Source organism: Gossypium arboreum, chromosome 5, assembly GCF_025698485.1.
Source record: "Gossypium arboreum isolate Shixiya-1 chromosome 5, ASM2569848v2, whole genome shotgun sequence".
NCBI classification, from domain to species: domain Eukaryota; kingdom Viridiplantae; phylum Streptophyta; class Magnoliopsida; order Malvales; family Malvaceae; genus Gossypium; species Gossypium arboreum.
The window spans coordinates 10,575,980-10,719,166 of record NC_069074.1 but is presented as its reverse complement, the minus strand read 5'-3'; the positions used below and the strand labels follow the sequence as shown (position 1 = coordinate 10,719,166).

Genomic DNA, 143,187 nt, shown 5'->3' with positions numbered 1-143,187 from the left:
GATGAAGATTAAAATCAATAGAATAAGGTAAGAACATCATCATTTCAATATATTTTTAAGTTTGATATTATTGAAAAAGCATGTGATTGATGTTAATGTATAGTTTCCTTACATATGGTCCTATGTTCTTGTTATGTTAGTGAAGAGAATATAAGAGAAAGTGAAGGGAAATAGTGTAGAGAAAGAAAATAAGAGTGTTATAAACACGGTAATTAATATCTTGCACTAAAACAGTTTTTGGTAGCAGCAGTGGTCTAACTTTGAAAAATCACAAAAAAAATTGTGGAAGTCGAATTAGAAGTTGAATAAAAAATGGAATTAAATTTTGTTGAGTCTAGTTTTTCATAGAAGACACAGTGTAAGCAATGAAATTGTAAATTGTGAGATATAACAAATTTAGTTAGACAAGGTCAGAATGATTTTAGGTTCTCCTATTTTAACTTTGGAAAATCATCAAAAAATTGGAGAAAAATGATTATGGAATTAAATTTATACGCATAGAATTTTGAATGAGTCTATTTTCAATAGAAATAAACGGGAACATCATTTGAATCCTGTACGAGGAGATAATTAATTTTTAGTGAAGAAGGGTCGAAACTGTCAGACAGCAGAATAGGGGTGAATTTAAAAAATAAACTGTACTTATTGACTAAATCAAAAATTCTGAAAATTTTATCATAAGAATATATGTGAGTCTAGTTTCATGGAAAATTATCGGATCTTAATTTCGAGTTCTGTAGCTCAAGATATAAATAATTTAGTGACTATGACCCAAATGGACAATTTTGAATATACATATAAGTAAATAATGAAATTATTGATAATGTTACTTGTAGCATGTTATATAAATTAAGGATGTGGAATGGAGAGGAGGAGGAGGAAAATTAAATATATGAGTTTTCAGAACCAAGTTATCCGGATGAAATATGAAGCTCTTGTTGAAGCTACAGCAACAACGTAATAATTTCGGATGAAGTATGAAGTAAGTTTGAAATTCAAGGACTTGAGAGTTGCAACCAAACGAACAGAAGTAAAAGGGATGAAAAATTGAGAGAAGTATTTCATCCGGGTAACATACATACTGCTGTTTGTTGCCACCTTTAACAGATTTACATTCAAAATGGATAATTTGTATGTTTTAGACTCAGGGACTAAATTGAATAAAAAAACTGTAGGGGAAATTTTGTAAAAATGTAAAAAATGACCAAATTGAAGGAAACGAATTGTTTTATTGATTAAATTAACAAAATGAATGAAATTATTAATTTGGATTAAGATTGCGTGAAAATTGGGAAAAAATAAAAAATTTACCAAAATACCCCTAAATCTTGATATTTCTGCAATTTCGCCAGCAAGTTCGTGTAGCTTGAATTATATTCTTAAATGCTTGAAATGTATGTTATTGATGTAAATATGATTTGAATGTTCATTGTATGAAAATTTATGAAACATTGATATATTTGATAAAAAGGGGAAGAAATCCCGGTTGAATGAAAGGAAAATTCGATGAATCTCTGAAAAGGAATTGACGGTAAAAAGGATCTAGCCTGGACAGGTGATCCTATTCTGATATAGCCCTCCCGAAGTATATGTGGAAAATAGATTTAGCCCGGACGAGTAATCCGAATTAGAGTCTGAATTTAGCCTGGACTAGTAATTCAGATCCAAGCTCATTAGAGTAATTGTCGTTGCATGGGATTTAGCCTGGACTGGTAATCTCGACAATACTCTATGAGTTTATATTACGGGATTTAGCTTTGATGGTAATCCATTGTAAGGATGAGGTTCGCGGGAGTGTGCTTTCTGAAATGAAATGTGTAAGACCATGGTTGAAAGATACCATGGCAACATGATATAAAATGTGTAAGACCATAGTTGAAAGATACCATGGCAATGTGACATGAAAAGAATAAGACCATGGTTGAAAGATACTGTGGCAACATGACGGGAATGAATAAGACCATGGTTGAAAGATACCATGGCAACATGACGGGAAATGAAAAAGACCATGGTCGAAAGATACCATGGCAACATGACAGAAAATGAGTAAGACCATAGTTGAAAGACACTATGGCATCATGTCGAAGATAAATAAGACCGTGGATGGGGGATGCTATGACATCAGTTGAACAATTGATATTCAAGTAATATGTATCTGATGATGAATGGTTATATGGAAATATATGTACAAAATAGTTGTATGAAACAATTAATAAGATAGATAAATGAAATAAGTATAGGTACATGGAATTTAATTTATGTTAAGTTTAATATGAACTATTACCGAAATAAATATACATAAGATATAAGGAAATGATGGTGCATGAAATATTGATATAACAAAATGAATGATATATGCTTATGAAGAAACGGTAAGAGAATAATATGTTTCGTGACATGTACATATATGATTATCTTTGATATGTTGATACAAGGAAATTATGTAAGTTGAGACTATTATTAAACTCAAGTGTGATATGTCGAGAAAAATAGGTATATTAATGTTGAAATTATATGAAATATGTACAAGTATACTAACAATGTTGATGTTTGATACTTAGACAAGTGTCAAGCTATTGATTGAACGGTAATATGTTTATTTGTATGATTCATTGAATCGGTAAAGTATTTAATTGAAATTTTTGTTAAATGATATGTAAATCTTGTTAATGCCTCGAAACCCTATTCCAGCAACGAATACGGGTTAGGGGTGCTACACCTAGTTATGTGTTGTTTTATTGAAGATATTATGATCCATTTATGGATGACCAATCATTGACATTTGAAGATTGGATTGGATTCGAGTGAATCAAATAATCCCTTAAAACATGGAGAATCAATGAAAACTATGTAGCTGTTTTAGAAATCAAATCTTCGATTGATTGTGGTTTGATTATTGTATTGTAATAGTTATTTTCGAAGAGTTACTTTATATTCACTTATTGAGTGTAACACCCTTAAATTTTAATTTTTTTACAATTTAGTCCCTATTACTCAAAACCTACAATTTGTTTTACAATTTAATCCTTTTCCATTTCTAGCTTACAAATCTATCAATTTGATCCCTAATAATAAAACTATTCAACATTAACAACATTTAAAAACTTAATCAGTGCTAAAATTTCAACATGGGTCGAGTAACGCTAGGTATCAAAATTCCAAAAACATAAAAATTACAAGAAAAGAGACTAAATTGACTAACCAATTGAACTTTCAACCCTAGAAGTCCTTAGGCTGTGCGTATTTTTCCTTCCTTCTTTCTCTTTTTTCTTTTTCTTTCTTTTCTTTCTAATTTGTATGTTCTCTTCCTTTATTTCTTTTTTTATTACACTAGCTATTATTATATAATATATATACATTTACTTAATTATTAAGATAACATATTTTAACTTTAATTATTATAACATAGGTATAATTACTACATTGGCCCTTTCATTAATTTTTAATCTACAATTCAACTTTCATCCCATACGCAATTTAGTCCTTATACTATAATAACTCTTAATTCATGCAAATTTACTTAACCAAAACCTAATTAACTACGCAACTAACTTCGTAAATATTTTTAATAAATATTTACAAGTCCAATTTACGAGAATGGAGCCCTGGAAATGTACTTTCCGACACCCCTAACTATCGGGTCGTTACATTGAGAGCTTATCTAGGTTTTGTAAAAGAGCTTATAGAGAGCACTTGAATCTGTTCATTGAGAAATTATTTTTGTGAGAGAATGCAAAGGTTGTATTGTAAACGTTATTGAAAGTGTTTACTGCCCAAGTTCTCAAGGGGAGAATTTGGAGATGAGAGTTCTAATATTTTAAGTATAAGGGTGAGGTCTCTATACTCAGAGAGTGATAGAGTGTGAATCACTATTTGTATTATTGACTAAAGAGAGTCAAATTTCTTACTAAGCTAGGCTCTGCAAATGTAAAAAAATCGAATTGTGTAAACAAATCCTTAATGTTATTTGTTATTTTGTTTGCACAATTTCACAGTGCCAAGTCATAGTAACCACTACAGTTTAGCACTTCCATTACAATTGTTGTGTTAAGCAAATAAGTAACTTAAGATAGCAACAATAATATATTTTTTTTCCTTTGGATGAAACCAATATGTTTGTTTTACTGTTCATGTAAAATACTTCTTCCAAATTTCATGATTGCCTTCCCGACGATGTAATCTCTAACATTTAAACACGAATTCTTTTCACGTAATGTAACTTAAACATAACACAAATTTTATCAAATATCTCTCATTTAGTTTTGAAGTTGGTATTTTTATTATTCAACTAAAAGGAAAAAGCATGAACAAAATCAAAATCGGAAAAAGGAATTCAAACGTGACATAAGCATTACAACTTTTATTTTTCATAAATAAAACTATGAAGATATAGATTATAGAATATATGTTTTTATTAGTTTAGTTTGAATATATACTGACCACATAATTCTCTCTCTCAAAAACAATCCAAGAGTGAATATTCATGAGAGGTACCAAATTAAGTTATGGCCAGTTAGATTTCTTTTTGTAGTTCAACAAAAAAATAATAGTACCAAAAAGATGATATGCATATCAACCACAAAATATTTGAATGGTGAGCGGACAAATTGCTCAACACATCAAATCTAATTAATCATCCAACAACTTTTCCCTTTTATCTTTCTAAATCATTCCACTTCCAATTTTATTCATCTTCTATTTCATGCTTTCATTTTAATTTCTCTCTACCTTTATTCAATCTTCTCTTTTGTTTAAGTTTTTCACTCTTTTCTTTTTTTTTTCTTTTAAAGTATATTCTAACACTTAATTCCTAAATTTGACATTTCTTTCCTTTTCAGCCTTGAATTTTTTATCCATATTCATCAATGTGATTTTTTCAATCCTAAATATATATATATATATATATATATATATATATATATTTTGCATTTTCTTAATATTTTATTAAAAATATTTTAATAATAAATATACATTACAATTCACAAATATTTTATAATATAAAATATAAATATGAGTATTTTAAATTCTATTTAATTTTATTTATCCCTTTCAGCTCCAATATACCTCAGATATAATTGATTACCAAATTAATAGTTTGTACTTTTTCAAAAATAATAAGTTGTTTTGATTAACAAACCCCGTCATCGTATATAAGCAGTATTCAAGGGATGAAAAAAGCAGTTGATTGTTGAGTAAAAGTGAAGGCAAGAACCCCTACACTCTAGTCAATGATTTTAATTTGTTGGTATTTCTGGGTAAATTTCGAAGCAAATTACAAGTAAGAAAAGGATTTTGTTAATTTCCTATAAGCTTGAAGTCGATTTGTGTTGACTGTTTGAGATGACAGAGAATGTGGACCCCAGTGAGTAAGGATTAAAATTCCAATGATATGGGATTACGTAGATTTTTAATGAGATTTGTATTTCTATTTTTGAAGTATAAAGTGTGTTTTTTTTTTTTACAAAATAATGATTCGATGTGAAATCAAGAAATTAAACGAAGATGAAACTCGAATTTAATATGTGAATTTGAATTTGATGTGGTGTAACTTTTTCCCAATAAGTTCATCAACTAGGTTTTGGTTTGTACTCAATACATTAACCACATTAGAAACTAGGGTGATGGTAATCTAATAATACATGAGATTTTACAGATAACATTTTTACTGATCTGGTTAAAAGTCAAAATTTTGAGGGACCATTTTCATTATAGACCAAATTCTTGTGGCGATTAGAGCCGCCACTTGTTTGTAAAATCTGACACTGAGCCATGTTGTTAAGCAATTATGTGGAACTCAACAGCCGAACTTCCTCTGAAATTTTGGCCTAAGCAACCAAAGCTCACTGCCCACTTGTCAATTTTTTGTTGGTACTTTTACAGCACGTATATTCATGATTCGTGTATGTTTACATTGAAGGTAAAAAAGAGTTTGAAAGGTTTGAGCAGGAAAAGAGTTGAGACTTCAAATAAAGACGCACACCCTTCTTGACACTTGGCAAATTTTCAAACAATGCAATCAAGTCCATCACGCAACAACATTCTTTTCATGCTTTATTTGATTCCATTTTCCTTTAATTCAAACTTGTCAATTATTGGATTCTTTTAACATTAAAGTTAATGCTATAAATAGATAAATGAACAAACAAGGGAAATGTTTATCAAAATTCAAACTCCAAAATTATGGTATTAATGATAAATCAGGGGAGCTAATGTTGCAGTGCATGAATGAAGTTGACATTCTGATTGGTTCCCTTGAGGTCCATATCTAGTATTATATGCAACAAAACTTTACACTTCCAAGTACAAGTCATTGAAACAGTCTTGCAAACTAAACTATTAGACTTAGGCGAATTTAAATTCAACAGAGTAGTAATGAAACTCGACACCATATTTGAGGATGGCTTTCTATTTTCCATATTTACAAGGTCACTCACTTTTTGCTTGTAAAAAGTAAACACATGTACCATCCATTCCTTGTTATCTATCTGGTCTGGAAGTTGAGTGTCCTTATGCAGTAGGCAAACATGAAGGCGAAGAACACTGCAAAGCCAACCAAAACAGCTGCAACTGGTCCTATGAAGTCCGAATCATACCCGTATTGATCTTTAATATAAGCTTTAACCATAGGGTCAGGACTGATGCCGGGTGCTTTAATGGTGTCTACGATATCTCCATACTGTGTCACAATCAGTCCGTAAACCGTCCATGCCACGGGGCAAATCCAGTAATACCAGACCCACCACTTGGGAATTCTCTGAAATTTCAAGAGAGGAATGTATCAGCTTTGATTGTGGATCCAATTAAGGGTTAAAAATCTCGGTTTCTTGTGAAACAAGTAAACTTACCGGTCTTGGAATAAAGAAGCCAGAGAAAAGATTAAAGAGCGCATAGAAAGCTGCGGCAAAGATAGCTGCTACTTGATGGTTTGGTGTGATGGAAACAGTCATCATTCCGTAGAATGTGAAGTAAAGGAAGGAGAAGAAGTTGATAAAGAAGAACCAGAAAAACTTTGCTGCCGTCCATTGAAAGCCCACCATAGCATACACGATGAGTGTATAGTATGTTGTTTGGACAAAAATATAAGGTATTTCACAAAACACCTGCATGCCATATAATTAAAGTTTGATTATTTAGCAGTTTATGTAGGTCTGTCATTTGAACTTTTACAGATTGAAAACAGTTACTTGTATATATTTTTTATATCATGAAATAGCATCGATGTCAAACAAAACTAATCATAAGTCAGGAAACCAATGCCCTTTTTTTCTCACCTGTGCAAGGGCATAAGGTAATGCAGAATACATCCCGGCTGCTCTTTCACGATAGAACACTGTTCTTTCAATGGCTACAACTGGTTGAACTGTTGAGCAATTATTAATTCCGACAAACAAGACCGCAGCATACATTGCCCCTATTATCATTGTAAGATCAGTTGTGGTGTCCCTGAACGATTGAACAAATAAAAGGAAAATGTAATGAGTCTGTAAGCCATTTGTCTTGCATTGGATCATACAGTAGACATAAAAGAACAAGAAATGTGAGCATTATAAGCATGAAATAGGTACTGACCTTTTAGTGCCGACCTGCCAGAAAATAGTACCGACCATGAGGGCGGAGACCAAAGTGAAGAAGTATCGGACAAGGTTATAATCTGGACTTCTCCAATAAGTCCACCATTGCTTCCAAAGGCATGATTTGAATTGACCCCATGCGGATTGTGAGTATTGAGTGGCAAAATAGAGGTCTTTTGCTCCTGGGAGTGGTGTGCTCAACTCATTTACTAAGGCCTTGTTTCTCCTGTTATCGGATTCATACTCAAAGCATAAAGAAAAGGTAAAACAATTGAATTAGTGTCACTATTGCTTATGTCTCGACTTACTGATACAAGGATGACGATTTATAGTGTTCGGCAAAGTCCATTCCGAGCCTAACTTCAGCAGCTACGGAGCTCACTTCTAGCATCCATGTAGCTGGATTGTACTTTTCTTTAATTTTGGGAATTCCAGGAATTGACTGCAGTGATGAATAAGAGGGGAATCAGATAATACCGCCTTCTTTATCTTTAGATTAGTGTATTAGATATTGAAGATCATGCTATAGTTACATACCTCAAAATATTCAATGATCTTGTGAGAATTCCGGCCTAATGGTCCAGAGTAAATCACCTGACCTCCTCTTTTCATCAGTAGCAACTCATCAAAGGCTTCAAAGATATCAATACTAGGCTGATGAATAGTGCAGACAACTGTTCTTCCAGTGTCCACAGTGTTTCTGACAGTCCTCATGACAATGGCTGCTGCTCTCGCGTCAAGGCCAGATGTTGGCTCATCCATGAAAATTATTGAGGGATTAGCTACAAGCTCTACTGCAATTGTCAACCTTTTTCTTTGCTCTGTTGACAACCCTGTGACTCCTGGCAGCCCTACTATGGCATCCTTGAGATTGTCTAATTCTACCAGTTCCATCACTTCATCCACGAATATCTAAAAGATAACAGCAAATATCGTTTAGAGACTAAATTGAACAACTAATTCCATGCTTTATTTCACTGAAAAATACGGAAAGGAGACTTCTTACCATCTTTTCCTCCTTGTTGACATCTTCAGGAAGCCGTAGGAAAGCAGAGTAAATTAAGGATTCTCTGACAGTAACTTGGGGTGAGTGAATATCATTTTGTTCGCAGTATCCAGAAATTCTTGCAAAGGTATCTTGCATCTTGGGGAACCCTGAAATTCTAATATCACCCTCGATATATCCACCGGTCTTTCTTCCGGCTAAAACATCCATCAGTGTTGTCTTTCCTGCACCACTGACTCCCATGAGTGCAGTCAACACTCCGGGCCTAAATGCACCAGTCACTCCTCTAAGTAGTTGTAACCTGTCCTCTGCAACTCCTTGTGCTTTCATTTCCTGTTAAATAACTGAATTTTAGACCATGCTCTATGGTAACAATTATAAGGTTTATGTACTTATTTCGCTCTTGAGATAAGTAATAAGAGGGAAAAGGGATCTTACTGGTGGCATATCAACATAGTAATTGACAGTGTCAAAGGACATCGCTAGAGGAGAGAAAGGAAGAACCATTCCTCTCTTGGGAGCAACACCACTGGCTATATCAATCGAAGAATCATTCCTGCTCATTCTGTTGGGGTTCGTCCGACTGCTCATTCTCCGGATTGCCATTTCTCCTAAAAGATTTCATTCGATATGATTGACACAATAGTAAACATTGGTAACCGAGCTAAGAGAAACAAAATCAACATTGTCCATTTTGTTATGTTTCTTACTTGAGTTGTTGGCATCTGCAGATGAAAGTGATCGAGAGAACGAATCTTTGCTTGATTTTGGTCTCCTTAACCTTGGTTCACCCTCATGGTTAGCCTCCAGCTCTTCAGCGGTTTCCTCTGAAATTACGGCCTGTGGCTTCCCAAGGGCTGTTATGCCAACCAAGAAAATGTACAAGATTAGCTACCTAAAGGAAAAAAAATACAGATAGCCAACAAAAGGAACACATTAGCCTAACTGAATGTTAGAACTTACGGTTTAGGTACATGAGCGCAAAGGTGAAGAGAACGTTGAACAAAACTGCGAACCCTAAAAGAGCACCTGCACCAATCCAGTACCAGTTTTTATCATTTGGAACATCAAAGTTCCTGAGCACTTGTATCCCCAAGCTCGTAATGTTGTCCGAGGCCTGCATTGTGGACAAAGATTCCGCTTGTAACTTGCTTTCTTTCAAATGAGACTATATATATGTATACTATACGTCGAATGCTGAACACGCAGATTTTAAGTTAAAAACCATCGGAAAAAACCACAGCATAGGAAAAATTCACTAATGTTAAAAAACAATAATACAAGATTCTAGGAAAGCTGAATAAAATACGTCTTTTGCTTTCTAGGAAAGCTGAATAAAATACCTTTTTGTTCATCCACCTTGGAGCAAAAAGTTCATTCACAGTAAAGGCATTGTAACCATAAGTCAAAGGTGAAATCCAGTAAGCCCACTCCCACCACTTTGGGATTTCACCTGTCAAAAGAAAACTATATTAGTTTTTTTTTTCGTTAATGTAGCTTCCTTATCATAAGAAACTGGAGATTTACAAATATAGAGAATTTAAATAACCGTTTTCTACGTATGCTCTCTTTTACGATTTGAAAGCTTACCTTTTGGAATGATGAAGCCTCCCAGCAAGAACACAAGGAGAAGAGTGAGAGCCCCACCAGTGTTAGCTATGATCATAGTTCTGCATATTCCAGCAATGAGTCTAAAGATCCCAGCTGCCATTTGTTGTACTAAAAACACCAGGAGGAAGGTCTTGAAAAACCTGGAAATAGATTTTAGGGGTTAGCCAGTTAATACTAATTTGAGCTGCTATTTAACTTGTTAGTCAAGAAAGAAAAAAGCTGGATTAGTCTAATGAGATAAAAATAAATTGGTGCAATTCAAGTCACCTGCTGGCCTCAGGTGCAAATCCCATAGTGTAATATGTTACAATCATCCAAACAGTGGATTCTAGAATAGATATCGGAACTCGGAGTAGGAAAGTGGGCAGAGTGAAAGTCCAGACAGGGTGGAATAGAAGGTCTCTTTGCTTGTAGAACACTGGAAGCCTACTGATCATCAAGGAAAGCTCAGAGAAACCATTGAACATGTTGATGATCATTCCAAATATAAGTGCACCAACATAGATTGCCGCATCCTGCTCGTTCCTAGTGTGCAATTCAGTCCTCAAAAACACCGTGGATGAGATGATTGCCACGATGATAATTTGGACAGTCTTGAAAACGTAAATAAACGAATTCCTCTTAATCAATAGCCATTCTTTGTCCCAACATGCCTTAAGAAGTTCCATTTTGGAGACCGAGTATTTTTTGAAGGCCAATGCCGCTCTGTGGCCTCTTGATTTGTCGAAAGGCACGGAAAGCTCGTTCTCTAACTGCATTCCGACATGGAAACGCTTGAACTTGTTTGCAAACTCGGTTACTGTAATGTATCTGTATGGTTTACTCCTATCCGCCCAGTATTGTTCTTGGTCCTTCTTTGAGGTAACCTGTCACAGTTTCACTGCCTTGTCAGCTTATGTTGCACCAGTTAGTTATGTTTTAACTAAACTAAACTAAACCCCAATTTACTGTGACTAAGGAAGTTAAAATGTGAAATATCAAATGGTGTATAGTTGTACCTCTTGCAAGAAGTCAGCAGTGCCTTTCCTTTCAGGACATCTAAAGCCACAACTCTCAAAGAACTCAACAACATGCTGACGTGGACCCTGGTATACAATTTGGCCCTCTGATAAAAGAATGATATCATCAAAGAGGTCGAAAGTCTCGGGAGCAGGTTGGAGTAGGGACATCAAGATTGTGGCCTCTGTTAGGTGCACAATCTGCTGCAAACACTTAACTATCTGGTATGTCGTGGAACTGTCAAGACCCGTTGATATTTCATCCATGAAAAGTGTCTTGGTAGGTCCAACAATCATCTCCCCTATTATTCATCAAACCTTTACATTATTATTTTTTATATTACATGACCTAAAACGCCAATAAGAAAGTAAAAAACAAAATAATGAAGCTAAAATCAGTGGAAAAAGTAGCCGTGTCCCTATTCAGAAAAAATAAGGGTATATTTCCACATTGGAGGGGTTGGTGGGGAATCAACTTTGAGATTTGGTCAATCACTTGCATTTGGCTTAGTTTTTCAGTCCTTTGAAAAATTGGAAGTTTGTATAGATCAAGTAAGGTGGGTTTTCGCTGTTTAGTGTTTCTCACACGTAAGTTGGAAGCGGATGATATTTTTAATTGCTTACTAGATGAGATAAGGAAGATATAATCATGGATTAAAAACAAATTAATACTGATAATTAAGAAGGTCTTTGTGGGACTCAAAATAATCAACCTGTTGTTACTCTTTTCTTTTGACCTCCAGAAATTCCCCTCTGCATCTCATCTCCAACAATGATATCCTTGCATATATCAAGTCCCAAGAGCTGACCAATTCAACCACATACCAGAAAGAAAAAATGACGTTAGAAATGGTCATTTTATCTATGCTTATTATTCCCATGATTGATGACTGTACTTTTCATTGCATTTTTTTCTATGGAAGTGGGAATTTAGGAAAAATCATATTTTAATGAGAAAAATTGTTCACCACCAAAATTGTAGAAATCGAGAACAAAGCTGCATAAGGAATAGGACCCATATTATCCACCGACGGTATATTATAATTGGTGAGCAAGGGTCAAAAGACAGTAGGTGAGGGTACATCTTTGTCAAGAAAATTCTAAAATATCAACTGATAGAAGACCTTGGTTGAACCTTTGAATTAACAAAAAATTTTCAACGACCGAGTGAAAAAAAATTCTAACATGGTAAATGCCGATTTTCATACCTAATAAATATAATATTTTTTAAGATGAACTTACTTTGAGAGTGTAATCAGTGAAAAGGCTGCTTTCAACTCCTTCCATGGCAGTTGCCTGAAATTTCACATATTTTAAAAGCATGATATGAATAACAATGTAAAACTAAGACATTAGTAAATATGAATTAACATTATTCACACGAATGATGACAAATATTTGCCTTTGAAAGATTGTGGAATTTAAGATTTTGTTTACCTTCATGAAAAGGTCTACATCAGCTTCTGGGAAAATTCCAGCATCTCTTTCCCTTCTAGCAAGCTCACTTAAGAGATCTATATGAAACAAAACACTTGCAATTTTTAGTAATTCATCACCCATTTCATAAAATTTGGTATTAAGATAAATTGTGGTATACACTATTTTTTGTTAGTTTTTTTTTACCGTATCGGGTCCCAACACCCTGGCATCTTGCTGAGAAATCCAAGGTTTCTTTCACAGTCATTTCTCCAACATGAACATCATTTTGGCTGATATAAGCAGATGTCTTTTTAGGAACAAATTCATTCAATCTATATCCATTATATGTTACTTCTCCTTTAACCTGTGTTTCATTCCAAAAAAACAGCTATGTTAATCTTGAATATTTTATGAGCAGAAGTTAAGTTTAAAAAAAAAATTTGATTGAAACTAACCCTTAAGCTTGGATCCAACTTGCCCGCCAATGCCAGCAAAAGAGTTGTTTTCCCGGAAGAAGGTGGACCTAGCAAGAGTGTCATCCTATAACAAAAAAAAAAAAATCTATTATAAGCCATGAAATGACAAATTTCATTAGCTGTTATCAATACATCACATATAAACTTTTTAAGAAACTTACAATCTGATTTTTGTACCAAAAATGAAATGAATGAGTTAAAAAAATTATACCTTGATGGTTTAATAACTCCGGTGGCATCTTTAAGAATGGTAAGATTTGTTGTCTTGGCCAGTTTGATTCCAACCATTCCAAGAATGGATTCAAAAATGTTTCTAGCTGCGTTTGGAAGACTAGGAAGAGCTCTGCTGCCGATGTAACAGTCGGCTTCTATGGTCAAGTGGTCGAACCTAACTTCTACTGTTGGAAGCCGAATCCCAACCCTGTGATTATCATCCCATCAACATTCTACTTAAAAACTATTCATTTGTGTCGGATTAAAATTCATGTAAAGTTTACATATATGAATTATTAATTACTCATGATGTCCCAACACAACAAAAACAGATACACTTAGATTCCTTCCCAAAACATACTGGATTTACAAAAATTCTTGTTTTGATTTAATTAGTTTGTCTTGTGAAAGATAAAATGACAGGCTGAAGGCAAGTTGGGTAATAATATGCAAATGTGTGCGTTTGCGTGATGAGAATATACTACTTTCAGCTAACAAAACAATTAAAGACTAACATACTATAATTATCAATGCTAAAGTTTAGGCATATCCCAAAGAAAATAAACTTTTCTCCAACCGCCAATTAGTGGGAAAAGATCACATAAGTAAGACAAGAAGCTTCATTTAATTTTTTAAAACATGACAAAGTATAAAATGTATGATCTATAATTTTATATTCCTTGAAGTTTTAAAATATTTGTATTCTACATTGATATGTTTTAAACATAGGATCAACTTTTAAAATCAAAGGTTGGACTTTGTATTTGGGACGTATATTTGTTTTCAATACTCAATCGAATTCTACATTACATAGTACAATTAGTATGGTTCAACACAACCAACAACTATGGCAGACTGAATTTTTGTTTTAGGCAAAGTTGGAAAACAATATATTGATGGTAAAATTTGAATCTATTTTGAACGGAGTGAATGTATTTTTTTTTTTTTTTTGAAAAGTACATATGAGATAGGGCAGGGTAAATTTTTTCTTTTGAATTATGAGTATAGAGTGATTATGGTAATTGCTTGTCTCAACTTACCTTACTTCATTATATAAAATTATTATTTTATCCTTGCATATATAAATTATTAAAAGACTAAAAATGTAACATCGTAATATAGACAAATATTCATATATTTTATTTTAAATGTTTTTGAAAAATTATATTTAAATATTTATTTGATTTTAAAAGGATTGAAAATATATATATATATATATATATATATATATCAAAAGTTAAATTGAAACAAACGGGAGTAGATGTATGTAAGAGATAAAATGTAGTGAATTTAACGTTATCTATCTTTATCCCTTTGTTTTCGAAAGGGATTAAAAAATGGAAGGATATGCTCACAAAGCCATGGTTCCTTAATGCCTAATCAGGAAAAAATGAAAGGAAACCTAACATAATAATAAGTCATAACCAAGATATTTGATTTGAAAAAAAGAAAAAATAAAATAAAACTTACTTATCAATCCTGTTCCTAAACTTCTTGAGGAACCTCTCATTATCTTCCTCAGCAACCTTGAAGAGCATGTCGATGAACTTCTGCCGGTCATTCATGTCAAGCTTTGTAACATCGACAGCTCTATGTTCCACCTTGTTTCCCACAATTTCATGGTCCACAAAGGATTGCATGATGCTGGTTCTGAGGCGATCATATGTGGGCAGCTTCTCGATGGCCGCCCATTTTAGAGCTTCTTCATCTTCATCCACCCGGCTACTTCTCCTGGAATGCTTGGAACCTGAAAATACTTCTTCCATGCTCCAGCTACTCCTGCTTAGGCTCCTCCCTATGCTGCTATGCCCTGTTCTTCTGCTCGGATTTCTTCCTCTTTCCATACCGTCCATCTCTTTCCCTATCCTGGATTCAAATTCTCGTTAACCTCGTATATATTTGTTTGGTTGATTAATATAAAAGCCTAAAGAAAACCAATTGTTCATATTGGTTGAAATGAGGTTTTCAATGCTTTGTAAGCAATAACAACATCTGAACGTCAAAAAATTACAAAAAGGAACTAACGAAGAAAACACCAAAAACTGAGGTACCACCCCACCACATGGATTTTCTCTTATGTTTTCTCTACAAACAAACAAAAAGTAGCTGAGGGAAGGGAATTGCTAGAAATGAACTCACTGTGGAAAAGAAAAACCCAAGCTTTGGGTTGTTTATGAATTTGACACTTTTGACTGCACCTTGTTGTCGTTGTTCTTCTTCTCTTTGTCACCTTCTCTGGTTGTAATGTAAGGTGTAGAGATAAGAGAAGATGGTGCAATGCAAGTGAAGTCTATTTCCAGAGTTAATGGCGATATTTATATATACGTGCTGCAATTGTAATACGGGCTCTTCTTAGTCTGAGGTCATATTTTTCAATTATTTATGAATCAAGTGTTCAAATCTGATAGGCCACAATCCAATAGGGTCATATCAACGAATTGGAAAGTCAAAGTTACGGGTGCCACCCAAACAGCCTCCTCTGTTTTCAACTAACATTGTTCATTTTCATTTCTTTTATTTACTTTTGGGTTTTTATTTTTTTTCTTGTGAGTTTTAGGTAACTCTCAATAATCATATCTTTTCTTTCCATTGAAATTTTCTCACTAAAAATGCAATATTCTTTTTATTACTTTTTTGGGTTGATTAAAATTGCTTATAATTTGCATGATTACTTTTTGCTACCATATAAGGAGCTGTGAAGGAAATATTTGAATTCCATTAAGTTTAAGCATGTGGATAGCCACCCTCAACAATGCTCTGTTTTACAATATTGTGATGCGTAGTCTTCGGCTTTGTCTAGGGCCTTCCCCTCCTTCTCCAACCAATATATATAATAGTGGAAAAAAAGCAAAATTAAAGAAAAAGGGGTGTATAAATAAACAGGGGCGTAACTTCGTTAGAGTCACAAGGCCTCTTGGCTCCCAAAATTTTGGAAAAGGTTGAAGCATATCATAAATGTTAAATTTTTTATTTTAAATTTAGATTATTGTAATTTAATTTTCAAAAAAATTATTTTTAAATTTTAAAATTCAGCTTTAATTGTTAATATTGTTAAATTTAAGTTTCTTATAAGATTTTATTTACATTTTAAACCTCAAACTTTTCCTATTTTTTCAAATAAATACTTAAAAAAATTTTTATCTCAAATAGATACTTGAACTTTAACCCGTGAAAAAAGTTCAATTTTTTAATCCAAGTGACTAACACCGTTTGTTCTCTTCTTGTTCTATTACGAGAATCTGAAAAAAAAAAAAAAACCCAAATTTTGTTTTCATTTCAATCATCCATTTTCTTAATTAGGTTACTAAAACATTGAAGAAGAAGAAAAATGAATTCAATTGGAATCCGATTCTTTTGATATGAATTGGATTGACCCTTGTTTTTCTTTTTCAATTTCAATTTCATCAAAAAAATCCATGACGATGAAAGGTTGGGCAATAGAACAACGGAGGGGCTATTTCCATACACCAAACTTTGATATATTCGATAAAATCAATCATGCTATTAGATTGTCCCAATCCCAAAGAGTTCAGATTACGCAAAGATCGAATCACTGAAAAACTCTTCACTTGCAACTTAACTTGTTCTTCGGATTGTGATCGAGTCAAGTTGATTCTACCCAAATATAAGGATAGGCTGCCATGGGAGCTTTAAAAGAGAAGCTCATTTGTTACTTTATGTATATTAAATATTTTATTTCTTTTTTTATTTACGTTTTCACAAATAATTTATTTATTTCTTTAAAATATTTGAGTGGAAACAGTAATACACGTGTCAAAGCTGGATTAATCAGGGATTTTTTTTTCAAATGACATTACTCACTTGGACTAAAAAAGTTAATGGAGTTAAAAAATTCAGCTACCTATTTGAGATAAATAAAAGGATTCAGGTACCCATTTGAGAAAATGGGAAAAGTTTAGAGGCTAAAATGTGAATAAAGCCTTATTATAATGTCATTTTTTTAGTTAGATGATTATCTAGTGAAATGTATTTTTAAATTTAAAAATATCACACCAACAAATTTAACAAAATAAAATTAATATAGTTAACAATTAAACTTAAATGTTAAAATATGAAGAGTATAAAGACTAAATTCTTGAAAAAATAAGGATTAAATTTTAATTTTTAAAAATACAAAGAATTATTTAAAAAAATTTATTATTTTAAAAACTTAATTAGCCGCTCAAATTTAAAAAAATGATGATTGAGCCTTTTAAAAGTTTTAAGACGTTTTTCATTAATTCTCTCAAAAAATATTAATTAAATGTTAGGATTTTTGAAATATTTATTAAAACCCTAAAAAATTGAAACATTTAATTAAACCTCCTAAACACATTAAAAGATTTAATCCTGTCCAAAACTTACCATCAGGTGACACCACTATAAATATAAGAAATGATTGAATAATATTATAATAAAAATTGAACGAAGTATATGCATGCTATTACAACGACGAACGTCTATATATATATATATATATATATATTGAAGCCACTGCAAAGACCATAATTATTCAAAGTTAAAAGCACTCAAAATGTGTGTACACTTGATGGTTAAAACTTTACTAATTTTTTAAAGATTGAAGTGAGAGAAAGTAGGTGGAGTAGAAAGTGATTTGTGCAAATTGGGTGCTTATTATTCTAAAATTGCAAGTAGAGGGAGAGGGTTGGTGAATTTCCCTTCTTATATTTTCATTTCTTTGCATTAGGCCAAGAACTGTCTTTTTCTTTTCTCAAATCACTTACAACACCTTTTCAATATCATTCTTTCTACCATATATGTAATGAACCGAAAGTTACGGTATCGGAAATTAAGTCTTGAGTCTTGTTTCGTGAAATTTATTCATGAATATTTATTAGAAATATTTATGAATTATAGTTGAATGGTTATTTAGTGTTTAATTAAGTGAAGTAGCTTGAATAAAAGTTTAAAGGATTAAATTGCATAAGGAATAAAAGTTTAATTATAGATTAAAGAAGTAAAAGGGACTAATCTAGCAATTAGACCCTAAGTGCCATGTGTGTGAATGTATGATATAACATGTGTAATAGTTGGTATATATGTGTAATAGCTATAAGATATTTTATGTTATAGCTATTACACATGTTAATTTTATATTTATTATAGGTTAATAATAATATAATATAGTATAATGAATAAAGAATAATAAGTAAAGAATAGAAAAGTTACAAAGAGCAAACGTGAGAAAGAAAGAAAGATAGAAAGACTAACAGAGAGCAAACGTTAGAAAGAAAGAAGGAAAGAAAGAAAGAAATAAAAAAGAGAAATTTAGGATTTAGGCCCTAAAGTTTGATTGGTAAGTTGTTTTAGCTCATTTTCTTATGATTTTTATGTTTATGAATGCCTAATTCAAAGTTCTACATGTATGAGGTTAAAATGAAGAAAAATAGAGAATTTTTAGATATTGATTTAGTTGAGTAAATTGAGGTTTTATGGGTTAAATTGATAGAAATTGAAGTTAGAAGTGATTAGTTAAAGGAATTTCTAAGTTAGGTTTAAATAGGGACTAAGTTGAATAGAGCTCAAAATTTATGTTTTATAATGAATTTTATGAGTTAGAAATTGTTAATGAGTTGATGAAAAGAGAATATGAAGCTTAAGTTAAAGAAAAAAAGATTAGTAATGGAAAAAGGACGAAATTGGAATTTTTGTAAAAGTTTGGTAGAAAGTGAAAATGTGTTTTATGAATTAATATATTGATGATTTTTAATTGTATGATTGTTAGTAGCAAACGTAGCACCGGATACGTCATCAAAAAAGGGAAAAGAGAAAGTGAACGAAGATATCGATTAAATTCGATAAATAGTGGTTTGTATTTCTATAAACCGAGCTTAATCGTTATTGCTATATTTGATATTTATATTGTATGAAAATGTGAATGAGGTAAGTATTTTTACCATATTGAAATGAATGTGATTTTGAATACCCTATTAACAGTGTCGGGCTAGTCGGATATAGTTGACATGTCATAGGAATTGGAAGTATTGGGATATTCTGACATTGAGTCGATGAGACACTATGTGTCGACTACTGTTAAAGTTTCGGATTTGTTCCGATGAAGTACTTTGTGTACTATAATGTTAAAGTTCCGGATTTATTCCGATGAAGCACTATGTGCTTATCCCGGAGTGTGGGTTGGATCCGTGTATCCGTCAGTGTCCGAGTTATGTTAATAAGGGTAAATAAAGTAAAGGTTATTAAAGTACTGATTGATATTGAATAATAGCAATAATGTGTTTGAATTACCATGTTTTAAAGTTGATTAAGCTATTGTTTATAGAAATACCACTGAGAGTATTCTCAGCGTGACTGATTTGTTTCCATGCATGCAGCTAGGTACGAAAGTATAAGGACTCAAAGATACAAGCCGATCCCCAAACTCAAATTGGTGAAGTTTCTATCTTTTGGAAAATGGCATTGTACCTAGGATGTCTTTTGGTCATTTTGAAAGTATGTAAGTTGTTAAGTGATATTTTGGTATGTTTTTGTAAATGTTACCAAAACCTTAAGTATGGTATGTTTTGATATGTTAGTGAAGAGTAATAAGAGGAAGTGTTGGTAAATATTGTAGAGAGAAGAAATGAAGATGTTATAAACTTAGTTATCAACATTTTATACTAAAACAGATTTGGACAGTAACAGTAGTCCAACTTTGAAAATATACCAAAAATAGTATAAATTGAATTAGATAATGAATAAAATTTTAATTGAATCTTAATGAATCTATTTTTATATGGAAGAAATAAAATAGGTAAAAGAGTTGTATTTTATGAGATATTTACATTTTGGTGAAACAGGGTTAGAATAATTTTTGGATTCCCTGTTCTGACTTTAGAAATTCACCATAAATTATGTATTAAGAATTAGGACTCACACTTTATATGTATGGATTCCTTATTGAGTCTATTTTTAATTGAAACAAATGGATTAGTCATTGGATTTCTGTACAGGAAGAAATTTGATTCGTAGTGCACAAGGGTCAGAGTAGCCGAACCCTGAAACAGGGGAGACTTTTTCTAATAAACTGTACTAATTGGCCTGACCAAAAATTCTAGAAAAAAATTAGTAAGTAGATATATGAGTCTAGTTTCAGGGAAAATTTACGGAATTAGATTTCGAGTTTCGTAACTCGAGATATGATTTTTTTAGCGACCGTGACACAGATGGATAGTTTACAACGAAAACTGTTTAAGTGCTAAGATAAGTTTTGTAATGTCTCCTGCTTGACTTCGGTGACAGTCTCGGATAGGGGGACGTTACAATATATATTTTAAAATATATACATATTTTTCCTTTTTAATTATCTGATATAAATATGCTATTTCTTGCTCCAAAAATGCAATCACGGAAGTCAAATATATTAAATTAAAAATACTAAAATCTCATAAATGAATGGATTACATATTAATTTCATAAATGATAACATAGAATATTAAGAAATTTTCACGCTTGATAAGAAAAAGAAGGAATTTATTTTCTTTTAAAATAAAAAGAAAGCTTATCAATTCCTTGGATCACATTTCCAATAAGCATGTAATCATCATCATCAATTAAAACTATTATTTTGCTTTAGTGCTATATTTCTTTAGCTCACTAATGAAAGCACTAGGAAAGAAGTGTTAATTTCTAGTTGTTGTGACCAGGAAGATGAAGAGAAAATACAATTTGGCATGTGACAAATGAGCTGGACTTGGTCTTTGTGTCTTTATTAGTTGGAAAAGAACGTCCATTATTAAAATCACATGCTCTAATTGTTTATGGGTTTTATTGTCAAGAGGATATAAATTTGAGTGTGATGAAGCGTATTATCTTTCTATTTAAGAATTGAGAAGTGATTGAGTAGTTCTAAAAAAAATAGATATAATCGTCAAAAAAATTTTGTTTAGGACTTATTTTTATTTATAAATTATAAAATTTGTTTACAATTAAGACTTATTCGTCTATCCCAATATTAATCCAATTTATTATTTAAATTATAAAGACAAATTAAAATAAATTTTAATATTTTATAGTAAAACGAGTTTTTGGATGAGGTTTAGATAATAAAATAATAAATCGATGTTCTGGTATATACAAAAGTGTCAGTAATAAATAAGTGGATACTAGGCAAAGTGAAGTCACCCAAAAACGTGTGAGAAAATTAAGGAAATATGTACTTGGATTATGTTACCAAAACTTTTCCTAAGTTGCTATTAAAGGACTAATTGGTTTTTCCAAATTTTAGAAAAAAAAAATTAATGTCAAGATATTCTCATTTCCAATTGACATTGGATTGTGGTAGGAGAAAGGTTAGGAGTGGATCAACCAAAAATATTGAAAAGGAGGTTGATATGAATTTTGGAAACCAGACATATATAGTATCAAACCACAATATTTCCATTGCAGTTCTCACCCCCAACAGTTTTGGATTTGTTGAAAATGATGTTGGAAACAAACTTCAACCTACTCCATCCACATGCTCTACATGTTTTCTCTTCTAGGATATATATATATATATATATATATATAGATTACTATCTAGAATCAGAAAGCTTGCTTGATATCTATATAAAACAAATGACAAATGATACATTATTTTTTAAATTTAAAAATATCGTAATTTAAAAATGAAGATGAAATTATAAATGTTAGGACTTACTATATAAATCTCAAATTTATTTCGGATCATTTCCTTAAGATGATTTTATAAATCAAGCGTATTAAATTTTCGATTCATAATCAATTTCTTTTTAACATTGTATATTTTAATTAAAACATAAAACATTAAACACCAACATGGTAACCAAACACAATGGCATGGTAGAAAAATATTTGCGTAATGAAAAGAGTGCGGTGGTTAGGTCGATGAAAGTCAGATCAAATGAGGCAAAAAGGGTTGTTTTTTTAGGTAAACCTTCCATATTTGTATAAGAAAGAAAAAGAGAAAGGCTTATCTGCAATCTTTATAATGTTTGTGGTCGAAACATTGTATATAGCAATAGCATGTCTATTACTCGTTCTTATTTTATTCTTTTTAGTATTATTAAATCCCTTAATTGAAATTTGTAAGTTTTTTTATATATATATATACATAAATTCATTCATTTCTTCATTCTAAACAATTTTAATTAATCAAAATATTTGATATAAGTACTCTTTTTATCTTTATTGTTAAAAAATGTAATGAGAAAATTGAAAGTGATTCATTTGATAGGCAATAGATCTAAGAGATTCAAGTGATTGAGTTAAGAGAAGAGAGACTGTAAAGAGTTTTAGTAGAGCTTAGCCAAAAGAGAAGGATAGAAGATAGAGTCTTCCTCTTACGAGAGATATGAGAGAGAGAATCTAAAAGGAACATAATATGCCATATATCCTCTTTTAATTGGTGGATTTGTCATTCAAAATAGATGTATTGTTAAATTGGTTAACAATGAATGACAAGAGTCATTGGTTAAAATTGACATGAACTTAATTTTAAAGGAGCATGAAAATTTATACACTATTTAGAGTGACAACAATTATAATAATTCTATCTCGTTCTATCAAAATAATTGAAAATATTAAATAAAAAAATGGTATTCCACATACCATCTAATAGTATTGCATTCCATCCCAATAATATATTGGATTCACTTTGAATAATCCCTAATCATGGACAATTATTGAGAATGCAAACATAAAGATTGGTTTATGAGGAATTTTGGAGCAAAAGTATATAGAGTGGGTACATTGCAAGCAAAAGAATGCTAATTTACAACTTTCAATATCATTAGAAAGTCAATAGGAGTAGAAGTAAATTTTGGATTTATTCAAATGGTTTGACTGCAACCCACCCTCCAAAACAAGACTTGAAGAAATAATCAAAAGGAAGTTGAATCAAGTGGTTTATCACTACATTTAAATAATCCCTTGTTGGATGAATCATTGACACTTTGTTAGGTGGCTAATCAAAGTAAATTTATCTGACACCAAAAACTTGGAAATATAAAAATTAGGGTAGAGGTATAAATTTGATGTTGGACATTGGGACCCATTTTTTACCCGTTTACAGATTGGGTTGTTTCTCTTTTTTCTGTTTATGTTAGGAAATAGATGTAAAAATGAAAAAGAAAAAGGCAGTAACTTTAAGATATTCAAAGTCAAAATTTTCAACTGGGATGGTTCCAAATATGTTGACAAGGGGATATGTACCGTCAGCGTCAGACTCCATCAGACTCAAGACTCACACCATACATTAATTTTTGCAATTCTGAATTACTTAAAATACTCAAACTATTCTTTTGAATCAACAATGCATCTAATTGTAGTTAATGTAAAATTAGTGAGAGAGATAAAATTATTTATTGTAGTACTGAAATTAAATATTATAATATAAGATAAAAGAAAATTAAACGTATTATATTAGAACACATTGTAACTCAACTTTATTTAAAAGGAAACATTAGAAGAAAAATTTAATAGAAAAATCATTTTCATAGTTTATTATGATTACATAATTTATTAAATTAAAAATTATTTAATGATAAATATAAGCAAAGCGATAATGAACTTATATATGAATGTTATTAAATACGATTTGATTTCTAAATTTATAATTTATAATTATTTTATTCAAAGATAGAAATAAAAAATATAAATAATTAAGAAAAACAAAAGAAGTTGAAAAAAAAAATACTGGGTTGGAAAAGGATCTTAATTAGGTTTGTACTAAAATCAAAATTGTAAAGATCAAAGGTTGAACAATGGGGAAATATTCGGATTCCATCATATGTTGTTAGGTGAAAGCTTTTACTTGTAGTATGAACATGAGATTACAGTATGAAGAAGTGGTTGGTGAAAATTACCCTTGCCTATTTAATATCTCATTCCCATTATTTATGTTCATGTTTTAGTTTGGTTAGTAAAGGTGAAAGAAGTGGGTAGTTCATCTTCCATCAGGCACTCGTCACCTACGAATTTCATTACATCATCATGACATTCTTACAACTAACTCAGGATTGATCCACAAGTTTTGTAATAAAATCATCAACTTGACTTTTAACCGGTATTGCTGATTGTGGTTCACATGATCCACAAATAAAATACCAGGCCACAGATAATAAGCATGGCACATCTGATATAACTGCCATGGAACACAATAGAAAAGAAAACATGTGACAATTAATTTCTTAAGAAACCAAAACCCATAATTTGAAATGGACTGGTTAAAACAAACGAACCAGATGCTGAGAACTTGTCTTAATTTTGACAATATTTATCATCAAATTCAGACACCAAAAAGTCCACACTGTGATCATAGTCCATACGATTCACAGAAAAGAAAAAGTTGGTGCTGTGTTCATTGTCGTCCTCAAGACATTTTATTTCCCCTAGAATGGAAAAGCAAGAATGACCTAAGGATTTATAGGTAATGATAGTGATTAATTTAATTATTAATATTAGAGTCTATTGCTAATTCAATTCAGAATTTAGGTTCTTAACCACTTCATGCAATTTATTTGCCGATTAATTGTTAGAATCTTTGGTAGTTCATACACACTACTTTCATAACCATAAATGATTTATTATCTATTATTACCTGTCAAATATGTTGTACGGGTTTCTATCAATGCTAAAATTTATTTGAAGTATTTCAGTATCACTTCTAAAAAAAAGCTTCTTAATAATAATTTACCCTATGGTAAATTTGAGCACCAATCCGTTAAATGTTTTTTCTCATTAAATAATTTACCCTTGTATATGGTGATCACGATTTATATCGATTTGTCTTCTCTGACCCCATTCCACAAAAAACCTTGGTTTCCATCAAAGAGCCTTTTCATCAGACATTACCTTCGTAGGATCAAAGCAGAGCATTGGCAAATGTTTCATGCCAAAAAAGCAAACCAACAAAACCAAATAATTATGAGAAGCTTGTCATTAGAACCTGCCCTAAACCAAGTTGTACTTATTAATCAAAAGACTATACATAGTTAATAAGGCCCCATCATTTTGGGCTTTTTGGGGGGACATCAATTGAAGAACATTCCATACAATAGAATGGAGAGAGGGGCGCAACACCAAAGTTAGTACCTTCTATATTTTAGTTACAATAAATAAATCAAAAAAAGATTAAAAAGCCTGTACTGGTCAAAATTTCTCTAAGCCTAAAGAGAGCAAATTCAAAGGGCCGAGAGTTCCAGCTTTTATCATATGGACAACAGAGCAATGTCTCCAGGGTGAGTGGAGACCCTGACCAAAGATTTGAGAAACCTCATGAAACTGTTCGCCCATAACAGACAGAAGCTATGTATAGATTTTTTGCCCACTTCTCCTGCGAGATCATGAATAAATTTAGAGACACCGAAAATAAATTAGTCATATAGAAAGCCAAAAGTTGCAAAATTTATGCGTATTTCACCTTTACATGCGTGCTAGGAAATGCTGAAGTTCTAAGAGTTTCCTGTGTTTCATCGGTGGGCCTCCTCCTTGGCACGCTAAGAACAAAAGCAGCCTGATCCCAAGTTGCTGCTGTAGCCGTTATACGATACCCATTATCCCACCGTCGATGGATTCCTTCACTAGGATAAAGGAAGTCCAATTCAACAACCTGGAATTAAAATACAATAACAATTTGTTATACACGCTTCTTTTATGGTGTGCACTTGGATAAAATGTCAGTTAAATTTGTGAGCACCTGGTCAGAAAATCCAGCACCTCGGGACATTACTACCCCCCATCTGCTACCAGAAGTGGCCATTGAAGTGACATGGAAACCCTCTCTCCATTTTTTGTTAATCCACTTGAAAGGAAAGGACTCACTCACTTTATATGACTGCTGCAAATACGAAGTACCTGAATGCAATAAATCAAAGCTAAGCATGAGGAAGCCAAAGAGATCCAACCAAGAAAATCTGATATTGGAGCCCTGGACACTAACCTTTTGACATTACTACTAAGGAGCCCCCATTTGTAGCCCCTGCTATTGCACTGATATAATAGTTCTTCTCCCACTGCTCCATTATCCATTCCTTCAGCCACAGCAAAACATTCAAATCAATCACCACTAGAGAATTGCAAAAAGCACATAAACAAAAAATAATGTACACACATTAAAGCTAGAGATTTGCTCCACGTTAATAGAAAATACAAAAAAAACGTACCTTATGAAGGAAATATGGAGAGAGTTCATACACTTGTGCAGAGAACCCAGTCCCAGCATCCATTATAAGGGCCCATAGATTTTGACAGGAAGCTACACTGCTGATAAATAAGCCATCCTCATTTCCTTTTTCAATATGCTGTGCAAGCCTTCCATCTGCCACATTATAGTGATACCTGCAACCAAATTACAAATGAAACTCACATTTTTTTATAATGACGCAATGAGATCACTAATTATTCACAAATAGAGTTATAATGGAGAAAGATGAATAAGGCAAAAATTAAAATGAACCAAGGTCTGAAACCTACCATAAAAAAGCCAAAAGAATGATAGGTTCAATTAGATCATAAAGCAGTCCTAAAACTGAAGTAAAACACAACAGATAACCTGAGACATATACCTTTGCTTCATTGGCCTACGAGCATTGTAAACACTAATCCATTGCGTCGCTGGCATGCCCAAACGAAGCTTCTTTTTTGGTTGTTCATCTTCCTCCTCATCCATAGACAACCGGCCTCTCTTTTGACCAACTTGATAGATAAGCTTCAGAAGAGATTAAAAAGGAAAAAAATGCCAGGTATGTCAAAATTCACTTGCCCAGAAAAGGGCATGTAAAATTTTATTTGTAATAATTAACATTAACAATATTTACTTTGAAAGCATAAAAAAAGCCTGGTTCAAGATATATTATTTATATCAAGAAAGAATAACATATACCTCCAGTGCGCCTTCTGTGTTAATTGGACGGATATCCGGATTTGGACCTACAATACCATCAAAGAGAGAGATATATTTGGCATAATTAGGTTCTTCATCAAACTTCAAGTTGACCACATGTTCAACAAACTGTTTAAAAGGCGCCGGACAGAAGCAACACAAGGCTTCTGGAGATGTTGACATCTTCTTCTTACATACAAGGAAGCCTTTATTCTCTCCCTGACATCATGTTAAGAACAGGTTAAAAAGAAAAAAGAAACACTTACAAGATTATATGCATGACCAATTGCGAAGAAAAAATTGGAGTTAACAAGGTTGATAGTATGGGAGGCCAACCTGGTATCCTTGCCAAGGCAAACGACCTCGAAGAAGGAAAATAAGTGTATATGCTAGAGATTCTAGATCATCTCTCCTGCTACACGTTCTCCCTAAATGAGCATGCACACTAGCATAACGGACTGTTCCCCTAAAAAACAAATGTGTACCTTTACGTAAGATAGCCAAGAAATTTACATTAACACCTTACAGTAACCTTGATGTTAGCAGTTGTAGTACCTAAAAACATCCGGCCTCTGATCATATTCAACATGCAAACCAGTTGAGCTATCTCGCCACCTGGTTGCTGTTTTGCCAAAACAGGTCAGGATTGATGAGGAATTAATTTATCTGGGAATACATAACAAAACAAAGGATATTACAAATTACCTAATCCAAGATCAACAAGAAATAATTTCTTTTCATCAGGAGTTCCCGTAGGACCTAGAAGAAAATTCTCAGGCTTTACATCTCCATGCACATAGCTGTCCAAATCATCAGAGAAAAAAAAACCATTAATAAGTTTGAAGAAGCAAGATACGATCAACTTAAGAACAAAGATTTTTAGCTGGTATAAGAGATAGATTATCATTGGAGCAAGAGAAAGACCCTTGCTAAGCTATGCAACAATCACAGGGAAGGGATGGGGATACAATACTTCCAAACACAAGAAGGGCTAGGGGGTTTCAGGGATTAATTTGTTTACCCTCTAGAGTGCATTTTCTCCAATATTGATATCGCTTCAATAGCAATGCAAGCAACCATTTCTATGGACATCCTGTAGGTAGTAAAGAACATTTCCTAATTAAGCAATGAAACATAAAAAAAATATTAAACCTACTAGCTGGTAAACGATTAAATAATATTAGTTTACTAGCACTCACGTATGAGAGTTATTATTCCAAACATCCCACAGACTTGGACCGAGCATATCCATAACCTGCATAAATAAAGGGATTAATCAGAAAGCAATTGAAAGCCTAAACAGAAATAGCAGGCCAGATTGAAAAGGAAAAAGATGAATGAGACAATAGAATGCACACATACCATAACGTAATAGTCACCTTGACGACCCTTATAGTGAACTCGAGGTATACCATGACTGCCACCAAGAGTGCTGCACCAATGAGGAGTAAGTAAATATTTGTAAATATAACTAATTTTAAATATATATATAATAAAAAAACTGCAACCACTCACTTGTAAACTTGCCACTCATACGGTGGTCCATAGTTACATCCTTTGCTACTTCTATGCTCAAATTTCAAGGCAACCTAAAACAACATATGGAGTGTAAAGATCAAACTCTTTGTTATTGTTAAAGAAGATCAGATGTCATTTCTACAAAAATGGAAAATGAATCAATCGCATACCTCTAGAGCCCCAGAACCATTTCTATCATTTGTATTTGAGGCTGAAACACGCCGACCGACACAGACCTGTCCAAAGCCACCCTTGCCCAACTTCCTCTCAATTCTATACGCTGGGGAACCTCCAACCTGAACCTGCAGCAAGGTAAATAAGAAGGAAGAACCTAACTTTCAGAAGACATTATGAAACAAAAAGTTCTAACAAAATCATTATGCCATAAATAGTAGATCCAAGTGTATGCAAGGTAAATAAGAAGGAAGAACAGTACAAGCATGATGATAAGGCAACAGAAGACACAGTAGAAACTATCAAAACATCTTGCAATTTTCTCTTATTTATCTTACTGAAAACGTGATACTAAAAAGAGGGCAATAAAAGCAAGAATACTAGTAGCCAACCCCGGTTTAGTAGAGAATGGGCAGAAGATCATAAGTTTTTCTTCAAGGAAATAATGTAGCATAACTAAAATTAAATGCAAATATGGTGTTAATTAGAGGTGAGCATTCGATCGAGTCAAGTTGAATCGAGTGAAAAAAGTTCGAGTTAGCCGAGTTGATGAATCCTATTTTATCAACCAAGCTCAATTTGAAAAGTTTTCAAATCGAGTTGAGTTATATGAAATTTGAGTCAAGTTGAATCAAATATATTTGTTCGAGTTAGAGATGGTGAACTCTTATCATCAGATATATATATACCACCAAAAGACACTTTTATTTCTACTTTTGTATAGTTAAAAAAGAAAGGAAATAGTTGCTCTATTAGCCTGACAGTATTCAAAGCTAATGGTCATTTTAATCATCAAAAAGCAAAAAAACTCACTAGCAGGACAAGATAAAAAAGGATCCAAACTTTAATGTGCCTGATTTAATAATATCATTTCTTCTTTATTCTTCACAGAAACAATGATGAACCAATAACTAAGCAAACAGCTTTACATCACAAATTCTGACACTTCACGAAGCAAAAGCAAATACCATTCATAACAGCATTTCTAATAGCTAAACTCAAATCAGAACTCGCAATTTAAAATTAAGCTCAAGTTCGATGAAGTTCTATTATTCTAGTTCGAATTGAACTTGGAGATAAAAACCAACTACTTGAACTTGTGAACTTACTTGATTAGCCTAGTTTATCTAATAAAAAATAAGTTCAACCACAATACAAGACTTCGAGCTCGATGTACCTGAGCTTTTGTTAACATACAAAATGTTTTTTGACTTTTTCATATACCTCTCGCAGCAAGCTACTCTAATTCAAATGGATTAAGGTTTCAAATAGCAGTGATGAACCAATGACTAAGCAGACAGCTTCACATCACAAATTCGACACTTTACAAAGCAGCAAATACCATTCATTAGAACCCTACTAAAGCATTAATTTATTGAAATCCAAGCAGACAATAAATAAAAGAACAAATGCAATAGCACCCGGCAAGGATTCGATATGCACTACAGAAAAAATAACAAAAGCAAATTTCGTTCTGATAATGGGAAAATAATAATAATTAATCACTTTCCATGTACAGAATCAACAAACTTCCAAGTCCAGAAACATGGAAAACAGAAATGCTTCGGTTAGTAAAATACCCAAATCATAAATTCCTCAAAAAAAGAATCAGATATGGCAAATCAGAAGAAATGAGTTAGGATTAAAATAATGAGATAAGAGTAGGTTTTCCGGAGCCTAATACTTGGTGAAGAGCCTTCTCTCTGTCAAAGTGGCGATAAGCTTTGATCTTGAGAGAGATGGTGTGAGCATGAGAGCGCTGTCGTTGTCAGAATTGGAGGAGGATAACGGCAAGGAGACCGTTCTGTGGATCTTGTGAGCAGAAAGTTTAGCAGAAAAAAAATCTAGGGTTCCTAATTCGAGGTTTTCAGTATGGTCGGGAAAGAAATTAGAAAATGGCAATGGACAGAAAGTTTGGCAGAAAACGTTAAGTTCTAACTTTCAACCATAAGAGTAAAACGACGTTGGGTGGCAGGTTAAGGCTTTAAAATTGAAATTACTCCTACATCCAAAACGACGCCATTTTGGTTATTCAAGTTGTAAAAATTTAAGTCGACTCAAACTCGTAAATTGAATTTTTTTTTCAATTTTTGCAAGTCGATTCAAGTTTTGCTCACCCCTAGTGTTAATAGGTGGCATTATAGCATAATATAAAAGTACTGAAAAACCATAGATGCATCCTTGCTACATATCCCAATTGAAAAGCCAGCACATGAACCATCCATTGATATGATAATCATGCCAATGGGCATAAATCAACATGACCAAACAGAACAAAGAAAATCTTTTGTATTCAGAGCAACTGAGGCTATGCGAAGAGAAAAAGTAAAACAGCAATAGAAAAGAATACAGTCGATGAGAAAGCATATACCACGACAATATTAGAAAAACTTATTCTTTCATCGTAGATAGGTGACCAAAATGATATAGTGATCATACTGCTTTGGGAATTGTGCTGTCAGAATTTTATTTGGTTACTCCACATCTACCTCAAACACTTCAAATATCAAAACTTCATTTCCTACATTATAACTGCAACTCTAATATATGGACAACATCTCAATCTCATTTAACAAAACTATTAGCCCAATAACAAGCTTTAACAGGATCAGTAACTACAGCCGTATTTATATCCGTACCACTTTTCAGTTATAACTTCTATCTGGTAACACCGAAAAGGGAAAACTAAAATATTCCACCCTAAATTCAGTAAAAGACAATATTATGTCCATTTTTTAAACACATTCCCTTCTTTTAATTTCACCAAGAATTCTCTATATATTTCAAATAGTTAAATCTGTGTTCATTGACAAACCAGTACCAGGGTATAGAGACTGTTTTTCTCACTCAAGTTTGAAGGTAACTGTACGGTACCCCTAGATGTGGAAAGATCTGTAATTTTAAATCACTGCAAAAGCTTGAAAAAACATGCCTTATCTCAACAATTGGTTGTCTTCCACAATATACCAATCTTATGCAAAATATCTTAAGTCCACTAATTTCCAGAAATGCATAAATATATATTCTATAAGAATTTAAGAACAGTTTCTTTTTCAGTAATGTAAAAATGATATACTTTGAACACAAACATGGAAAATGCTAATAAAAAAGGGGAAGTTGGGACCGTCCATTTAAGTCTAGATTGCAACGAAAACGAAATCAAGGTTAGTAAAAGAAATCCTAAAATCAAACTTATTCTGCATAAAAAAAAAATAAATGAATAAATCTACCAGCTTGAAAGCAATATAATACCATAAAGAAGGAACTTCTAAGGGAATCTCAAACCTTTTCAGGAAGCGGCGCGGTGCTGCCTTCATCCTCACCAGCATTACCCTTATCTTTTCCCCGCCCTCCTCCGCTATTGAATTCGTCCATCGGCTTTTCCCCGACTTCCTCTTTCTTCTCTTCCTCTAAAATCCTATTCTTAGTATTCTTCTCCTCTTCTCTAACTGCCGCTTCCCCAGCCGCCGCGACAGCTAACTTCTCGTTGACCTCCTGCGCCCGCGGTTTCTTATTCCTGTTGTCGCCTTCGTCGTTGTTATCTTTTTCCAGTGGCGAAGCTGCTGCTGCGGCCGCCTCTTCTGCCGCCCTCCGCCGCCGCCTAGTCCTCGTCGCAATCGCTTCCCCCGCCTCGATCGGATTCGGCAGTTGTTGCTGCTGTTGCTTCTGTGCTGCTGCCCGTCCCCTGCGTGCTCCGCTACGCAGTACCGGCATCGTTCATTCTTCTTCTCCCTCAATTCTCATCACCCAAAAGGAAAACCATCTCTTTCTTCACTCGTCTCTTTCTTCTCCGACTGATAGCCCAATTAACACCAATTTTCAGAGGAAAAGAAAAGAAAATAGAAACGCTCAAGAATTATTATAATTATTATGTAAATAAAATAAAAGAAGGGATGGGTTAAAAAGCACCGAACAGATAGAAAAATCGACGAATAGAAGAAAGAAAGAAAGAAAAATTGGAGATTCGATGATTGTGAAATTAGCGAGATCTGGCTCTGTAAACAAAGAAAGTGAAGAAAAGGCTTTTTATTTATTTTTAATTTTTGTTTTATTTCAGTTTTATGTGGGAAATTGTAGGTCGTTGATGGAGGTAAATAGACGGTTGGATTAGGGTTTTGTTTTTCGATTAAAATAATTAGAATTGGAAAAGAGTGTTAAATTACTGAAAAGGAGTTGAGAGTTTTATAATACTTTTACTTCCTGACAAAACCTTGTCCCCCGCAACGACTGTGCTACACTGCAACGTGTTTTTCTCCTTTTTATAATATTAAAATTAAAATTCTGGTTTGAAGTGTGGTCATGTTGGTGCGGGTTTATGGCACTCATTGGATTGAGGCCGGCGAATTACAAAAAATTAAAAGATCTTCTGCTCTGCTGTTCAACTCATGGTTTTATGGATTTTGTTAATATCAATGTTTCTGTTTTTAGGCTCAAAGAATGTTATGTGTGTGGGACAGAATTAGCAGAATTTTTAATATTAAATTTATTAATATTTCAACAAAGAGGACTTGTTGGTGGGGGAGTGTCAATTCCCCCGGTAGAGAGTCGGAGCTAACCTTTGACTTGATCACAAAAGATGACTTATCACTCAAAATCCTATTTTCGTGCTTTCTCAAGAAAAATAAGGGAAGGGATTTTGAGATTATGTTAAGTGCAGAAAAATGTTATGACATGGGAAAATAGATTATAATGGATAGTGATACGTTTAAAAAGAAAATTATTGCTCATTATGATTTTGAAACTTGCTTGAAACTTCTTGAAAGGAATAAAATATTGTTTTAAGGAAAGAAAAGCAATGAGAAAGCCATAATAGGGAGCATCAAAGATGCAATTCAATTGAGATTATTAGGAAGAAATGTATTAAGTTAGATTTGAGTTCTTGCATTATTGGTATTAAGAAAAAATGAAATTGTAATCTTATTTTATTTATTGTATATTTTATTGCCAACCTTAGAATAATTCAGTGGAATTTCATTTGAATTAGAAATTTATAAATATATGAAAAAGTTGTTTAAGCCATGCTAGGGTAGTTGATTCTGTTAGTAAAAGCCTGTAAAATGTTGTTTGTTGAGATTATGTATAGTCTCTATATTTTTATCCCTTGACTCGCACTTTTCTTTTTTCCTGTGGCTCTTTTTCTTATTTTTGTTTGTATGCTCTGAAATCTGATTCATCTGTTACCATAATATTTTTTTTGTATTTTTTTCTTTACTGCAAAACGTAAATAATCATCAAGCCGCGTTTTATCTTCAAGGTTCATTTATTTGTAATTTTTTTACACATTAAAAATAGGTGGAGTGAATAAAACCTTAAAGATGGTGGCTTGATATGCACCTTGAAGTCTTGTCTTATTAATTTATTTTTTCCTTCGTGTTCCATTCGTGTGTTCAAAACTTACCTCACCAATATTTCAGAAGTTTCACACCAACCGTACTTGATGTTGCAACATTAGTCAAGGCTAACTCCAATTCTAATAAAAAGAAGACACGCTCTTAATGCAGCTATTATACTTATTATACCTTACGTAGCGTACCTTGCGGACCTCACAAACCTGACAACATATCCATAAGAGAACCCGACACATGTCTCTCAATGAAGCTAACAACACGGCGAACCTTAAGTTAGACATCTACATTAAGATTACATGAGGATCATGCGAAGGCTCAAGAAAATTATTTGCCCCTTCTTCTTAAAACTTCTTATCCTAGTATATAGAATCACCATCACTGCCAAGAATATCAAATCAAACTTCAATGTCAATGGCCTTAGGACACATAGCTAAACTTGTCCACCGCTATAAAAAATGTCATGCAAACAACTTATACAAACTACGTACAAACCATTTCTTCTTGAGCTCCCAAACTCTCCACAGAAAGATCTCCTTCCTAACCTTCACCTAACTTTCCATTGTATAACCATTATCTTCTTCCCTTGTTCACCTCACCGGTTAACAACACCTTATTTGGTGACAGTAAGGACAAGTGCTATAATCCGTACGGTTACCCTCCAAGTTATCAACTAAGCGCATGACCATCAAACAAGGTTGCTAGTTGGACAACCTCACAATTTCCTTCAGCAAATCAAGTTACCGCCTTGACCCAATGCAAGTCCCTTGACTCCATCACAATGCAAACAACTTATAGCTATGCTTTCTAGCTAATTGATAGTTGTCTCCACATCTGACATTACAACGTCAGTTAGCATATCCGTGAAGGGTATGTTTATTCTCCTGTATCAGTAGTTTCCATTAATATATTGAGATGTAGTCATGTATCTTACTCAAAGTCTTTACTTGCTTATCTTGAGTGTGTTGAGAATGTGTCTACCCATACATTATTTAGGTAGAGCTTGTGCTTCTCCAGAAATCACTCTACATGGTGTATTTATCATTCTCAAAGTCACATCATCTAATTCAAAATCAATCGTGCATGATTCGAAGAGTTTGCCAATTTATTTAATTAGTTATGGTAGCAATTACCTTAACTCTATTGTGTATATATACCTACAATAATGTTATTTAGTTTCTTAATAAGAAATAATTTGTTTTGCTTGACTGCAGATTAAACAGAACTAATCCTTTTCTAAATTTCCTGGATTTAAATGTTTAAATATATTACTTCACAATCGAAAACCAACAGCCCGTCTAGCTCAGTCGGTAGAGCGCAAGGCTCTTAACCTTGTGGTCGTGGGTTCGAGCCCCACGGTGGGCGTAAAGCATTATTTTATGCGATTGGACTGTTTTCCTTTTGGGCCGAATGATCAATAATACTGACTCCCTCGATGCTCCAAACCGGTATATGGACCTGCCCACCAATTTAATGGTACTCCCGTTATATGATGTTTCTTCTTATCCACTCTCTTTTTTTAAGAAATTAATCCATTCTTAAATCTTAAAATGTCTAAAATTTGGAATTTATTGACTTAAAGGGATATTATAAAATTTTCTGACCAATTTAATTAGAGAAATATCTTTTTTTATCAGGTTTTTTTCTTTGATAACCCTCTCCTTTTCCTAAAAACCTCATAAAAAAAGATTTTAGATTTGGTGTCAACATTAAACTTAATTCTAATTCAAATCATTTTCCACTTGATTTGAAAACATTATTTTGTTTTACTTTTAAAATATTATTTTATTTTAATTTAATAAATTTTCTCATCAAATTAAAATAAACATAAAATACAAATTAATTTAGATATTCAAATAATTTTAATTCAATATTAAAATTAATGGTTTTAAAAGCTTTTTTAGTATATTAGCTAAAATGATTAATTCTTTATTCAATTTTTTATACAATATTAAGGATAGAGGATGGAGATAACATGATTTGAGCTCGTACTAAATCAATATCTAATAAGAGTCTGTAACCATCCCTCTATTGAAATCAAGATTAAAAAAATCAATTGTTATGCATATATTAATAAATATAAAATTTTGGATTAATACGATAAAGATATTAAATTAATCCAAGAATTTAAATACAAAGAAAGCACCAAGTGCTTTAACTTAACTTGTCCATACATATGGAGTACCTAGTTTATCTTCCAATAACAATCTATTAACCTGTAAATCAGGAAATTCAATGTTATCTAATTCCGAATTTGAAGAAGGGCAAGATCACGCCAACCAATCGGTTACCTTATTACCTTCCCTAAGAACATGTTGGAACTTCACAAATTGAAAAGAACCACATACTTCTTGTATCTTCTGAATAAGTGTCACCAATAAAATATTCTCCAATTTATCCTTAATTATCTCCAACGCATGCAAGCAGTCACTCTCAATAATTACTTTGCTATATCTCTCGGATCGTGCTACTTCTAACCCATGTAAAATAGCCCACAATTCAGAATTAATTGCAGATTCCCTCCCAATGAATCATTTAAAACCATATACTCAATTTCCATGTGAATCTCGAACGACATCATCGATTGTCGATCCATTACTACCAATCAATCTATCCGTATTAATTATTAATTTTCATCCAACACGCACTAGGCGGCTACCATTTGCCATGTAAAATTGTGACTATCTCTCGTTACGCCATACCTTCTCACATTGTTACATATATTAATGGCAAAACACTCAGTACTCCTCACTATCTCATTAGCATTACCATCATAATATTGGTATCAATATAAAAAATATAATATATTGTGAACATTAAAATAAGTTTCTTAAACATAACCGATTAAATGAAAGCAAAATTTGGATAAAGGCAATTAATTTGTAAGTGAAGTGAAATTCAGCTTCTTATTGCATCATGTAGTCTTGCATTAGATATCAAGTGTTGCTAAAAACACTATTCAACATTATTGCTTTGATATGATCAATTATTTGATCCCAATGTGGATAAAAGAAATTGGTTGTAATCCATAAATCCTTTTGTCACTTATATCAAACCCTTTACTTTCCTTAAAATGATCTATAAACCATATACTATTTTGATGTTTAATAAATTGAAATGGGAACATTGTGGATAAGGATATGAACTCAATTCATTTTCTTTTAAAAATGAATTAAAGTTTAGAGAATCTGTTGCTCTTCTTTTCTTGACGAAATATTATAATTTCTAAAAAGAAAGAAACTAAAGTAGTTTATCATTATTTGAGAGCCAACCTGCAAATCTCTGCAAATACTAGTGTTTCTCCTTTTGAGTTTCTATTTCTTATAACAATTCCCACTTTCTTTTTTTCTTTTTAGTTTTGGATAATTAGAATAAATTTCTGTATTATTTATAAGTTATAGATTTAATTGTACACACTAATTTGATTAATAAATTTAATAATTACCTTTTGAGTCAACATTAAAATTTAAAACTTTTTTCTTTTTCTTTTAATCAATCGTATACAATTTAAATACCATTTATCTTTTCTATTATCTTTATTCGATTTAAATAATAATATTAATTAGATATTCAAAATAGTTAAATGTTTAAATTTATTGAATTTTTATTTGTTATGAAAATACAAAATTACGAAATTAAACAATAGTTAAATATGTAAGTTATTTTGATATTCGAATTTATTATTCCTATAAATAATACAGATTTGAAAGATTGATACAAGAGGATTTACATTAACTTCAAATGTAGATAACACAATATATTATTCATTGTGGCTCTAAAATAGGGTTTATAATTTTTAAAATTAGTCATTTTGATTAAAATAATTGTTGTTAATACAGGAGGACGTAAGTTTGAGTATGCTGAAACGCATTATGAGTAAGAATTATGAATAATTCTAGGTATTATAAAAAAATAGAATTAAAACTTATAATGAGATTGTTAAAAAATAATTATTTGAATTAATCAGTATCATTAAAAAAAATTTAATCCCTTAATTCATTATTAATGTGACACATTAATCCGTTGAGTGATTGACACGTGACTTTTTTTATTTTACTTTTGATTAAAATTACCAACTTCTCTACAATTAGTGAGAAATATTTTTTTTTTGTTCTTTCTTTTTACTTTTCTGGCAACAGATAAGGATGGCAATAAAATCAAATTTGCCTAGCTAATGAATGAAACTCATTGAAGAACTGGAGCTGTTCTTGGCTAATCTGCTGTAACACCACTGGAACAGGGGCACCAAACTGGTATAAATCCAGCCGAGAACCCAGCGCCAGCTTCGTCAGAATGTCCGCTGCTTTATTCGTCTGTCGTGGAACATGAACCACTCGTACATCCCATTGTCTCTTGCGAAGCTGTTGTATATCCCTTACTAAACCAAGTGATGATAGAAAATCCTGCCTATTTATCAGTTCAACCGCTTCTCTACTATCACTTTCAAGAATAATCTGCTTGAAACCATAGTCTCAAGCGAGAGTCAACTTATCGAAGGTTGCCCATAGTTCGGATAGAAGAACTGTAGCGACCCCGATGCTGTGAGAGAATCCCAATATCCACTCACTTTTATCATCTCGAAAAATACCCCCAACAGAAGCCATAGAACTTGATTGCCCATTGTTTTTTCTCTTCTCACTTCTTTTTTTTTTTTTTTTCTAAGACGGGCAGATAGCCATTGGAAAGTGGGATGCAAACTAAAATTTGGTAAAAATACACACACCTAGTGCCATGCATAACTCAAGGAACTCACTTCTTTTAATTTCTTGATTTGATTTGTAGTTTTTGAAGTAAGATGTCCAAAGAACCTATGTGGAAAAAATGATAAAACATATTTACAAATCAATGATTGATTATCTCTCTGTTTACTCATCACTTAACAAAAGTGATATGACAAGCTATAAAGAGTTGACTGCATAAAGTACAAGAAACAAAAATGCACCAGAATATTTCCAACAAATTCAAACTATATTTGATTTTAAAGTAATGCATCCATAAGTCATGCACACAATAACTTAAGAGAATTTAAAGAGGATATAGGCCTCCAGGAAAGTTTGATCAGCATGATGAAGGCATAGGAAAAGTAAAGCATGGGATGCAAATCCATCAGCTGCAATCAATACAAATAGTAATAATTTGTTTTAGTGATCTTTGGTCTGACTCTTGAGATGAACAATGTGACCATTTTCTTTTTCTTGTTTTTTAATTTTTTTAATTTCTAATTGATAAACCCTTTTAAGATCTTGAAATTAAGATATCACATGCCTTCCATTTGTAGATAGTCTTTATATATAGCTTGAAATGTATATTGTGATAATACATACACTAATACTAGTGCGTTGAAGATTTGAAGCTTGTTTTAGATTAATACAAACAAATGAAATTTTGATTTGATTTAATTCTTATAAATTATTAATATAATTATTGATATAATATCATTTTATGTTTATATATTGCATACAAAAATACTTATATTTATCAAGTGTAAAAATAAATTGATATATTTATATCTTTAAATGTACATGATTAAAGCTTCATATATACATTTGAACTATAATCAAAGTTTGATGCGTATAATCAAAGTTAAATTGTACATTAAATTAAAGTTTATGTATAATTTTAAGATTTATCCTAAAATAAGAAGAAGAAATATTATTTGGTCTAACTCTGAAAATTTTCAAGAAATATTTGTAACTAGACTTTATTTTTCTTAATTAGAATGGAGATGAAAAAGGGAATTTAAGCTTAAATTTTCTTTGCCAACTTAACCATTAAGGATTCTCATGTTGAATTCAAGATCCCCAACAACTCCTAAACTTGCTTCTTGTTGAAAAAAGGGCTACCTATTAGAAGGCAAATTGGATTCCATTTTTGCTTTCTCTTTTGAAACTTTATTAACGACTACACACATTTTTCTCTTTTAGGAAAAGAAAGGACTGGATTACTCCATCATAACAAAAACATTCCATAGTTTAATTGTCATTTACCCAATGTTGTTCAATATTCAATTAAGGCTTCTTAATGGCACAGATTATAGATAACCTGGAAAATGTGAGAGAGGTAGTGTGGACTTCAATTATTGAGCTGTGGCAGCCTTTCACTCATTGCTCCCCTTTCTTTTTCCTTTTGGTTCATTTTCGGCTCTTAGCTTTTCATTTCACCTAAAATATTTTATCAAAGTTGGACCACTATTCTCTCCATATCAATTTAATCGATTGGAATTAATTTTTTTGAGAGCGGGTTTACAACTTTACACGTATTATACAATATAATACGTAGTAATGTTAGAAATTAATAAGTATTGTATATAAATATAATAAAATATTTTTAAAAAAGAGACCCATTATATTTTTTAAGGTTATTTGTGGAAAAAAGGTGTATATTGTTGGTGTATCAAATTCTGATTCATTTACAAATATATAAAATCAATTCAATAAAAAACAAATAAATTTAATATAGAAATAAATTAAATTAAAATAAATCCAGTAAATTAAAACTCCCACATGGTAATAGTGTATGGTGGATTAAAGATTCATACATGACAATTATACATTATGAGACTCAATCTTGAATAAAGAAATCTCATGTCTCATTGGTGAGTAGGATTACATTTAAATAAAAATAATAATCATTTGTTCTAGAGTTAGGTCTAATTTATTGGGTTGGAAAAAACATCTTTTTTTTTCTATCTATAATCTATAATATATATAAAAACACGAGTTTAGAAATTTTTTGAATTGATGAGAATATCATTTGTTTTCCATCCTATTACTAAATTGTCTTTAAATTTAATTATAATTTAATTTAGAAGTATTAGTTAAAAATGTTGTACTAATTTTAAGATAGAGTTATTATTTTGACAGAACTCTAAACATAAAGTATAGAAAAAATTGTGATAATTATAATTAAAATGAGTTAAAAATTTGAGGTTGTGTTTATTGATGTAAAATAGAATTATTACTTAAATAGAACTCTTAGCATGTTAATTATCACTTAAATTGATGTAATATTAGGGTCATATACTAATTAAAATTTAAGTCTAGCTTTATAAATAGTATTTGGTAATTAGGCACATTCAATCAAGTAGCATCCAAGAAAAATTACCAGTAAAAAATTGGAGATATTTAGCATTAATAAGTTAGATTTATAAAAATGAATGAAGAATTAAAGTCATGGTTCTTTGAAGAGGCAATATCGAATCATATTCGAACAACAATAGCATCGAGAGTGATTGAAGATTATATTACTTGATGATAAGGTAATATGATATTATGATATTATTTTTAATTTTTTCTATAAGTTTATATTATGTGAAGCAAGCGCTCTTAAAATCATTTTTTATATATATCTATTATTTGTTTGGTGCAAGCAAAAATATTTTGTGGGTTTATTTTGAAAAGAAAGTCAAATTTCAACAATTCTTTTTAATCACTATTATTAAATATGTTTGTTAATTTAGTTTAAATATATTTCCTATTTATCATGAACTACTATTATAATTAAAATGATAGGTAATAACAATTAAAAATATATTATTTAAAAATTAATTAAGAATTAAAGGCGTAAATTTACATCTAAGGCATGTAACATTAGAAATTATATATAGTAAGAATTTGAGTAATGCATTATTTCCATGTAAAATACAACAAATTCTCCCTAAAAAATTCCAATGAAAGCATTTTTAGTATCAAGGTACAATATTTATTGGACTTTTGATTTTTCTGATAATTTGTTTTGGATGAAATGAAGCAATCGTTGATTTATAAATACTAATTTCTTCAAGATCCACGACATTATAGGTTGCACTCTATCGTTACTTATAAAAACAAAATAGTGTGACATTATTATTTATTAAATATAGTTCATAAAATTAACAGTTAATAATTTAATAAAAAATCTTTAATTTTAAATTTAAAACCCTAATAAGTCTTAAAATCATAAATCTTAAAGCAAATAAATAATAAATTTGTATTAAGGAAAACGATAGCCAACTTTTCTCCAAACATTATCAGTTTATATTCATTGGAGAAATAGCCATAGCTTCATGCATTTCATCTAAAACTTTTGGCCTTGATTTTGAGAAGGCAGCCGTTGTTATTTTCTCCTTGTATGCGTCGCTAAAAACTTATCCATGTTTTGAATATAGATGGAGCTTTTATTAGAAAATTGATTTGATTTTACAGCCATGCTCATTAGCTTTGGTACGTTATATGGTTGAATGATTTATATTAATCCTACCGCCAAATGTTAATTACTCAAACTTCATTTAATTTTGAGGACGCATTTTATTAAAACATCACTTCATGGATTTGCTCATACATATTTCTAAATGATTTCCAATTTATTATTATGTAAAAGGTTTGTTTAAATTCATTTAGATTAAATTTAAATTCGAGAGTATTTATGATAACAATTGTGATTATACAAAAAAAATATCTCTCTTTGAATGTTTGTGTGTATTCCACGTGTTTGGCTCCACCTCATCATTATTTTTTTTTGTGGATTGTGGCCACTCCATTATTATTTAATCCTTGTTTAATCATTGTTTATAAGTTAACTTTTATACCCGTCTGAGTCTTAGTTTGAATGGTATTGACATTATTGTTAATTCAAGAAAACGTGAGTTTAAACGTGCTAATTAAAGCACATTTCATCCTCTTATGTAAGAGTTGGAGAGAAGTTATGGGTAATTATAAATACTGTATAAAAAGAATTAGCTTTCATATTTAATAAATAGATCTTACACATTTAAATAAGTGATTATGATTGTATTAGATATTAATGGATGAAAAAGTAGTGAAATAGATACTAAGTAAGTTAAAGAAAAAAAAGCGAGGCACTTTCCTCAAAGTGGGGTTCATTTGATTTATTTATGCCTTCAATTATGGTAGCTGTCTTTGTTTTGCACTTGGAGGTTCATGGCAAACTTGAGCTTTTCTTCATCGGGTTCTCTTTTTTGGATATGTTTCTTGCGTTACAAGTGTTTTTAACTTTTTTTTAAAGGAGAAAAAGGAGGCACATTGAAACAAGGAATTGTGGTGTTGGATGCAATATTTCAACGCTGCAATACCCCCACCGGAGATTGAAAACCCTGACCCGTTTCTCATGTTGGTTTTAACACGAGGCCCAAATTACTGATTTGATAGTTCAAAAAATGATTGCCTATGAGTGGTGTTTAGTACGACGATTCTTTATTTTTTCAAACCTCATATTCTTTTCTTATTTACGTTCGTTAGTGAATCTGAAGCTAAACAATAAATCTTTGCATATAGTTTAAGTTAGATAATCTTGTAGATAACATTCTGAGGGCAGGAAGAAAACGGGAAATCTTTGATCTTATTCATGCTAAAAGTTATACTATGAACAAATATTTGCTTTTACCGACAGGAAAATTCGTTGCTATTATCTCATTTCATGCCATGAAATTCAATTTACTGAGCCGATAGAATCCATCGATACATAATATACTCAACCAATCGATTAACATGCATTAGCAACGACATATGTGTCGGTAATAGTGGTTTCCCCATAATTTTCTTTTATTTGTTTGATATATTATCTACGATAGAATTAAAATCCCAAAAATTAACCACATAAAACACCCAATCGGGAAAATGATCTTAAACAACACAGCAAAGGAAGGAGTTCCCTTATAACTCAGCCAATCTCTTACTTAGTTTGTTGCTTTAAATCCTTGTAAAACCTGTTAATGAAATCCTCAGCAGCCTTGTCGACGTAGTCAGCGTCTTCGTCCATATCCCTCAAAGGAAACGGTGAGTCCGTTATTCTGAGTTGCCTCGCCAATGGAGTTTGTCCGAACCCTGGTAACATAGGGGAAGCAGCAACCACGCTGTTGTTGCCGTCGTTCTTGTTGATCATCTCCAAGGCAACCTTAAGGGCGTTCATGGTGGCCACGTTGTCGTCGTCGAGAGTAGGAGGCGCGTGGGTGCAAGCGAAGAAATGGTGGTAATAGCTGTTTTTCTTCTTGGCGGCGAGGTTGAAAGGGAAGATGTAGTTGGGGGTGTTGCTGCAGCTGAACTCGTACTCCTGGACTGCCGTTGCAGTCGCCTCCGCCGTGGAGGATGATGAAACCTGGCGGTTGCTGTGGTGGTGGAACATGAGGTTGCCAATGGCTTTGGCACCGGCGATTTTGCCGCGTTTGAGCATCACGTTAAGATCAACCATGAGCTTCCTCTTAGATAAAAGACCTTTCCTCATCATGAAGAGAACTGCTTTTACAATGCTCCATACTCTTTTGGTCATGACAGGTACGTTCTGTTCCATTTCTTCTGCCTTTGCGTCCCTCTTTCTTTCTTCTTTGTGGTTTGAGAGAGAGAGAGAGAGAGAGAGAGAGAGAGAGAGAAAAGAGAAAGAGGAAATTAGTAATTTGTTTGGGCTAGAAGGGGGGAGAATGGGGTATTTAAAGGGGAAAGAAATAAATTAATTAACAAGAGGTTAATTGTAATTTTAAAAGAAAAGAACCTCAAAAAGGTAAACGTTTGTGCGACTGAATTAAATGATCCCATCATACATATAAGTAGTAACTCCATGAGTTAAGTTAAAAAAAATCATTATTTTTAAAATACCATTTATAAAATTAAAAAAACTCTTATCAATAATTATCCTTTCAGACACTACAACCAAATTGAACTCATATGGAGGATGTTGTGTGTTATTTTTTGGGGTTTAAGGTGGTTGCATTGGTGATTAATTATGTGGGTTCAAGCTGCTCTGAGTTTGGGGGTGATGAAAAGTGCCATCTAGCTGTTAGACCATAGTTAAAATTCACCCACCCTTAGTCCACAGTAGATTGTAATCAAAGCTGGTAATACTTTTTTTATTATTTATAATCAAAGTATACAACCATAACTTGCATTATATTAAAGGAGAATGGATTATACATAAGAATCATATCGTGAACCAACAAAATTAGAACTCCCCTAAATTATTGTCTTTCTATCAGTATCACGTGTTTCTTTCCATGTTTCATTTTTTTTCCTTTTGCTAATATTATAGATTTATTATTACTCTATGAGTCTTTTTTAGTTTTATTATATATTTGTTTATATGATTTTATATAACATTTTTTATATATTTTTATTTGACTATGTGTAAATTTATAGTAAATCATATAGGGTTATACAAATAAAAATATATACTTTTACTTATTTTAAGAACTTTTAATTTTTAATATTTATTAATTAATCAACACGCATGACTCAATTCAATGATGCTATATAAATTTAGACATTAAAATTTATCCCACTCCTTTATCAGTGAAAATATACTATTTTAGAAAACAGTCAAATTATTAAAATATTAATTATTTAAAAATTATAAAATATGTATATTTATTTTAATTTTAGGAGGATACATTCTTTTTATATATATTTTATATGATTTCTTTAATGAAGTTGATGGCACTTAATTTGTAATATTAATTAAAATATTATAATAATATAAATAATCATATGCCAAATATAAATATTTTCGTTTATTACAAAATAAACACATGACAAAAAAAGAAAAAAAACAATCAATGTTCTGTAAAGAGAATACATAATGTACACATTTGAAATTTTACCAAATTTATTACTTTATATTTGTCCAAATAAACAAATAAGGAGTTGAAAAGAAAGCCAAATTTGAAGCAAGGTATAGACTGCTGCAATATATTTATATTCCACTAATATCCCCCAACTTTATGCATATATACAATTTCAACTTTAGGCTAATCAAGCAATGAATAAAAAGGTAGGAAGGGTATTTTAGAGAAGACAATTATAAAATTGCAATGCCCTCCTTGGAATTTCAACCATCCAAGAAGACTTTCAACGCATGATGGAGTTTCCTTAGCCTATAAACAAAGGCAAAGCAATGGCTTTTAACAAAGCAAATGTGTCTCCTTTTTGACAAAAACAAAATAAAATAAATGTGCAAAGACTTCAATTTCATTGCGAGTTGCATTATTAGATTTGTTTGTATTATCAATTGAAGGATGGACAAAAAAACGTGCGGGTGAATTATATCGTTTCTTCTTCTTCCTTTCGTATCACCAAGAACGTACCAACATTGTAAGGTTGTTCGTCCTCTTGCAATTATTTAGTATTTTATAACTTTTAATGCTCACTTTGCAGTTTGCACCCTCTTTCTTTTTTCCTTTTTGGGTTTTAAATAATTATAAATTAACCACATTTTTAGCTGTAAAATTTTGATGCTTTCGTTTGGTTTGAAATTAAATTTTTAATTTAATAATAAAATATATCCAATGGACTATAATAGTTGTGTACGATACTTGTACATTACATATATATATGTAGACATGAGTTATACAAAGTAGAAAATATTATGATACTTCATTCTCATAAATATCTTGAATTTTGATAATGCATCGCTTTACTTTTGACAACAAAGATGATTCATTATAAGCTAAAGATTAAAGATAATTGTATAAACCAACTAAACTAAGATCTGGGTTGTAATGGCTCTGCTTTTGACTCACTGCTGCATTTGGTTTCCACGTCCGACCATGAAATCTATTATATAATAAGCCTGAGAGGTAGAGCGATGGGAATATTAAAGCATCATGTTGAACATAATTCTATTTCAGTCATAAATAATTTTCACTGCCTGCTAATGTATGATGCTTACGTAAAGAGAGTTAGTAGAATTCACCACAATGTTAGTTTCCCATTTTAATCCAATTAGCAAACAATAAACTGCAATATCTTCTACATATACTTGGAGAAATAGACAGATAGTTTCTACCAAAATAAGGTCAAGCTCGAAATTAAAAATTAAAAATTAAAACTTGGTGGTGAAGATAGTAAGACAATGATGTTTTTCAGTTTTTTTCCGTCACCTTTTTCCCTCTGTTCAAGGTATTCATGTGTTGGACCAAGTTGGCCCAAATTACGAAATATTCTTTCTCAAATCGGAATTAAGCGAAATGAGTGATAAACAAGGCACAGTTCGCATGGATGCTTCGTACGTTCACAAGGGCTGCACTCCCTTTTATAAACAGATTAATGACCTTCAAGGGCGCAGCGAAATAATTAAAGCTTTGGTAAGTATTCTTCCACAAGTTTACCCACAGATCAATAAATTTATAACACTTCAAATATATGGTTGTTTCTTATATATATATATATATATTTACATTCATACACAAAAACCAGAGGTACATTAGATCCAAGAGCTCTTAAAACGTATCTATCGAGCTTGGACATTCTTCAACACCAAGGATATAAGTATTATATTGCCCTAACACAAAAGATGCTATAGCTTTGCTTATAATAAACCTTTCTTTGAGGAATCTTATATTCATGGGAGAGCTCAACAAAACAGCCCCTCAAATTGTAAATGCATGCATGACCCAAAATTATTTGGACAATCGCAAAGCTTGACAAAAAACTAGAGTCTTCACAAATAGAAATAACCAAAGGGGGGTTGCCAATCGTAATGCCTGAAAGCTAATTATAAAACTAGCCTTTTTCAACGTAATTAATTTTGTATCAACTCACTGTCATATTCACATGTGGCTGCTCATCTACAACCGTGCAAAAATTTCCACCTTCTAAAACTATTATACCCAAACCCTAAAACTTCTTTTTTAAATTAAGTCCAACTCTTGGCCAATTGGAACCCACATATCCAAAGGTAATTAATTTCAAGTTTTTTTTCAGATTCCTTTTCCAACATAAATGTGAATTAATTTATCATATTACTTCAACTACCTTCCTTAATCTCTTACTCCCTTTTTCTCTCGTGCGGCTATTAATTAGATTTAACAAATAAGGATATTCGTATTTGGTTATTTAGCTTACTGCTCCCGTGAAGCTCTCGGGTTGTAATAGTTTTAGCGATCGATTCATAATACAAAAATGTCTTTGTTTTAATGTTGTCTCCAAAAAGCTAAGGTGGTTGGGGCTATAATATGCATAATACGGTTAAAGTTTAGGCTCCCACGTGAATTTGCAACTCTTTCTGCATGCTTTATGGAAACAAATTATTTCAATTTAATTTTGGTTACAGTTTATTGACACATATATTACAATTTTGATATGTAGCAATTATAATGTAAGCACAATGGTTTTCATCTTCCACATAGCAGTACTTCATGGCATATAAAATTTGTTTTCTTTCTGTATAATTTTGGAATAGACATGTTCCCAACAAAATTAAACACGAAAATATGGGTTAATTTTCTTAATTTTTGAAGTCTTTATGGCTATTTATTCAAAAAGAAAAAGAAAAAACTTCACTCACATCAAAGTTAGGATTCTCTTTTTCTTTCTTCAATAAACTAAAAGGACCCAAAAACTTGATATAATTAATTGCATCACCTGATGGTGACCCAACCCAACTGCCCCAAATGGAACAGTAGTGGTTAAGATGAACACTGAAAAAAAATATCCTAAAAACTTTTCCATGATACGAAAACGATGGCTCGTCTCCTCTCCCTCTTAGATTAAGATAAACAGTTAGCTTTTAAACCCAAAAAGTTTAATGCAAGTTGGCATATTTCCTGAAAAATCTAGCATGTTTCTAAGGCAGAACTGGCCCTTGTGTATGTAGATACAGACATGTGAGTCCACACGATCCACACATACTTTCACTGTTAATTGGACACAAAAGAAAGAGTTCCCACATTCTATAAATAACATAGTTTCATACACTTAACCCTCTATCTACGGCCATCTGAATTTTACAAAGAATCTTTCAACCTATTCTCTAAGGTTTTTCATCATTTTTACTCGGTCGTTTCATACGAAGTTTCCCAATATCAACACTTTGGGTTTTTTTCTTTTTTGGTCTCATTCAACATGGCACCACCTGGAGAGGCTATTACTAGCACTTACACAAGCAGAAACAACTTCCCGAAGCCACCAAAACTCTCAAACGACAGCCTCCACCGTACCGTATCCGATATCACCTTCCAACTGAGCAAGGAAGTGTTGGATAATTATAAAGAAACAGCTGCGGTGGCAGTGGACGAGAAACAGCTGCCGCCAATATCGGAAGTGGAAGATGCAAAGTGCGAGTGTTGTGGGATGAGTGAAGAGTGCACCCCGGAGTACATCGAGCGAGTCCGGAACAAGTTCTTGGGGAAATGGATATGTGGGTTATGTGCTGAGGCAGTGAAAGAAGAAATGGAGAAAAACGGGGGCAAGATAGAGGAAGCTTTAAGTGCACACATGAATACATGCGCTAGGTTTAACAAGTTCGGGAGGGCATATCCAGCTCTGTTGACAGCTGAAGCCATGAGGGAGATTTTGAGGAAGAGTTCGAGATCGGAAGGGAAAAGTCTTAGGGCCAAGTCTTTTAACCCTAGGGATAGATCACCAGGAGCTCAAAAGATCGGTGGGATCGCTAGGAGTTCTAGTTGCATTCCAGCCATTACAAGGGAGATCAATGATCTCACTCTTTCAAACTGATTATCATATATTATTGTTATAGCCCAATCTCTTCATAATATAGAACTTTTCCTCCCCCCTTGTGCCTTACGTTTTTTTTCTCCGTATGGACCAAACCTTTTTTACTCATCATCATACCAGACAGTTTTTTGGGGTTTGGTCCAAAGTCGTATAGGTGGAACTCAAATCAAGGAGAGCTATTTTTTTATCCTATTCCTATTGGTTCTGTTATTTTGCATAATATAATCTCTGATCTTACTTTTCCTTCCTTTTTTTTTTTTTTGGTGTGACGTATTTCTTATAACAAAAACTTTTAACCACCTTTTATCTAAGGTTTTTTTAGGGCTGGTTCCAATTTTTCTTCTTTTGCACCCCTTTCGCTTCACCGCATGGTAATGACCTTGAGAGCTAGATTTTGTTGTAAACTAATATTTGTGGAGAGTCGGCATCCCTTTACTGATATAGGCTCAAGCTTTTTTTAACTACTACTTGTTCTAGCAAAGCAATTGTAAGCTTGTATGTTTCAATGTAATAAATCCTTAAATGTTTTATAAATATCTGTAACCGTAAAATTTGGAAGCTTCTTCCATCTCAGGGATGTTACTTTTACCTAATTCAAAATCAGGTAAATGAAATTTTGTTCAAGAACAAAACAAAGGGTTGAAGTCGGTCCGGTCAAAACAGAAAGTTGCGATAAAATTTAACCCTTTGTTTTGTTCTAAAACTGATTTGATGCATGATTGATTGACTAACAAATTTTCAACTGATTCAACCATCCAACAAATACTAAATAGTTAGTGACATGACTCCCGACCCAGAACCAAAACCAAAAGCATCTTTCAGCTTGACTGTTTGAACATTGGTTCTTTCAGTGGACTTCTTGGTATCAGATAGGACCAAACCAACCAGAACGGACCTAACTGCACTCACTATAAAATTCCTTAAAAGTGAAAACGGTTACACAAAATGTAAAATCAACTGATTGGAGCATAAGATTGTCATAACATAAAGCAGTCGTCTTAAAAGTATAGAGGAATAACAGACCTGAAGATTTAGCATAAAAGGTTTTACGGACTACAGATAGATAAACATCAAACCAACAAAACAGGATAGGATAATTTGTCTCCCCTTTTTGGGGTCAGAGTTTTAGACAAAAGACCAGTTGACAAACATAAAGCAGATGCAATGAGCATTCTCTTCTTCGTTCAACACTTTCCAAGCTACTGCTCTCTCATATGAAACGGGTCTTCCCATGCTTGACAAACAGATCCCACCTTGTAGACAAGCAAAACCCTAACCACCACCAAAACAAAACAAAACAAAACAACCATGTCAAAACAAAGCATACAAGTCGGTTCAATCTAGTTATACATTAGTTGGTTTTTTGCGTTTGAAGCTGATGTTCACTCAAAGTTAGAAATCAGAACAAAATGCTAGACCTGCTGCATTATCTGTGGGAACTCCGTGCAGAGAGTCTTTCGTCCATGTTCATCGAATATCTTTTCCAAAGTCAAGTCCTGCAGAGCAACCAGGGTCGTCTCCAGCATGTCAAGGCCAGCCTGATTTGCAAAAGTAAAAACTGGCAAAGCCTGCAAAAACAACCAAAATTTCAAATATATACTAGGACTGACATTTATGAAACATAATGACCAACAAACGAAGAGAAAGGGTATCCAGACCAACACTAAAATAAATAAAAAAAACTGGCTGCTAATTCAAAGAAAAACCTCTTTAACAGGAAAAATCAAAGGAAAAAGGTCCACGGTTTTCATCCTCTTCATATATTACTTGTCATTAAGAAAAAAAATAAGTTTTATCTATTTTATCTTAAATTGTTGCCTCGTTTGCCATTTTTATTGATTACAAACATGATTAAGGTCTTATATAGTAATAAAAATCGGCATGTTAATATTTCATGTCATTTAGACACATTCCTATAATTCGGTCATTCTGTGCTTATCATTTCCATATCAGAAAATTGTGCAGTGTTAATAACAGCCGATTATAACAAAAACAAGCACCGTTCACCGTAAAGGTAAAATCATCCTCTTCAAAATATACAGGTTCAATTTGATATGGTGTCTGTCACCAAACGAATATTTTAATAAGACCAGATTCATACCTTGAGAGAACAGCACATGATAGCATCGGAGTGATGCCACAAGGTCTTAAGGACAGATTCACCCCCTTCAGTGCCAGATTTGAGCAACTCGACACCCATGTAGACCCTGCAAAATAATAGACAAATCATGCATTGTTCAAAAGGTAATGGCAGTCATTCCAATCACAAAGATCGAGCGCATGCAACACTTTCCAAACCGATGGTATAGGATACATCGGTGCAATAATAGCAACCAAATTCAACAAGTCAGATTCTCAAATCTACCATTAACAAGGGTGAAACTATAAGAGACCAACATTAATCGACTTCTGATCTAAAACCACACAAAAAAAAGTTCAGGTACTAAAAAACCCAGACCAAATGTCAAGATCTCGAATTTGACAATAGCCCGTTTGAGGTTGAAACCCCAACTCAACTTAGTATCAAACATATTACATGGAATAAGTTTCATTCTGGAAATAAAAGGAAGGTTGAGGTACCTATAACTCTGGCAGATCCAACGAGCAAGAGTCTGTGCTTCAGGAGTACCTAACGGGGTGCGGAGACCAGCATGTGAACCTGAATATGAAGGAGAAAGTGCCAATGCCACCCTCTGAACTGAAGATATAATGCTACGCACATATTGTCGGGCCATAGACGCTACATGTTCTTGCAGATGGCTCTCAAATGCAAACTCAAATGCTATGGTCATCACAGATCTCATACAGCCACCAGCAGCAGAGTAATCATTAGATGCTTTATTTCCAGCTGGCCCAATCTCAAGAGCAGAAGCAAGGTCAAGAGTCCGATTGGGACTAGAGGCTTCCTGCATCAATTTCCAGTGCTTATTAAGAAACTTCACAAAAGATACAGTTTAACTAAGAAAAGACCACACTTGACATAGGAAAAGATGCAAACCTTCCCAGAATCGAGAGGAATTATACGAAAACCAGAAGGCAAAAGAGGTGCATCATCAGCAAAAGAAGCATCGATGGGAGCAAATATAAGCTCAGCACAGGTGCCCACAGCATTTTCATCCATTCCACTGCATAGCTATAAAACAATACCACAGTAAAGTAAATCACACAAGATAAAAACTTAAAAATAACGACGATAACAAGGAAACGTAGAGTAATAGCAATCAAGAAGCTGCTGACAAGCAGAATAAAAATAAAATAAATAAATAAATAAAAAGAACACTTACTTGTAGGAGGAAAACATCTCTTGGCATTAGCGCATCTTCAGGAGATTGTGCAATTCCCTCCAATTTAATGACCTCTAAGAACTAATAATAGTATAAAAAAAGGTCATGGAACATTGAAGAATTATAAGCTAAAACCGAAAGGCAATATAATTAATTCACAAAAGCTGAAAATTTGAAACTAATAATATGAAAACCAAAAAAAGTTTTGCCATCAATTCAATTTCTTACCTCTTCATGTTCGACAGTATGAGCCAGGGGAAGTATAACTTGACTGCCAAAACCTCCTACTCGAGATCCACGTAAGCTACAGGGACCAACTTTAACAACTGCAGCGGAGTAGGCGTCAATGCTGCTGTCAGCCCATTCTGATCTGTGCTCCCGCAGGAAACGAAGAAGAATAGCAGGAGGTACATTCTAAAAGAGATACACCAGAGGGAAAAAAGGAAAAGGATGAAATTTACTTACCAAATACAGACATTGATATAATAACTGCAACAATGCAAATGTCATATAATATTCAGATAATATCAAGACTTTCAGTTTTAATGGATGGAAGGAGGGGGAAGGCCCTCCAAAGTGAGCATCACACCATGAGCAAGCACAAACCGCACGACAGTACAACTTATAGGGAATTAATAAAAAAAGGTATAAACTTCCAAAAACAGTTCTTCCATCAGGAAAAGCTTCTGAAGCATCCTCACCTGTAAAAGCATCGAGGCCTTAGCACATAACACTGCATTGCTGACAGATGGAAATCCATTAGCAAACGAAAGATTGAGGCCCATTAGCTTGTCAGGAGACGAGTTCACAAGGATGGTAACATCATCCATGCCATCATTTCCCATCATTGACCAACCCTCATCAGTGAACCCATTCACAGCATCATTAAAACCCCTATTGAATCATCTAACAAATTATCACTAGCATATCGATTGTAACATAAAGAAAACACTTCACAATAAGCACTTAAAAACCAACCTGCTCAACCTCTGGCTAAGAGCCCGTAAAGCTGCTGGCCGTCGTCCCCAACCAGTCACATTAGACTGAGAAACCTCCTGAGCTATCTGCCTCAGTTGTCGTAAAGCCTAAAGAAAAATCAGAAAAAAAGAACTTCATCCATTTTACTGAAGATGCAACTATTGAAATTTTGAATAGACAAGCCTTCAAACAGATCCAACAGGAACCAAAAGAAAAAAAGGCAAAAATGTTACAAACTAACTGGAAATATAAATCTTACTGCCATCGTTGTCTTCTGAGCAAGCACTGTTGATGATTCATAAAGTGGGCGCAACACTTCAGGCACACTCCATGGCTGGTTGATAAGAAACATTTCAAATTAAGTATCAAGTTTAGGTAACATATATAGCTTAAAACATTGAAGACAATTTACAGGCAGAAAGAAGGGAAGAGATGTATACCTCCAAATCCATATGATCAACAATATGTATGATTGAACCACCCCCTTCACAAGGTCGAATAAGGTATCCACTTGGCAACATTTCTGCTCTCACAAAATGCTGGACTGGAGGCATGCTAGGGCCATTTTGAGTATTCTTCAGAGATCTCTCACAGACCTATACATTAAAAAAATGCATTTCAGAAAATAAAAAAGTAGGTGCATCTGTTTCAATCATTATTTAGTACCCAAAATAAAACAGGTTATCAAATCACATACAACGAGGCTTCCATCTTCTAGAACAGAAGTATAACGCAATAACCAGAAGTCACGAGCAGGCGCCAACGTCGTCGGCGCATAGAGCTGTATCAAAAAAAGTCAAGTGATCATTAAAAAACAATGTAACAATGAAGCCTGACAACCACAACAGTAAATGATAACTGACCTGCATGTACAGCAGCTCAATGGTTCCACCATTGGCAGTAGGCAGCACATTTAGAACATCCACAGCTCGGCAATCGTGGAACCACGAAGGCCTATCCTTGAGGAGTTCTGCAACCTGGAAGGAATGTGATTATTGAACTTTAAAAATCAACTACCATGAAGAGGAAGTTTTAGCAGGCTACAGCAAAGACAGTTACACTTACTCTTGTAGGTTCAAGACCCACAAGGCCGCAGGCACGTGCTGCCACTCCAGGGCAACCATGAGAAATAGCAATGATTCCTATGGAATCCGGACCAGGCTGTTCCAAGCCAAAACGAGATAAGAAGAATGATTAAAAATAAAACATTGCTGCTTAATGAATCAACTTATTAAAAGTCAAACATTGTTGCTTAATGAATCAACTTATGGTAACCATTATGGCATAATTTTATCAAAAAACTTGCAATTTAACACACAAAACCCATGAAAAAGACGGAGGGAGCCCACAAAGAAGCTTATATTTTATCATGAAAACAAGTTCTACTGGAATTTTATGTTAATTTGTAGCATGAAAGTAGTTAAAAAAATATCAAATATTAGGGGGTGGTGAGGTCATCATATACCTTCATTCCAGGCATTTGGACCCACTCTACAGCAGTTCCAGTGGCCTTCGAAAGAAACTCTGCTAAAGTCTCTTCTGCAATGGACAAAAGCCTGGGAAAAGAAAATACAAGCATCAGTTAAAACCCACAAACACAAATACTACAAAATTGCCAAAAAGCATGATGAAAAAAAAAAAGAACCAAACCCTGCAGGACTAGCATCTCTTGGAGGATGCTGATGTGTTTCACGTTGTTGACCACTCATCACTGCCGATTCACAGCTAGGATCTTTGGTTGCAAGTGTAGCCTGTAGGAAAACAATCCGACCCTTCTTTGTCACTTCCGAAGTTAATGAAGTTCATCAAAAGTAGATAAAAATGCATACTCAACTCCAATTTAGATGAGTTGGTAAACAGTTAAAACTTCTAAAGTAGATAAAAAATACAAAATCTAAGTAAATGAAAAGAACCACAAGTAGAAACCCAGCAGAAAACAAAAGCATAAATTCTCACATTCTGAGTATGTTGGCGAAAGCATCCGTTTTCATAAACCAGCTGTGACACCTGCTTTTGCAACCTATCATTCTCCTCCATCAAAAGCTTGTTCATTGCTGTCAGCTTCCTATTTACAGCTTGAAGGCGTGATGCCTCTTTTCTCTGTTTCTCTCTACATCTGACAAATCCAACACATAAAGAATCAGATGTATTATTAATGTTAAAATTGGCATTTCACCTGAAAAGAAACATCTGACCAACCAAGAACAAGATAAATACTAAAAAAATCCACATTTCATTACTTTCTTCTCATTCATTTCTTGAATCAGTAAACTTAAAACAAACTCATTGAAGCAAAGAAAATTGTTTAAAGCAATGACACTAAACAAAACCAAAGACAAACCTTCTATTTTGGAACCAAACTTTGATCTGTTTAGGTTCAATGTTGGAGAGAATAGGGCACTCCCTAATCAGTTGCTGACGACGAATAGAACTAGGCTTGGGGCATTCATGATAAAGCCTTTCAAGGGCCTCAACCTGCTCAGGCGTGTACCTTACATATTTCCCATTATCCAGGCTCCCAGGTTTACCATCCTTGCAGGACATTGCCATCTTTTAAGCTTCACCCTCAAAAATTTTCAGTTGCCCAAAAACCCCAAAAAAGCCACCCCCTTTCCTAAAACCACACAAACTTTGCAACTTCCTTTTTCCTTAAACTGCAAGCAACCGCAAAAAACGATTTCTTTCCTTGAACCTTGTTTTTTTTCCCCTTCTTTTGCTCTTAACTAGGTTTTCTTCATAAGTGCGTGAAATCTTAACACTTAGGAATTGTTTAATGCTTGACTGTGAAATGTTAAGGATGGTGCAAAAGAGAAAAGAAAGAGAAAAGAAGAGAATGACAGAACCCGACAAGGCACAACGATACCCTGACTGGGTATAGATTTAGCCTTGGACCTTGCTTTTTTTGGCACTCTTTGAGGACAGCCCCAACACCGAGAAAAATCTCGTAATATCTTTCGAGATCAGAGCTTCCTCTCCCAAATAACCGATCTGATTCCCTCGACCATTTCTTTCCGCCAAACAAGAAAAATAAAAAGCTTTGGTCTTGGAGCGAGTTACCGATTCGAATCTGCTAGCCTTCCGATTCTGAGCCACCAAGACATCACCTTTAAAGCTAAACAGACCTAAAGACACAAAAAAGAAACGTTCCAACACTAGACCCTTTTTCGGGATTCAAAGTACCTTTTCTTTTTTTCTCAATCTCTCTCTCTGGAAAACAGAGATCTCCCCAGTTTAAATCCAAAGAACCACCTTTAACGGAACCGTTTCACCGGCCTCCATTTCGGTGAAGACCCAAATCGTCCCTAACCTCTGAAACATAGTTTCTCTCTTTCGGGTTATTCGATCAACCAAAAAACATAGCTTCACCTTTTCACCATCGCAGATTTTATCTTCTTTTTTCTGGAACACACGCACACGAAAAAAAAAAAGAGGCAGAAATCGATTTACAAAACAACACCAGAAACAGATTAAGAAAAAGGAAAAACAACAGTGGAAGATATTGTTGTTGGTGAATGGTTTATGGTGGTGTGTGAAGGAAAAGGGAAAAAAAAAAAAAAGGGTAAGAATGGGCAGAGAGAGAGAGAGAGCAGTGCTTTGATGGGCTCTTGCTTTTGCTTTGAGAGGGTTTTTTATTCTTTTTTCTAACTATTTTGTATTATTTTGTTCTTACATCAACAAGGATTTTGATTGGTTCATCACTTTGGGCTTCTTTAATGTGAAGTGAAACAGAGGAAGAGAGAAAGAGAGTCATCTACTCCACTGTGCAGAAGTGCAGACCAATGGCGGTAAAGTATGAGAAATTTTTTAATGTTTCTTTTTTATTTGTTTTATAAGGGAAAATGACATTTTTGCCCCTTTCGATTGCTTCAAGCACAATACTGTATACTCTTTCTAATTATAACTTCTTTTGGCAGGAGATGTGCTTCAGATTACCATGTTGCCCTTGCATTTATATTATATTTTAGTGTAATGATAAATTATTCTATAATTACATAAAAAGTAGAAATGTGACTTTCCCAGATTTTCCTTTTCTTTTTTGACATTAAAGTTTGTTTCTCTAATCAATGAGGTTTCGTTTTGGTGGTGGAGTTAGGTTTTAAGTTGAAATTTTATTATATGTATTTGATTATGGTTTTTACATGCTTCAAATAACAATTTTATTTACCTAAAGCTAAGTAAAATTTTATTTGAATTTATATTTATTTATGTTTTTATAATTATACTTATAATTTAACAATAAAATAATATGTTATGCATTCTCGATATAACATTACGGCACCTAATTAATAAGTAAAATAGAATAAATATTTAATTTGTTTTTCAGTATTGATTTATAAGTATTTTAATATTTATTTTATTTTATCTTATGATAAAATAATTTAATACTATTTGTTAATAATACATAAGATTTATATATCGATAATGAACAAATAATATTCCATTCCTTTAAAAATTGTGTTTAAAATGAATCTAATCTTAATATCGAAAATATTTCTAATAGTATTAAACTTCCTTTAGAAATAAAATGACATCTTTTGCTACTTTTAATGAATAACAAATTTTGTACTTTCCAAAAAGGTGATTTTAACAAAAACATTATAAAAATATTAGATTTTCCTTTTACATGTGAATTAAATATAATTTGTAAGGAATTGTGGGAAAAAAAAGTGATTTTAACAAAAACATTATAAAAGATTGGATTTCCTTTTACACGTGAATTAAACATAATAAATAAATAATATTTTTACTCATAAATAAAAAGATAAACGCATTTTAGTACACTCGAATCTACGTACTTTTATTCTAACAACAATATCAATGACAATCAAACTAACACTCAATCAACAAGTTATATGAGATTTTAGAACAAGACTCTCTTGTTTAGACTCTTTCATATGTTCATATAAAAATAGTATCATGATTACTCATTGTCTTCTCTAATATTGACATAATTGAGAATGTAAACTTATCACTTTAATGTAATGTACTTAAAATTAAAATGTGGAAATTCTATACACAAATCTCATATTACTTTAAAAATATTACATTTTCAATCCACATGAATATTGAGTATTTTAAATTTATTAAATAAATTTTACTATTAAATATTTATACTATAAAGACTTAAATTACATTGATCTTAAGGTTTCAAAATTTAATAGATACTTCATAACTAAATTAAGAATAAGTATACTTATCTTTTTTTCATAAATATAATTAATTTATGGAATGAAACTTTTAACTTTACAAGTAGAATTTAGTACATGACAACAATTTTAATTTATTTTAATATTCTCTCATAATAAATGGTAATATTTCACTCTTGTTCATAGACTTTTTTGCTTTACCAAATATATATATACTCTATAATGATTGCGAATTTTATGGGTTAATTGGTGACGAAAGAAAATATATATATTAATAACATTTGAAGTTGTTTCAAATTCTATATCTATATGTATAAGATTAATTCGATAAAATAAGATCTTTAGTAATTTTAAATTTCACCAACACGTAATAAAGTTTTACATTTCACCCAATATACATAAGAATAAGGTAACATACTCTGCAAAACATTATACAAATTTACATTTCGGTAATTTTATCATCACAAGTAATCTTATATTCTTAAGACTGAACACTTTTTAGAGTTAAATGCTACTATGAAAAATATGGTAGAAATTTAATCGTCGAAAAATATATTTAAACAAAAAAAATGATGAATTTTTTTTTCATTCAAAAGTCAATTTCCAAAAGCTAAAATCACTTATGTCTTAAGACTTCATCTATTTGGATTATAAAGCTAAAATCAATTTACAAACGACATCGTAGGTGGAAATTGGATTTGTGAAAAAAGAACAACACAAGGAAAACACTAAAAAGAGTGAAGTGGCAAAAGCGTTAAAATAAGAAAAACAAGGGGTAAAGGAAACGCAGGTGGAAATCAGAGTATTAAGAGGGGAATGCTTATACACAAGAAAACAAAATAATAGAAAAAATACAGTAAGAAAAAAAGGAAGGCGAAGAGGGGAGGGGGGGGGCGTGGGTCAGAGAGGACATCATGATGAGGGTTTTGCATGCGTCTCGATTTCCAAGCTTTCTCTCCCCTCTCTGTTTTATTTAATACAACTACTTCACCACCATTTTCATTTTGTTTTTTAGAAAAAAATTCACTAAAAAGGAAAACTAAATAATTAAACACCCTCTTTCTTTTTATTATCACAAAAATCCTTAACTTTTAATAAATGCAGAGGCATAAATTATTCTAATTCAAAATTAATGGTGGATTTTAAATGTAAATATTTAGTCACTGCTTTTACGGATTCAATATTTGTCATTATTCATATTATTATATGAAAATACCACAATTAATAAGTTGTTTATTAATTTTATATATTTAAACTATATACTTCTATATATATAATAATTTTAAGAAATAATACCACTTTTGGGGAGGGGTTCGAAGAAAATAATACCAATTAGTTAATAATTGAAGGAACTTAAAATTTAAAGGTCACGAATCATCATCACATAACATGACATGATGGCTTGTATAGAAGATTTTGTTATATAAATATTTTACATGATATTATTATGTTATTCTTTATAACCTAATCTTTGTTAAATTTGGAGAGGTGCATTTAAATATTTATAAATGTCGTATAAAAATCAGAAAGGAAAATTTACTCATCGGTGTCGTACTTGAATTTACTTTATTTTTTAGATAGTATTTTTTTCCAAAATATATAATTTTAAGAATAGATAATATGTGCTTTAAATAAACTAAATTTTAAAATGAGAATTCATACCTGAATTATGTATGATGCCACTCAATTTTATTGCTTCAACTTTTCATTAAGCTAAAACAAAATTAGCTATTTTTATGTCATATTTAATTTATTTCTGTGTTGTACTTTTAAAATACTATCTAATTTAATAAATTAGACAGATTTGATTTGAAGAAAATATCTCATATCTTGAAAACATTGTTAATAACATGGCATTAGCTTTAGGAAACTCGCGAATGAACGTTTCACGTTTTGATTAGCTTTTGGAGCACACAAGTTACTATAATATTTGGTTTTTAGTTCGTTTATTGTGTTTCATGATATAATTGTTTAAATATATATTTATATTTATTTTATAATCCCGTATTTGTAATAGAAAAAAATAGTTAAAAATATACATAGGAGACTTAAATCGTAATTGACTAATAAGAATCCTAAAATTCTCAAATTTTAAAATAACTTAAATGTAAATGGATTTCGATTCCAGAAAATTTAAATAAAAAAAAAACCTTAATAAATGTAAAATTATTACAAATTTCGTTGACAAAAAGTGACCCAAACCTGTCATACTCGATTGCACCTTTTTTATGTGATTTGTATTGAGAATCACTTCACTAGCTAATTTAATCACCGATTTGGAATATCTTTATTAATTATAAACAGTGGTATTTACTTAATTAATGTAAGAAAAACATTGAAGAATTTTGAAATCATACATTTGAATCTGATTATATATGTTCATATAGAATCATAATTGTAATTGTAAGCCTCCTAAAATATTTATTAGCATCTAACAGTGATAATCTTAGGAGATTGTACTCAACTCCTACTTTAAAAAGTTAACATAATTAATGTTTCAGGATATATATTATTTATACTATTATTACTATAAATTGTATTTGATGATTTAACCTCAAATAATTTAGATTGTTCCTGAATATTTCGGTTTTAATCTCGAGTTTTTCGTCTTCATGCTATAAGTAGAGCCCCAACAAATTTACAGAGTTTTGATAAGAGCACATAGGTCCACTAAGGAAATGTTATATCATTTTGATCTCAACAGTGTTCAAACTCGAACCTTTAAAAAGGTATTAAAGGTAAGAATACTACCACTTGACTAGCCGCTAGAATGAAAAAATATTTTTTTGGTGGACTTAGACGCGCCGAAATTTTTTGGACCCATTTGAGTTCTACTCGGAGTATAGAGATAAAACAAGGCTAAAACCAAGTATAGACACTCTAGGAACAATGCTGTAGAAATGGGGGGTACTTGCTTTGTAAATCAAAAATTGTGGTAAAAATGGTGCTTGGAATCGTGACCACAATTTCAACCACGAAATCAAAAGTGTACAAAACTGATGATGAACATCGAGATTGTTTATGTAAATTAACCTCAATCTACGTCTATAGGGCCTTACCCAAAGCAATGATTCATTATCTTTCTTATAGTACAATCAATTATTAAAGTTCTAACACTAATCTAACTCTCACCAATTTAGCAAACTCATTATTGTACAAATACTAGATAACTCTCCCTCCAATCTTCCTCCTTAAAAATTTAGTTTTGCAATCAATGAGATTCTATCATAACATCGTTTGCTTACAAAAACAATGCACGCATAAAATGTTCCTAACTTGAACTAATTCATGCACGCTCAATCTCTAGGTCTCTCCATTCACTTTAACCTAGATAAAGCTTAAGTTTTGATTACATAGGAGTTATAATCTAATCACTTTCCTGTAAAGTAAAGTTAAAAATCAACATCGAATAATAATTCCATAAGAGTTCTAATGTAATCCAATGTCTTCAACTATAAAAAGTGACGTATATTGACTCGTAAATAACCAAACTTAAACCGCAATAAACCAATCTCTAAGTTTTCAATTTCAATTCAATTGGTCTTTATGATTTGAACTTTAACTTGTCCAAATATTTTCAAAATAGACAGTTCAATGCTTTTCTTCTAAATTTTACCAACTTTGAAAAAAAACAAGTTTGGTAATGAAACGGTGCCTCAAGATGTGGCCATTGTTTCAACCATAGAAATCACAATTTTTTTTTTTTTGCCTCTAAATGCATCAACAAATACTAATTGTTTGAAGTCCAAGTCGACTACTTAGAAAACGACACTTCAAATACTTCTATCAACAAGTGAGGTAATCTCCCCTCAGCAATAGGTTGGTATATCGAAGACAAATTCATGTACAAATACTATTGAAAAAAAAAAGAACTCCCGTGATTATAAAATGTTTAGCCATAAAATTCATCTAAACATAATATATACGTATGGTATGGTGTATGGCTATCGTTGGAGGTAAGCATTCGAACAAATCGAATGAAAATTTTTAAAGTTAATTGAGTTGATGAGTGTTATTTTATTATCCTAACTTAATTTGACTTGATTTTGAATTTAGTCGAGTGAAATGAAATTCAAATTGAGTAGAATGAGTGAAATTGTTTGGGTTAGATTAAAATAATTAAAATATTGTTATTAAAACTAATTTCATATTAGATCACATAGATTTTCAAGCAAATTAAGAAAAGAATAAGAAGATAATTTAGTATGATAATCTTTAATCATTAACTAATTTATTTAGCTCCCAAAATTATTATTTTGGAAAATTTTAAAATTTTAACTTTTTTTATATATTTTGTAGATTTTTAAATATATATTTTAAAAATCTAAACTTTGGAGTTTTATAAATATTTTAAAAGTTACAAATTATTTTGAGTTTTTAAAAATAGTTTGATTATCTTATAATTTTTGTTAAGAAAGAGACAAAATTATTCATTTTCAAAATAGATGAGATCGATCGATATTTATACAAATATGTTATTTGATTTGTAAAATTTAACTCAATTCCAAATATTTATTTAAGCTAACTTGAAAAAATCAAATTACTCAAATTGATCAATTCAAATTTAAAAATTTTTATTTTTCAAATCAAATAAAATTTTATTCATCTTCATTACCGTATTTACGCGATAACCCTAATTATACGGTATAAAATAATCTATTAAAAGGAAAAGAAAGGATGATGGACGTGAGGGATGCGATGGGATGGGGGTGGGTGCGTGACTGTGATGGAATATTTGTGAGGCAGTGGGGACAATAAGGCGTTACCAGGCCTTATCGCTGAATGCGTCTTTCTCTGTCTCTTCTGCTATTTTATTTTATTTTCCTTTTTTTCCATATGAAGCCAGAAAATATTTGTATTGTATTGACATCAGTACTTTACAATTTAAAGGTCAAAATTCTAGATTTAATACATTTAAGATTGTGATTAAACGCATTTTCGGAAAAATAAAATATTGTGATTAAAGCATAACTGTAACCTAAATAACACCCGATAGCTTGCTGAAAATTTTAAATTAATTAAAATATTTTTCTATTTTTAAATAAGTTTGATAATTCATAATATATTTATTTGATTTTAATAAAAATGTGAAAAAGAATCAGTCTTTTCTTTAATCAAGATTTATTTTTCTAAGACTTGAAAATCTTGTGATGAATATAAAAGAGCAAATAGCAAATCTATTTACAATATTTTATATTTAACCATATAACTTCTTGAAAATATTTATATTTATAATTAAAGTAAATTTTAAAATTTAAATAGGGTTGATTTTGTAAGTGTTTTTAAGGATAGATTTGTCGTCAATTTCTTTAATTCAGTAGATGTTTAATTCTTTTGTTGATTCTAACTGTGGGTTTGGATCATTAAAGATCAATTCTCTTGTCATATTAAGTACTTGTAATCACCTCTAGATATATTGTGAAGTTGTGATAAAATCAATTGTCAATGTACTGAATATTTTATTTATGAATTTTACCCTTCACCACCAATAGAAAACCACATTTAAATAAAAATCGTAAATTGATTTATATTCTGTGTGCTGCTTTAGAGCTACGGTATGTATGCTGATGGCATTAGACCTTTAAATCAAACTTTGTGTTCCCACTTGAAAGAAGAAAAAACACCAAAGGTTTATGACATTAACCTGAAGGGATATTTCACAAAATGGAATATATGTACATGTTGTGAATGTAGGTTTAGTTTCATAAAGACTGTAATAGTAGCAATGATATAGAAGTCAAAATCTACCAACCTAACCAATAATGAAGAGTGTCATAATTCATACTAGTATTTTTCGTACATAAAAATGCCCCACAAGTATTCATTGTCCCCTTGCCTTATTTGCAAATCAAAGATGGATACTTCAACTTTTTTTCACCCATCATTTTGTTCATTAGTTATAGTAGCAAACACCCCCCCCCCCAAAAAAAAAAAGAATAAATAAATAAAACTTGCAATCAAGCTCTCCCTTCATGCAAGTTTTCACCATCCGTTGAGACAAGCCTTCTTCTTTAAGCATGTGGAGCACGTATTACCCAATTATATTTGGCCCTAATCCTTCAATTGTTCAATTTCAATTAAACTTATTGCAAAATTTAAATTAGATATTATAATTATTTTTAATGGTTGAATTGTTATATAATAAATAAAACACTTTTACATGAAGATTTAAAATATGATAGCTTGACAACGACTCTAGAAAAAAAAACCTTCATAAATATAATATTTTAATAATAAAATAAGTATTTTCAATGAACTTTGACTATCTATATCTATAAATGAGCGATGAAATTTGTGGTCAATAAACTTTACTTATTTTTATTGTTTAATAAATTAAAGTTTGAATGGTAATTTGAAATTAGTCGTATAATTGTTAATTTACTAGAATTAATTAAAGACATCACTTGCAAAAGCGTTTGTTAGTTTGTATTTTGACTCCAAAAAACAGCAAATCCTTGTGATCAATAAATTGGATAAAACGGATATAGTATTTGAATTGGAAATCATTAAATTGAAAATGATGCTTGGTATACGTTAAGTCAATCTATGATTAGTTAGCCGCAATTTACAAAACTTGTTCATCACCATTGAAGTTCTTATTTTTAACTTAGCCCCCCATTTTATGTTCTGTCTCGATTTTTATATAAATTAAACCAGCCTATATCTTCTAGAATTCACGTCCTTTTCATTTTGGATTTTAAAGTTTTATTTGGTACGAATGAAAGAAATTTGAAAGAGTAAATAATTAAAAGGATGAAAAATATATTTTTTATTGGTGTGTTTTGTAGTAAAGATGAAAAAATAGGTATTTTCTTTTCTCATATTACTTGGTAAAGTTAAAACTGAAAGAAAATACAATAAAATAATTAGAAATTGTATAATTTGAATTAATATACAGTTCTCTCATCTTATTTCTTTTCATCATTCAAATTTAAAAGAATTAATTTTTATGCATTACATTAGAATATGATCATCTCTTCTGTTATCTTTCCTCTCGTTTTTTTTCTTAACTAAAGACACTTCAATTATATTTTCTTTCGACTTTTCTACTTTCTTTTCACCCTTCAACTTTTATCCAATTAAACACATCTTATATATTTATCCACGACCGAATTTATTAAACTCTTTACCTTTTACATATATACAATTATTTTCAAAGTATTTTTAATTTATAGAATTAATGACCCACTGGCATTTATTTAATTTATACACGTAATAGTAGTAATTACTTAAATTGAGCCCACAACTCTCCCCAACATTGGGAGTGTAATCCTGATCCACCGTCCATCATGCGGACAAAACTTGGATCATCATCACGACCCTTAACATCAGCTACGTACATTGATCCATACCACATCCGTCGTATAATTCAAGTGAAAAGGTAGCAGCGTCTTCGTCATCCACGGAAATAATGCACATGAGAACATCAGCACGTGATGCACACATGGTATTAATGTTCTGTTGTAGGACACTAAAAATGTTTTAGGTAAGAACTAGGAGACACGCATGATCCGACAACGAATCTGGTGGGTTCATGAATTTGAATTTTGATGCGCTGATCTAATCGATGACGTGGACCTATTAAAATTTCCCCCTTCAATACTTGTACCGCATCCGTATTGGGTATTGGGTATTGGGTATTGGAGTATTGGGTTTTTATGATTTTTTAAGCATGATATTTTGAATTAATTGTAAGTTGAGTTATTAACGAATTTGATAACTTATTTTGGGTTAATACGACTTCCTTTTTTTTTTTTTTTTTTTACTTTCGTAATTAGGCTCATCTGAGCATGTGAAGTTGTAATTAACTTTATTTTTTTCGTAATTAGACTAATATGTAAGTTTTTTATATTCCTCTGGAAAAAGAATTCGTTGTCTTATTGATAGGGACAATAATACGAGTATTTTACTCACTCAATAGTGGTTTATTGTAATTTTATAAGGTTTTATTTACCACAAAAAATTATAATACTTTAAGATTGCATCATGTCATTATTTATAAATTAAATCTTAAAATCTTATATTATTAAAAATTTAAGTTTTTCAAATTCAGGGATCAAAATAAATTTAATTATTAATTTTAAGTATCAAAATGGACTAACATAGTACTGTGACCCAAATAGACATGATTGCCAAATTTAAGGAGCAAAAATTATATAAATATTTTTATTTTAAAGTCTCGTATTGTGTAAACCATGCATAAATATTCAATCTAATTAATTTAGTTTAAATCTAATCATATGAATTTTGTTTAGATTTATTCTAATATAAGTTCGAAAATATATCAATATTAATAAGATCATGATTTACATTAATTTATTCAAGTTATAATTATGAATGTGTATCACTTATAATTACAATATGTGATTATACCTTGTAATTCTACATATTTAAAAAACATTTTCCATCGAGACATTAGTTTAGTTAATTTGAAAATTTGAGGTCATAGATTTAAATTTTACTTGAGTAGAATGCGTGAGTGTTGTTTTTTAATTTTATTTTGATTTAAGTTTTATCATGTATGAGTTATATAGATATTGATTTAGTAGAATTGAACTATTGAAGTTGAGTATAAAATGTCAAAACAAGTAAAATCAAATTATTATTACAATAGAAATAAATTAAAAATTAGAAAAATCAAAATAAAAATCGATTAACTCAAATTAAAATTTACACTTGAGATTAACACATAATAAAACTTTAAAATCCACGCATAGAATAACACAGGTGTTGAACTTGACTACTCAATTGCCAACAAACTGAGAACTCATTCCCCAATTATAATATTTTTATACACTCATACCAATTAGCATTTTTTTGGGAAAATCCAATAAATATATTATAGGCTTTCAACATTTTGATTTGGGACTTAATCGCATCGTTTAACCAGGGTCGCAATGCTTACAATTCAGTCATATGGATTAATTAAATTATTAATTTTAGAAAGATTTTTTATTCACTGTGATTATGTTGGGCGCAATAATGAGATTGGATAATTGTAATTATTAAAATTTAATTATTTAACTATTAGATTTGAAAATTGCAGCAGTGAAATTGATAAATCTTCCGTCACACTTATACTGGCATTGAAAATTGGAAACTATCGTTTTCCCACAGTGGACTTGACTCTTGAATTAATAATTGAATGCCATGGTATATTCAGACCTCGCATTCCTCTTTTCTAATTATTTAAAAAAAAATTGCTACATTAAATTAAAAATATATACCCAAGGCTTAATTTTAAAATAATCATAAAAAGGATTTACACATGACAATTGAGTGGCCTTCAACTTCAACTATCAAAATCTCAAGAAATTAACATTGCCAACACAATGAAAGCATCATCAGCAATCAATCGTTAGATTATCTGTTTAATTTGGTAAATTTAATTTAAACTAAATCAAAATTTAAATATTACAAAAAATAAAATATTTAAATTTATATCTGCACCACATATATTAAAAATTAATTTTATGATCATTTTATTACACAAAACAATCTATTTTAATTAGTATTATTAAAGTAGAAAGTTTGTTGTTTTTGGAAAAAAAGAAATTTCAAGAGGCCCTAAAAGTTAACGAGATCCAAGCCTATCATAAACGAACCCAAAAAGGACTACATAAACTCTTGGATTGGGCCCATATTGTGTTTAAATTAAACAAAAAATTTATTTCTTTAATTTAAAATTTTATAAAACAAAAAACCGCAACCCAGGCACGTTGCTGCATAACTGTCTTCTCCACTGCCCCCCCCTCCCTTCCCCCACTCTCCTATCTCTCACGTTTAGACGTTCTCTGAAAGTTGGAAAAAAAACCAATTTCTGCTTCTATTTTTAGTTCTTCCTTTGAAATCCTTTTTCTTAAATGAACCAATATATATATATATATATATATATTCTCTTGCTACTATTTACTTCTCTGAAATCTGAACCTTTCTACAAGAAAAAAAGAATTTGTCAACGATTGATTGAATATGGAACATTTGAGGGGTTTCATCTTTTGCATTTGTTTTTTCATACTAGCTGCCATGAATGGCTCTGTTGAAGCTTCCAAGCAGTTCAAAGTGGGTGATCATATAGGCTGGCAGCAGCCTGGTGCTAATAACACTGAGGTGTATACCCAGTGGGCTACAAGTAAAAGGTTTCATGTTGGAGACTCCCTTTGTGAGTTTCTAATGCATTTGTTCGTGCATGGATTTTCATTTTTAGCTTCTTTTACACATTCATGCTATTGACTATTAAGTTTCTAATGCTTAGCTATCGTAACATTCTCTTTACTGCAGCATTTGAATATCAGAATGATTCAGTCCTTGTGGTGGAGAAATGGGATTACTATCACTGCAACATAAACAAACCCATCTCTTCCTTTGACGATGGAAACACTGTCATCAATCTTGATAGGCCCGGACTCTTCTACTTCATCAGCGGAGTCCCCGATCACTGCAAGAAGAGTCAGAAACTAATGATCCAGGTGATGGGTCTGCACCAAAGAGCTGAATCTTCACCTGGAATTCCAAGTACGCCTGAGGTTGGCCTTGCACCAGGCCCACACCCTAGTAGTTCAGGAATAGTTGTTACAGTCACACTTACTTCAGTCTTTCTAGCTCTTATTCTCACAGTTGTAACTATGGTATGAATATGGTGTGCACCAAAAACATATATCTAGCTTTGTTTTAGTAGTATCTCTTTTTCTTTATTCGGTGAAAGATTATCATGTTTGCTACATCCGTATTGGAATTCAGCATTTAACAAGGGTTGTTGTTGTTCATATTGATTTGCCAAGGTTTATGTTTTACAGCAAAAAACCAGGATAAGAAAAGTCTATAATTAATGCAATGCAGTGGGATCAGTCACCATTTCATTTTTTGGGACATTAGGATATCGAAACTCTTAATTGGAACAAGAACTCAGGTCAATCCAATGATGAAAATGACAGCCCTTCTTTATTAGAACCATTTGCTAAGCTTCCCTACGTTTTTCTTTTTAAGAATATTTGTATGTAGGATTTGTATATCTTAATAGTCATGAAAATTCAAGCTATTCAATGAATAATTTATGTCCATAGACTGGAATCTAAGGCACCTAATAATAAATAATGCAATCCTAAGTTTAAAGCATCCATAAAGAAATATTTTAAATTGTTGATTAGAGACTTTCATTTGAAACCGAATGATGTTATCTAGAAAAGCCACGATGGCGTATGATGTTATAGCAATTTATCTTAAACACCCTTTTGTAAACCCACTTTATAATATATATCTTTAAAAGTAATTATGATATATAATCATAAATTACAAAATATGTGTATCAAATAAATTTGAAACCTAATATCAAAATGATGGAATGTTTTACCAATATCTATATACTTGCACGAGAGGTAATTTGGAAAAGAAACACCCACTGATATTTTAATTTAAGTCATTCTGTTAATTAAATCCTAAAATTTATATTTAAATATTTATTATAGTACAAAAATGAGCTATCCTGATCAATCATTCAGATTCATTTTAAGTAGTCAGGGTTATCTCAGAAACTGTAAACTGTCAGTAATGTATCAAATCCCATAATTTATAATAAAATATTAGAATGTTGTAACTTTTGACCTCTTAATTAGATAAATAGGTTCACATTAACCTCTAATTTTAAAAATTGTTATTTATTTAAGGTCATTTTATTAATCACATACTAAATTAGTTAAGTGAATAAATATCACGGTTTTAATTTTTTTAATAAAATCATCAATGTAAATTAATAAAATCCAAAGTTTCTTTCCACCTTAATTTATTTAATTATCGATTCGATTATTAAAATATTAAATATAATACTTTAAAATTGTACTACGTTACCAAATTGAGGTAACAAAATTATACTACACTTATTATTTTTTACAATTACTAACAAAATAGACTTAAATAAATAACCACTTGGTTAAAAGTAGATTATGCTAAGTAGATTATTCCCTAAAATATTTATCACTGCATTCACTCTGCGGAGTTCCCCAAGCTGACAATATTTCCTCCGTCTCTGGAGTCTTCTTCCTTATCCTCAAAAACCCTTTTAAGACACATCATATCAGACTACCAACCGCCATTCTCAGGTAAAATTCCCCACTTTTTATCCTTTTTAGATGTTTCTTCTTTTCATTTCCCTTTCAGCTTCCTCAATGCTGAGAAAACCGAGTTTTTTGTAGCATATATGAAGTTAAAGCTTTATCAATGATGGAACCTGCATTTTAACCAGGGCAATCTTTTAGTGTAGCTTTCAAGGGTTGGGTTTACATGGGTCTATAAAAGAGTTGAATGAAGTTCTTCTTTTTTTAGTTTTTTTTTCCCTATTATATAAAAATCTGTTGAATTATTCGAACGTATAATGGTGGAAATTGTTCTCTACTGAATTGGGTTTTGATTGTTGTCGAAATTTTGCTTTATCTGCATTTATTTATCAAGAATACAGAATTTGGAACTGCTTCAAGATAGGTTGGAAAATCGAAGTAATTTATTATTATTATTTCATATGGGTGTTTTCAGTAAGAATGTGAAGCTTTATGCAACAATCCGTACTCTTCATTTGTGCTTTATCTGTTTTAGTTGGCACTAAATGGATTTACGTGTCTTGTGTTTATATACTGTTTCAGGTTCTTGAAAGAAAATGGCTTCATCTTTCATTGCCATGTCGTCAATTGGCTCTCTAGGATTTCCTTGCAGTAAGCAGATGGATAAGAAGTTTTTCAATTCTTCAGGTCGATTGTCATCATTTGAATCTATTTCATCAAGTGCCTTTCTAGGCAAGAAACAGAAGGTGATTTTGCGGAGAGGACACTCTTCCAAAATTCGGGCTATGGCCAAGGAGCTGCATTTTAACACGGATGGTTCTGCTATCAAGAAATTACAAGTAAGTTTCAGTGAATGATTTGTTTAGTATGATATCCTTTGACAATTTTGATGATGTACGCCTGTCTTCTCCATTTCAGACAGGTGTTAACAAACTTGCAGACCTAGTTGGTGTTACTCTTGGTCCAAAAGGGAGAAATGTAGTTTTAGAGAGCAAGTATGGCTCCCCAAAAATTGTTAATGATGGTGTAACTGTTGCTAAGGAGGTATGATTACCTTTGTTTGATGAATGCACAAGAAATGAATATTAATCAATTATTTATTTTGCATGCCGGTCTTTCTTATTTTTATTATATTTGTTAATGTGCTGACTTCTTTTGCTAATGATAATTGATTAATCAGTCGGGTTATTTTCTGGTTGTATTGGTTCTTTTGTTTTTGGTTTCGGATTTGGAATAATTATTATATTTTCTTTGTAGTTATTCTTGTTTGTTTACTTAAGCTTGCAGTTTTCTTTCTTTGTTTGACTGGAATATTTCCCTGTTCCTTTTTGGTTTATGATTTTTCATTTCCTTTTTATAGGTTGAGTTGGAAGATCCTGTGGAGAACATTGGTGCTAGATTGGTGAGACAGGCTGCTTCAAAGACCAATGATTTGGCTGGTGATGGAACCACCACATCAGTTGTTCTTGCGCAGGGTTTAATAACCGAAGGTGTTAAGGTTTGTGTGATATTTGTAACAATCATCTCATTGGAATATTACATATCCTGTCTATTGCTATATTGCTTTTTGGTTTATGGTTATTTTCTACAGGTGGTTGCTGCTGGTGCAAGCCCTATTCAAATATCGAGAGGGATTGAAATAACTACAAAGGCCCTGGTGTCTGAACTTAAGTCAATGTCAAAGGAGGTAAACCAGGATGTTCTTCTCTACCATGATTTACAAATTCTGAACTTCATCTTTTTAAAAAAATGAAGTTATAACTTTAGGAATTTTCTTAATATGTCTGGGATTGGCCTGCAGGTTGAAGACAGTGAATTAGCAGATGTGGCTGCTGTTAGTGCAGGAAACAACTATGAAGTTGGCAATATGATTGCTGAAGCTATGGGAAAAGTTGGAAGAAAAGGCATAGTGACTCTTGAGGAAGGTAGCAGTTCGGAAAACAGTTTGTATGTTGTTGAAGGGATGCAATTTGACCGTGGTTATATCTCTCCTTATTTTGTTACTGATAGTGAGAAAATGGCTGTTGAATATGAAAATTGCAAGGTAATTGGCATTTTATTATGCATCAACTTGAAAGCAATATGTTATACTCTGCGGGTGGGTCCTGAGGGATTCTATTTGGCTAGGTCTCTGATTTCTTAAAGCTGTTTTCTGCAGTTACTCCTGGTTGACAAAAAGATAACAAACGCAAGAGATCTCATCCACGTTTTGGAAGAGGCTATTAAAGGGGGTTACGCAATTATAATAATTGCAGAAGACATTGAACAGGAAGCTCTTGCTACTCTTGTTGTAAACAAGCTCAGGGGGTCACTAAAGATTGCAGCTCTGAAAGCCCCTGGTTTTGGAGAGCGCAAAGGTCAATATCTTGATGATATTGCAGTACTCACTGGAGGTTTGTGCAGCATCTTATGGTAACCATAAGTTGGATTGTTTCATTGTTCTCTTGTTAAAACTTATTGTAGTATATATTTAGGTACTGTGATAAGAGAAGAGGTTGGTTTATCATTGGACAAAGCTGAGAATGAGGTCCTAGGGCATGCTGCAAAAGTGGTGCTCACTAAGGAGACCACAACAATTGTTGGTGATGGAAGTACACAGGAAGCAGTGAATAAGAGAGTTTCCCAGATCAAGAACCTTGTTGAGGTTCTTTAAATTTGAATCCCTTTATCCCTTCCTATTAGTATCTTCACCTGTCCTCTTTTCAATCGAGTGATGAATGTATTCTGTATGCAGGCAGCAGATCAGGAATATGAAAAAGAAAAGCTCAATGAGAGAATTGCAAAGCTCTCTGGCGGTGTTGCTGTCATTCAGGTAAACATTGGCCTTGCTTAATGCAGCATTCATGATATATGTATGTACATTACATATACACACTGATAGAGAGTATATTATCTTTTTGTTTGTTTGTTTAATTAATTATTTGTGTTTCTAGGTTGGAGCACAAACAGAAACTGAACTCAAAGAAAAGAAACTGAGAGTGGAAGATGCTCTTAATGCAACAAAGGTTTATTGCTTCATATTTCTTATGAAAGTTGTACAAGATTTTGTACTACAAACTTTTATTTCCTAACATCTATTCTCATGCTTAATTTAATTTTAAAATATTAATTATTTTCAGGCAGCTGTTGAAGAAGGCATTGTAGTTGGTGGAGGTTGCACCTTATTGAGGCTTGCTGCTAAGGTTGATGCCATAAAAGAGACTCTTGACAATGATGAGCAGAAGGTTATGCATGTCTTAGATTTTAAATTGTCTGTTGGATTTCAGACATTCTTATTACATGAAATGGAACCTTTTCTCTGACCTAATAATTGTTGGCAGGTTGGAGCAGATATTGTTAAACGGGCACTGAGCTATCCAATGAAGTTGATTGCCAAGAATGCTGGAGTCAACGGGAGTGTTGTCATTGAAAAGGTATGCCATTGTCACAGATCATATCTGATTATATTATGTTTAATACTGTTTGTTGTTCTAATTAGGTTTTTTGACCATTAGGTGCTATCAAATGACAACCCTAGCTATGGCTATAATGCTGCAACCGGAAAATATGAGGATCTGATGGCAGCTGGTATTATTGATCCTACAAAAGTGAGTTGATTATTTGAAACTGTTCTTCCATTTTTCTCTCTGGTTCATACATAGGCTATAAAAGGAAAATTGGCTGTATCAAGTTGAACAGTATGTCTGGGGAATAACAAGTAATCATATGGTTTTTCTGAAACATAGGTGGTAAGATGTTGCTTGGAGCATGCAGCTTCTGTTGCAAGGACATTCCTCACTTCGGATGCCGTGGTTGTCGACATCAAGAAGCCTGAACCTTTGCCTGCTGGGAACCCTATGGATAATTCAGGTTTTTTCGCTTGATTAGAAGCTGACTATGATGAATTTGACTGTTCACCATTTAAGTTACTATGATGAATTTGACTGTTCACCATTTAAGTTTTATCAAATGTTTGGTTAACCAATTCCTTTGCTTTTTTTGGCGACAGGTTATGGGTACTAAACTGTTATGCACATTGATCACGCATTAATCCTTACCTTCATGTTAGCAAGTTACTGCAAACCCGAGCATGATCAAATAATCTTTTTTTTTTTTTTTGTACTTGATCATGCTCTCAGAATATGTTTCTATATTGGCTTTAGGTCTAGAAGTAGTCGTAAACAATGCTTAAGCAAAATTCCCCATTGTTGACATTATTGAAACTCAGAATGGCAGCATAATCCAGATTTGTACAAGGGAAGAAAATGTCAGATTCTACCAACTTAAGCGCACAATATCGTTTGATGGATCTCCAATCACCTACAGTTTTATTTTTATTAATATCTCTGTTATCCTTGTTTTCTTGAATGTACCATTTGTTTTGTTTTTTATTTTTTGCCTCTGTCCCAAGTTGCCCCCAAGCCACCATTAAACCAATTAAGGCAACTTCATAAATTATAGCGTGAAAGCAAAATGATACAAATATCTATATTATATTTAATGAATAAATAGTAAATTTAGGGTTCAAATTTTAATGTTAATGGTTAATGAGGTTATGGCAAAGATTGAGTTGGGCGTTTGAGAATTCTGTAGATAAGTTTAGCTATATTCTAATTTGCAGTCCATTGTGTTTCGTTGATTAACTCCAAAAATATTGGTTAAATAATTTTTTCTTTCTCTTTGATTTCTCACGTGTATATATAAACGGATAGGGATACTGCTTTACAAACTGTTGCATTGATTTTGACAAATATATTAAATGTAACATCAAGGATGTTTAAGATTTGGATGTAACGACCCTATTTTGAATTATTAACATAGGAAAATCCTTTCTTGTGGGTTTCTTATTTTATTTTTTTTAATATTTTTTTTTCTGGCATTGCCAAACTTTCATACGATTCCTTTAGTGTGCAACCCATGTCTCATTAAGTCACAAACATTTTTGTAGCACCAATTATATTCTTGGAATTTTTTCTTTCTCTTCCTGTCATTGAAGTCACAATACAACCGTACACACAAAACAAAACTCTCAACAAATCTAATCTTAGCAGTCAAGGGCACTTCACACTTGCCTCATAAATTATCTAATAAAGGTGTCTAACTTGGAGGAGCAGGCAGTCCATCCTTGTCCAAGATATGCAGTTCGAGCGACCCAGTCTACTATGGTTATCTCTTTCTTGTAGTAGGTAGCAACCCAATCAAAAGCCTTGTTAGCCAGATGTCCTGATCAGTTGGATTCTAACTTGTGGAATCGATTTGATTAATCTATCCATCATCACAATAATATGTTTCAGTTTCCATCTATGCTTCCCTTTTTTCGTCACAAATTCATCATGCCTAGTTTGTGAGTCATTTTCCAATATGATCTTTTCAAAATTCCTCTTCCTAGCATGTTCAACACCCAATTTTAGTGCCAATGCTTTAGTCGTTTCTGGAGAATTTGAGACAGTACTCAAACTCGTTCCATCAACCAATGTCCCTGCACTCTCAAACAGTAACCCCAAGTCCAGCTTTCCATGTCTTGGGATAAAAGCCGTATCACAACTAAGTTTCAACCATTATTCCTCTGGCTTGTTATGTTACCCTTTGACAGCCTGGTCTGACTCTCTTTTCCATCCCGACAATCCATAATTTCCTTAGACACAATTCGTATCTTCTTTATTGTCTTCCAAATATCAATCTGTTTCCCCTGCATAACTCTTTCACGCCTCATTTTCCATATATACCAAGCTGTATAACAAATTCTAACCTGTAAATCATCTCTGAATCTCTAATCTTTCAATAATTCCAACAATAGAAAGCAACCAACAATAAAAGGTACTAATGTTTTCCTAGACCATATATCGAAACAAATGACTCTTACCCAGTCACAACCAAAAAGTCGATGCTCAATGGTCCCATCATACTGCTAGCATATCTCACATGTTGGGTTAGGGAGACATTTCCATTTCCAAAAGTCCCTCTCTTGAAGGCAATGCATTAGTGCAGCAGTTCCAAATAAAATTCTAAGTTTGCTGGGTAGTTTTAGATTCCAAATCTTTACTTAGCAATCCCTAGAAAGTTCAGCTTATGTCCTCCCAAATGTATACCTTTCACCGTTACTTACTACCACATTAAATTCTCCTTCAAAAATTTCTTAGAATCCACCAAACTACTCTATGCCCATGAGGCTCCAGCACCCTTCCCAGTTTCAATGACAGATTTGTGGGGAAAATACAACCCTTTCAAAACCCTAACATATAAAGCTTCAAGCTCTTGAATAATTCTCCAGCTTTGTTTTGATGACAAAGCAAGATTGAAACACTTTCAGTTTTAGGGCTTGCTAGGAAATGCCAAGCCTTGCAATGAATTTTCCTTTCAGCTCCAGTCTGTCCTCACTGGAATCCTGCAGTAGCAGAGCTCATTTCTTGGGAAATTTAGCAGATGTCATAACACAGGCAAGTATTGCCGTCAACACTCCATAAGCATCACTTCTTTCCCACCGGAGACAGTTTTATGTTTTCCATTTTCTCATTCTATTGCTCATTTTGTCTAATATATATCCAAGTGCTGCCATCTTTGATCTCCCCTAAAGAACAGGGATGCCAAGATAAACACCAGGATTATCTGGAACTGCAATGCTGGTGGTTTATTGAATTTGGTTTCTTGTTGCTCATTGGAAGTGTCAGAGCTAAACACCACAGTGATTTCTCATAATCACCAATGGTTTAAAAGGTCGGCAGTAATCCTGAATCAAATCAAAAAGCATCTTGCAAAACAACTGAAGTGATCTTAATGTTGGATTTGAAGAATATTACTTACTGTTTTAATTTTTTCTCCTTTGGTATATCACTACCATATATTTTTATAAATATCATTAAACCCAATCAACTCAAAATCATTTGATTGTCTGCTTTTCTATTTTTTTAACTTGTAATTTTACAATAGCATAATGATGGGGACACACTTTAGGAGGTTCAAAATCAGTTTATTATCCCATACTGTGGTTGTATCACAATGGTTTCAATTCAAAATGATTGCCCCAACAACACAAGATGCGAAAACCCAGAATTATTTAATCATCGCCACCATTATTTCGTAGCACAACCTGAATAATATACAAAGTATGTAATAAGTAGGCCCCACCTGCATCATTTAGCATTCATCTTAAACAAGAAACCCATTTCCTCGCAAAACTTGATGAGATAATGCAAAAACACACACACCCCAAATGGGAAGAAATTAAGGTCTCTTTGATTATGCATCTTACCAAACTACTTTAATTTTGAGCTTTTGGGTATATATGATCACTTTTATTTGCTTTCCAATATGCACACCCATTCAATTATTCTAACTCACATTTCTATATAGGTTGGAACAAGAAACTATAAATAAATATATTAAATAAACATAGTTAATTTAAAAATAATTTTATTCAATAATTAACTTAAATTCAATATACTCTTCCACAATAAATAATTACAACCCCGTACAATCATTTTTTCACAATCTTCACTTATAGTCAGTTTTATTATTAATCGTTTGTTGTTTAGATACAAATTTAAAATTACAAACCATAACTATTTCACCTTACTATTCCTATTCCTGTTCCAATTAATAAATGAAATAGAGGAATAGTTAAGTCACTAACAGGGTTTAATTTAGATTTTCAATCCTCATCTACTCTTAATTATATTTGTAAATTGAATAATTTGATGAAACGATGTTACCAAATCAAGCTTCATTCCATGGAAGTTTTGCTAAAACTTAAAATCATCAAACACCTCAATTTAGAGGTGAGTATGGACCGGGCCGAGCCAAGCTCGACCAAAAATTCAGGCTTGTTTGCTAGGCCGGCCCTGGCTCAGCCCAAAAAATGGGCTTAAAATTTTGCTCAAGTCCGACCAGAATAAAAATGCTAAAACTCAGGTCCGACCCGGCCCAACCATATTAATTGTTATATTATTTTTATATAATTTTAAAATATATATAATACATGAAAATATTAAAACATCAAAATAAATATTTCCTAACAAATTGAAAAAAATTTAAAAATATGTATACTTAAATAACACTAAGATAAATGCAACTTAACAAGCAAATGTCTCTAAAATAATAACAACATTAACAAATGTCTTTAAAATAATAACAAAATGAACAATAAAATAAGTTTTATACAATATCCAAATAATAACAACAAAATAGTAGCAACATAATTCTAAAATGGTAACAAAATAGGGAGAAAATAACAATAAATAATATTAAAAAAATAAAAAAAAATTATCATTTAGTAAATTTGGGCCAGGCCAGGCCCGGGCCAAAGATGACTTATCCGGGGCCCTGCCCGTTTCTTAAATGGGCCTTATTTTTTGTCCAATTCTATTTTTTAGACCTATATTTTTGCCCAAACCCTCCCACATTTTGGGCGAGTCTTCGGGCCGGACCGGGTCGGGTGACGCGACCCATGCTAACCTCTACCTCAATTCAACTGTTCCCATTGATCAGATTCCAAATTGCTTCCACATTTGATTTAATAGTTTTGAGATTACATGTTTCATTATTAAGTTGGAAATCATAAAAGAATTATTTTTATCATATCATATCGTAAATAATTATATTTTTAAAATTGTTAAATCTATCTATACTCGAATCTTCGTTTTGCATATCTTGGTTGGGTCCGTCCAAGATAGCTTAGCCGAAAGAATGGAGCCAGCGGCTGACCCAACACCTACCATATCGCCCCCCTTCTTTATTTCCTCTCTCCATCAACCGGAACTATAAATTAATTTTTATTATTTTAAACACTTTAATATTAAAATATATATTTTATAAATATTTAAATATAAATATAAAATTTATTTAATAAATAATAGTTCCATTTTAATTGTTTCAAAACTAAAAGAAATTTTATCAAATTTTGCTAACCAGCTTTTAGTTTAATAGTAATATTATGAGAGTTTTGAAATCTCAAATTGAGTTTTATTCTAAATAAATTATTTGTAAATTCTTAATTTAGATTTATTTTAATTTAAGTTCTACTATTTATGTACTTTATCTCAATTTAATATGGTTTAAGTTTAAATATATTTCGATTATAAATTTTATCATATTTTTAAATTGTTAATTCTAATTATAACTAAATACAATTGTTATTTTTTATAGCTTTTATTTAAAAAAAAAATTCAGTCCTCCCTATCATCACATGGAGGGTCACTTGCCCTAATTCAATGCTGCAATAAAAGCTAGTCCACCCCTTTATGATGTCGTATATGTAAGGGAATAGCTAATCACTATGGCCCTTTCAGTGAATCGGTTTCCTTTTAATGCATTCTTCCCTTTGCTCTTATTTCAGCTCGTTTTACACAACAAGTCATGTCAAATCATGCAAATCTATGTGAAATAGTTGTAGATGTATATATTTTGGTTAATTTTTAATATATATAAATTGAATTAAAATTAAAATTTTATTTATATAATTGAATTAAAATAGAAATTTCATATGCATGTTAGGTTAAAACAAAACTGTTTTATGTCAAAGTTTGAAATATATTTTAAAATTTATCCCAAACAATAATTTATTCACTTGATCTATAAAACACTTGTAAAATTGTTCGTAATTCCTGCACTTTCTTTTATATTCAATGCACTAGATAAAATGTTGGACCATATAATTTTCAATTCTTAAAAAGAAACAACTACAACGTAGATCGATTTAATTATTTTAGGATAAATTATTAAAATAGTCACTTTTATTTACTTCAGGTTATATTTTAATTACTTATATTTAAAATGTTACGTTTTAGTTATTTACGTTGACGTGTTATAACATTTTAGTCATTGAGTCGTTAATTGCTATTAACGATGTAACAGTAAACTGACGTGGAACATCACTTCAAATAAAAAATTTAGGTAAAATTATACAATTGGTCGCCATATTTTTTTCATTTTCAGCAATTTAATATTTTATACGTTAATTGCTATGTTTTTCATTTGTTAAAACTAAAGGAGAGGAAGAAAAAAAAAGTTCAAAAAGACAAATATATAGGGATTAGTTTTAACAAATGGAAAACATAGAAAACTACATTAAAAAAGATGAAGGGAGGAAAACAAATGGAGAAACAAAAGAGAATGAAAAATAAAGAAAAAAAGAAGTTAAAATAACATAAAAGAAAAAAATTAAATTGATCAAAACAAAAAAGCATGGGGACCAATTGTATAATTTAACGTAAAATTTTTATTTGAAATGATAATTTAACGTGTTACGTCAACTTACTGTTACACCGTTAACGATAATTAATGACTCAGTGATTAAAATGTTACAACATATTAACGTAAGTGACTAAAACGTAACATTTCAAATATAAATAACTAAAATGTAATCTGAAGTAAATAAAAGTGATAATTTTGACAATTTACCCATTATTTTATCATCACTTGTTAACATAGAAGAATCATGCAAACTAGAATCAAAGCTCATTATTTATACACAACTTGTAAGTTGACGACTAAACAAATACGTATGTATTAAGTCAAGTCAAATGAAAACCAATATGGCATTTTTCTAAAAAAAACCTGAATTTTATTTAAATAATTTACATTACTATTTTATATATAATAAAATATTAAATTCGAAAATGTCAAAAATAAACTTTAATTTTATCCAAATAAATATTTAACTTGAATTTGTATCAAAGTAATTTGTTTATGAAACGAAAAGGTTTTATTTTTATGCGATTTAATTTATTTAAGGAAATAGCATAGTCCAAAAAGTTTTCATAATGTAACCAATAGTCTTTAAATTATTTATGAATTTTTTTCAACCAGATTAGGAAGAACGTGCAAATCTGCGAATTTTCTCTTATTAACTTGAAATATTTATAGGTTTTTATTGCAGGTTGTAAGGCTAGAATTGATGTGCTAGCGTCCTCGAGTCATTTCCAATAGAGCTGTAATTAACAAATAATCAAATTTCCCTAAAGAAAACGGCAAAGATGTGGAGAAGATGGTTGGTCAAAATCAAAATCCCTTAATTATCAACACTAACAATTGGGTTTCATTTATTTTAAAATTTCGAGAATATAAATTAATTAAAACATGCATCCATACCAATTAATTGACTTTCACTAATGGAATATGTTTTTTTTTTTTTTTGCAACAAAATATTTTAAAAATGTTGCTAAATATCTAAATTTAATTTTGTGCCCCAATTGATGACAACTATTAACTTATCGTACAAGCATTAATAAATATTATAAAGACTTTTTATCTACAAGCATTAGTGGTTTGGTTAGAAAATAACCAAAATTCACGAGTTTTTATAAGGATTTAACAAATAACTCTCGTAGAAAAACAACACAATTAAAAATAGTCAATCCTTAAACCAATTTTTGAAACATTTTCCTTTTCTATTAGATATATGATCAAACAATTTAACCTAACATTTGTCTTTGCTTCTAGCATTAGAAGTGGTGGAGTTATGCTCCATCTACAATTTCTTCTAGCTTTAAACACTGACAGCCTAGTAATCAAAATAATTACTTTAATAATTGCAATTAATTAAAGGAGCATTTCTTTTATGTTGGTATATTCTTTTTTATGTATTATGATTTTGTTTTTTATAAATTTTAGGGATAATATAAATTTGGGTCTCAATTTGGTAACTAGGTTCATTTCGGTATCTGTATTTTTTGGTCAACTTTGATTTTTTAATTTGACAACTAGATCCATTTTGGTCCCCAAACTTGAATTCTGTCAAGATTTGATGAGGTGTAACCGGTGTTATTGAAACAAGACCAAATCAGAAATACTAAAAACTAATTGATATAATGGTTTAAACAAAGGAGTTAAACCGATTGGCTTGGAAATCGTTTGAAATTGGTAAAAATAAAAAATAGAGAAAAAAAGTGACAATGAAACAGGTTGGTCCGATTTAATGAAAATTTCTTTTTTTTTTTCTTTTTAAATATTTTTATGAATTTTTAATTACTTGTTTCACTATTGTTGTTCTAGCTAGGAGTGAGCAAAACTTTATTTGATTTGAAAAAATAAAATAAAAATTGAATTTCGAGTTAATCAAATTGAGTTATTTAAATTATTCGAGTCAAATCAAATAACTTGATTTGAGTTTTGAGTTAAATTTCACAATTCAAATAACTCGAATAATAGATTAGTGTAAATACCTTTTTGGTCATTATCAACATTGAAAACAAATTTGGTCTCTCTCTCAACAAAAATTACAAAAAGAAATCAAAAATAATTTTTAAATTTATAAATAATTATAAAAATTTCAAAATTTATACTTTAAAAAATAAATAAAAGGTTATGATTCTAAAATTTTCTAAAATAATAATTTTGAAGACCTAATTAATGATTCAAATTTATCATACTCAAGTTTTTTTTTTTTTTGCTTTGAAAAATTTACAAATTATATGATTTCAAATTTATGTGCTTTAACATGAAATTAGTTATATTGTAACAATATTTTTATTTGGAATGTTTAATTTTTTTTAATTTAACTCAATTCAACTCGACTTGTTTAAAAAAAAAATCAAATTAAGTTAGGATGATAAAATAGGACTTATGAACTCGATTAACTTAAAATTTTTCCACTCAATTCAATCTAACGCTCACCCCTAGTTATAGTGATCGAACTGATTAAACTAGTTGAATTAGGAACTGACGTTAAACCTGTTCAAGCACTGACCAAATTATTAAAAAATTGAATGTGACACTTTTACCATTAAACATTTCTATTATTTTAAGTTCACCAATCAAAATGAATCCAATTATTAGGTTAAAATGTCAAAGTGAATAAAAAAAGATATTATAGTAAATTTAATTATCAAATTTAATGACTAAAAATATATTATTCCTAAGATTTAATACCTTATCTGGATGTTACGTATGTTTTTGTTTTTTTTTTTTTTGGTCAAGATTGGTGATTAAAATAAATACCGATTATTTCATTATTGTCACACAAGTTTGTATATACTCTTAGACCTAACGGTATAAATAACAACGACAAGTTTATCTTGCTTGTCAGTTGTTTATGTCTCATTAAATTTTAAGTTTCAAATTTAAAACTTGTCCCAAATTTAATCAAATTATATATTACTTTTAAAATTTTGAATTCCACTAAAGAAAAAATAGTTATGTAGATTAGTCCGTTTTCCCACTTAAAATCCACAAGCTAGAACCAAACAATTTTCTACCTAGAAATAAAGCAGTCACTTCAAAATTAGTTAATTTTCTCCTATTATTAGATAATCGTGAATAATTTTTAATTTTTACTGTGTAATCATGTCCAATCATAAAACCCATGTTTAAACAATTAAATTGCATAATCAGATCAAAACAAAAATAAACAAAATCAGAATAATTCTAAATTATAAAAAAAAAAAATTCATGCATGATGAAACTGAAAATTCACGTCTGACAATACAGAGTTTTAATCTTAGCCAACAATTTTTATTTCATAAACTTCACTGAAATTTAAGGAAAAAAAAAACATAAAATATCAATTCCAGTTGTGATATAATGACAAAAGATTTCATTGAAATTCTGATTAAGTGTGTATATAACAATGATTTCTTTCTGGAGAATGGAAATCCTAGTCACACATAAACAGTTAACTAGAAAGACAAAAACTCGTGTTTGGCCTATCAAACTGTTTTCCCAAAACAAAATGTCTCCACATTTCGACATCAAAAGGTAAAAAATTTTATCCTATTCGTTTGACATTATGTCTACATTTATCATCAAATTGTCACTCTCTCTCTCTCTCTCTCTCTCTCTCTCTCTCTCTCTTTTTTCTTCTTCAATAAATCTCCCTCCAACGGTCCATTTTATTGCGTATATGTCATATCTTTCAATTTATTCTTTATCAAAATTCAAATGTCTTCAACGGTACATTTTATTCCATTATCAAGCCAATTCGCTATAGCATAAAAAAATTAATTCTATATGAATATGAAATTTAGCTTTAATTAAAAAGTGACATCATCTTAAGTTCGAATGCACCTACAATTTCTCAGTGTCTTCTAACAACAGCTTCTTTTTCTAACATATCTAATTTGATTAGGTTCACAAAAGTCAAAGGTGACTTGAGATGACGAAAATGACCATACGGGTGATTCCAACGAATCAAAGGGTATCAAGAATTTAAAATTCCCAGGCATACAGAGATCTGATCTTTGTTATTTTATTTTATAATAAAATTCTTTAGTTATAATAAGTAAATAATAAGTTTGGGTATTTCTAATAAACAATCTCAACATTAACCTATCCTGTTAATTTTAGTCTTATTAACTGCAAAATCATTTTAAACCGTAGTGCTGTTAGTATTGGAAGTTTAACCATAGAAGCTAAACGATGAATTGTTTTACTCATCTTAAAATTTAAGTTTATCAACTAAAATTTTTATATAAGAAATTATGATAATTCACATTGTATGTGAATGTGAAGATGATTTGAGAAAGCTTGTCTAGTAAAGAAGACAACCATTTAATTCTAGTTCCTCAAAAGTTCTATGAAAAAGCTAATACAACAACCACAAATTGTTATATCCAAAAACTTTAATTAAAAAAAAAAAACCCTCATCAATTTCTTCGAGATGTATACAATATTTATATATTTTGGACAGAAATGAGAAAACCTAGCTATGGTTTGGTTTGTGTGATTCTATATATTACAAAAACATGGAAAGCGACAAGTGACCAGTTAGCAAAAATAGGCAAACAAATCGAATAATTCCCCCTAGAAAATTACAGTAACCCTAATAAAGAAAAACAGTGAAAAGGTAGTAAATTATTCCCACAGGAAAGTAGTTTCAAAGCTGGCCGCTGTTAAATTCTCAGTAACCCATTTCTGATCATAAAATCCTCCATAAAAATCTTGTGGTGGATAAACCCACCCATCGACCGAGTCAAGGAGTATGAACTCGTTCTGCGAGTCAAACAACGAGTCGAAGTTCCCTTCTATGTTAGGTAACTGAACAATTTCACTGAGCTCCTCAGGTTCATCCGAGGCATTTGACTCTGACAAGGATGAAGATTCAGATACCAAAGATGATGACGAAGGAGATGACGACAGCGCGTTGAAGTTGACCATTGACGCAGCTTTAACAGCGGCAGCTCGAATGTCACGGGGCAGTAATGAAACGGGTCGAGGAAGAAACTCCGTAAGGTCGGGGAAGTTGAGAATGGCAGAGTCACCTTTGATGCTCAAAGCAGCAACATCGTGAGCACGAGCAGCCATTTCTGGGGTAGGGAAAGTGCCAAGCCAAATGCGAGATTTCTTGCGAGGTTCACGGATTTCAGACACCCATTTGCCCCAACTCCTCATTCTAACTCCCCTGTAACTTGGGTGCTTGCTGCTTGTGTCCCTACCTCTCTTACCATTGAGTTTCCTGGACAAGACAGTTTCCGAAGAAGATGATGTTGGGGATGATGAATTGGAGTTATTAGCATTGTTGCTGCTCCAGCTTTCAGCTTCTGATGATGAAGAATGGTTTGGCTTTGTCATTTGTTTTTAAAGAGTGTGAGCCCAAGTTTTGTTGATTTCCAAGGCGCACGATTAAGGCAAGGGAAAAGTGAAAGCCTTCTATGGAATATATAGAGAGAAAATAGGGAATAGAAGGTTTATTTATTGCAAAATAGAAAAAAAAGAAAGATTAAAAAAAGACGCTCCTTTCCAATGTGACCCTTAACCTTACCTACCATTATTTGATTAATCACAAAAGCTAGCAAACAAAATAGAAGGAAAAATGAACAAAACTTTAGCTTAATGAGAAGAGCAATTTCATTTTATGTAAAAAAAAGTATAGATAAATTTTTAATTTAAAATTTTTAATTATAATATCTTAAAAGAAGATGCAAGAAAAAAATTACATAAGAAAATTTGAGTGGAGATACTCATATACTGATGTTGTATTTTAATTTTATCCATTGTTGTATTAGGCGTGGGGCCAACGGGAGAATGGGTCGGCTCTCTGAGCTAGACTCAGCATAGCCATGGTGAAAGGTAGTGGATAGTACACGTCTATACAAATCCAATTGTTGCTGCTGCAACGTTTCAATTTGCCTCATAAAGTCATTTGTTCCCTTTTGGGAACCCTTTTTTCGGGGGTTTATTCACTTTGTGTCTTTAGTCTTTTACCATACCTTCTTTAGCCTATTCAAAACCACATATCATTATGAACAAACAAACCAAAAATAGCCACATCATGATAACTTCAATCATCGCCGCTGTTCTAAATTACTCATGGAGAACCTCAACGCTTGATCTATTACCGGGAGGAGGTCATGTTCATCTTGATATTTATATAGTTATTTAAGATGGCTATGTAAATCAATTGAATTTCACCTTAAAAGTAGCAAATGCTATATCAAATGGGATAAGAGAAAGACAATGACAAGAGTTAAAACTCAAATTTCAGCTTTTTTAGAAACATAGATTGTTTTTGTTTTGTGTAAACCATGATAAGAAAAGATTCCATGTTTCTTTTTTCGTTTTAAATAATAATTAAGATTAAAATACGAAGAACTTATTATGCAATTATTACCTCTGGGTGATAGCAAGAAGTTTCCGCACTGATTTCATCACAACGCATGTTGGCGAAAAAACAACTCAGAGATTTTGTTTATGGGACCCCTTTCACCTCAGATTTAATTGGATTCATATTTCCATCACAACACACAACAAATCAATGATATTTTTTTTCTCAAAATCCCACCTTTTTTTTTTTCAATTTTTATTCTTGATTTCTCAATTATTTGACTCCTATCTCTATCTATCCCATACATAAATTATAATTTTGTCTCACAATTCTTATACACACATGGGTTTGTACAAATATAGAAATGTTTTCATGTATTAAATAATACAAATTCGTTATTTTGAACATAAAAAACGCAAATGTTTGTTAAATTCTAAAATTAATTGAATTTTGTGTTGGACTAACCAACTGTTTTTAATTAATTTTAACAGTCCCACAAATTCATTTGTGTGGTTAGTATTTCACTTTCTCATAATATTTCACCTATATTTCCTTATTGTTTTACGTTTAAATGGTATCAAATCAAATGATTAAAAACAATAACCAATATTTAATTAGCTATATCAGATCTTATTAGTGCATATTCCATATAATTATATGATCCTATTTCTATGTAATAACAGTTTCGTATCCCGTGGCTCATATTATTTGGATTGATGTTGACATAACAGCTTCTCGATTGAGGTCAGAATAAAATGATTATTGTTATTTTATTTTGTTAATCAATATTCTGTATCACATGAGCTTAATGAAATTTCTGGCAGGTGAGGTTTTAGACAAAGTCCAAATATTTTGACAAGTACTTGCAAATGGTTCATAACTTTGAGCTCCAACTTTTAGACCAATCTATAAAATAGATAAAAAGAGAAATCATTTTCACCAGTGTTTTCAAATTTTACAAATGTGTTTAAAAAATATTCCTACATTTTAATTTTTTATTTAAGAAAAAAAAATATAAACAATAAATGTCTTGTAGTGGTTAACAAACTTTCTCGCCAAGTAAATCTTTGTTTATCATTTAAAAAAGAAAGTAACAACTATTTTTTAATCCCTAACTAACAATTTAAGGTAGAATGGATTAGGTAATAATACGATTTACATAGATTAAATATGTATCTCGTTGACCTGCTTGCTTGGTTATTATTATTATTATTGGATACAACTTTTGGTTGGTTATTAAAAACATTGCTTTATAGAAATAAAATTCTTAATTCTCCACATTTATTAATATTTCTTTTTATTATCAGATGACTTGGTCACACTACAAGATAATGGCCCTTTTTTTTTTTTTTGTTTTCAATGATGGCGGTATGCCTTTTCCAAATCTAGTTTATTTATCTAATTATAGATTTCATAATTAACATAATATATTCAACAAATTTATACTTGTATGGTTGACATAAAAACAACACTTAACAGACCATGTTGGGTTTTCATATGTTCCATTTTTAGCGTTTAAAATACTAAATAATTGGGCCTTTTTTATGAACGACAGCCCATTATTTAAGGTTAATTTACATGTTAAGAATGGGCCTCTTTGGTAGGCCTGAGTCTGAGCTAAGCTTCTTCAGTAAATCTCAATTGTCAAATAAAAACTCTGAATCTAAAAGTTGCCATTTTTAAAACCAGAGTCTATTGGGAGAATTGCAGATTGGCTGGCACTGGAAGAGCTGAAGACGTAGGCAAATCAGCGATCAAACACATTGTAAAATGAGTGCAGGTAATTCCATAACATGGAAATTAACTTCCTTTTTTTGTCTCTTTTTTCTTTTCCTTCTTATGATAGAATTTTGTTTCTTTGTTAATCAATCTCTTGAAAATTTTCAGCTTGCCAGTATAGTCCTTAAATATATCGTGTTCACATGCTTTTAAAAAGTTTCCAAATCCAATCCCTTTGAAGCTTAGGGAAGAAAATTGCCTTTTGTTTATGTTATTCTTCAGAAAACTTCATTTTCTTTAGTCTAGTTTAAATTGCTGGTTAGGTGTTCGATAAATGTCCTCTGAGGATACTAGTTCTTTTGTAGTTTTCCCAAATTGTATAGCCTTGTTTTTAAAACAATGAGTTCACCCATTTGGAATAGGAGGTGCATTTGGTGGGAATAGAGGGCTGAGACCAGTGCCACCCGAGAAGGGCATCTTCCCTTTGGATCATTTGCATGAGTGTGACTTGGTAAGCAATCTTGCTTTTCATTCTTGGAGCTCTTTAAAAGAAGTACTAGTATTTTCTTGAAACAAGATTTTCTAATTGAGGTCTTGAGTTGTGTTTGTAACTTCAATGTTACTAACCTTTTTTCTAATTCCTTTAGGAGAAGAAAGAGTACCTCAGTTGCCTTAAAACTTCTGGTCATAAATCAGAAAAATGTAGGCAATTCTCCAAGAAATACTTGCAGTGTCGAATGGAAAAGTGAGCCTCAATTGCCTTCAATTTTCTTACTGCAAGAAATAATTTTTTTTTTTAAAAAAATTTCTTTCAGAAAATTTTGATCTATTTGTTCAGAATCCTACTTTGCTGGTTCGATTGAATCATCTTCTGTTGTAGTTCCAGTCCCTGTATCTGCTAAAAATATCATATCATAACATTTTATGCATGCAAGACACAACCCCGCAAAAGATCAGATTTAGTAATCTAATATGAGAAAAAAGTTTTTGTTGAATGTTTTGAACAGAAATTTGTAAAGATATTTCATGAGTACTCAGTGATTATGGTGGATGAAATTAGTTAATCCTTGATCTGAAATCCCGTGCTAATCCACACTCTAGGCATTAAAATTTTCATACTGTAAACTAAGTCGCAATATATGTGTGTGTTTTGTATGTTTGTATATAATATGTGCATTTATAAGTACGAGTTAAAATGGAAAAATGTTTGTTCTTTTTCACAGGAACTTGATGGCAAAGCAGGACTTGTCGGAACTTGGATTTGGGAAGTCATCGGAGATGGAAGCATCAGTCGGAAAAGAACATTCAGAAAAATGATATATTAATGCGAATTGCTAATCATCTCACATCTCAACAATAACTGATCAAAGATTTATTGCACTAAGTTTTTTCCCCCTTGGGCTCATAGGAATTTTCCTTTGTTTAGGTGGCATATTCCTTTACAAATTGACAAAAATTATAAATTAAAATATATATTATAATATTTTTAAATATACAAAATTTAATATCGGTTCATTCAACCAACTTAGTTATTAATTTTAGATACTAAAAAATCAATGGAGATAACCGACTGAAATAAACCAAAAGGAATGAATTACAATCCCTTTTTTCATATAAATTTATTATTTTCATTGAGCTTCTGGATTCAATTAATCTGATCGAAGATGAATATCCAGAGAGAAATTGTTTAATACGATGCATGCAATAACCAACAAATCCTGGGTTAAAGAGATCAATTAGGATTTCTTTTCTAAATAATGGAGAATGATATTAAAGTAGTAAGTTGACTGAGCGGACTGTTTCAAGTTGAAATGATTTCTAAATTTCCGGGTTAAATCAAATTTAAATTCATGTTATCTTTTTCTAACACAAAATTATCTGTCATTAAAAAAAAAGAAAAAGAAAAGGCTGGCGAGAGACAAAACCAAGGACAGGCAACAAGAACATCTACCTGTAATTAAAAAAACAACAAACTAATATTATAAACCGTGTACTTACCTACTTACCTCGATGCTTTCGCTGCCCAAAGTTCTATTTCTTATCATTTTAAATGACTAACACCCCTTTTGCCTTTTTCTTCTTTGTTGCTTCCATTCCATGGCTTCCCATTTGTTTCTTCAACTGCCCCATTTCTCCTATTACACGTAAGTTTCTATTTTTTTTCTTCTCCCTTATCCACGTCTTCAATGTTTTACTCCTGCAAACGGGTTCAAGAATACCCAAAAAAAAAAAAAAATCTTGGTTTTTTTGTTTGTTGCCTTTGGCTGTATCAAATTCATAGTAATCTTTAATTGGTTGCATTTGCTATTTTCTTTTCATCTGATTCAAAGGCACTCATTTTTATTTGATTTTTTTTGGTTATATGAAGTTGTGTTGACTTTGTTTGGGACTTAGAACCCAGTAATGTACTGTAAATTGCTCATCTGATTCATGTAATATTCATTTTGGATCAGTTCATTAGTACTCTTTGAAAACCGAAAAGGCTAAATGAATCAAAATGGAAGCTGGGGGAAGCAATTTAGTATTTAATGGATTTGTTGGTTTGAGGAGTTGAACATATTTTATCTGTCACAGACAAACTTTTCGATCCTCTTATGGATGGGATTGGAAGCCTAGTTCAAGTACATTCCACTGCTCAAACCTCCACCCAAGGCTGCGGGGGAGTCATTTCACTGCAAAGAAGAGCAACTTACTTGGATTATGGTTTGCTGGTTATACTTCTTCAAAGGCTATACTTCTAGGTGCATTATCATCTGTGTCTTCTTCGCCCCCTTGTGATCCCTCTGATACTGGCAATGAGGCTCTTTTACTTGAGGCTGATTCTCCTGCAACCGAATTCAATAGGGTGAATTGTCTTCTTTGGGTATTACATGAATCTGCCAGAAGCTTTTCCCTTTCAGTTGAGTCACTTGAATTGGATGGAACCAGTGCTGAGCTTGCAATGGCTTGGAATGGAAAGGACGTGCATCGATGGCATAAACGTATCGCTCATCAGGTATATGCTTAAAAGCCCCAAATAAATTAAAGCAAATTAGGAGCTTGTGCATTTTTAGAAAATATTCTACTAATAGTACATTTAAGGTATTGGGATTCATGTTGTTGGGAACTACTTATATAGACAGGTTAAACATATGGTGCAAGCTCATAGTATTTTGTTTGTTGTTAGTTCCTTGAACTATCACATGGTCCATAGATACTTTTGTTGAATTGAGATAGGACATTCTTTTTTGAATTACTAAAGGAAATGAGATATTGGAGAAGAATCATTGACTAATATGATTCTTCAGGTAGCTGTTTATGCTATGTTGAAAACCATAATCGAAGTGGAGATTTTGCTCTCTCAAGAACGTCATAACAATCCATCCCCAGTTAGAAAGATGTAAGTTTTTGCGGCAGCTCTTTTAATTTCTATTATCGGTGTCATTTATGATGATACAAAAGATCTAAAACTCCAAAAACCAACTCCTTTTGTTTTCAAAGATTTCATGCTGTTAGATTACACTCGGTTTTTGTGCTAATACCTGCAGAAAACTCCCCAAGAATTCTCTGACTCTGGTCAAGTCTACTCTCTTGTCTCCTTCTCAAGAATGCTTGGTGATTATTGGTGCTTAGCAGCTCTAACATTTTGTTTTGCCATTTGCTTCAGTTTGACGACAGAGACAGATTCATTAGAGGAATTCATTGAAAGTCAGTTGAAACTGAGACATCCAGAATTGGTAGAATGGTTCAGAGTGGTGGAACTTCCACGGATGGCAGAATTTTTCAATCCATTGTTAAAGAAATGGTCTACGGAGTATGCAGGAAGGTTTGCTCAAAAAACTCCTTTGCTTTCAACTAAAAGTTTTTATTTCACTCTAGGATTATTGACACCCTCCCTAGTTAACAACTCTGTCCCTATGGTAACTGTGAATGAGATTCGTATGTTTATTTCTGCAAACATGCTAGGAATTTCACCTTTGGAGAAATTCACCGATTATTCTGTAACTTATGGTTTAACCTAGCTAAACACAAGAATATTCAGTGGCGTTGCAGGAATTATTGTGGCTATAAGCTGCTGTGCTGCTGTAGAGAAATTGTGCTCTGAACATATCTCTTGTCCCTTGTCTAAAATATTAGTAGGCGATGCTATAGCAGAGCTTATGGATCTTTCACATGGTATTGTTTCGGTCGACAAATTACATAAGTTAGCTACTGAGGCAGGATTTGAAACTCATTTCCTGTCACATTTTGGAGCAAAGGTTCTGTCTGGCAAGAAGAGTGATGATCTAGAATTTTGGATAGGGTTGGCTCAGAGAAAACTCTCAGTAGCTTTCACCAAAGAAACCACAATTCCTGGCAAACTGGCATTTAATAGCAAGGTTTGTCTCATGATTTCCATGTCATGTATGAATATTTCCCTGGCTTCATGGTTTACGTTGTTAAGCAGTTACATAAATATTTGGATTTAAAATTTTGTCAGGTTCAAGCAGATAGCTTGGCTACGTTAGGACTTTTTGCATATCTAGGAAGGCAGACTAGATTGTTTTTGTCGCAACTGCGCATAAACGATCTTGATGAGCTGGTGAAGGACTTCCTGAGGTAAAATGTGTTTGATTTCATTGACTCCAGATAAATGCAACTGACCATTGAAATATGCCATAAGAGTTAGTGCTTTGGGTGCAGCTACTTGGAGTGTGGCATCCTTTTCATTTACCCAGAATTCTCTTCCATATCAGTTTACCAATTCTTCATGGAGGTTAGTTTATTATGCCTTTATGTTGAAAATGCCTAAAACAAGCCATTTGATTACCCATTGAGCTTGGCAAGAATTCTTGCATTTTATTCTTACCCCTCTATTCCTGGATTAGGACATCACATCGAACTGTAGAGTCAATCTCAATCTGACATTTTTCCAACCCTTGAATCCAGAACTAACCCGAAGGCTAACATTATACGTACAGGTAGTAACTGATGAAATTGGATGGCTTGATTTTTATGATACAATTTCTTGCACAAGGTATTCTGAAAAAGGAAGGTCCAAGCAGCACACAATACAAGCAGAGAAAGAAATCATATTATCAAAAGTTTTTACTGTTTGCTATGATGTGTTTTCTGGGTTTGCTCACTTCAGCCGCTCAGCTCAGCAGCCCTTAGATTCTCAGTTGTTAGCATTCTTGCTCCAGAGGTAGTCAATAATATTTCTCCCGTAATATTTTAACTCATCCTTTTTTTTAGTAAATTGGAATTTAAAGATATGGTTATCTGAAATTTTCAGCCAAAAGCTGTTATGTATATGTCTGGAAGATTACTGGGCTGCTTACGATAGATCAGGGTATGTTGGTTGTTTCATATGGCATTCCCATGGTGTTCTCCACAGTTGAATGAACTTTGTACTAAAAGAACACATTATTGAGCTAATATTGAATTCTCTAGCAGGGAACCATTAAAGATTACAAACTCGAGTGACTCTAAGGACGGATCATCTACAGGAGCTATTGGCTGTGGCACAACCCGATTTTCAGAGGTCTTGGAAGCACTGACAACAGAAGAACCTCAAATTGATGAATTTAGACATTTGTGTCTGATAAAAAGGGTATGGATTCTAAATTCAGATATGCAATGTTATGTCATTTCCTCTCACTATAAATTCCATTGGCAAACTTGCTGTAGATTTGAAGGAAAAAACAATAATAATGGTGAAATCCTGTATGACTGTAAGTAGGATGAATACAGTTCAAGCAATGTTATTTGACTAGGAATTTAACAATCTCATGAGGATACACCTTCCTCGTACTGGAAATAATTAAGAGAGGAAACTGTGATAGATGGAGTGACTACTAAAGTGCTTCAAGTTTGTACTTTGATCAAATACCAGTCAGGGAAAAAGTCTTCAAAAGTTGCAAGGCCTTTGTATTTTGCATGTGAAACATAATGATTGGCCGAAACCACAATTTATGAAAGGGCATTACCCTAGAAAGCATCAAAAGAGAGGTCCTTTTCTAGAAACCATTTGCTGCAATGATATTGGGAAAAACCAGACATGATCATATAAACAATGATGATGACAGTACCAGCTAACCAACGAAGTTGAGTTCAAAGGTGGAAGTATAAGTAGACCGCCGGTAGGACCAGGGTTGTCTTGTTGATGATGATAAAGGTACTAAAGAATGTGTATGTCATCGAATTTAGTGTAAGGGTAGGGGTATAAAAGTGATTCAGATGAGCAATGTGGTGATGCCTAGTCTCAACTGTCAAGGTCTCTTACAGTTTTCCCATCTGCAAGCCTGATATGCCTTCTATTATACAACCTTCTCTAACAAAAAAGAATATTAACACCCACCAGGAAACTTCATTTACTGATGCAAAACTGATATGCAGTCCTGAAGCCAACAATAACACTGAACAAATTAACATTATTTAGTCACTGTTTTGGCAGGTAACTTTCTGAGATTGTGAAAATCAAATGCAAAATCTTAACAGCTTAATCATACACTCAGACATGTGGACAACTGTTACCACTGCTTTACAGTTTTCTTTTTACTATTGACAGCTGCAGCTCTTCGGTTCAGCCGGGAAAGATATGGTATCCTTTGAGGAGGGAACTAGCATCTCCAAGTCAAGCTCCCTGAATGAAAGTTTAATTAGAAAATACTGCATCAAATTGATTGCTTCAAGTAGGGTAGGGCCAATAACCCCGCATCTTGTCGCTGATCAGATTCATACTAGGTCTTATACTTTGAGCACTGATGATAAAACAACGAAAATTTTGCAGGATGTATGTTTGGGAACTCAATTGCTATTTGTCGACATCACAGTTTCCCTTGAGCTACTCGCAAAGCAATTGCGTGGACAGAAGGTCACAGCCAGAGAAAGAAGGAAGTTAAAAAGAACACTGAATGACATTGCTACACTTATCCCTGTTACAATTCTAATGCTTCTTCCTGTAAGCAGTTTAACCCCTCTCTATAACCAACACTTTCATCATCAGAGGTTGACTTGCTATGATAAAACCCCATCATTAAATTCATTGATTAGGTCTATTAGTTTCCCTTGATGGTGAAAGAGGAGAACCAAATGAAATACGTCATCATAATGCTTTTTCGGATGAGCATTCATCCGTTACTATCCTTTCTGAAATGTCTCATTAACTTCATTTCATTATGCTTAGTTTAGTTGGCAGCCATGTTTTGGTTCCTAGAATGCAGTCCATCTAGGAAGCAACCCCCATAAGTGAACCATTATATGCAATATATCTAAAGGCCTGCCCGTGGCTACTTGGAGATTAGGCAGCATGCTTGTTGGTGTATCCTGTGATCCCTACTTGTTTTGCATGAGCACTCTTACGCATGCATACTACCCACATTGCAAACACATATACCTGTGTCTAATCCATGCCCGTATCCCGACATTCACCCTTGAAGCTGAATAACATAACTCGGTAGTGTTACCCTGCTTCAATTCAAGTTAGCTTATATATTCTTTCTTTTTCCCTAATCTTATTACCAGGTATCAGCTGTAGGCCATGCAGCAATGTTAGCAGCGATCAACAAGTACATACCATCTTTGGTAAGGACTTCATTGTTGTCCCCCCTTCTCTTTTGCTAACAACAGTTGTGCTAAATCATTTTTTCATTTACTGCTTAACAAGATTCCATCACCATATTCGTCTGAGCGTTTGGACACTGCGAAGCAACTCAAAAGAACCAAGAAGATGGATGTTACATCGTGGAGCAACCTCCAAGACCCTAACTCTAAAACACCTTAATTGAAATCTTTTCTTCTCGGGCTCCGCCACTAAATCCCCTTTGGACATTTGATTATACTGACATGACATTGAGATCACAATTTGTACTTGTACATACACATTGATGTGTAGATATGCTAAGAAGCGAATATTACTTCGGATGAAATAGTTATCCCGATTTTTCAATTTTCTTTTACACAATTATTCGATGTTTTGAATCTATGTGCAATTCATATTTGTCATTATTTTACTCATTAAATATTTGTTTTACTCGTACTCAAACATGATTATTATACAATGTATTTCTTTAAATATATAACTTTTAATTCAATATATCTTCATCAAATATATACTCATATTGGATGACTTATCCAAGCATACATAATAAAGATATAACTTTCAAATATTTACTAATATCCTATACAAGATTTATCCCGGCGTACATAATGTACTCATTTCCAGTTCCTTTTTTTTTTTGGAAAAATGTAAGAACCTACTTGGAGAATATTCGCAATAGCTGAGAGCATTTAATTTAGGAAATTCAATGATCGTGATTTATTGAAAATAAAGCACTTATTTCTTTTCTTTTTTATTTACCCATTATGGTTTTTAAAATGATTTGAGAATAAACTAATGATAAAATCGACATTTGAATATCAAAAAAGCCAACAAGATTTCTCGAACCAATTAATAGCTTTCAAATTTCATCGACAACAAAATGCCTATTTGTTTATACTTATGTAATAAAATTAATGTCGTAAATTTTAATAATTTATTTTGGAAATTCAAAAGGCTAGTAACGTAAAACCCAAAATTAATTGCACGTGGGGCATACATTTATAAAGGCTAGGGGCCAAAAAAAAAAAGAGCCATTTTCTATAAATTTAAGACATAAATACATAATATTTGCAGGCATTTTAACAGATCAAAACATGTAAGTTTGAAAAACGGCAATTCAACTTCACTGCTCCAGAGAGTTTTAAGAGTCAAGAGTTGCTGTTGATGTACATTGCCTCAGTCGAAATGCCTTACCCGTGGAAACACACTTTTCTCGTGGTGGCGGAGGGAAAAACAGGCGGTACAGAAACTCTACAAATCCATTCCAACAATAAAGTACCTGAAAAATACCATAGAAAAAAACAAAGTACTTAGAAAGCTATAATAGCTAACTGCACAACATTTTCCCGACAAAATTGTGGCTTATACTTTTTGACTTGGATGTTTCCCACCTATTTACGTTAAATACAATGCAATGGTCAAAGATGCATGTAATATCACGGCTTCATTATTTCGAAAGAAAATCACCATCATTCAAGACAATACCTTACACAGTCCTCTTTGGATCACGAGCGGCTGCAAGATGGTCCTACAAAACAAAAGCCGGATACAAGATTATCAGGTGTAATCCACAAATGGCTCACTCCAGAACTGAATCATATTTAATCTGATTTAAATCTCATGCTACATAGAAAATGAAAAAAGAAAGAAAATAAAGAATACTAGCACAGGTAGTCCAAGAAAATAAAAAATTTTGAGAATGGGAAGAGGCCCAAATTATATAACACATGTATAGCCCTTGTTAAGGAGGGTGTTGCTATTTGCACAAGGTAGCTTAAAGAGTCACGCAGGGAAAATATGGCATGATTGGGCATAATACAAGTAAAAGGCATTCACAGACTCAAAATGCTTTGGTCCATGAAAGTAGACAACCGGATGATATATTTTTCCAAGTGAGATTTCACAAGTCCAACAGAAAGTTATTAGTTATCTCTGCATCTAGATGCCAGTATAAGCAGCAATTTTTAACTAATTTCTCATTTTCCACCTTCAAAATGCTGCTTTATCTGCCTAAGTAGTTGATAGAAAGCATGAAGAGTTTTAAACACCTAATAAACTAGCTGAGACAATTTTTGAACACTAGCAAGGTGGGTAAAGCTTGTCATCAAACAAAAAATAACATGTATGACGAGTCACAAGACAAATAGCAAAAGTAATTTTAAACAGAGACAGGCCCCAAGATAATTTTTGACCACTGGCAGGGAGGGTAAAGCTTGTCATCAAACATAAAATAACATGTATGATGAGTCACAAGCATGTCTAATAGAAGACATTCCAGGACCTCAGGTTTGACAAGTAATGGAACAATTAATTCAAGAATGCAAAGGTAACTTATAATGTCTCGAGGAAATTGGTATAAGACCACCTTAAACGGAAAATGCTAGAACTTAAACTTACCAAAATAAAATCAAACGCTCTGGTGTCCTCTTTCTTAGAATTGTTCATCATAGAACTAGCTGTTTGAGTTGGGAAATTTGACTGGAAAATATCAGGCAGAGGTGATCCTCCATTTGATCCACTGGAAACATGATTAATCCCAGCATTTGGTGCATTAAGATTACCAAAGTGTTGTAAGTTAGACATTGTAGCAAGCAATTGCTGCTGTGCAAAGAAACTCCCCATGGCACCATAATTCATAGGCTGAGAGGAAAAGGCTGGGTTCAACGTTATTCCGGGAGGAACACCATATGGCATCGTCCCTAAAGGAAACATCGGAGTTGCATTCATCCCCGTGGCTTGAGAACCAAAGATGCCACTCAAAGCATCATTAGAAGCTTGTTGGCTAGAATGAGTGTTAATATTGGCAAATATATTTTCAGGGGCCTCAGAAGTCATTCCTTTCTGCTTCAAATTAGGTGGATTCTCATTCATCGACAAGCCAGCCATTAACTCATTAACAGAATTTGTTTTATTCTCAGGCTCGAATGGAGCTTCAGAATTGGTCCCAAAGATATCAATTAGTTCAGATTTTTTATTAGCAGCCACATGATTACCATTGCCAACTGACTTGTCATCTATAGTCATCCCAGAGAAAAGATCGTCCACATTTTCTCTACCCTCGCCAGAGTGAAATGAGACACCTGCAAAGGGATCATCATCATATTTCTGTTTGCTGGGACTCAGACCAGCATCTATACCATCTCCAAGTAAGTCATCAATATGTGGGGTTCCCGTCAGGTTTGAAGTATTTTGATTATGCGAATCTTTTATAGATGTATTTTGTCCATCATAATCATCAGGATCACCGGTGTCTATCAGGTCAGGCATTTGAACAGAAGTTGTCATGGGCTTTGAAGACTTCTCTGAATTACTAGCCAAATCACCTGCCTGTTCTCCATTCAAAAGGATCAACACCTGTTTACCAAGATCACATATATATGTCAACTGTGGCTTCAATTTCATTTACACAGAAAATAGTATCTACCAGTATAAATCAGCATCAGAATACATAATAACTAGTAAAGCTCATATAACATTCAGAATCATAATATCTAAAGAAGTAGAGATTAAGCACAATAACCATACAAATAACATGAATATTGTGATTTATGCTGAAGGGTGATAAAAAAGGAACTGAAATAGAATGTGAAAATTGCAAGAGCCAATCCTAACATAATAGAATGTGAATATTGAACGAAGAAACTAATAAAGTACATCAACTTATATTGCATAAACATGCCATTAATTAATCCATGGCCATAATGAACCCAAACAGGAAGGAAAGTCAATCGTTCTACCAACAGTTATCATGAAACCAAAATACAACCAACATTTAAAAAGAACTTCAAATGAAATTTTCCATATGCCTAAAGCAAGTTCTCAAGCATAAGTTAGGTGAATTTCTTTATCCTCCATGATTTCAGTTTATTTAATCAGAGGTTTTAGTTGCTTAGCAAAAGGAGAGGGGGGGGGGGGAGAGAAAACCATACAAGCATGGCACGAAAAACAGTGCTCTAGTGTCACGGGCCAGAGTTCAAAGCCCGTGACCATCGAGCCAAATGCATCCGATGGAGGTCTATTACTCAGATGGGGATCATTTGGCCCACGTGAGCTGGCCCGATTCAAGGAACTGTTGGAGAAGCCTGTCAGAGTAATGTCTGGTTGGCCCAATCGGACTGGCCCGTTGCTTGAAGAGATTGAAGGTCCATCTACAAATATGGAAACATGATCTTAAAAGATATGATTTTATATTCTTAGAGATTTGATTTGTAGATACCCTTTAATCATAGCCGTTGATGTACTCGATTTGTACCGTTGGATTTGGAGAGGCTCAACTATAAATAGATGCCTCTCCCCTCATTTGTAGGGGACTCTACTCATTGTTTCATTATTCTTTGTGAATAAGAGAATAGAGAACATTTACTCAAACACTTTGCGAACGTCCCTTTCTATGGTTCTTTGTAAGCTTCTTTTGGCATAAGAAGTCTTCCGCTGTACGAGTTGGTGCCTTGGAGGAGTTCTTAAGGAACCCTCATTCGAATAAAGGCTGACTTGGGCGAGTTTGGACGAACAAATCGCCTAAGGCCGCACGGATTGCGAGACAAAAGGTCTAGCCCCGTGACAAGTGGTATCCGAGCTGTTGGTTCGAAGGCACTATTGGGATGTCGAAAGAAGAGTTCGAACAAAGATGGGCGAGAAAGTCTTTGAGGGAGATGCTGTCGGCCGTAGAGGTATGTGTGGGTAAACTTGAGGAGTCTACGGAGGACGTTAAAGAGTCTGACAATGCTCGTGGGGAAAGCATTGAAGACATGAAGGAACAGTTTAGGGACTTTGTGACCACGTGTCTAACTTCCCAAAGGGATAACATGCAAAAGTTGCTAGATTCCCAAAGGAAGAAGCTGACAGAGAGGAACAATGCTCTCGAAGCCAAGGTGAAGGCTTTGAAGGAGGAAACAATGGCCACGACGCTGGCTTTAAACACAAGAATAGAGGAGCTCGAGGGAGAGCTGGCCTTGTGTCGAGCAGCAGTGGAGGAAGGAGTGTCAAGTGCAGCACTCAGTAACGAGTATGTCCCGAAGCTGAAAGAGTTTGTGGGGACAAGGTCTGCATGTGATGTGGACAATTTCTTGTGGAGGATGGAAAACTACTTCCGTGCCAAAGGTATCGTGGATGATGCGGGTAAGGTACAAACTGCTTCATTATTTCTTACTGATATTGCGCTTTTATGGTGGCGAGGTAGGACCACAGATAAAAGGCAAGGTGAGATTGGAACATGGGAGAAGTTCCAATGCAAGTTGAAGGGACAGTTTTACCCAGAGTTTGCCGAGGAAGAAGCTCGGGCAAAATTGCAAGGGATAACACAACGGAGCACAGTGGGGGAGTATGTTCGTGAGTTCAAGGAACTCATGCTCCAAGTTTCGGATGTGACCGAGAAAGAAGCAATGCTTGCTTTTCAAGAGGGATTGAAGCCGTGGGTCAGACAGGAGGTGGAACAAAGAGGTGTCCAAAAGCTGTCGGAAGCCATGAAGGTAGCGATATCCGTGGTTAAGCTTGGTCTAGGGAAAGATAAGCTTGGATCTTCCAAGCCCGAGGGAAGGGGCGTATGTGAAGGGAATCACAAGGAAGATACGGATTAGTATGGCAATGGCAACGGCAACAATGGTGGTAATGGGAAACCACGAGTTGGGAAGAAGAAACCCAAGAGGAAAAGGGACAAGCTGAAATGCTTTCTCTGCGACGGTCCACACATGTTAAAGAAGTGTCCGATGAAATCCGCGCTTAGGAAGAAGCCGGTGAGTAAGGCCTTGGGACTTGGTTCGAGCGCAAGGGGTGTCGAAGCCAAGGAGGCCGAAAGCGAGAATAAGCCAGTGGAGTGCTTCTTATGTCATGGTCCGCATAGGTTGCGGAAGTGTCCGAGGAAGTCTGTTATCGATGGGAATGATCGAGCAAATACGGAGCCCAGGAAGCTTGGTTCGAGCAAGAGAAAACCCGAAGCCAAGAGGGCAAAGAGGAGCAAGTCTGTCATCGAAGGGAACGATGGAGCAGACAAGGAGCCCAAGAAGCTTGGTTCGAGCAAGGGTAAAGCCGAAGCCAAGAGGGCTAAAAGGAGCAAAAAGATGCGAGTAAAGTGCTTCTTGTGCCGTGGTCCGCATGAGTTGCGGAACTGTCCAAAGCAAGCCGTAGTCAAAGGAAAGGCAACGTCCGAGCATAGGGAGTCGTCGGAGGGGCTTCCACCCAAGGGAGAGGTGAGTTTGTCATCGAACTTAGGGGAAGAAGTTGCGATGAAAACAGTGAAGCTGGGACCAATGAGGCTCGAATCGAGTGAAGCGTCGGAGTTGGCCGAGTCATCGACAAGGCTTCCACCTATGGGAGATGTGGGTGGTGCACCGGACTTCAAGGAAAAAAAAGTGATGCATGTGAGACAGTTGACCCGAGTAAATGCAAAGGTACATTCGAAACACTCTAATAGTGTTTTGCATTCTAACTTGTGTACTTGGCGAGAACGTAGGGGCCCTTTCGAAGTCCTTGAGCAAGGAGGCCGAGAGACTGTGGGTAAAGCAAAGCCAAGTGTTGTGAATCATGAGGATTATGTTCGAGGGAAGTTAGAATGTGGGCAAGGGAGTGACATAACTCCTTGTCGTCGAGATGTACAAACGAGTAGGACGGCTCGAGTTAAGAAGCGACGGAAGCCGAGGCAAAAGTCCCGAAGGAAGGGAAGAGCTAAGGCAACGAGTGGGATCCAAGGCGAATCAAGTCAATGCCATTCAGGAGTCGCAACGAGGACGTTGCGAGAATGGGTGGGGGAGAATGTCACGGGCCAGAGTTCAAAGCCCGTGACCATCGAGCCAAATGCATCCGATGGAGGTCTATTACTCAGATGGGGATCATTTGGCCCACGTGAGCTGGCCCGATTCAAGGAACTGTTGAAAAAGCCTGTCAGATTAACGTCTGGTTGGCCCAATCGAACTGGCCCGTTGCTTGAAGAGATTGAAGGTCTATCTACAAATATGGAAACATGATCTTAAAAGATATGATTTTATATTCTTAGAGATTTGATTTGTAGATACCCTTTAATCATAGCCGTTGATGTACTTGATTTGTACCGTTGGATTTGGAGAGGCTCAACTATAAATAGATGCCTCTCCCCTCATTTGTAGGGGACTCCATTCATTGTTTCATTATTCTTTGTGAATAAGAGAATAGAGAGCATTTACTCAAACACTTTGCGAGCATCCCTTTCTATGGTTCTTTGTAAGCTTTTTTTGACATAAGAAGTCTTCCGCTGTACGAGTTGGAATGGTTCTTTGTAAGCTTTTTTTGACATAAGAAGTCTTCCGCTGTACGAGTTGGTGCCTTGGAGGAGTTCTTAAGGAACCCTCATTCGAGTAAAGGCTGACTTGGGCGAGTTTGGGCGAGCAAATCGCCTAAGGCCGCATGGATTGCGAGACGAAAGGTCTAGCCCCGTGACACTAGGCTGGACATTAAACTTACCAAAAATGATGTTATTTCAGATTAAAAATAGAACATAAGGTTGACTAAGATAATTACCTTGTTGGCCTTTTCTCTTAGAGAAGCTTGTGGAGACTCGGAACATCTCAAAACAACATCTTTGTTCTCAGTAAAATATGAAGCCACAATCACAAAATGCTCATCTTCCTTTCTCCTCAAAATTGACTCAAGCACACACACAGCTTTCATGCGAATCTGACCATCAACAATTCTTGTTAAGGTTAAGAGATAAAAAACTCAAATACGCCATTCATTGGTTTGTAAAAGATATCAATACAAAATTATCACCAATATGAAACATGATCACATAGTACAGTAGGACTGCATGATTGACCAGTGGTTGAAGTGATATAACCTGGGATAGAGCTAAGTACGTGATCTTGTCGTTAAATGATTCGATACAAAGGAATAGCAAGTTACCTGCCACAATGGAGATAGAAGCTTAGATTCAAGAGCGTGACTTAAAGCCAATGCATCAAGCTTTGCAGCCTCCACAAGGAAAGCCTGAATAGCATCTCGAGTAGGTTGAAGACGTACACCACCAGATGTAACTATAGTTTCCAATAATCTCTCTTCACGAGTTTTAGTCGCTGAATAATTTGAGCTAGATTCCCCATTTGTTGTTTCTGTCTTTAATACTCTCGAATCCAGGCCCCAAGTTCCACTAGAAGTATTATTGGAAAACCCTTGAGAGTCATTGCGCAATTCAGCTGGATTGTACTTATCAGAATGGTCAATTTCTGTAGTCAAGGACCTCTGAAGAGTAGGACCTTTGTAGCTTCCATTATCATTCTTTCTAAGCGAAGGACCCTGAGTGAAACTACTAATTCCCTGCTTGATAGAAGCACTTCCAATACCAACTACTTCACTTAGAAATGATTTCTTCTCATTTGATGGCATTTCGAAGTTTGTGTTGCCAAATCCTTCTATTCTTTTGTTAAAGTCGTCTGCTGGAGAAGGCTTACTGGTATTATTGTCCTCTGCAAATATTGCAGAAATAGCCTCACGAGCTGTTTCCCGCACGGCCTTATTAAGTGCATCCCCTTTCAAGGGATCCAGCTGTCCCTTGTAATGAATTAACTGACGAACAGCCACTGAGTTCCTCTGCATCTCTCTCCTAAACTCCAAACCAGACTTTCCAACTGCATACTTTATCAGCCTCAAAGCCTGCAAGATCCCACTACCCACTGAGTATCATCATATCATGCTCTAATAATTCACTTACGGGAAAAAACTTGCCCACACGTTAAACACGCAGCATTTACATGACAAGACTTATTCGCCTAGAAGGATATAAGGCTCCTCTAGTTGTTAATTTTTGTTAATAGCCTATTGCGTTTATGAACAAAAACAAAGTGATACTTTAATATTGATATTTGACGACTTAAAAGTTAAAAACTTGGGTAAATTTGATGATCCTTACTTTAACCATTTGACTAAAATTGAGTTAAAGTTCTCAAAAAAGACTTCCCCGGAAAAAAATTTCCCATCTAAAACAACAAATATGATTTAGAGCTGTCTATAAATTCCATCATCCAACCAAAACCAAACTGAAAACAAGAAATTCAAAGCGAATTGAATGAAATTACCTTCTGCTTGACGATTGGGCTTTTGTGATCGAGTCGTTTCAAGATAAACTCAGAAACTTCTTTGACAATACTAACATGCGACGATCTCAAGAGCTCGCAGATCTCTTCTAACTTATAAACGGGCGTTACTTTATCTTCATCCGAGGTTGCCCCATCGATCATCCGCGATCTCCAGTACGATTCCACCGCTCGCCTGCTAGAATCCATTTAGAAAATAATAATAATAAATCGATAATAATTAAAAAGACAGAAAATTTAAGATCGATCTATTTGCTTGGTTGGATGGTTGAAGCAGGACCATCAAAAAAAATTTTGAGGGAAATTTTTTAATTTCTATTGATCGAGGCTAATAGGAAATTTAACAGGATTCAAATTCAATTAGAACTTTTTCTTCAATTTTGCTATTTGATTCCTTTTTCTCTTGAGAACCAGCAAAGCAGGGAAAGAGGGAAAACGGCAAGAATCTGAAAACTTCGAAATGCGGACAGCACAGCATGAACGGTATTCACGTCGTTAATTTGATCATTGGGCATGCCTTCCGGTAGAGTTTGCTCTGTTTGGGCCCAGCCCTTTATAAACTCCGGTTGAGTTGGTTGATTTATTTATTTATTTTCATTACAAATTTAAGGTGGGATAATTTACTCATTACTCGATTAAACTTGAAATTTTATTTAAATTTAGATAAAAAAGTATATATATATATAAAGCTCGAAAGATGAATTTAGATAAAAAAATAAATAAATTCACTTAAAAAGTGAGGCATTGGATAAAAAATTTTAAGTTGTGCATAGTTCGACTCCGCTAAATAAATATTTAGTATTTTATTATATAATAATTATAAATAATATTGTTTATTAAACATTTAGTAAGGTATTTTTTTTTTTTGAAAGGAGCTAAATGTATTTAAATGTTAGATGCAAATATCAACACCTTAATGAGACGATAGTTGATATCTGACTATGGTACTCATCCCAATTTCCTCTTGTATTTTTCACATTTGAATATGATGAGTAACATTTCTCTCTCGAGTTCATGAACTTCAAATATTCCTTCTCTCTCGAGTTCATGAACTTCAAATATTCCTTCAGTGGACTACGTTTTTATTAATATGAGCACCATGGGACCAATTCGGACTTCATGATCAGAAACTACTTTGCCCACAATTGATAAGATCCTAACTCTTTCATTGACTCGATGATCAAAATTTGAATTCTTGGATTTGTATCTCACCATGACTACATCTTCAATGGTCATGCAGATCGGATTAAAACAACAAAAGGAATAAAAGATATTGAACATGAGAAAAGAAGAAACCTTTCAATATTTGGTTAGAAATGAAATGGTATGTTTAAACGCCCAGAATGAGTGTCATAAGAGCAATAAGTTGTAGAAGGTTGACATAAAAGAAAATGGAACGTGAAGTATTTGATAAAATCGATTTTAAGTATTGTTTTTACTTGGATAATGGATATCGGTATGTGATATGTAACCATTGTATCGATATGCGTTAAACACACCATTTTGTATTCACCACATTAATCGATCACCAAAAAAAAAAAAAAAAACAATTAATTCACGTTGTTAAATTACATGATACTAATAAATAACAGCCTCTCGTTGCTGCAAGGAAAAAAAATCAGGAAGGTGGGCCTAATGTTCTACATACAAGAACGGCCAGCCTATCACAAGTGTAAATGAACAACTTATTATCGTCTTCTTTCACTATAGAAATAAAAGACTAAAGAAATATGTTCTTTTCTTTTTTAATCTGAAAATTAAGCTAAGGAATTTGAACAATTTCTATTAAAATCTTGTGAAGTGACTGTGGCTTTGAGAAGAATGGGCAGTGATCACTCCCTTTGATCTTAAAAACTCTTTCAGGTGGATTTTCTCTTACTAGCTTTTCTTGCACATCTGGCGAAAGAGCACGATCCTCCAATGTCTGAACGTAGAACCGCCGCCCAGTTCCGTACTTCTCGGGGGTCAATGACAGTTTCTCCATGATAGGACCTAGTGGGGTGGATCTCATGGACACCATGGCCAAAGCAACATCCTGGAAGGAACAAAAATACCATGTTGAAACATATCTTTTCTGTAAGCAGGATACAATACCTTCATAAACAGTGGTCACTGATCAGTTCATACTTTCCGTTATGATCAAACTAAAATTATATAACTAGTCATAATATGCATTTACATATGTTTATATGTGATGAAATGACTAGCTTAACCAATAAGGTGTGTTTTGACACCACTTGGATTGGCTTATAGGCCATGGCCAATTGTTCTGTTGCAGGAAAGGAATAACAGAACAACAAAGCCTAAACATATAGCCAGAGAAGTCCTGATGGATAACTGGTCTTATGCTCTCAACCAGTAAGATTGTAACGCACCTTTGTTGGTGATTGATTGAAATATAACCCTTTCATCAGCTGTTTCTCAAACATGAACCCTGTAGGAGGCTTATCTTTGCCATTTCCATAAATCAAAAACTGCGACTCTTTCATGAAACGTTCAGCAGAACCAAGCTGCAATAAAAAAAAAATTTTTTTGATGCGTCAGCGTAAACTGGATAATAAACAGCGACGAAAACAGTGGAGAACCTTCACTAGAAAAAAAAAAACTTCGGTAGTAAAATGCAAAGATGTAGTAAAACCGATATTTTGACATGTTTGGCTGATATCAGTCCACTACAAAAATAACTATGCAAAATGATTGTTCTCTTCAGGTCTCTAGCTATTCGAAGCAATAACATTGATAAGGAAACCGAAAATTTGCTTTACAAGTCTAAACATTTTGTTTATTTTGTTAGCTGAACACCATTTGTAAACACATAAAACAAATACCTCTTCGGCAAACACATCAAAAGGTCTCTGACCGTTGGACACCATTGTAGCACAAAGGAAAATTGCTTTGGAGATCTTTTCCGGGAAATGCTCCAATGCATATGAAAGGCAAGCACCTCCGCTGCTATGACCTACCAAGATAACCTGCATGTAAATATAGTACATAAATCAAGACAATTAACATAAAAAGATGGCAAGGCCATTCGTAACATCAAATGTACCCTCTTACCTTCTCATCTACGGGAAGGTTCTCTAGATACTTAATCAATGGTTTCGAATATTCAGCCAATGTGGTGACTGTGTTTGTATCCGTCAGATCAATACCAGAGCCTGTGAGATCCAGTGCAGTAGGCTGAAGGCCTACTTCCTCCAACTGAGCAATCGTTTTATACCAACACCAAGCTCCAAAGCCTTCTCCATGTAACAGAACAATTTTTTTAAACTTGATCTTTTCAAGAGATTCCAGTAGCTGTAGATAACATGAAATAGTATTAGACATAAGTTTATCATAGAAAGGAGTTACAATTTGCAAAAGGACTTGTACAATTACATTGAAAATTTCACTGCTTTCACACCTAAAGATCTAATTCAAAACACAAGTTATCTCCAAGGTTTAGCTTTCATAAAGTTAATCACTATTTTTTTTTTTTTCACTAGCCTTATGGACCATGATCCACGTCCTTACCTTCATAGCACAGTAGAATAAAAAATGCTTTTTGAAATTGTCTTTCATTAAACAACTCAAAAGAAAAGTGATTAGAAAGGTTTACACTTTACACAGAAGATCATAACAAAAAGCGCATATCATAAGATTTATATTAACTTAGAGATATAAAATTGCAAAAGGCTAAAAGCACAGTGAATCAGCTAATGCTTTGACAGGTTCTCTTTTCAAGTTTTCCAATGAAATGGCAAAGGATAAACATATTGTCCCCTTTTTTTTACCAGCTTGACCATTGACAGATGCTGCTTTTCAAGTTTTACAATAAATCATGAAAACCCCACTATTATATCATAGATCCAATCAATTAGAACAGTAACTAACACAATGATTACACATGAAAACAGTTTGAGAAAGCAAAGTAAATTAATTTAATATTGATATTTAGTTAAGAGGAGAAAAAAAAAACCCACCTTTTTCTCATTAGCTAATGGATCAGCGTGCCTTCTAGAGCTGGTAGAGCCAATTCTCCTAGACATGGATCCATCAAATCTCTGAGACAACTGGTGTTGATGAAGAGCCATAGACAAAGCTTGCTTATGCAAAAACTCTTCTTCTGCAAGCATTTTCCTTTGAGACCTTCCCATCCTCTTGCTTTTCGATCCATTATCTTTAGCATCTTTCTTTGTCCTGCAAATCAAGCTATTACCCATGATTCAAAAGAGCTAAAAAAAAGTTTGGATTTTTCTTTTTAACACAACCCGGGAAGCTTAAGGAGCATTTTTGCTAGAGAATAGAAGAAAGTCAAGAAATTTTCCAGGAAAGAGAGGGTTTTTTTTTTTTTTAATGAACAAGAAAACACCCTTTATTGTACAAAGGATTGGTTGAAAAATGAGATAATAAGAGAGAGAGAGAAAAAAGAGTAGGTAACTAAAAGAAGAAAAAAAGAGTTGGGCAGAAGTAGGTTAATAAAAGCAAGAATCAAAAGGAAACCAAAACCAAAAACAGAAGTGTGAAAAGAGCTCCTCGAATCAAAGAGCCAACTAAATTTAAAAGCTATTTATTGTTTCTGATTCTATGATATGATATTATCTTTCAAACACTAGGAGACTTTCTCTCTCTCCCTGTACCGGTAGAAAATTGTAGACTTTTCTTTACGTTGACCCGTTGGATTTGTGGTTGGAGTCTTCCATTTTTACTGCCACACTCTCGTTTTTTGTTTTCTTTTTTGAATTTTTTATTCTTCTCAGAATCGAGATATAAAAAGATTTGTAAAATATTATTGATGACGATTACAATTATAATAAAAGCATAAGGCGATACCACAAAATGATCAATTATCAAAGATGGTTTAATGAACCACCCCAGAGAAACGGTTTAATGCAAAGCATCTAACCTCTTTATTTAAGAGCACATTATGAAGAATATTTGATGTACTTTTTTATATTAATAATGATCATTTATCAAGACAATTAATTCATTGCATCCATCCCTCCCCCCATCTTTTGCTTCAGATTTTAGCTTGAAGCAATCTAATTACTTGAAAATTTTCAAATAAATAAAATTTTGAGCATTTTTAAGTCCCTGAATGAAGATGTTGTTTGTGAAGGAGGAGAGAGAGATCACAATCAGTGACTGTTTGTTCCGGTTCTTTTTCTTTTCTTCTTTGTAACAAAAATTTATAAAGCCATGAAAAGGACTTTCCGATCCTTTTCAACATTAGAAACAAGGACTGATCATGACTTCTCCTAACTATAGATAACATTAATTCATATTCAATTCCATGCATCACGCCTCATGTTTCTTTTTCAGTATACTATATATTTACCTATGATTTACGAAAATATATATATTCAATTGCATGCATGTCATTTTCTTGGTTTAATTACAAATTTACCCTTCTCCAAAAAAAAAGCCTACTCTAATTTAATACATCTTATTATCTTTACACTTTTAAAGGAAGAAAATTAATTTCGAATATCATATCCTGATCTCTTTTGTAAAGAAATAATTATATACATTTGAAAAAAAAAATCTCTTAACCTAACTTCTGTTACTAACTAAAGCCTTTTGTAAATTCTTTGTTTTCAACAAGCATGTGATGCAAGCAATTCTATCGGTATGTGGGAAGTTTTCTTAAAATATGGCTTGTATTTGGCTTGCTACGCTCTTTATCTTGACACCTTTTTTTCCTATTATGCAAAGATAAACACAAATTGGAATGCAACGTCTTTTTCTGTGGGGAAATTAGGGTTTCCGGGCAACGTTACAAACAATTTGCAAAAAGCATAAAATAAAATAATATATATTTTTTTATTTTATATTTTATAAAATATAAAGCACTATTCCTTGAACAATTTTTTTATTTTTATTTCTCTTTGTTTTCACAAATGCGCGTGACACGAGAGCTTCTAGCTAGATGTATTCAGATTTAAGATCAATTATGTTCCTTTCTTCCCATTTTTAGGTTTATTTGATTAAATCTACAATATCCGAATAAATCAGATAGCATGCTATTTGGGGAGAAATAAAATTTCTAGTTTATGGTGTTGGTAGATTTAGTAATTTTGCACATAATATCCATGAATGCACAATCAACAAACTATATATGTCATCTGAGGCCGACGTAGAGGGCAATCGTAAAGTAAAATTCTTTTTGGGACTCTAATAAATTCTATATTTTATAAAAGTTAAAATATAATTTATTCATTTTAATAGTTTATATGTCTATAATTTTAAAAATTAAATTAAAATTTTATCATTTTAAAAAATTAAAATGTAATTTTATTAATTGTAAAAAGTCAAAAATTAAAATTTTTCATTTTAGACATTGTCTAGCACTACCAGCTACCCACATTTTCACTGGGAGAGGGACTTCAATTTTGAGTGTACGAAGGGAAGCTTATTGGCTTTAGTGAATTTAGTATGTTCTCTCCTCTGTCCTTTGTTTGCTTTCCTTTCATTGATTGCGTTTAATAGATTCCTCTATTAAAAAGAAAAAACATATATTATATTGGTAAATTTAATAATTTTGTACGCTGAAAAATACACAATTAATACGTAATAAAATCTTGATATTATTAATAAAGTTATTATATATTCAAAATTTAATTTAATTATACTTAATTATTACGTTGAGTCTTTAATTTCATTATATAATATTGATATCAGATAAATTGTTTCAATTTTTATTATAGTATTGTACTTACAAACCCTTTTTTGGGAAAAATAAACAAAGTTTACATTAACTTAATACACTAGAAATCTTCCTAAGTGGATTCTCAAATATTACCGAACCTTCTACTCTATTAAAGATCATTTTAATTGTACAATCATCATTTTATTATTCTTTTAAAAATATATTGTAAAAATCAATTACCAACTTTCTTTTTAAAATATACAACTAACAAATATTCGATTTTAAAATTTTATATGCATCTAATAAATTAATATTTACACAAAATTGAGACAAAGGAATATTTAATAAATATAATAATGTCCATTTAAGGACCACATCTCAACAAGCCTAATTTAATGATGTTTGACTAAACTAATGTCCTGCATTTTTGGTGCTGGACCTAACTACCATCAGATCCCGGGGTGCTCAATCACTTAATTATTAGGATAACAAAGAATCCCAAACAAGACAAACGACAGTTCATGCTTCATCCAATAAAGCTGTAATCTAGAATTCAAAAAAAAAAATTCTGTAATCTAATCAATCAATCAATTGATATTTTTTATTTGACAGCATTTTAGTTAATAAAAATAATAGATATAGAAGGAATAATATGAGATTTTTCGGTGTTGGATTTATTATCAGTTTGATGAAGTAATATTCCATACTTTATTGTGCGAGTACCAAGCAATCACTTGATCCATCTACAATATTTTATCCTTACACATATTTGTTTTCCATTATTCATGAACAATTAAAAAACATCATGATCTTACGTTATTTGTTCTCAAGTTATAACGTGAATTCGGACAAATGTAGTTGTAACTGTTGATGTGGATCCAAGAGTAGTTAAATTTTCAACGAACCACTCCCTCTTACGCAGGCCTATAGGGCTGAAAGCGAACAGGCCAACCATTTGGTCAGTCGCCGTGAAATGTGATCCATATCGGCAACCTGCCAGGCCCGTTACTTCCAGGTCTTCACCCCAACCTGGTTTTATCAATTTTAACGTGGATTACAATACCCGCGCAGAAGGCAACTCATCAAAAGAGAAAAATGAAGCTTCAGAACCGACCAGCTTCCGTTTTCTTCTTTTACCATACTTGACAGAGAAATGATCTAATTACATTCTCAACCCAAGGCAAGAAATACACTAAGTACCAGCTAGAAATCTTATACAACAAACAAGGCTTCTTCTTAAAAAACCTTTTCTTTTCCCTGCTAGGTGTTGTTTGGATGCAGCCGAAGACAATGTTCTGTCGGCTTTGGTGATGGTAGCCATTCTTTTCAGCTTAAGTATGATTTAGTACACCCTTCGTCACTTGTGCAACAGGACGGACATCGATCCCATCAATTAGAATTATAATAATTTGAAAATGCTAGTCATGTACATAGGATTTTGCTTAAGGAGAGGATTGCCAGAAACAAGGTTTGTTCGTGTATATTAGCTGAGGAAGGTCATCGGCTGCTCGACACATCTAACTACTACTATTGGTGACTAGCTATGCTGTTCCGATCTATATTCGACACTCATATTTAACATATTTTTAAATAAAATTTATATGAAATTTGTAACTCTTTAATATGAAAAACAAGCATTACAAATAAGTAAATGAAATATATTGAGAAGATATCATATTGTGGTTTGTGAAGTAGAGAAGGTTAAAAGTAACTGAGAATAAGGCTGAGTGAAGGAATTGGTTAAAAGAGCTTTAAATAGAATTCTAATATTTTGATTGCCAACCGTTTTCGAAAAAGAGTTGTTTTGTGGTTCAAAAAAATTTAAGAAGCGCTTAATTTAAATAATGGTTGTTTTTAAAATTGTTATTTTAAATATGTGTTTTGAAATATGATTATTCTAAATAAGACTTATTATCAATAGATTTTATCATCAAATGACAATTACATAAGATTACAATTATTCAAAATTATAGTATTATTCTGACATAATTATTTTTAAAGAATGATTATTTTGAATATTAAGCGAAACAATATCAATACTTATTTAAAGTTATATTTAGAAGCATAATTTTGTTTATTTCTGATAAGGAATAAAATATTAATAATTGAAATTAAATATCCACAACTCTTAAAATACTCATGTCTAATGTGACAAACGCGAGTAACTTATCTGGTTAGTTCTGCTTCCTTATATCATATCTCAAACTGTCACAGAGTTGGTATAACTGTGCTTGATTTTCAGTTCCATATCTTTTGTAGCCTCAACATTGAACTGTATATACTGCAAAACTGTCACAGGTTTGGTTCATCAGCTCATGCAGTGAATTTCAGCGGTTCTGCACCCATTTAACCTTTTAGCTCATAGAATTTGAAGAGTGTTATCTGAAACATCGATGGCCCTCACTGGAAATGTTTGGGCTTCTCTATACGTATTACCTAAATAAACTGTCATTTAGACCCTTATGCTTATTACTTAGTTAACAGTGTATCATAATTTTGATTACCGGTATAACTGGACTAATATAATTCCGACAATTTTATGATTAACAATTATCTTAAACTTTTGTTGCATGGAATGCAAGTTTGTGTCTGTTTTTCATTTAATAAACTGTCACCATAAATATAACAAAAATTGTTTTTGACATAAAATATAACAAAAATAATTCGACATATACAAAACGCATTTATCATAACTTGTTAATTGCATAGAAATAGAAAAATAATAACAAAGTCCAAAAATAATTTCTATAAATTATAAATCTGACTCAAATTATTAGTATTGTTTAAATCGGATCAACTAATCGAATTGATTAAATTAAGAATTTGTCGAAAATCAATCCGTAAGATAACTCTAAACAGATTAGATCAAGAATTTATATGAACAAATTGAATCTATATTTTAAAATTTTTTAAAATTTTAATAATTTTTTAATCAAGTTAATTAAATCAATTACAAATTATTATTATTATTTTAAAATCAAATGATTATTAAATGTTAAATAAAGAAAATAAGGTAATCAAAGGCATCACCCACCACGTGACCAGCAGCTTTAATTTCAGAGTTCCCATAAGAGAGAATTGAGCACCATCACTCACTCAAAACCTGAACCACAATGCTGGACAGAGCCTTCTCCGCCCGCCGCACTCAACCTCACTCCCTCTTCGACGTCCCCACCTCCTCCGCCGTTTCCGATGTCTCTCCCGACGCCGAATCCGCCGACTTACTCGCGGACGAGTCCAAAACCAAGAAACCACACCTCTACGTCTTGGCCTCCAATTATATGTCGCGCTTGGGACTCGTCAAATCGCCGTGCCTCTGCCTCTCACTCTGTCTTCTTTTGAGCGTTTTCATGCTTTTCTCTTTGATGCTTAACTCTCGCTCCTTCGTTTGCCTTTCGTCCTATGACCCGATATCTCGTGCCAGTTTCTTCGGTCTCGATGGGCTCGATTCCGATTTCGGTTCCCTCGGTGTTCCTTGGTGTAAGTTTTGCTTTTTGGTTCTCGATCGGATCTGTAACTTTCTTCATTTGTTTATATGTTTCCGTCATTTCATTAGTTGAATGAGATGCCATTTCATTGCTTAATTGAGATCAATTTACTCGCTTAGCTTAATTTTCCATTGTTGAGCTATGCTATCACCATTTTCTTTTGATTATTAGAATCTGACTTGGTGATTAGATCAAACATTTATTTGTTTCTCACAGTGATTAAAATGTTGAAAGACTGATTTCGAATAATAATAACTTTTTTTAATGAATTTATTGGAGCTTAAATGTAGAAGATGGGTCCTTCTCTAAAAGCTTAAGCTTCCATGATAGTTATTAGTATTCCTAGTGTAACATTCACCGGACAGTGAGTAATTCGATTTTACTTGGGAACAGGTTCCTCCCTCGGCTAAGTTTCCCTGAAACTTTAAAAATTAGTACTAGAAGGCAATAAACAATCGATTTGAATTTCCCTACTTGGCTCTTAAATCTGTATTAGGTTTCTAGGAAACACTGAACCGATATTCAACACTCACTCTTTATTGAGTGTTGCTGATTGTCAAGAACTAATCTTCGATTTCCTTTTGCTCAGTTATGATATCTTATGAGTTTTTATTCTTCATATCAAAGTTGAAGCCATTTGCATTACTTTTTGTCAATATTAAGTTGAAGCCATTTGCATTACTTTTTGTCAATATTTCATCTCTTTACTTCGCAATCTACCTTATGCTCCTTTGATAGTTTTGAGTGAAATATTTTGTTAATGTACTACTTGATCGGATTTTTTAATTAGTAATTTTATTTCATGCTAGACACGATTTCATCTTAAATTATTTAATCTTAACTCTCTCGGTTTGCGCCCATTTAATTCATATCCTTGGCAAAAGGCAGATCGAAACAAGGAAAAACAGTTGAATGGACATCCAAAGATTTAGTCAAGGGCTTGGAGGAGTTTGTACCAATATATGAAACACGTCCAATAAAAAACAACATGCATGGAATGGGTTTTGACCACAGCTTTGGGCTTTGGTTCATTGCGCAATGGCTGAAACCAGATATAATGATTGAGAGTGGTGCTTTCAAGGGACATTCCACTTGGGTTATGCGGCAAGCAATGCCTGACACACCAATTATCTCACTCACACCCCGGCATCCTGAGAAGTACTTGAAAAAGGGTCCTGCTTATGTTGATGAAAATTGCACTTACTTTGCTGGAAAAGATTTTGTGGATTTTGGAAGTGTTGATTGGGAGAGGGTGCTGAAGAAACATGGAATTTCTGATTTCAGCAATGTTCTTGTCTTCTTTGACGATCATCAAAATGAATTGAAAAGGTACTTAATGCAACCAAGTACTGTTGATATTCTTCCTTAGCAAGGTCAAAGTTTTAGGTTTCAGTAGAGCTGATTTAAGGCTACTTCATTTCTTGGTCTTACTTTTTATGATTTTGAGTTTAGTTTGCTTTAGTTGTTGGGATGTACTTGAATGAACAGGCTGAAGCAGGCATTGAAAGCTGGCTTTAACCATCTTATTTTTGAAGACAATTATGATACTGGAACTGGAGATCACTATTCGTTGAGGCAGATATGTGACCAGTTCTACATTAGAGGTAGAAGGTCTTACAACATTTTTATCTGCTTTTCTTTTATTCTTTTCTCATTTTCTGATATCCTCTGATCTGTTACTTTGGCACACATCCACTTTTATCTTCTGTCATTTTGCCTGAAGTTATATCCTTGACTACCATTCTTGTACTGCCTTATTGTGCCATACCTTCAGTATGATCATAAGTGGATATATTCGTCGTTTAGGGTAAGTTGGGAACCTGGGATACCTGTTTTCTCTATAAATCATGTTATTCTTTAAAATGGTTCCTCGTTTTTAGTGACATGACTAAATAATTGAATGGCTTTCCCATTTTTTGTATTCTATTATTATATAATTTATCTTTCTAATTGCATGCCTTTTGGTTCATGTTCTACTTGCTTAACTGCTGCTTAAGCAATTACGTTGTGAACTCTAGCTTTGCAGTGAATATCATATGTTACCGGACCAGACTAGAAGGCTTCAATGCTATTACAAGGACATTATATCTTGATTGATTCTTTTATTTGCTTTTCCTGGAAATTTATAACCATAGAGTACATACTAGTAAAACATATATCAATAGAACCGAAATTAGTTGAACTTTAATGAAGTTGCCCTATATCAGTTCAAGAGTAATAGAGACTGGGGTCTTAAAATGCTATGATTACACTTTTAAGAGTAACTAGATCTAATCTTTTGGTACTTCTCGTATGGCTTTACTCACATTAATAGCTTGAGATATTTATGAATATGATCTGCTGCTGCCACAAAGAAAGGACTTCTGGCTGTCTTGAGGAATTCTTTCATTTATGAGGCTTGGCATTTCTTGTCTGGCCTTTCTTTAGAACTCTATTTTGAGTTCATTCTGTAACTCACCCACTGCAATGATAGTTTATGCATAAATCATATATATTGTATGCTTGAATCTTCGGTTTTGAGTTTGTTTTCTTTTCTTACCTAATTGTGAACATTGTTCACTCAGGAGGTGGTCATAGCTGCTTCAAGGACAGTGATGAAGCTAGGATTAGATCGAAAAGAAAGAAATTCTGGGAGAAGGCTGTGGATATAGATGAACTATGTGGTCCACATGAAGCATGGTGGGGTGTTAGAGGAGAGATGCGGGATAACTTTAACCACAATAACACCCCGATCTCTTATGGCGAACATTTTCAGAATAGCAGGTTTGTTGAGTCGATTCTTGACGTCTACTGGGAGCTACCACCAGCAGCTGGTCCTTCCCTCACCCACCAAACTCGCTACGATCCTGCTCGGGCACCTACACCTATTGTTGAAGATGGCAGGTATCGAATGTTTAAGAGGCTCGGTTTAGACAGGCTTGAGAGATCTGTATTTAATGGATATACGCAGATGGTGTATCTGCGAATTTCCAAACCAGAAACTTGAAACTATCCAGGATGGGGTATGTTTCAACTTCAGTAGATGAAACTTGTGTCAATATATTTCATTTCCCTGTAGCAAGCTGAGAGTATTTTTCTTGTTAACTTAAACCAAACGCGATGTCCGATTCTTAGGATCATACTCTATGATGTTTTTCCAATGTAATTTTATTTATGTGATAATCAATCTAGTTCACCATGCACAATTTTTTTTTTTTTTTTTTTTAATATGAACGAGTGTGTTTGGTTGAAAAACTTCATTTCACAATTTATTTTGATGTGGTAAAATCAGACTGTAAATCTTATTGTTCACAAATCAGGTTATCCCTTTCCCATTAACCCGAACATGAATTATCTTGAATTTAAAAAAATCCAAACTTAAATCTAAAAGAATAATCCAAAATTAACTTAGAATTTTAACAATTCTACACAATCTGAATATGCAGCAAAATCCGAACCTAATATTAATTTAAACTTGATTTATTTTCTAATCTCAACATGATAATACATTATAATTTCAATGCATAATGACTTGTTTGACTTTTCAACATTATAAAAGAAGTCTATTTTTTTTACCTCTTTTAGTTTTTAAAATTATATTTTAATCAAATCACTCTAAAATGAATAAAAATTGACGATTTTTAAGATTTTGCTAACGTTGCATTGTATGACACATCAGCATTTAATTAAATTTTTAAAATTTATAAAATTATAAAACTATTTTCAAATTTTAATTATTAAAAATTAAAAATTTCTTATACGCTTACGTTACAATCCACATGAATATCACATTAGCAAAATTAGTAAACCTGACATTTTCCATCTATGATTTGATAAAATGTAAATTCAAAAGTTAAAAGAAGAAAAAGTAAATAAAGGGCTAAATTTTTATTTTTATTTTTTGTAAAGTTGGAGGAAAAAAATCATTATGCCCAATCTCAAAGCTGAAAAATAAAAATAATAAAATAGAACACCCATGCTTCAAACCGAACATTTTTGCGGAAATCCGTCCAATAGACATAATTCATTGATGTGGTAAAGTAGAATGAAACCAATGGCTGGCTAATCCATAAAAGAAAAATGACGACAGACACTTGTTTATTTGTTGTAATCACAATGCAAAAGATTGAATTGATGGGATTAACGATTAAGTTAAAGTGGGGCTTTTATTATTATTAACTTTTTCTCTCACAGAAAGCACTCCTCACTACGTTTGGTGACCCAAGCTTTAGATTCAACGCAACTAATGGATGCCTTTTGCTTTGCCTTTTCTATTCCTTTGTCTGAGTGATTAGAATGTAGGACTGTAGGAATGGAGGCAGGCGTGCTATTCTTTTTCAAATAAAAGGAGAAACAGATTGGCAAATTGACAATTAATCCATTTACACAGCACCCCAAAAGTACACAATTTGATTAAAACAAAAATTAAACAAAACAAAAGAAAGGTAAACCAGACAACCTTAAATAATTGGATATGTCTTCAATGCCATAATTTGCCTAATACAATCTCCTTTTTCTCTTACTTCTACTAAATACATCAAACTGTAATATCTGAAAGCACACACATATGTATATAAAGTTGTTGAGTAAAGTTTCCTGTGTTTTTTCCAGGTCTTTTGCATTAGTTCTGGTTCTTGCATTTCTCCATGGCTCTTGGAGCTGTAAGCAATCAAAATGGACTCCCTCAATATCATTGTAAACCATAAATGCAAACAAAATCTAATTCTAATCCATGATTAAGGAAAAGAAGGCTAAACTGTGGTATATTTTGTTTTAATCAGTACGGAATACCTAGTCCGATTGCCTCTGAACCTTTCATTATCCGTAGCCTCCTACACGAATCGGTGAACATCCTGAGTAATAAAGATGATAAGGTCAGGGAATCCATCACATAAAGAATAAACGTAGGCCAATATGGCTGTATTTTAAGTGATCTGAAACATTGTAATGCCAAGTTACATTATAATGCAACATGTTTCGGTTTGCAATCAAGGTCAACATTAACTCTTCGCAATAATAACTCGGAAATTAGCATAAAAACCACATCCCAGCAAGAGTTATTCAAGATTATGAAAAGACTCGAAAGCGCTTATCTAGGTGGAGAAGGACTTACTCCCATGGAACATCACCAACAAGCATCCAATCACCATCCTTGTCTTCATATGTCAGCACATACTCAGATCCGTGGAGAAGATCCATCAAACGACTCTCACTGAGACCATCACCGTTGGAACCGCACTGCCCTGAATCACAGTCATCCATTCACACACATAAATCAACATACACTTCACCTAAAAATCTTAGGATGCTAAGCGTTTTGAAAACAACATCAGTTCATCCTCTGCTAAAGAGTGTTCTTAATCCATGCCTATTTTGCACGTGAATCTTGTTATATATATGTCCAAATTAGTATTTGTATCATGAAAGTTACATTGTATGCATACAACAGATATCAGATAATAAGATAATATCATCTCTTTAAAAGAGCAAGAAAATCCAGCTCTTTGGGAATTAAGAAAAGGACAAAACTTACCCCATTTTTTTTTTTTTCAAAAAAGTAATCTCAACACATTTATCACAATAAAGTTGCAATTTTGTATGGTATTTATGATTATTAGTAAATTATTTTTTCACTTACTAAAGTAGAAGTAAGTATGTGTGAGGGATTGTTATACCGATAGTAAAGCAGCTGAACATCTTCTCCAAAGCTGATGAGAATTCCCTATAGTTATTGTAGGTCTTGAGGTCAACCTTCCTCAAGTATGGTGCTCCATCCATGCTCACCTTTACATACAGACAACCAGCAGCTTCATCACTGTTCTTTGCCAAATTAGAGGCCATGCTGTTCTTCCTGAATGATCTGATTGGTGGCCATCCTACCACCTGTGCCCTGTTACAGAAATAAAAAAAGAACTTCTCAATAATTGATGTAAAATTATATACTAACTAGCTGTTATTAAAAAAAAAAAAAACAAAGAGATCGAAATTCCCAACAATTCACAAATAAACAAAGAGAGGGACTGTGGTGAACAGCACACTAAGAACTGGAAAAGGAAAAGCCCAAGTAAATTTCCATTCTGCAAGAATGTTTTGAAGCAACCAAAACTTAATCACAGTAGAATGAGTTGTATAACTGATATCTCCATGGCCAACAAGTTTCTTCTCCTTCAACGATTCAGAAGAAGAAACCAAAAGATTAAAAAAAAAAAGTAAACAGGTTTGAAAATAAAACGTACTTTGCAGCTGGGGCACTAGTATGTTCATTTACAGGAGGAACAAGATTCTTCTTATCTTGAACCGGTTTTGGAGACTGGGGAACACCAACAACCTCTTTCATGACAGGCACAGACGTCCTTACCTGTTGGGGATTGGTTTTACTGTCCAAACCACCTCTAGGAGAGGCCAAGACAGCACCTTTACCCAACTCTACATCAGATTTACCATTTATAGCGAAAACCCATTTCCCATTAGACCCATCAATGGCATCTGAGAAACCCCTTTTAGCTCCAGACACCAAGTTCTTCAAAGGGCTACCAACAAAACCGTTGCTTTTATCATTAGTCTCCAAATCTTTGCCAAAAAGAGACAGCTTTCTCTCAGGTGACTGAGAACCTGGTAAGCCAAGCCTCAGCTCAGTTTCTTTGAGATTCAGGGAAGGATTGTTGGTGGTTTTGTCTTCAATATTGGAGGGAATTGAAGAGGAAGAAGAAGAAGATATCTTCTCAGAGCTTCTTTCCATTGAAGAAGTCTCTGCCAAACCTATGTAATCATGTTCCAAAGGTGTAGACATCAAAGTATGAAACACTTAAGAACTTACTCCTTATCTTTAAATAGTTACAACAAGCAAAATGAAGAACACAATAGCTAATGTGAGAAGAGAGAGAAGCAGTGGCAATGGCGGAGGGAGAGCTGGTTTTTGATGAAACATAAAAAAGAAGCTTCTTTTCTTTGGCCTTTCTTACCTGCTTATTTAGCCTCAGTATTACCCGGCAATTTGTGAATATTTACTTTATTTTCGTTTATTTTAGTCTAAATTTAGTTATTTAGATTACTTTATATTTTACTGTATTTTGTTCATATCAGTTTAGTAACGTGCATAAGGGAAAATAACGCATGAAATACAGTCACCTCACATTATTTGTATTTTTTTAAATTAAATTAATATTTTATTTTTAAAAATATCAAATGAAAATGAAAATTTTAAAATTTAAAATAAAATTACTTGATAAAATATTAAATTATTAGAAAAGTATAATATCTTATATTATACAATCATTTATGTATGGGTAATATCACATGGATAAATATAAAAGACAACTTTCTATATATAAACGTTTACATGAATGTAAAGAACTTACATTTAAATTTGCTTAGCCTTTTACCTCTAAAATAGCTTAAAAGTTTTACATATTGTGAAATTAAATTTATATTTTTATTAAATTATTCCAAAATAAATAAAAAATTATCGTTTGTCTATTTTGCTAATTAAGTGGATGACACGCCTACATTTAATTAAATTTAAAAATATTATATATATTTTATACATTTTAATAATTTTAATGATTATTAATTTTAAAGATAATTTTAAATTTTTAAAATTTTAAATTCAAATAAATATTAATATGTCATCCAAATGACAATCATGTGTACGTCGCATCAATTTGGGTGATTTGACAAAAAATAAATATAAGTTTAAGGACTAAAAATAAAAATTAAATAAATGATTAAACAACTTTTAAAAAAAATTAGATGACCAAATAAATTATTATTACTTATAGAAAATCAATTGTGAAATTGTTTTGTTGCCAAATTACATTATAATTTTAAAGGCAAAATATGGATTCGAAAACTTAAAAAAAAACGTTATTGGGAAAAAAAGCAAATATAAACATAACAAAATTAGTTTTTATAAATGTAAAATGGACGTGAAAAACAAAAATACTTATAGCTTGCATTAAACAAACAAATCTCTGTATTATTTACATAAGACATGGTCTTATTTGGAAATTTCAGAAAAAAGATGAAAGTTGAAACAAAATAATTTATATATAGTAAAAGAAAAAGTGAATGAAGGCAAGTAAATGAAAAGGAAAACAGCAGGGCAGGCGAAAGGGATGGCACAAGAAATATCATAAGAAGTGAGCGTCGTTTTAAGCCCTCACAAAATAATATTCATTTTATTTTATTTTATTTGCAGAGCATTGCATGCACGACTCTGCATCATCGTGCCATCGACCAAAAACCAAAACTCTTCTTTTATATAATGGAGCTTACATCTATCCTTTAACTGGATTTTGTTCTATGCATTTTTCTGTCTTTACGAAGACTATATAAAGTCGATGCAAACAAACAAAAATAAAGTCTTGAAATTTGAGAAATATTTTGATGGAAAGTTGTCACGTAACAATCAACATGCAATAGTTTTAGGCAATTCGAGATCTTAAGAAGGACCATTTGCCAAATATGTGGGTTTATTAGCGATTTCAATGTGTGGGGAAAAGCAAACAAACAAAACCTTCCGATATGGTTTTTTTTTACGTAAATAATTAACATTAGTAGAAAGAAATAATTACAAAATCTGAATATAAAATATATAATAAAAAAATACCCAAACACAAAAAGTATAAAAGCTAATTAATAATTTTTTTTCCTAACGCTGCTATGGAGATATGAAAAAGGTAAATATCTAAAAAAAAAGAAGAAAAGAACAGTTATCTTTTGCTGGAAACCCTTGGTTTATTTACTGATTGTTTTTACTGATTATTGCAGTCAAAGTGTCGGGGTGAATCTTTTTTTTACCACGCCCGTATCTGTTGATAATAATTGTGTAAATCCCTAAGAAACAGTCATTACCACGCGTGCACCATGATCCGACGCTCTATAACGGCTGAAACATATGAACGCTAAAGATGTTTCCACGTCACCATATTGTATAGTTGTCCAAAATAATGGCGCTTAGTTGTTGGGGTTGACGGAGGTAAACTGTAATGATTGAGTCATTGACTCTTTGACCGCCGTCCTAATCCATCTTTTTACCCCCACCATCTCCTAAATTAAAAGAAAAAAGAATTTACAAATTAAATTAAAATATTTTATTATCATTTTATAAGAACATTTGTGTGATAATAAACTGATTCATTTTTTAAACTTCATTGGTGATTTGATAATCTTTTTTTTCCCCTTTTTTACATACAAATTCCTAATCATTAATTGTTTTTTATTCACATATTTATTTAGGAAAAAAAAGTTTAATCACTATTTAGAGTTTCAAAGTAGAGTAGAGTGAGGACCATACAATTGTATTTATGGGACTACTTGATGAGGAAAATTCCTACGTGTTTTACATCAAAAAGTGCAAACATTTTCCTTCACCTTTGATTTACTTATTTATTTTTTGGCCAAACATTCCTTCACTTTTATATAATAATTACTAATAAATACCTTCTTTTATTCTGTCTATATAATCTGTCCATCTCAATTAAAAAATTCATCTTTCAAAAAAAATTAAACTTTTTATTAAAACATGTCTAAAAACATTTTCTAGTCAATATTATATTTTTCATTATATTCTATTCAACTTTAAAGCTTATGTCATGAATTGAATTCCAACCTTATTAAGAATTAATTAAAATAAATTATATTTTTAATACATTAAAAGAAGTCCTCCTTCCACAAATTTTTTCGCATTTTTTATTCTTCTTGTCTACAAAAATGAATCAAATTTAAAAATACAATTTTAAAGGTGACAAATTTATGTAAAATTAGGCTATGCCACCTTAACACCTTTGTTTATTTAATTTCATTTTAATATATATTTCAACTTCTTAAGCCCCCCACACACAAAATGTAATAATTGGGTGTGTTTTGAAGGCAAGGCTGAGTGCATTGCATCACTGTGAAAAAAGAAAGTCGCCCACTAAGAGCTGCCATATGGTAAGTAGGTCCAATCAACAATGTTTTATTTTATCTTTCTTATTTAGTTGTAAAGATGGCATGCATCCTCAATACCATAATTCTCTGTCGATTTTCCTTTTCTTTTTTTTAGTTAGTTTCGAATTGAATAATAATAATGCGAAGCAAATCAACTTTATTTTTGGATTTAAAATGAATATTATAATCTGCAAAGATTTCATAATCTCCACGTACGAGATCCTGTCTAATGCATTCAAAAAAATCTTTTAAGATGTGTTTTTAATCAATATTTTTAATAATAAAATTTAAAATTTATTTTTTATCAATCAAATCAACCCTTGTAAATTAAAACTAAAAATTTAACTGGTTTCTCTTATATTCTTTCATATTCGAGATCTTTGATTGTCGCTCTCAACACAAATTTTATTATTTTTATTTTTGTTTGATTATATTAATTCAATTTTCAGAATTTATTAAGTTATCCTTTTCCAACACGAGTGATACCCTTTTGAAGACTTGGCCATCATCGACATGAGTGAGATTTAACGTTTTCAAATTCTTAATTTATTTATATTTAATCCTAAGTATGTAAGTGTAAAAACACAGAAATTTTAACCACCATATTAAGTGTTATCCTTCTGAGCACCATATAATGGTATGTTCTACTAATAATATATATAATAATTAAATGTTATTTATAACATACTAATTATTAATGTATTGTTTATGTGATCCACCATATAAATATCTATATTCACGACGGAATACAATTATATACTCATTTACAATTAAGTAACATGGTCCCTGTATTATTTAAAACATCATAAAGCTGTTGTCATTGATGGAGTTGTAATAGATTGGACCAAAGTCGTAATAGATTGGTTAGAAGAATTAATTTTTGTGCGGTTAAATTGACCTCAATGGTCGATTCAGTATATTTTCAATGATTTTAATAAAGAAGTCGACAGTGTAGCTAAAATAGATGTTGATAATAAGAGTAGAATCATTTTTTTTTTTAAATGCCTTTATGAAAGCTTGGATGTATATATAATTAATCTTTTATAATTTATATAGGAAATTTGTTGGATCTAATTGAACAATGATCTATTTATAGAATTAAGTTATTGACTAATAAAAATAAACACTTATTATGTTCTATTACTTGCGTGAGTTTTAAATTTCAAAAAAAAAAAAGAAAAAAAGAAAAGAGAATGAAAATTTGTTTGTTTGTTTGGATGATATGTTTATTTATATTTATTTAAATTTTTAGGTTATGTTTAAACATTATAGAGTAATTGAATGAAAGTTTAATTATTAGGGTAGTAATTACACTGTCTTGTTATTACAAAAATTGCAATTCTTTAGGTCGGGTTTAGTTGACATAATATAATTATATTGTAATTTCTTATGTTATGTTTGATAGTACAAATTATAATTATTCAATTATATTATTTATATTTTCAAAATATTAATTAGTATAAAAAATTTATTAGCACAATAAAAAAATTCTAAACAAGTAATAAATTAAAATCAAATCATGATATGTATTATTTTAGTTTAAAAAGTAGTTAATAATAAAATTGTTAATAAAAATAAACATCGTATGTAATTTTATCTATTTGCTCTAGTATTCTATATTTGTTAAGTTATTCCCATTTAATATTTATCATAAGATCCTTTTCATCAAACGTTGATCCTTAATTAAGTTCGTAATCACATGAATCTGTACCATTAAGATTATCAAGATTTTCTTTTCCATGTACTATTTGAAGTATAGATCATCCCAAATATACCTATGAACGAAGCTATGAAGTATGCAACATGCTAGTATGATCCACCTTTATCTTTTTTACGTTATACTAAAGTAATGTTGTTAATATTGGAAATATTTCTTTAAAACAACAAAAGTTCTCTCAAGTCTCAACTACATTTCAAGAGTTTGCATGTAATGACCCAAAATTCACGTGCATCGAAAAAATACATTAACGGGCCTCCGTCTTAGTAAATCGAGTTCGAAATAATTACTAGAAATATTTATGAGTTTAGCGATGTGTTTAATTAGGTTTAAATTAGGTGAATTTAGCTTAATTTAGAGTAATTAGTAAAAATGACTAAATTTAATAAGAAGTAAAAGTTTAATTATAAATTAGTAGGAAATAATAAGGACCAAATAGGGAATTAAGCCTATTTGGGAAGATGAGGCGGCAAAAAGAGTAAAAATCTAAGATTTTTACTCAGTTATATAGTATAATTTTGACAAGTGGATGGTAAAAAAATAAATAAATTATTATTATATATTATTAGTAACTAAAGTGAATAAAAGAAACAGAATAAAGAAAACAAACAAAAAGAATAGAGAAAAGAGAACAGAAAGCATTCGAGCAAGGGAAGGAAATAAGAAAATAAAAGAGAGAAAAGGGGAAATAGGGTTTTTGAAGCTTGGAGTTTAATTGGTAAGTTCAATCATGTCATTTTCTCTTAATTTTGATGTTCTAAAAGTATTAAAACAAGGTTTTGATAGAATTAAGTTAGTAGTTTAGAAGTTTTTAAGTTTTTAAACAAAGTTCATGATGAACAAAATGATGAAATAGGGGTAAATAAGTGAAAAGATAAATCGAGTGAATTTGATTGATTGAACTATTGGAATGAACATATAAGTAAATAGTGGAATTATATGTATAAAAATGGTTAAATTTGCATGTTTAGGCTCATGGATTAAATTGAATTGTGTTATATTGATGATTATAAATTATTATTATATTCGTAGTTAACAAAGAACCCAAGACATCGGTGCACAAAGGAAAGGAGAAAGCTATCGAGGATTAAAACGAGAAATTCACGGTTTGTATTACTATAATTCAAATTACATTTTATTAAATGTTTTATATCAATTCTATATTTAATAAGTGAATTATAAGGTAAGTATTGATATTTGAGTTGAATGAGAATTGAATTGAATGGTGAATGTGTATGTATAATTGAATTGTAAATTGATTTGAATGTGAAAATTTTAATTGAAAAGTAATCTTGGAATGGAAATGAAAGTGAATTGAGAATTGAGATGCCCTATTAACTAGTCGGGCTAAGTCGGATATAATTGGCATGCCATAGGATCTGGAAGTGTACGGGAATTTGCCGGCTTTACTGATTAGGCACTTTATGTGTCGTATTTCAGGCACCTCGTGTGTCGTATCAGGCACCTCGTGTGTCGTTTCAGGCACTTTATGTGTCGTATACTAATCAGGTACTGTGTACCGTTTTAGGCACAATGTGCCGTACTGGTGTGTTGGGTTGGAATCCGTGTATCTGTCAAAGTCCGGATTTGTTAATAGGGTGAATATCTAAAATGAGAAATTTAAAATAAATTAATTGATTATATTATTGAAATATTGAAAGAAACGAAAAAGTTGAATAGTGGATTGAAATTGAGATTGAAAATGAAAGGCATGAACTTAATGTTCATGTATTGATTGAAATTGTTACATGTAATATGTGATGGAAACTGAAGAATAGCTAAAAATTGTATCGTTATTATTAATTAATGAAAGTTTAAGAATGAATTGATATTTGTGAAATTAGATAGTTACATGTTTGGTAATTATTGCTATTATAATTTGAATTATAGAAATACCACTGAGTATACCATACTCAGCGTACGGTTTGTTTCCATGCACAGGTTTAGTAAAGATAGAACGTTGAATCAGCATCCCAGTCCGATCTCGAATTCATTAAGGTAAAGTGTGTTAATTATTGGTAATGGCATGTACCTAGGATGTCTTATGTGTATGTCATTTTGAAATTGTAAATGTAAGGATGAAATAAATAAATTTAGATTTGGCTATGGTATAAAATAGAATTTGACTAATTTGTTATGAATTCGAATTTTTGTGAGACAATGTCATATTGATTTTAGAATTCCCTATTTTGAATTGGGAAAATCATTAAAAATTGTATAAAAATAATTACAGGCTATAATTTATATGCTTAGAATCTTTAATGAGTCTATTTTCAAGAGAAATAAACGGAAACATCATCCAAGTCATGTGCTATGAGATAATTAAATTTTAGTAAAGAAAGGTCGAAACTGTCAAACAGCAGATCGGGGGTAACTTTGAGGAATAAACTGTACTAATTGGCTAAACTAAAAATTCTGAAAATTTTATGGTAGAAAGGTATATGAGTCTAGTTTTAAGAAAAATTAACGAAACTTAATTTGGAGTTTCGTAGCTCTAGATATAAATATTTTAGTGACTGTTACTCAAGAAGACAGTTTTGACATGAACATAATAAAGTAAATGAAATTGTGTGTAATTATTCTGTAAACTCCGGTAATGCTTCATAACTCTCTTTCGGGACAGTTTGGGGTTAGGGGTTGTTACATTGCAAGTCGTCTCTAGTGCTTGTGTCTAGTTCCATTTTCTCAAATGGTATCTTACCCCATAATATAATGCTACAAAACATTTTATATTTGCACATATAATTAACATCTACCATGTAATATTTAGGTTCACAATACAAATAATTTGTAATTTAGGTTATAACCATTTTTATAATATGTAAATTAAGTGAAAATTAATATAACATTTATAAATTAAAAAAGTTTTCATAAAGTCCAATAACTTTCATATAACACTTCTTATAAATAATATAACTTTTTCCATCATTTTATAAAGTTATTTTTATAAATAAGTTGTGATAAAAATTATAAGATTTTTTTAATGAATAAGCATATTATTTTTGCAATATATATAATAAACACATAAATAAGTTATGTCCATACTTTTTGCCTATAACCTTTTATTAATATATATATTTTAATACTTTTATAACATGTAATTATTTTTATAATAAACTTTTTGACCATGATTTACAATATAATAAATACTTGGCCATAACTATCTCAATTATCTATACATGTTCATGGTTATAATATAAAATTTATAACTTAAACTTGTATAAAAATATATATTTTAAATCGAGTTTAGTATAATTACCTAAATAATTAATCCAATTCTCACCCTTAAAAATTTAGAAAAGTAATTAGGTGCCCCAATTGCACCCACTTTAGTGTGATCCATTAATTACAATAATTACGAAACATATTATCTCTAATTACAAATTACAAATAATTATATCAAAATTTAATTATTAAGTGATTTTTCAAACAATTCCTCAATATTTGATTTAATTATGGGCTCGTGTTACGATAGAATGACGTGATAATTAAAAAATTAATATAATATTAAATTTAGTTATTAAATTTTATATATTATATCAATTTACTCATAATTTTAAAATTTACTATGTGTGTATAAAAAGATTGATGTATAAAAAGATTGATGTAGGTTTAACCACTCTATACCATGGTTCAGAATAAATGACAAAATACATCTCATAATAGACATCCTCTTTGTGTGTCCTGCAATGATAACCTAATAATAGATTCACCATGCCAACAAACATGAAACCTCTCTTATAAATACCTTTTGGCACGAGGAAGAAGGGATCGATCCTCAAGCCTCCTTAACAACTTCAACTCTTTGCTCACTCACCTCTTTCGGCTCTCTGCCAACCTAAGTGAACCGATTTCTATTAGCACTATCACATCCTCTTTCATAGTTTGTTAATACCCAACATTAACAATAATAAATTTAAAAAATACAAAAACTAAATTTAATGAAATCAAAATAAATAAAAATCAACAAATTACTTGTAATACAAAAATAATAAGGAAATTTAAGTATAGTATTAAACAACTTAAAAATATCTAACATAAAAGGTTATTTAATTATTAATTTAAAATAAAAAAATTAGCAACAATATTATATTTGCAAGCATAAAAAATAAAATTGGATCTCCAAAAAATCACAGTCCAATTATAAGAAAAAGAAAGAAGAAGGTTTTATTTTTTAATAAAAAATTAATATCACTCGACAGTGTTTCTCTATTTATGTCGGGGTAGTCTTAAGTTGGTCAAAAAGACATAAAAGCTGAGGTAGCAGGCAAACTCTGGGATTGACTGATTTTCTTAATTTAATGCAATCTCAAATTAACGCTGAATGGATCATGGAATGATAAAAAAAAAAGGCAAAAAATATATAACGACAATAAGTAAAGAGATTGCTGGAGTGAATTAAATGCTGTCCAAAAATGATGTATAAATATTAAATATATTTTTGAATAATTAAACTCGGACTTTTCTCCGTCGAGGAGGGATTATATTTATAGAGGCACATGCTCTTCCGTCCATTTGCTAAAAAAACCAGATCATCATGCATAAATATTAAAACAACAAAAATGGAAAGAAAATATAGAAAAGGGGATAGTAGTGGAAATTAAATTGCTGGAATATTTTAAATTTTCACAAAAAGAAAAAGAAAAATTTCTCCTTTTGGTTATTATTAAATTATGGTAAATGAAAACGATGGTCAATTGATCATAGCATAAACAGTGGCAGGAATGATGGCAACAACATCTTACCCCTTTTGGTTCATGCATTTTTCTTCTTTTGCTTACATTCCTTGATAGGTGATATAATTAGAGTTCATCATGTAATCTTGCCTTTTGTATTTGTTTATGTTTATGGACGTATAACAATAAATACCCTAAATAATTATCATATAACTCAAAAGAATAAGCATGAAGCTCAAACTAGTTATTCCACTCAAGAAAGGATATCTTGTTAGATAACTACTAAGTTCCTATCAAGAACTGATAATAGTACCTATCAAGGGATGAGCTAGGAATACAATAACAAACGGACTGCATGTACATCCCTACTAAAAAACACATCATCTTCCATCCACTTTTATTAATAAGTTATTATACCTCAAGTTTTACGAGTTTTCAATCATCCTTAACACAAATTTTTGTTTTTAAACTCATCTTAGATAAATAACAATTTTAAAACTCGTGATTAGCATCTACTTCTTAATGAGCTTATAAAACGTAAAGAATTAATCACTGGAGTCATTCTAGTAGATATATTGGAAAACAAATATATATATATATATATATATATATATATATAATACATTTATTAAAATATGTTTTTATCAATCATATATGAATGTATCATGTTGCTTTTTCTACATTTTCTTGTGTATATTTCAGTAAAAAAAACATGGTCAACTAAAATAAGTCATTTTTTCTATAAATTAACTTATCCTTTTATAAAGTGCAAGTTATTTTTTAGAAAAGAGTTCATTTATGAGTAATTTTTTATAAAAAATTAACTTGAATCAAACCTAATATTATTATATTAATAATTTTTATTTTAATATGTTAAAATATAATATTAAATATTACAATTTTCAATATTATAAAATATACATATTTAATGTTTATTTTAATAATGTAACAAAGTATTAATATATTTTATTATCTTAATTAATTATTTAATATTACAACTTTCGTTTTAATAATAAATTTTAAAACAATAATTTTAATATATTTTTGAAAAATATTTATATTAATATTTTAATAAAATACATATTACAATTATAAATATATTAATAATAAATATTTTACAAGATAACATATGAGTATCTGTTTAAATCATGCTTAGCTTCATTTATCCCTTCAACTCTAATAAGTCAACATCTACTCTCATGTATGTAATATATTTAATTTAGATTAAATTTTAATAAAAATGATTTATTATTGAGTTTCTATATGATATTAGTTCTATAGAATAAATTTCTATTGTTAGAAGAAAGTTCTATAGAAAATGATTTCAAGGAAATTTAGTAAAGAAAAAAAACTACACCAAATCACTAAAAACACCAAAAAAATCAAAATTTTAAAAAAATTCAATCTATTTTTGGATCATTTTCTGGAAAATATTTTAAATAAAAGAATGGAAACTTTAATGAATTTAGTGGGTTTAAAGTGATAAATCTTTAAACAAAAGAATATATACTGATCTTGAGGCCTCACCATTGTTGGTTGAAGATATGATGAAGAAATTTTGGAGTTTGTCCTTATTATCAAAATTAACCAGTTGCTGGTCTTAATCCAAGGATGCTCAACTTTTAATTTCCAGTGATCAAAAAATAATTGCGGCATTCTTTTTATGAATGTAAATTGAAAAAAGTAGGTTTCCCCATAGCGTTTTCTAGTTTCTTTTACCGAATTGTTTCTTTCAATGAACAGAGAAAATTCAGTTTGTTTTTCCAAGCATATGGAATTCATTTTAAGTACCTCTATTATCTTGTTTTTTCTTCAAAAAAAAAAAAGCTAAATATTTGCTTACACATTCATCACTCAAAATTCACTTTAAAACAACAAACAGGAACTCCATTAAAAGAAAAAAATTATATTCTGGAATTTCCTTTTACTGATTGCAGCCCATGAATATGGTGGTGGTTCTAAAATGACTGATCAAATTTTTTTGTCAATTAAAACAGTAATGTGGACGACGACCAAGTCAAAATCAACCCATACTAACGCGCTATAATTAAACGGTATGAATTAGAGACTAAGTGCAGCTCTAAGCATCGTAAATAAATCCGGGATAGTTGGTTCATACAATCATTCATGATAACAAGACATTTACGATTGGTTATCATGTTGGAAAAGAAAAGTGGATGAAAACACAAAGGGCCACTTCTTTACCAAACATGAAACAGGAAAAAGTTTTGGTTTTTCAAACAGACGTGCATTTCCTTGGTTGAGCCTACAAGATTGATTATATTACATGTGCTCTTCATTTTCCATAATCACTGCAGCTATGGATAGAACTGAATTATTGGTGAGGACCTAGCTGTTTATACACATATATATAAACCATTCAATTAAGGGTGCAAGTGTCTTAACTCAGTAGCAAACACCTCATCGATAACGATATAAGGGTAGGGTCCTTGGAAGTGACTAGCAGGAAATGTAAGATGTTTAAGTATTTCTACCATAATTCAACAAAAATAAATCAATACAGGGAGGGACAAAAGCTCTATATTCATGACCCTGTCCTGGACCATGATTTTTTTTTTTTGGTGGGGGGGTGTTTTTATGAAGCAACACTAACTAGATTAAGAGAAGGGAAATTTCATGAAGAGAAAAAAAAAAAAAAAAAGGTAATTAAATTGCTGTTAAATGAAAGCTAAACAAAATGGCATTCACAAAACATAAGTGACAGTTTGGATCTAAGATGTTTACTCATTAATTTTCAAAGATAATGATGTGAACCTAATTACACTGCATGACAGAAACAAATATACATGGAATTTTTCATAAGAGAAAAGGTTTCAAAATTTTAGATTTTAGACTAATATCTGCTACACAAGCAGCCAATTAAATGGAAAAAGAAAGAAAAAAGAAGGGAAAAGGATTTGCAATGTCTTAAGTTTCATATTAAAGATGGCACCGGTGAGGGGTAGCTATCAGGATTTATTATAGGAAATTAAAAACATGGATCTGTCATGCATTAAAATCTGGGAATATTTTTTGCAGATGGATTGGACCAATCGTATGAAAATGAAACAGAAAGGGTTTGGAAATTGATCATCAACATATTCTGCTTAACCCATGTTGATAACACTTTGACCATTTGATATGGCAAAATCAATCAAATATTATATGAAAAAAACCAAACAACGAAACCCATGCAAGAGGAATATTGAGGAAAGTGGTTAAAAGTTTTAAATGAGATATTGTGTTTATTCCCTTTGGATTCTTAAAACTATGATAACGATGGAAACCTAATCTCAGTTGCACACTGAAAATGGAAGCTCTGGAATCTACATTTTATACATGCACACATATATGTACTATAGCCAAAATAAACCACATATACTGATTGCATTATCGGATAGAGTCAACTGCCAATTAAATTAGTTTTTAGGTGTATAATAATTAGAGCATGAGAACCCCATGTAAATCTAACATCCGCAGCATGTAATAACCGGCAAGTTGGGTATGAAAAAACAAAACAAAATATGGCTGATATTTCTTCTTCTCTGTTCCTATTCCATCCCTGTTTCTCTTTGCTGTAACATGTTTGTGGTGAGTAAGTAGCGTGTGGGATAAAGTTGGAAAAGAATAGTGACAAAAGCACCTACCTCTACATTATTTGGGTATTGAATAAATCTTTCTTGAGAGAATCTAACCTTAAAATTGGGTTAGATATGGAATACTCAAATCCCACCAATTCATTTTCCCCAATATGACATGGCTTTGGCTGTTTTTTTTTTTTTTTGTCTCTTCTGCTACCGACCTCATCAACAAATGGTGAAATGCGATAACTCAAAATGATCTTTCATGGACGGAATTTTCCATCACATATCGATTACACGTCAATATGGTAGAATTGGTAATTTTGGAATTGAAAATATAAAACACAACACCATACTGAAAATTTATACAAAACAAAACACAAATGCACGAATAACAATGTTAATGTTTGGGGTGTTGGGGGAGTAGCAGGACAAGTTGAATGTTACAAGAAAAAGAGCCTAGAATTTCATAGTTGCAGAACAGACTGGCCTACAAGGTCTGGACTAATCAGTTTATGGTGCTTATTAGACCTAATCCCCATCACTGAAATAGACTGAAATGCTAGCAAGTAAGTGCGGAAAAGAGTAAAAACATAATGTTAAGGTGTTGGGGGGCCGGCCAGTTTTTCTTTCACTACAAACAAGGAATGAGGTGCTCTCAGAGAAACTTGTTATGTTTGGTGAAATTGCTAAAACAGAGATAGGAGGAGTAAAAATTAATGAGCTGCTGACTTTGTCTTCTTGCACCACAATCATGTTTGGGTATAAATGGGGAATGGCCTGTAGCAAAATATAACCCTCAATCTTAATTTGATGTACAGAAACCAATAATTTGTAAATCTTCATTTGTGTTTTGGGTCATCTTGTTCAATGTATCATTATTATATTTACGTTGTTATACCTCTTACATAAATTTTAATTTCTTAATAATTAATATTAAATAAATCTTTTATCTTCAAAATAAAAATTATATGTATCTTTATATTCACTTTCTTATTATCTTTTGTGTTATAATTTATTTAATCAGCTCAAATAAAAAACTTTAGGTAAGTTGATAAAAGTTAAATTAAATTCTTAAAAAACTTACATGGAATCCTCCATAACAATAAATGTTACACTAACATAAATTTTTAAAAAAATTAAAAATATAATAATTACTAAAAAATCACATTTAGAATTAATCATCAAATACACATTCAAATTCAAATGAATTTAAACAATTATTTATCCAAATTTGTTTTAAACATGATTCAAAATATTATAAAAATATTACAAAATATAAATAATTATTAAAAATCATAAAACCATAAAAATTCATAAATTTCATCTAGATTTAATTGTGTTCTTCTTATAGAATTTTTAAAATCTACCATAAATAATACAAAACTCGTATTATTTGATCATTTTACAGATCAATATAATATATATATATATATATATATATAAGATGTCATATGTCGATTTCTATCAATTATATTAATATTTATTAACGGTCAAATCAATTAATAATAATTTTTATTAATAAAACACCCTAATTAGTTGTTTTTTTAATTATTGAAAGTTTAATAGTGTCAACCTTCTTTTCTTAACGTTCAATAAAAATTTAAAGGTCTTTTAACTTGCCTATATAAAATATATTTTTTCCGGCACTTGTTTAATTGTACAACTAAAATTATTTTATAATTGTGTAGAAACTTTATCATTTTTCAATTATTTTCTATTTTATAGTTTTTGTAGTTTAATATATATTTTTATAAACACAATATGTTATATCATTATATATGATTACATAAATGAAATATATATTAAAATGCAAATAAAAAAATATGAACTTATAAATAAACTATAAAAAATAATAAGTAACATTTACTGAAACAATTAAATGTTTTACAATTGGTAAAATGCAATGTTTTAACTTCATTAGGCACAATATTCAATTTGTCCATCCATATAAGCTCCTGAATTTTTTAATTAATAATAATTGTTTGTTTTCGATAAATAAAAGGAAATTTAAAAATCTAAAGACCATTTAAAAATAATGCGGTTGTTTTTCTTAGATTTAGTATTTTTATAATTAAAAAAAAACTTTTGGATTTTTAATTTATGGTCCACTATATTATATGAAAAAAAGAGACACCTGTTTTGATATGCCAAAATTAACAGTATTGCATAGATAAACAATATAAAAGTACAACTATCAAAATAGACTTTCAAAGTAGATATACTACATTAGAAGATTTGATAAAATTCAAGTACCAAATGTGATATTATTCCATTAAATTGAATTTCACTAAATTTTTATAAAACTATGGCTTTCAACTTCAAACTATAAAATTATGGTAATTTATAGATATGTACATGTGGCAAGCAGTGAATTATGACCCCATAAGTAAAGTTTTATTTTTATTTTAAAATCTAGCTATTGTATATATATATATATAATTATATATAGAGAGATTATTGTAATGTTGAAAAATACACTCAAAATGATTTGGATCGAAAATTAAAACTCAACCTAATTGAAATGTTGCAGCTACTCGGAAGACTAAGAGGCCCATTTTGTTTCCAGGACTTAACGAGGCCTGTTTAGGCCCACATTTTCTGCCCATTATTTAAAAACCAGTGCTTTAACTTGAATTTTACAATCCCAATTGCCTGTCAGCGGCAGTGCAAGTTCTTTTTCATTACAATATTTTCATTTATTGAAAATAATTTTGAAAAAGTGTTTCGATAATTTTGAGTAAAATAATTTTTATGTTTGACAATTTTTTCTAAACTAAAAAAATTTATTTTCAATAAAACATATACCGTATAAAAAGCTCATTATGTTCTTACAATATTGATTTTTTTTTTTTTAAAAAAAACACAACATATATGGCGGAGTGGTACTGTAACACCCCTCGCCCGCATCCGACGCTGGGACAGGGTTCGAGGTGCTACCTGACTTTTACTAACACTTTCATACTAAACAGGGCCATGAAATCTCAAATAGTTAAAAACTTTTCTTTTCACATACAATCTGTCCCATATATGGGCTTACGAGGCCCAAAACATACATCTGGAGTGGTTCGGGACCTAATCGAGAACTCATGAAAAACTTAAAAAAAATCTCTTGCGTTAAGGCTTCACACGCCCATGTGCTCAGGCCGTGTGGCCAAAAATAGGCTAATTATTAAGCCTTTTATCACTATCACACCATATGCATAGATACATACTTATCCAATAACATACAACGTGACATAAATGAGCTCTTAAACATCTACAAACATGTTATGCTCAAGTTATTTTCTTATGCAATAAATATTATAGAATTTGCCCATATCATTACCACATACTAGACATAACTATCATTACATCACAAACCATTCATGAAGCATTATTAACTATTTACCAATCACTTAATCCTGCATTAGTTACTAGCTCATCAATGAATCTCAATTCAATCTCTAGGCATACATGTTGTAAGCCACATCACAAGAAATAATAACATAAATGCATAAGAATAATCATATGGGCCCATAACAATATTAGCCGACATAGGCCAATTTACATAACTAATACTACCTTAATAACAAGCCAATGCCTTTGGCTAAATTATAATATTACATACTCACATTAAAACCTTATACATGCCATAGACTCGAATCACTTGAGTTTACTTACTCCGATAACGTTAACTCGATAGGGTGATAATATCTCTGACGGCCTCCAACCCGAGCTAACCTGGAAACTCTAAAAAATATAGGAAAGAAGGGGGGTAAGCTTTCGCTTAGTAAGTTCATATGAAAACAATAAGCAACTCATTAACTTGTTTTATCAATGTTTACAACATATTCTCAAGTTCACTACAAGCTGTCTTCCTGAGCAACAGTCACTAAATTATTTATATCTGGAGCTACGAAACTCCGAATTAGGTTCCGTTAATTTTCCCTGAAACTAGACTTATTTTCATTTCTTTCATAAAATTTACAGAATTTTTGGTTAAGCCAAATAGTACAGTTTATTAGTTAAAGTCTCCCCTGTTTCAGGGTATAACCACTCTGACCCCTGTGCACTACAAACTGAATTTCTCCCTGTACAAAATTCCAACGACCATGCCGTTTATTTCCAATAAAAATAGACTCAATAAGGAATCCACGCATGTAAGGTATAACTCTTAATAAATTTTGTACAATTTTTAGTGAATTTCTAAAGTCAGAACAAGGGATCTCGAATTCATTCAGACCCTGTTTCACAAGAATTCAAATATCACACAATATGGAATTCTTTTTCTTCTCCTGTTTCTTTCATGTGAAAATAGACTCATTGAGCTTTAATTTCGTATTTTATTCTGCCTCTAACTCATTTTCCACTATTTTTAGTGTATTTTCAAAGTTATACTACTGTAGTAACTCAAATCTATCAAGGCTAAATTACTCATTCATGATCATTGTTCACAAAATTAATACAACATCGTTTGTATAGTCATCACCGAGACACTCATATCACATTTTCATTTACCATCTTACCATATTGTTGTTATGTCGAGTTTTCAACCCGAGGGTTAAGTACATACCTGTTCAAAGTATCCATTTCACAACATTTACCAATAGGTCCCTTTCATCTCGAGTATTCCTCTATTTGAGTAGAATTTTACCTGTTGAACACATCGGAATATAATTCGGATTCATGAAAAGTTTGCACATAAGTGCCACATATGTAGCCAAGCTACCATGTAACCTGCCCATAAGTGAACTCGGACTCAACTCAACGAGCTCGGGCGTTCGCATCCATAAGTGAACTCGGACTCAACTCAACGAGCTCGGATGCCTAGTTACATCTCACGAACTCGGACTCAACTCAACGAGTTCGAACATTCGCATCCATAAGTGAACTCGGACTCAACTCAACGAGTTCGGATGCTCAACCATCCTAGTGACATGTCACTTGTATCCTAATCTATTCCTAAGGTTCAAACGGGATTTTCCTCGAACACATATCCTTGCCATCTTCCGTAAAATACCGAAACCAATACTCGGTAGCACTTTATATTTAACAGATAATACACATAACTTGCATTTTATTCGAAAATAACCACAAAGCATATATTTCATGATAAAAATCAGCATATCATATATTTAACATCAATAACTTAAAAATAACAATTATGCTATATTATTTACACATGAACTTACCTCGATACCACAAAGGTGAAAAGACATACTCGTCCATAAATCGATTTCTTTCCGTTCTAGGTCCAAATCTCAATTTTCATCATCTATAACATTACATTTAGCCTACCAATCAGTCACAATATTCATATGGGTCTAAAAATCATATTTTTACAAATTTCTATTTTGGCCCCTAAACTTTTGCATATTTGCACTTTTTCCCCAATGCCCGTAAATTAATTTTTATCACATTTCTTTACACCTTGAGTCTAGATGAACCATTTTCATAACTATAGCAACTCATAATTTCAACTATTTTACACATTTACAACTCATTTTACAACTTAGCAATTTAGCCCTTTTTAAGGTATTTTCATGCAATTTCTTTCACAAAAGTTGTTTATTAGACAACTAGGACTTATAATCTTCCATAAAAACACAGCAAACAACACATATACATTTATGGCAAAACCCTAGACTCTTTATCATCTTGCACAAAAGTCCCCTCATATAAAAGCTTTTGCTTCAAGGGTTCCAAAAATACAAAAATCATCAAGCAAGGGAAATATGTTGCTGAAATTTTCCAGCTTCAAAACCCTTTCTTTGTTGTATATTTCGGTGAAGGGAAAGAGAAAAATGATAGCGGCCATCACACTTTCAATGGCCTAATTTCACTTTAAAGACCCCCAATTTAAGATACAAGGCAATTTAACACTTTTAGGTATTAAAACACAACTTTTACTTTTTACGCGATTTAATCCTTTTTCGAAATTAGACTAGAAATCGCTAAAATTAATATACCAAAATTAACATGCACTTATAAAATCATATTATAACACATAAAATAATAATAAAATAATTTTCTCTGGCCTTGGAATAGTAGTCCCGACACCACTGTTCTGACTAAGCCCAAAATCGGGCTGTTACAGGTACCCTAAAATGGATATATATATATATATATATATATATATATATATATGAAGGATTTTAAGTTTTAACATTCAAAATATGTGTGAACTGAGTAGGCGGGGCCCTTGTAGCTGTCCCAGCGAGTCACCTGGTAAAAGGCATGGGCATGGAACAAAAGAGTGAGCCTCACAAGCTTAATAGGGCCCTGATTTGATTGGCAAAGCTGTGGGGTCAACCCAACCCTTTTGGTCGTATGCTATTCGACTTGCGGCCATCAATGTGTTTCGCATTTTCTTTTTGTTGGTTTAAACTTTTACATCTTTTTTTCTATAAGTTCCATCATAAAGAACAAAAAGTTTTTGTTGCTGAGTTCTACATTTTTACTCTTAAAATGGTTTTTTTTTATAAATACTGAAGCCTAATTGATAATTGAACAAAATGCTCCTTTTGCAAACTACCAATTGGACCAACCTATTTGGGCAATAAAGGGGTAGGTATCCACGCCACACACGATCGAATGCTTGATTTCGGGTTCCTGAAATCTAACTTTACTTGAATTGGACTTTTAATCTGATATTTTAAAATTTCACTTCACTTTATTTAATAAAACGTAATTGAAAAAATATATATATATTTTCAACCCCCTAAAATCAAATCTATCGTCTAAATCAGAAACTGTATGTCTGATTCAGTAACGAACAGCTATAATTTTGCCTGTCTTTATTCAACAAAGTTTAGAGTTTAGACTCTTTTAAGTCACAATTCAAACCCAGCATAGTTCTGAAAATGACAATTCCATCATTTCATTAAAAATATCTGTAACAGCTAAAGCAACACAGTCCATACCAATCCCCTTTATTATTTTTAGACTATGAAAAAAAAAAAAAAAAGACATGGATGTTATTCATTGGACAAACAGTTACGTTCTCCGGACAACCTTTCCAGTATAAAAGTTGAAGAAGACATTGATATTGTTATTTTAAGCCCACGTTCCCGTTCCATAAAGTAGTTTGTAATCTTATTTTACGAGTGAAATTGAGAATCTAGTATTAAATAATTGGTAAGTGATTGTACGGCACTAAAATTAGGAACAACATTGGAATTTAAAGTGAAACACTGGGGGTAAAAAAACAGCAGTGGTTAATTATGGTCAACCACTGGTTGATTTTGTTGCTAGCTAGCTTACATGACTGAAAAGTGAAAACTGGGAACTCTACTTTCCCAGCAACCCCCCCCCCAACTGTCTATAGCA

At 32.1% G+C, this 143,187-nt stretch overlaps 13 protein-coding genes, 2 long non-coding RNA genes, 1 other non-coding gene and 1 pseudogene across 18 annotated transcripts; 7 read left to right on the top strand and 10 right to left on the bottom strand.

Annotated features, from left to right (window-relative positions):
- Window positions 1-6,154: 6,154 nt before the first annotated feature.
- On the bottom strand, window positions 6,155-15,728 carry LOC108453394 (ABC transporter G family member 35-like). Of its 2 annotated transcripts, XM_017751470.2 has the most exons (22): window positions 15,434-15,728; window positions 14,765-15,160; window positions 13,293-13,502; window positions 13,061-13,145; window positions 12,810-12,969; window positions 12,624-12,700; window positions 12,429-12,482; window positions 11,900-11,990; window positions 11,187-11,488; window positions 10,456-11,054; window positions 10,168-10,328; window positions 9,921-10,030; window positions 9,541-9,694; window positions 9,288-9,434; window positions 9,016-9,188; window positions 8,578-8,910; window positions 8,109-8,483; window positions 7,880-8,013; window positions 7,570-7,797; window positions 7,272-7,443; window positions 6,846-7,100; window positions 6,155-6,754 (listed from the first exon to the last, which is right to left on the bottom strand). In XM_017751470.2, the coding sequence occupies exons 2-22, from the start codon at window positions 15,145-15,147 to the stop codon at window positions 6,482-6,484; spliced, it is 4,476 nt and encodes a 1,491-aa protein (XP_017606959.2). In that variant the 5' UTR covers window positions 15,148-15,160; window positions 15,434-15,728; the 3' UTR covers window positions 6,155-6,481. The 2 variants fall into 2 exon arrangements, with proteins under 2 accessions (XP_017606959.2, XP_052885062.1); XM_053029102.1 differs by lacking the exon at window positions 15,434-15,728 and having other exon boundaries at window positions 14,765-15,425.
- A 9,479-nt stretch (window positions 15,729-25,207) lies between these two features.
- Window positions 25,208-33,066, bottom strand: LOC108453612 (casein kinase 1-like protein HD16). Its single transcript, XM_017751817.2, has 16 exons — window positions 32,133-33,066; window positions 28,844-28,975; window positions 28,671-28,744; window positions 28,518-28,587; window positions 28,355-28,410; window positions 28,177-28,248; window positions 27,861-27,955; window positions 27,711-27,777; window positions 27,492-27,621; window positions 27,156-27,374; window positions 26,839-26,981; window positions 26,437-26,611; window positions 26,214-26,304; window positions 25,971-26,128; window positions 25,695-25,883; window positions 25,208-25,607 (listed from the first exon to the last, which is right to left on the bottom strand). The coding sequence occupies exons 1-16, from the start codon at window positions 32,559-32,561 to the stop codon at window positions 25,548-25,550; spliced, it is 2,160 nt and encodes a 719-aa protein (XP_017607306.1). The 5' UTR covers window positions 32,562-33,066; the 3' UTR covers window positions 25,208-25,547.
- A 2,418-nt stretch (window positions 33,067-35,484) lies between these two features.
- TRNAK-CUU (transfer RNA lysine (anticodon CUU)) lies at window positions 35,485-35,557 on the top strand. Its single transcript has one exon. It is a non-coding gene; the product is annotated as a tRNA-Lys (tRNA).
- Window positions 35,558-43,562: 8,005 nt separating this feature from the next.
- Window positions 43,563-44,617, bottom strand: LOC108451915 (uncharacterized). Its single transcript, XM_017749621.2, has one exon. The coding sequence runs from the start codon at window positions 44,474-44,476 to the stop codon at window positions 43,862-43,864; it is 615 nt and encodes a 204-aa protein (XP_017605110.1). The 5' UTR covers window positions 44,477-44,617; the 3' UTR covers window positions 43,563-43,861.
- A 4,238-nt stretch (window positions 44,618-48,855) lies between these two features.
- On the top strand, window positions 48,856-50,163 carry LOC108453156 (uncharacterized). Its single transcript, XM_017751101.2, has one exon. It carries the CDS (start codon window positions 49,018-49,020, stop codon window positions 49,627-49,629), a length of 612 nt encoding a protein of 203 aa, XP_017606590.1. The 5' UTR covers window positions 48,856-49,017; the 3' UTR covers window positions 49,630-50,163.
- Window positions 50,164-50,565: 402 nt separating this feature from the next.
- LOC108453155 (homeobox-leucine zipper protein ATHB-15) lies at window positions 50,566-57,710 on the bottom strand. The gene is made up of 18 exons (XM_017751100.2): window positions 56,233-57,710; window positions 55,848-56,007; window positions 55,542-55,642; window positions 55,357-55,447; window positions 54,957-55,052; window positions 54,755-54,868; window positions 54,589-54,672; window positions 54,332-54,487; window positions 54,151-54,225; window positions 53,892-53,998; window positions 53,615-53,807; window positions 53,142-53,327; window positions 52,914-52,994; window positions 52,628-52,762; window positions 52,210-52,535; window positions 51,731-51,836; window positions 51,048-51,197; window positions 50,566-50,901 (listed from the first exon to the last, which is right to left on the bottom strand). Exons 1-18 carry the CDS (start codon window positions 56,439-56,441, stop codon window positions 50,755-50,757), a joined length of 2,517 nt encoding a protein of 838 aa, XP_017606589.1. The 5' UTR covers window positions 56,442-57,710; the 3' UTR covers window positions 50,566-50,754.
- Window positions 57,711-69,010: 11,300 nt separating this feature from the next.
- Window positions 69,011-69,702, top strand: LOC108451202 (mavicyanin-like; annotated as a pseudogene).
- Window positions 69,703-70,968: 1,266 nt separating this feature from the next.
- Window positions 70,969-75,362, top strand: LOC108453550 (ruBisCO large subunit-binding protein subunit beta, chloroplastic-like). The gene is made up of 15 exons (XM_017751707.2): window positions 70,969-71,133; window positions 71,671-71,927; window positions 72,007-72,132; window positions 72,449-72,586; window positions 72,680-72,775; window positions 72,890-73,132; window positions 73,247-73,481; window positions 73,563-73,732; window positions 73,823-73,900; window positions 74,022-74,093; window positions 74,208-74,312; window positions 74,409-74,501; window positions 74,583-74,675; window positions 74,814-74,937; window positions 75,077-75,362. The coding sequence occupies exons 2-15, from the start codon at window positions 71,685-71,687 to the stop codon at window positions 75,088-75,090; spliced, it is 1,830 nt and encodes a 609-aa protein (XP_017607196.1). The 5' UTR covers window positions 70,969-71,133; window positions 71,671-71,684; the 3' UTR covers window positions 75,091-75,362.
- Window positions 75,363-85,618: 10,256 nt separating this feature from the next.
- Window positions 85,619-87,848, bottom strand: LOC108452166 (ethylene-responsive transcription factor TINY-like). The gene is made up of 2 exons (XM_017749927.2): window positions 87,608-87,848; window positions 85,619-86,646 (listed from the first exon to the last, which is right to left on the bottom strand). Exon 2 carries the CDS (start codon window positions 86,566-86,568, stop codon window positions 85,852-85,854), a length of 717 nt encoding a protein of 238 aa, XP_017605416.2. The 5' UTR covers window positions 86,569-86,646; window positions 87,608-87,848; the 3' UTR covers window positions 85,619-85,851.
- A 1,305-nt stretch (window positions 87,849-89,153) lies between these two features.
- LOC108449976 (uncharacterized) lies at window positions 89,154-90,671 on the top strand. Its single transcript, XM_017747380.2, has 4 exons — window positions 89,154-89,321; window positions 89,683-89,771; window positions 89,908-90,005; window positions 90,484-90,671. Exons 1-4 carry the CDS (start codon window positions 89,312-89,314, stop codon window positions 90,575-90,577), a joined length of 291 nt encoding a protein of 96 aa, XP_017602869.1. The 5' UTR covers window positions 89,154-89,311; the 3' UTR covers window positions 90,578-90,671.
- A 218-nt stretch (window positions 90,672-90,889) lies between these two features.
- Window positions 90,890-97,184, top strand: LOC108449975 (uncharacterized). Of its 2 annotated transcripts, none has more exons than XM_017747379.2 (14): window positions 90,890-91,404; window positions 91,835-92,255; window positions 92,548-92,639; window positions 92,907-93,065; window positions 93,282-93,618; window positions 93,720-93,838; window positions 93,923-93,995; window positions 94,201-94,424; window positions 94,515-94,571; window positions 94,676-94,832; window positions 95,796-95,918; window positions 96,012-96,182; window positions 96,746-96,805; window positions 96,888-97,184. In XM_017747379.2, exons 1-14 carry the CDS (start codon window positions 91,358-91,360, stop codon window positions 97,002-97,004), a joined length of 2,157 nt encoding a protein of 718 aa, XP_017602868.1. In that variant the 5' UTR covers window positions 90,890-91,357; the 3' UTR covers window positions 97,005-97,184. The 2 variants fall into 2 exon arrangements, with proteins under 2 accessions (XP_017602868.1, XP_017602867.1); XM_017747378.2 differs by having other exon boundaries at window positions 90,893-91,404; window positions 95,790-95,918.
- A 635-nt stretch (window positions 97,185-97,819) lies between these two features.
- LOC108453560 (protein MODIFIED TRANSPORT TO THE VACUOLE 1-like) lies at window positions 97,820-106,485 on the bottom strand. Its single transcript, XM_017751727.2, has 6 exons — window positions 105,860-106,485; window positions 104,691-105,437; window positions 104,310-104,465; window positions 99,219-100,175; window positions 98,307-98,349; window positions 97,820-98,100 (listed from the first exon to the last, which is right to left on the bottom strand). Exons 1-5 carry the CDS (start codon window positions 106,064-106,066, stop codon window positions 98,308-98,310), a joined length of 2,109 nt encoding a protein of 702 aa, XP_017607216.1. The 5' UTR covers window positions 106,067-106,485; the 3' UTR covers window positions 97,820-98,100; window position 98,307.
- Window positions 106,486-107,431: 946 nt separating this feature from the next.
- LOC108450179 (putative methylesterase 14, chloroplastic) lies at window positions 107,432-110,532 on the bottom strand. The gene is made up of 5 exons (XM_017747689.2): window positions 109,840-110,532; window positions 108,935-109,174; window positions 108,706-108,849; window positions 108,253-108,387; window positions 107,432-107,912 (listed from the first exon to the last, which is right to left on the bottom strand). Exons 1-5 carry the CDS (start codon window positions 110,077-110,079, stop codon window positions 107,640-107,642), a joined length of 1,032 nt encoding a protein of 343 aa, XP_017603178.1. The 5' UTR covers window positions 110,080-110,532; the 3' UTR covers window positions 107,432-107,639.
- A 4,998-nt stretch (window positions 110,533-115,530) lies between these two features.
- LOC108450090 (uncharacterized) lies at window positions 115,531-119,178 on the top strand. The gene is made up of 4 exons (XM_017747543.2): window positions 115,531-115,985; window positions 116,878-117,322; window positions 117,482-117,597; window positions 118,558-119,178. Exons 1-4 carry the CDS (start codon window positions 115,619-115,621, stop codon window positions 118,977-118,979), a joined length of 1,350 nt encoding a protein of 449 aa, XP_017603032.1. The 5' UTR covers window positions 115,531-115,618; the 3' UTR covers window positions 118,980-119,178.
- LOC128293044 (uncharacterized) lies at window positions 118,076-118,628 on the bottom strand. Its single transcript, XR_008283065.1, has 2 exons — window positions 118,533-118,628; window positions 118,076-118,454 (listed from the first exon to the last, which is right to left on the bottom strand). It is a non-coding gene; the product is annotated as an uncharacterized LOC128293044 (long non-coding RNA).
- Window positions 119,179-120,330: 1,152 nt separating the features above from the next.
- On the bottom strand, window positions 120,331-122,984 carry LOC108450344 (auxin-responsive protein IAA27-like). The gene is made up of 5 exons (XM_017747916.2): window positions 122,209-122,984; window positions 121,648-121,862; window positions 121,086-121,215; window positions 120,764-120,825; window positions 120,331-120,631 (listed from the first exon to the last, which is right to left on the bottom strand). The coding sequence occupies exons 1-5, from the start codon at window positions 122,760-122,762 to the stop codon at window positions 120,594-120,596; spliced, it is 999 nt and encodes a 332-aa protein (XP_017603405.1). The 5' UTR covers window positions 122,763-122,984; the 3' UTR covers window positions 120,331-120,593.
- A 16,162-nt stretch (window positions 122,985-139,146) lies between these two features.
- On the bottom strand, window positions 139,147-141,129 carry LOC128293043 (uncharacterized). The gene is made up of 2 exons (XR_008283064.1): window positions 141,051-141,129; window positions 139,147-139,608 (listed from the first exon to the last, which is right to left on the bottom strand). It is a non-coding gene; the product is annotated as an uncharacterized LOC128293043 (long non-coding RNA).
- Between the last annotated feature and the right edge of the window lie 2,058 nt (window positions 141,130-143,187).

Bases quoted from the DNA above. Each gene is read 5' to 3' on its own strand.
- LOC108453394 (XM_017751470.2), bottom strand. From the start codon at position 15,147: ATGGACGGTATGGAAAGAGGAAGAAATCCGAGCAGAAGAACAGGGCAT. The intron at 13,146-13,292 runs GTATAATTTTTT...TTTTTGTTATAG, and splicing joins GGAGTTATTAAACCATCAAG to GATGACACTCTTGCTAGGTC. The intron at 11,991-12,428 runs GTAAGTTCATCT...TGAATTGGTCAG, and splicing joins TCACTGATTACACTCTCAAA to CTCTTGGGACTTGATATATG.
- LOC108453612 (XM_017751817.2), bottom strand. From the start codon at position 32,561: ATGCCGGTACTGCGTAGCGGAGCACGCAGGGGACGGGCAGCAGCACAG. The intron at 28,249-28,354 runs GTGAGTGCTAGT...TACTACCTACAG, and splicing joins TGGAATAATAACTCTCATAC to GATGTCCATAGAAATGGTTG. The intron at 26,305-26,436 runs GTACGTTTTTTT...CTGTGGCTGAAG, and splicing joins CTCCATATTTCCTTCATAAG to GAATGGATAATGGAGCAGTG.
- LOC108451915 (XM_017749621.2), bottom strand. From the start codon at position 44,476: ATGGAACAGAACGTACCTGTCATGACCAAAAGAGTATGGAGCATTGTA.
- LOC108453156 (XM_017751101.2), top strand. From the start codon at position 49,018: ATGGCACCACCTGGAGAGGCTATTACTAGCACTTACACAAGCAGAAAC.
- LOC108453155 (XM_017751100.2), bottom strand. From the start codon at position 56,441: ATGGCAATGTCCTGCAAGGATGGTAAACCTGGGAGCCTGGATAATGGG. The intron at 52,536-52,627 runs GTTTGCATCTTT...AAATTGATGCAG, and splicing joins TTCCTCTCGATTCTGGGAAG to GAAGCCTCTAGTCCCAATCG. The intron at 51,198-51,730 runs GTATGAATCTGG...TTGTTTTTGCAG, and splicing joins TCATGTGCTGTTCTCTCAAG to GCTTTGCCAGTTTTTACTTT.
- LOC108453550 (XM_017751707.2), top strand. From the start codon at position 71,685: ATGGCTTCATCTTTCATTGCCATGTCGTCAATTGGCTCTCTAGGATTT. The intron at 72,776-72,889 runs GTAAACCAGGAT...ATTGGCCTGCAG, and splicing joins TTAAGTCAATGTCAAAGGAG to GTTGAAGACAGTGAATTAGC. The intron at 73,133-73,246 runs GTAATTGGCATT...TGTTTTCTGCAG, and splicing joins TTGAATATGAAAATTGCAAG to TTACTCCTGGTTGACAAAAA.
- LOC108452166 (XM_017749927.2), bottom strand. From the start codon at position 86,568: ATGACAAAGCCAAACCATTCTTCATCATCAGAAGCTGAAAGCTGGAGC.
- LOC108449976 (XM_017747380.2), top strand. The intron at 89,772-89,907 runs GTAAGCAATCTT...TAATTCCTTTAG, and splicing joins ATTTGCATGAGTGTGACTTG to GAGAAGAAAGAGTACCTCAG. The intron at 90,006-90,483 runs GTGAGCCTCAAT...TCTTTTTCACAG, and splicing joins TTGCAGTGTCGAATGGAAAA to GAACTTGATGGCAAAGCAGG.
- LOC108449975 (XM_017747378.2), top strand. From the start codon at position 91,358: ATGGCTTCCCATTTGTTTCTTCAACTGCCCCATTTCTCCTATTACAC. The intron at 93,619-93,719 runs GTTTGTCTCATG...AAATTTTGTCAG, and splicing joins AACTGGCATTTAATAGCAAG to GTTCAAGCAGATAGCTTGGC. The intron at 96,806-96,887 runs GTAAGGACTTCA...CTGCTTAACAAG, and splicing joins ACAAGTACATACCATCTTTG to ATTCCATCACCATATTCGTC.
- LOC108453560 (XM_017751727.2), bottom strand. From the start codon at position 106,066: ATGGATTCTAGCAGGCGAGCGGTGGAATCGTACTGGAGATCGCGGATG. The intron at 105,438-105,859 runs GTAATTTCATTC...GGGATCTTGCAG, and splicing joins GCCCAATCGTCAAGCAGAAG to GCTTTGAGGCTGATAAAGTA. The intron at 98,350-99,218 runs GTAAGTTTAAGT...TTTGTTTTGTAG, and splicing joins GAGCGTTTGATTTTATTTTG to GACCATCTTGCAGCCGCTCG.
- LOC108450179 (XM_017747689.2), bottom strand. From the start codon at position 110,079: ATGGGTAATAGCTTGATTTGCAGGACAAAGAAAGATGCTAAAGATAAT. The intron at 108,850-108,934 runs GTAAGAGGGTAC...ATTTACATGCAG, and splicing joins ACCTTCCCGTAGATGAGAAG to GTTATCTTGGTAGGTCATAG. The intron at 108,388-108,705 runs GTATTTGTTTTA...TTTTTATTGCAG, and splicing joins TTGATGTGTTTGCCGAAGAG to CTTGGTTCTGCTGAACGTTT.
- LOC108450090 (XM_017747543.2), top strand. From the start codon at position 115,619: ATGCTGGACAGAGCCTTCTCCGCCCGCCGCACTCAACCTCACTCCCTC. The intron at 115,986-116,877 runs GTAAGTTTTGCT...CCTTGGCAAAAG, and splicing joins TTCCCTCGGTGTTCCTTGGT to GCAGATCGAAACAAGGAAAA. The intron at 117,323-117,481 runs GTACTTAATGCA...TTGAATGAACAG, and splicing joins CATCAAAATGAATTGAAAAG to GCTGAAGCAGGCATTGAAAG.
- LOC108450344 (XM_017747916.2), bottom strand. From the start codon at position 122,762: ATGTCTACACCTTTGGAACATGATTACATAGGTTTGGCAGAGACTTCT. The intron at 121,863-122,208 runs GTACGTTTTATT...TTTCTGTAACAG, and splicing joins ACTAGTGCCCCAGCTGCAAA to GGCACAGGTGGTAGGATGGC. The intron at 120,826-121,085 runs GTAAGTCCTTCT...TTTATTACTCAG, and splicing joins GTTGGTGATGTTCCATGGGA to GATGTTCACCGATTCGTGTA.